The 119,821-nt window shown below is 43.1% G+C and overlaps 5 protein-coding genes across 7 annotated transcripts; 4 read left to right on the top strand and 1 right to left on the bottom strand.

Annotated features, from left to right (window-relative positions):
• Positions 1-6,375: 6,375 nt before the first annotated feature.
• On the top strand, positions 6,376-23,870 carry LOC129837979 (signal recognition particle subunit SRP68-like). The gene is made up of 16 exons (XM_055904588.1): positions 6,376-6,511; positions 6,864-6,930; positions 7,048-7,176; positions 7,392-7,587; positions 7,867-7,949; positions 8,452-8,561; positions 8,749-8,831; positions 9,105-9,245; positions 16,252-16,350; positions 16,609-16,670; positions 16,909-17,062; positions 18,054-18,148; positions 18,383-18,512; positions 19,360-19,435; positions 19,634-19,686; positions 20,591-23,870. Exons 1-16 carry the CDS (start codon positions 6,424-6,426, stop codon positions 20,816-20,818), a joined length of 1,794 nt encoding a protein of 597 aa, XP_055760563.1. The 5' UTR covers positions 6,376-6,423; the 3' UTR covers positions 20,819-23,870.
• A 101-nt stretch (positions 23,871-23,971) lies between these two features.
• LOC129837958 (envoplakin-like) lies at positions 23,972-41,080 on the top strand. Its single transcript, XM_055904557.1, has 22 exons — positions 23,972-25,747; positions 28,625-28,724; positions 28,863-29,017; positions 30,653-30,776; positions 31,130-31,261; positions 31,382-31,423; positions 31,752-31,913; positions 32,102-32,209; positions 32,409-32,504; positions 32,744-32,857; positions 33,428-33,574; positions 33,947-34,101; positions 34,225-34,325; positions 34,661-34,821; positions 35,259-35,395; positions 35,528-35,666; positions 35,953-36,146; positions 36,317-36,467; positions 36,584-36,667; positions 36,788-36,895; positions 37,044-37,136; positions 37,289-41,080. The coding sequence occupies exons 1-22, from the start codon at positions 25,695-25,697 to the stop codon at positions 40,664-40,666; spliced, it is 5,934 nt and encodes a 1,977-aa protein (XP_055760532.1). The 5' UTR covers positions 23,972-25,694; the 3' UTR covers positions 40,667-41,080.
• Positions 41,081-41,170: 90 nt separating this feature from the next.
• Positions 41,171-42,567, bottom strand: LOC129837986 (CST complex subunit TEN1-like). The gene is made up of 3 exons (XM_055904598.1): positions 42,420-42,567; positions 41,999-42,156; positions 41,171-41,930 (listed from the first exon to the last, which is right to left on the bottom strand). Exons 1-3 carry the CDS (start codon positions 42,506-42,508, stop codon positions 41,767-41,769), a joined length of 411 nt encoding a protein of 136 aa, XP_055760573.1. The 5' UTR covers positions 42,509-42,567; the 3' UTR covers positions 41,171-41,766.
• A 249-nt stretch (positions 42,568-42,816) lies between these two features.
• Positions 42,817-68,997, top strand: LOC129837964 (peroxisomal acyl-coenzyme A oxidase 1-like). Of its 2 annotated transcripts, none has more exons than XM_055904577.1 (14): positions 42,817-42,925; positions 43,666-43,825; positions 53,859-54,019; positions 55,825-55,932; positions 57,651-57,770; positions 57,979-58,094; positions 59,550-59,719; positions 60,215-60,377; positions 60,955-61,145; positions 62,499-62,675; positions 62,945-63,050; positions 63,241-63,384; positions 66,647-66,853; positions 67,205-68,997. In XM_055904577.1, the coding sequence occupies exons 1-14, from the start codon at positions 42,817-42,819 to the stop codon at positions 67,253-67,255; spliced, it is 1,983 nt and encodes a 660-aa protein (XP_055760552.1). In that variant the 3' UTR covers positions 67,256-68,997. The 2 variants fall into 2 exon arrangements, with proteins under 2 accessions (XP_055760552.1, XP_055760545.1); XM_055904570.1 differs by lacking the exon at positions 53,859-54,019 and adding an exon at positions 50,497-50,657.
• Positions 68,998-69,470: 473 nt separating this feature from the next.
• On the top strand, positions 69,471-114,659 carry LOC129837945 (inactive rhomboid protein 2-like). 2 transcript variants are annotated; one of them, XM_055904546.1, is made up of 18 exons: positions 69,471-69,595; positions 78,164-78,312; positions 85,719-85,880; positions 87,494-87,645; positions 88,245-88,449; positions 91,240-91,434; positions 91,768-91,896; positions 96,339-96,439; positions 96,847-97,056; positions 97,263-97,374; positions 97,551-97,625; positions 100,865-101,026; positions 101,504-101,589; positions 101,738-101,801; positions 102,045-102,215; positions 102,324-102,424; positions 103,592-103,745; positions 110,229-114,659. In XM_055904546.1, the coding sequence occupies exons 3-18, from the start codon at positions 85,731-85,733 to the stop codon at positions 110,646-110,648; spliced, it is 2,487 nt and encodes an 828-aa protein (XP_055760521.1). In that variant the 5' UTR covers positions 69,471-69,595; positions 78,164-78,312; positions 85,719-85,730; the 3' UTR covers positions 110,649-114,659. The 2 variants fall into 2 exon arrangements, with proteins under 2 accessions (XP_055760521.1, XP_055760515.1); XM_055904540.1 differs by having other exon boundaries at positions 96,844-97,056.
• The last annotated feature ends 5,162 nt before the right edge of the window (positions 114,660-119,821 follow it).

Raw genomic sequence — 119,821 nt, 5'->3', positions numbered from 1 at the left:
AAGTTCTTCCTGATGGTGACTCTGGCATAGCTCCATAGTTTCTCTGTAGAGATGGGAGAACCTTCTCTGCAACACTCTACCAATCAGGCCTTTATGGTAGAGTGGCCAGACGGTAGCCACTCCTCAGTAAAAGGCACATGACAGCCTGCAATGAGTTTGCCAAAAGGCACCTAAAGGACTCTCAGACCATGAGAAACAAGGTTCTCTGGTCTGATGAAACCAAGATTGAACTCTGGCCTGAATGCAAAGCGTCACGTCTGGAGGGAACCTTGCACCATCCCTACGGTGAAGCATGGTGGGTACAATATCTACCAGACTACCACTGGGTACAATATCTACCAGACTACCACTGGGTACAATGTCTACCAGACTACCACTGGGTACAATGTCTACCAGACTACCACTGGATACAATGTCTACCAGACTACCACTGTGTACAATGTCTCCCAGACTACCACTGTGTACAATGTCTCCCAGACTACCACTGTGTACAATGTCTCCCAGACTACCACTGTGTACAATGTCTCCCAGACTACCACTGTGTACAATGTCTCCCAGACTACCACTGTGTACAATGTCTCCCAGACTACCACTGGGTACAATGTCTCCCAGACTACCACTGGGTACAATGTCTACCAGACTACCACTGTGTACAATGTCTACCAGACTACCACTGGATACAATGTCTACCAGACTACCACTGGATACAATGTCTACCAGACTACCACTGTGTACAATGTCTACCAGACTACCACTGGGTACAATGTCTACCAGACTACCACTGGGTACAATGTCTACCAGACTACCACTGGGTACAATGTCTACCAGACTACCACTGGGATAGAGCTGGCCTTAGGTATCCCATACAGTCATTTTTTCACATAGACAAAGGTGTGTGTCTCATACCTCAAGGATTACTGTTTTAAAATGCCATTACAATGGGAGTTGTATTATATGTCGTATTACACTACATTTATTGAAGTCCCTCTGTAACTTACACTGTAGTACACATCAGTATTCTGCAGCATGATACTTTTAGTAAGCCCAGTTTGTAAGCACAGTCGTCAAGCATTCGGAATCCAGAAGTGTCGGACATTGTTTTTGAGATGCCATCATGTCCATGCTAACCTTTCCCTATTAGTTATGGTGTGTGTTTGTGTGTGTGTGGATGTAAACAAACATCAGTATTCTGTATTCTAAGTCAAGCCATTGTTGACCTGAGACTTCCATCATGGTAAAACATTCCTGACTTAAATGTACAGGTAATCTTTGTAGTGAGTTTCATTGATGATAAGATGTGCTGATGCAGTGAAATACAATGGGCACCGGTCCGTGGCCTCCAACTGCTCTTAAATACAAGTAAAACCAAATGCATGCTCTTCAACCGATCGCTGCCTGCTCCTGCCCGCCTGTCCAACATCACTACTTTGGACGGCTCTGACTTAGAATATGTGGACAACTACAAATACCTAGGTGTCTGGTTAGACTGTAAACTCTCCTTCCAGACTCACATCAAACATCTCCAATCCAAAGTCAAATCTAGAATTGGCTTCCTATTCCGCAACAAAGCATCCTTTACTCATGCTGCCAAACATACCCTTGTAAAACTGACCATCCTACCAATCCTCGACTTCGGTGATGTCATTTACAAAATAGCCTCCAAAACCCTACTCAATAAATTGGATGCAGTCTATCACAGTGCCATCCGTTTTGTCACCAAAGCCCCACATACTACCCACCACTGCGACCTGTACACTCTCGTTGGCTGGCCCTCGCTTCATACTCGTCGCCAAACCCACTGGTTCCAGGTCATCTACAAGACCCTGCTAGGTAAAGTCCCCCCTTATCTCAGCTCGCTGGTCACCATAGCAGCACCTACCTGTAGCACGCGCTCCAGCAGGTATATCTCTCTAGTCACCCCCAAAACCAATTCTTCCTTTGGACGCCTCTCCTTCCAGTTCTCTGCTGCCAATGACTGGAACGAACTACAAAAATCTCTGAAACTGGAAACACCTATCTCCCTCACTAGCTTTAAGCACCAGCTGTCAGAGCAGCTCATAGATTACTGCACCTGTACATAACCCATCTACAATTTAGCCCAAACAACTACCTCTTTACCTACTGTATTTATTTATTAATTTATTTTGCTCTTTTGCACCCCATTATTTCTGTCTCTACTTTGCACTTTCTTCCACTGCAAACCAACCATTCCAGTGTTTTTTTTAGTTTCTATTTGACTTGCTGTGTTGTACTCACTTCGCCTCCATGGCCTTTTATATTTTTATTTATTTATACATATATTTGTTTGCCTTCACCTCCCTTATCTCACCTCACTTGCTCACATTGTATATAGACGTATTTTTTTTTTTTTTTTTTTTTTTCACTGTATTATTGACTATATGTTTGTTTTACTCCATGTGTAACTATGTGTTGTTGTATGTGTCGAACTGCTTTGCTTTATCTTGGCCAGGTCGCAATTGTAAATGAGAACGTGTTCTCAATTTGCCTACCTGGTTAAATAAAGGTTAAATAAATAAAATAAATAAATAAAAAATAGTGGGCACAGTGGGAAGCTCTGAAATGCACCACTAGGTGTCAGGCTTCCATAAGGTACTGACGCCAAGAGTAAAATAAAACCACCTTGATCATTGTGTTGACTACTAAAACAGCATGAAATGAAAGTGACTGAAAGACATACATTTAATGAAAGAGACTGCTTTCTGTTATAACTGTAAACTGAGTGCTTTGTACTTTTCTTTGTGACTTTCAACTGTTGCCAAGCAGCTGCTAACAATAGACACTACACTGTTGTTTGTCAAGGATCATTCATCTCCCCTTTGGTCTCATTGACACGAAGGGGTGCTATAAAAGGCAAACCTTCAACATCTCTCTCTTCAACAATCACTCTCCAGGAAACAGGGAGTTCTGAGGTGGAAACGCAGACGGAGAAATCCATCTGGGGAATCAACTTAGCACTGCTGTCAGAAAAACTATTGTGAGAGGATTCATTTGGTGTGTGAGCGTGTGTTTGTTTGTGTCCTTGAAAGTGTACGTTATAAAGGTAAGTTAGTCCTCGGTTGTGTCAGGGTGTGTGCTGCTGTCTGCCTTTGACTCAACCGAAGGTCACAGTCCCGGTGGCTACAGACAGACAGTGATGAATACACACTGAGATCGATCTAACACCTGCTCTACCTGCAGGACACTGGGACATAAAGGACACTGCTTCAATAGTGGATGTAGTCTGACATTTCTCTGTGTGTGTGTGTGTGTTCATGGACCAGGGAGATCGCTTTAGTTTGAAGTCTAAGTAGAGACATCCAACCAGGTCCCAAGAACGTATAGAATTGCCTTCAAAACCGGCCACTAGGGGGAAAAGTGAGCTGTTGACTTTGCTAGGGCGTTGTGGACAGGGATGGTGGATGGGTGTAAAAGCTGCAATCTGGCGTTGAGGGTTTCGTGTTCAATCCCAGGGCTAGGCAATGGTATATATGTTTTTCTCGGGTTTTAAGCCGTTTCCTTTGACCCTTAACTTAACTGAGAAGTGAAACCCTCAGCCCGACGCAAGTGTTTGTATTTAACTTATGGGGAGTTAGGTAACAGTGTATCAATTTAACTGTCAAAAACCAACGTTTGTCATGACTTCACCCATAGTGGCAGCATCATGGTGTGGGGGTGTTAGTCACGATCAAGGGAGACTAGTCAGCATCAAGGGAAAGATGAACGGAGCAAAGTACAGAGAGATCCTTGATGAAAACCTGCTCCAGAGCGTTCGGACTGAGGCGAAGGTTCACCTTCCAACAGGACAACAACCCTAAGCACACAGCCAAGACAATGCTGTGCCATTCGAATGGTCCAGCCACAGCCCGGACCCTTTCGAACATATCTGGAGAGAACTGTGCAGTGACACTCCCCATCCAACCTGACACAGCTTGAGAGGATCTGCAGAGAAGAATAGGAGAAACTCCCCAAATACAGGTGTGCCAAGCTTGTAGCGTCATACCCAAGACGACTCGAGGCTGTAATCGCTGCCAAAGGTGCTTCAACAAAGTAAAGGGTTTCGATACTTATATAAATGTGATATTTCAGTTTTTAAATTTTTTAATACATTTGCAAAAATGTCTAAACCGTTTTTTTCTTCGTCATTATTGGGTGTTGATGTGGGGGAAAAAACGATTTAATCTATTTAAGAATAAGGTTGCAACGTCACAAAATGTGGAAAAAGTGAAGGGTCTGAATACTTTCCGAATGCACTGTATATATGTTTATATACACTGAACAAAAATATTAACGTAACAATTTCAAGGATTGTACTGAGGTAAAGTTCATATAAAGAACATTCAATTTAAATATATTCATTAGGCCCTAATCTATGGATTTCACATGACTGGGAATACAGATACAAAAAAAAAAAAATAGGGGCGTGGATCAGAAAACCAGTTAGTATCTGGTGTGACCACCATTTGCCTCATGCAGCGTGCATGCAGTCCTTTTCATAGAGTTGATCAGTCTGTTGATTGTGGCCTGCGGAATGTTGTCCCACTCCTCTTCAATGGCTGTGCGAAGTTTCTGGATATTGGCAAGAACTGGAACATGCTTTTGTACTTTAAAAAAATATTTATTTTACCTTTATTTAACTAGGCAAGTCAGTTAAGAACACATTCTTATTTTCAATGACGGCCTAGGAACAGTGGGTTAACTGCCTTGTTCAGGGGCAGAATGACATATTTTTACCTTGTCAGCTCGGGGATTCGAGCTTGCAACCTTGCGGATACAAGTCCAATGCTCTAACCACTAGGCTACCTGCCACCCACTCGTCACTCCAGAGCATTCCAAACATGCTCAATGGGTGACATGTCTGGTGAGTATGCAGGCCATGGAAGAACTGGGATATTTTCAGTTTCCAAGAATTGTGTAGAGATCCTCACAACATGGCCGTGCATTATCATGCTGAAACTTGAAGTGATGGCAGCAGTGGATGAATGGCACGACAATGGGCTTCAGGATCTCGTCACGGTATCTCTGTGCATTCAAATTTACATAAATAAAATGCAATTGTGTTCGTTGTCCGTAGCTTATGCCTGCCCATACCATAACCCCACCGCCACCATGGGGCACTCTGTTCACAATGTTCACATGAGCAAACTGCTCACCCACTGACGCAAAACATGCTGTCTGCCATCAGTTGAAACTGGGATTAATCCTTGAAGAGCACACTTCTCCAGCATGTCAGTGGCCATCATAGGTAAGCATTTGCCCAATTAAGTTGGTTATGACGCTGAACTGCAGTCAGGTCAAGACCCTGTCAGTCATTTTGAGTTTTGAGTCAGTTTTTACCTGACACAAGCCATGTTAGGATATATCATAATACAACAGGCGTAGTACACCTTACAGTGAAATGCTGACTTACAAGCCCTTTAACCAACAATGCTTTAAAATCAATCCTTTTGGACCTCGACTTGGTGCGCCGGTACCGCTTGCCGTGGATCAGAAGTGTCCGGTGCGACAGAGGCAGGTTGAGGTGGCTAGAGTCAGAGTAGTGCAGAACGTTTCGTATCCTGAGGCAGTGAAGAAAGTAGAGGAGAATGGATCAAGGGGGAGGGATCCTGAGAGGATCCCTGTGAGTAGTAGATCTGTGCCAGCACAGAGGGATAGGCCAACGAGTGACATGCTTCAGTAAGGTTGGCTTCTTAGCATTCATAGCAATGGTTATCAACTGTATCACAGAAATGGAAAGAAAATGACAGAAAATAGATTTGGTGGCAGCTGCAGAGAAGTATTTGACTTTAGAATAGTTTTTAATTGTTATTATTTTTTTAACTTCAGAAGAGTTACAGGGTGTGTTGAGTGGTGGTGTTCCGTCCTCCCAGGCCGTTGGCATGGTGCAGGAGTTGATGGGGTCAAGGTAGTGGAATGGAGAAGTGGTTTTTTAATGAGTGTAGGATTAGTTTGAAGGATGTTTTTTTAAATTTTGTTTTACAAAGTATCATGTATTTATATTATAGTCCAGTTGGAGGCGGTAATGCAGCATATTGGAAGCCACCCGCAGTTACACTCAGAATAAGAAGATGGTGTACGCATTATCTTGGCAAATGAGAAAATGCTCACTAACAGGGATGTAAACTAATGTGTGCAAAACATTTTAGAGAAATTAGCTTTTCGTGCGTATGGAACATTTCTGGGATCTTTTATTTCAGCTCATGAAACATGGGACTAACACTGTTACATGTTGCGTTTATATTTTTGTTGAATGTTTTAAGCGTTATTGGACTGTTTTGAATTGTGTATTTCGCTATTGTTGCGTGTCATGTGTAAACATGGCAAGAGTTGTATTAAAAGGTAAGCCCTTCCCTCAACGTTGACGCCTGAGTCTACTTCCGGTGCATTTTTTCCAGGTCTGTTTGGACGTGTGCTACTAGAAAAAAAATGGCCACCGACAAGCAAAATGAAGGAAAAATATTACCTATGGACGAGAATAAAGAAAATACAACGGAAGATGGAATAGGGCTGGAGAGTATCCTTTCTTAAGCTATAAAGCTAACAATGGACCAATAACGTTATGTGATTTAGCGACACCAGTATGTTTTGGTGGGGGTGGGCTTCCATAACTAACGTTAGTTGGCTAACGTACTGTCGGAAGGCTAGCGCTAAGTGTCAATAGAAAAGCGGTTTACAAATGTTGTCATTAGAATATTGCTATAATCATGTGTATTTAAGTAAATTAACATTGTCAACCTGCTACATCCATCACATATTTCAAATCCACTGCTAAAGTATAGTTACTTTTCAAATGCATCACTGTGTATGTAGCTAGCTTTAGGTTCCTGTGTGAATGTAGTAGACTGGCCCTTAACGCATACTTGCAGTTCTCCAGATCATCAAGGATTCCCAGCAACAACATGGCTTGCGACACGGGGATTATCAAAGATACAGGTGAGATGGATGACTAAACTATGGCAGTGAATGGGTGTTTGACAACCCTAGACCATACCTTATGGTTGGCTCATAGTTTCACACAAATATTCACCCATGTCTTTCTCTCTGTCCTAGGGGATACTGCTCCCGGCGCTTGCGTCGTTTGCGCAAGACCCTGGGCTTCAAGTGCGGTAACAGGCACAAGTTCACTGGGAAGAAAGTGACTGTCGAGATGCTCTCTGACAACCGGTACTCTGACAACAGGTAATGGTACCCGATCCCGTTCTTACAACAGTATTAAAGTACAACTGGATTTATAATCCAAATACTTCATGCATGATACCTGCCAGCAACCATCATTCTGTTCTAGAACTACAATCAAACTCATCATGCATGGAGTGCCGAGAGAGGCACCAAATTGCTTCCAGCACAAGTTGGCCCAAGTCCCTTGAATATAACAAATCCCATTCCCCTTTTAGGTATCTACTCCTGGTACTGATGGAGGCTGAGAGGGCGTGGAGCTATGCCATGCAGCTGAAGCAGGAGGCCAACACAGAGCCCCGCAAGCGCTTCCACCTGCTGTCCCGCCTGCGGAAGGCCGCCAAACATGGAGAGAGGCTGGAGAAGCTGTGCGAGAGCCCTCGTGTGGATGCCAAGACCAAACTGGAAGCACAGGTAGGCTTGACCTGGACCTTGACCTGGAGAGTCAGTGACTTTCCCTATTGTTTCACCTTATTTCAACATGCTGTTGAAGTGAAGTAACAATTTAACTGAAACAAATATTTTAAGACAAATATTTATCATTTGAGGAACCAACAGTATGGCAGCTGGTGTCCATGGCAACTGGGCTTGTCCTGGAGGAAAGAGTGCTTCAGGGCCCTGTCTTTCTAACCCAGCCCGAAATAGCTGCTGATGCCCTCTGAATGAATAATAATGAAAGCAACTTGTCTGCAGGCCTACACCTCCTACCTGAGTGGCATGGTGCGCTTTGAGCTGCAGGAGTGGAAGGCTGCCACAGAGGCCTTCAACAAGTGCAAGTGAGTCTGACCCCACTCTACTACCGAAATGCCTAAAGTGTGGCCCTTTTTGATTGCTGAGCTTTTGATCTAGAGCAGGGGTGTCAAACTCATTCCACGGAGGGCCTAGTGTCTGCAGGTTTTCGGTTTTTCCTTTCAATAAAGCCCTAGACAACCAGGTGTGGGGAGTTCCTAACTAATTAGTGATGTTAATTCATCAATCAAGTACAAGGGAGGAGCGAAAACCCGCAGACACTCGGCCCTCCGTGGAATGAGTTTGACACCTGTGATCTAGAGTATTGAGATCATCATTTCACATGGGGCAAAATGAGGCCTCAACAAGGTAGGCTACATTCTTTGTTGACAGATGTCAAGTTGTCTGGTGTTAACGAGCGGTACCTACGTGTAGGCGTATGCTTAACATATCCAAATGCATTTAGCGTTTAGCTGTGTTCTCGGACCACTATCTTGCAACTTGTCAACTATAGAAAATTCCATGTAACTGTATTGTAACCTCCCTCAGGACCATCTATGAGAAGCTGGCCAGTGCCTTTACTGAGGAGCTGGCAGTGCTGTATCACCAGCGTGTGGAGGAGATCTCACCCAACATCCGCTACTGTGCTTACAACATCGGTAGGCGACACACACAGCCCGTCGCTCACATTGACAGTGGATTGCACTTTTCGTATGCATTCACACATCTGTGCCTTCTACAGCTTCTCTCTTTCCCACACCCTCGCACCGAACACACACACCCACACACAACTCATTCCCGTTCAGTTGACTGGTAGTGAACAACCCTACTCCCCTCTGACCCCAGGTGACCAGAACGCCATGAATGAGCTGATGCAGATGAGGCTCAGTGCAGGAGGAGGAGGAGGCATGATGGCTGAGAAACTAGAGGTCAGTGTGTGGTCCCTCTCACTGTGAAACACATAGTAACAACTACTTTACAACTGGAAAGTATGGCCATAAATCTGTCCCTACATCTATATTTGACTCTTTAGTGCAGAGAATATCACTTTGTTCCATTGTCCATACTGTTATACCACTTAGAATACAGACCCGATACAGACCCGATACATTGCCTATCTTTTTCAGTAGTAGGCTAGTGTGGATATTGGAACAGACCTGTCTTATGCAGCATACTGTTGAACGGTTATGGTATTATTCCAGGCCCTGATCACACAGACGAGAGCCAAGCAGGCAGCCACCATGAGCGAGGTGGAGTGGCGAGGCCGAACAGTGCCCGTCAAGATCGACAAGGCTCGCATTTTCCTGCTGGGCCTGGGAGACAACGAGGCCGCCATCGCCCAGGTCAGTGACCCTACCAGGGAACTAGTCATGTTTTCACAGTACTGAGCCAAGCAGAACTTGATTGGGCTAGCCTGGGTTTCGCATCCACCGCAGTTGCTAGAACTGTGAAAAGAAAATGTCAGAGCCGGCACAGTACGGTTCAGGTCAGAATGAAAGTGTTAAAAGCAGGCCTCGACATTAACGCTTGTCCGGGACAACCAACAACAAAAAGTCGGACAAGCAGAATATAGATTTAAGTTGTCCGACTAGACAAATATAAATTATTCACATCAAAATATCCAACAATTACTCGGATTAGAATTTGATCTGAGATGTCTTGCGTGCTGTTTTCCCAATCTCTGCAGAGTGCATCTGAGTATAATTATTGTATTGCATTGACAGGCATGAGCAGTCTTTCAATCACCTGCGGTTGCAAGCTACGCTTTTGAGATCACCCTGTGCATATTTGTTTGTTCCAACAAACAGGGTTCGTACTGTCATCAAACGTGTACGTTATCTGTGCCAGTGGGCCGTTGCCCGAGAGAGACATTGCAGCAGCAGGGAGCCTTTTAAAATAATGATGGACAACAGACTAACACTATGGCCAGTTTAAAACATATTCTATAGTCTGGCTAGTTGTCTTGGTAGTTAACTATTTAGCTATTAGCATGTATTAGTGTCATGTCCTAAACTTTTCACCAGCGCGCTCGTGAATAACTGTACATGGCATTGTGAGCGTTCATCAACTGCGTAGTTGTTGAGTGGGTGCGTTAATACACCAATGCTGCATACACCGGTTGCAAAGCCGTCTCTTTGGGAGCTGAGAAATAAATCTGACTGTTGGAAAGCTGCGGTTTCCGCTCTTCAATATTGCCCATGTAATTCTGACATCTGTCAGAATGTGTATGAATCCCGAATAAACCAACTATCTTCTTTGAAAGTTTCTTTGCTTCTTACAACATGCATATCAGTCACCTATTTTGGCCTATGGTGGTACAGGCCTTTTTATTCTTTTTTTTTTAGGGGGGGACAAGTAACTTGAGCTTTCAGACAAGTAAAGAATCTGTCCTACTTGTCCAATGGACAAGTGGCAAAAAAAAAGCCTGTTCATGTCAAGCCCTGAAAAGGGTTTCGCTGGTCTGCTTGGACACCTCTGCTTCGTTATGGGTTAGTGGGATGAAGCTGCAGGGCTAGTAGTTAACTGATGAGCCTAGTGAACAAGGATGCCTTGTGAACTAATGGAACTAGAGAAACTGTTGGTGAACTAGGGGATCAGTGAACAGGGGTTTAGTGGTGCAGCCTAGTCAGTGCTCGATATCTCTAGCGGTATCGAGCTGTTATCAACCAGTTTGTAGGGAGAGGTTATCCTAAAGGCAGGTAAGGAGTCCAACGGTGGCTATCATCACATGTAGTTCACCTTGGGTCTCAGTAGGTGTCGTTCGCTCCACTACAGCTCTCTGACAGGTGTCTATTGTCAGACTCTTCTTACCTTCCCTGTCGGGCTTCCTGTAGGCCTACCTCTCCCTCCCTGCGGCCACACCCGTCACACCCACCTGCACTAGGTTCTGGCATGCTGCCACTCGTGCTGTCAAACTGCATTCTATGCATAGCAACCCACACACTCACATGGCTACACCCATCAGCCCTAGTCTCTATGGACAGACTAGCATCGGAGCTAAATGGTTATCAGTTAGGGAGTGGTACCATCATTTGTGTTAGTTGTAGCAGAGCATTACATGTAATTGTTGTGCTTACACTTTTGAAGTAAGGCTGAATTTGGGTCTGGTCAGAAATTCCCCTCATACCTGTCCTCAACCGGCTGTATCCAAATGTGCTTTTTGAGTTGAGGGTTAACATTTTATGCACTTCAGTCCTTAATTGATATGTCAGTCAATGGTTCTGTTATGTTTATGGAAGGTACCATTTGATGAACACAACGGTTCAGAAACAGTTGGACCATAATACCTTTCCCCCTATGGCTGCCTCTACTTCTACACTCCCCTGTATCTACCTCAGTTGTCTAAAGTTGTGGCTCGTTTTTATACAGAGCGATTGGTTACATTGTCTACTATACCAATCACAACCCTCCTTTTACTTGTATCATTGCACATCCTGCAAATCACCAGTAGAACGTGATAATTTTGAATCCATTTTCATATTCACTCTGTTGGTTATATTTACGAACTCTAAAAGAAGCAGAGTTCCCACTCTGGAACTTTGATATGCCTGTAGAGTATATTATGTTCAACAATTATATAGAAAATCAAAACATTTCAATATTCATGTTTATATATATTTCAATATTCATCAATGTATGACCATTAAAATACTACTCTTATTACAGAGCAAGCAGTAAAGCTTCATTTGACATACATTTTTGCTTTGTAGCTCACAAATGAAACAATATGGAATCTTAAAAGGAGGCCTAGGTAAGGTCAATGTCATATGGCAATTTTAATTATTTCAGATTTTGTGTCTGTCAACAATCCTTCATCCATAGGACTTCTGTGGATTACATTTAGTAAAAGTCCCCCAAATCACGGTCTTTGTTGTTATCTGGGTTTTGTGAGGGATCCCTCAACCATTCCAACGGAACTGCCATTTAAGGCCCTGCGTAATCTCAAGGGGACATAGTGAAGAGGGATGTGCCATCCCTCCTTTTGTCTCTCCCTCTGTGAAAAGCACAGAAGACACCAGACTGGTTCTCCCAGTCCTGTTAGGGGCTAGGCGTTGCCAGGGTGGTGGCACTAGTGAGTGTCTCACCACAATACACCCTCCCCACATGCTGGCTGGATGGGAGTGAATGTTACTTCATAGTCTGCCCAATATGAATTTGTGTTAAAGGGCAACTCTCATACATTTTCAGCCTCATTTTCATTATCTCCAGCACAATACCGTTGTTTACATATGTGAAAATGTTGCATTTCTACGTTTTGTAGAACAATATATAATGTTAAGACATTCTACCCAATGACATCATCAAAAGGTTCACTTGAAAAACACTGATTTTCAAACACAGATTCGTGGTGATGTTGGGAGCAAGAAAATGCCATCCCCCTGGCTAGGAACTCGTTGCAGGGTTTTAAAATGTATATATATTTTTTAATCCTAACTTGTGATGTCACAAGATAGGTTTCCATCCAATTGGTGACAGATTTTGATGCGGATATTCCAAAATCCACAAAACCTACTTCCAAAAATCAGTGCGTGATGACGTGATGCACACAATGTACTTTTTCTCTTAATTTCATGTACCACAAAAATTATGAATAAATAATACATTTCAATGTGTTTCCATCGCATTTTCAACTCTACCAATAGTTTTGTCACAAACTGTTGCGTTAAATAGCAAATGTCCTTACTCTGGTCAGATACAGTGCATAGGGTTGGGCGTTATCCAGGTTTTCACAGTCCTACTGTTTCTGTACCATACTGGGGTATACGGTCTTAACTCAAGTGCACACAAGGGGTGATATATATATATATATATACACACTGCTCAAAAAAATTAAGGGAACACTTAAACAACACAATGTAACTCCAAGTCAATCACACTTCTGTGAAATCAAACTGTGCACTTAGGAAGCAACACTGATTGACAATAAATGTCACATGCTGTTGTGCAAATGGAATAGACAACAGGTGGAAATTATAGGCAATTAGCAAGACACCCCCAATAAAGAAGTGGTTCTGCAGCTGGTGACCACAGACCACTTCTCAGTTCCTATGCTTCCTGGCTGATGTTTTGGTCACTTTTGAATGCTGGCGGTGCTTTCACTCTAGTGGTAGCATGAGACGGAGTCTACAACCCACACAAGTGGCTCAGGTAGTGCAGCTCATCCAGGATGACACATCAATGCGTGCTGTGGCAAGAAGGTTTGCTGTGTCTGTCAGCGTAGTGTCCAGAGCATGGAGGCGCTACCAGGAGACAGGCCAGTACATCAGGAGACGTGGAGGAGGCCGTAGGAGGGCAACAACCCAGCAGCAGGACCGCTGCCTTTGTGCAAGGAGGAGCACTGCAAAATGACCTCCAGCAGCCCACAAATGTGCATGTGTCTGCTCAAACGGTCAGAAACAGACTCCATGAGGGTGGTATGAGGGCCCGACGTCCACAGGTGGGGGTTGTGCTTACAGCCCAACACCGTGCAGGACGTTTGGCATTTGCCAGAGAACACCAATATTGGCAAATTCGCCACTGGCGCCCTGTGCTCTTCACAGATGAAAGCAGGTTCACACTGAGCACATGTGACAGAGTCTGGAGACGCCGTGGAGAACATTCTGCTGCCTGCAACATCCTCCAGCATGACCGGTTTGGCGGTGGGTCAGTCATGGTGTGGGGTGGCATTTCTTTGTGGGGCCGCACAGCCCTCCATGTGCTCGCCAGAGGTAGCCTGACTGCCATTAGGTACCGAGATGAGATCCTCAGACCCCTTGTGAGACCATATGCTGGTGCGGTTGGCCCTGGGTTCCTCCTAATGCGAGACAATGCTAGACCTCATGTGGCTGGAGTGTGTCAGCAGTTCCTGCAAGAGGAAGGCATTGATGCTATGGACTGGCCCGCCCGTTCCCCAGACCTGAATCCAATTGAGCACATCTGGGACATCATGTCTCGCTCCATCCACCAACGCCACGTTGCACCACAGACTGTCCAGGAGTTGGCGGATGCTTTAGTCCAGGTCTGGGAGGAGATACCTCAGGAGACCATCCGCCACCTCATCAGGAGCATTCCCAGGCGTTGTAGGGAGGTCATACAGGCACGTGGAGGCCACACACACTACTGAGCCTCATTTTGACTTGTTTTAAAGACATTACATCAAAGTTGGATCAGCCTGTAGTGTGGCTTTCCACTTTAATTTTGAGTGTGACTCCAAATCCAGACCTCCATGGGTTGATAAATTTGATTTCCATTGATCATTTTTGTGTGATTTTTGTTGTCAGCACATTCAACTATGTAAAGAACAAAGTATTTAATAAGAATATTTAATTCATTCAGATCTAGGATGTGTTATTTTAGTGTTCCCTTTATTTTTTTGAGCAGTGTATATATGTGTGTAGTTATACATTTTTTGCACACACAACAATTTAGGCAACAGATCTTGATCATGGAAAGGATTAAATGTGTCTGCTGTAACCAAGAAGCTGGATCTTGACTTCTAGCCACCAGATGTCAATTTAGCAAACCAAATGCATAGCTGGAGCCCGTAGCTGGATATCGTTTATTTGACACACATTCGATATGTAGTTATTATTATAAGCAGTGGCGTAGCATGCACCCTCGTACATAAAAAAAATAGTAATAACAATGGGGGTTCGTGCTAAGCCACTGTTTATAACAATCTAAAATGAGTCAAATTATATCCAGCTAAGGGCTCCATCTATGCGTTTGGTTTGCTTATTCTTTTGAACGGTATTCAAATCATACCGTCGGTATTTCGAAATACCCCGGTATGACCGGTATACCGCCCAAGCCTAACAGTGCGGGTAGGCTACTTAACATAATGACACTATTAAGAGCGAGGAATATCTTTTTATTGTCAAATGGCAGTCAAGCATCGATGATTATGTCACCAGAATAAAACCCTCAATATTTATTGGAAAGGAGAATCAAGATCACCGTGCACTTTCACCACCCTGTGAAGTTTATTATAAATGATTTAATCTGTAGCCTAGTCTACTAAACTGCATTGTTTTCCGGAGTTGTAGTGGGAGGACTCCAAAATGGTTATAATGTCTTTGTGCTTTAAGGACTTTCCACCACCATTTCTTGCATAATTAATTTTACCGATACACAAAGATTCCACCTTGTCGAATGAACGCTATCTTTCGGCATTTATTAAATTGTACTGTAACCATCGGTTTCCATCACAGCTGTTGTGATGAATTTTTTTTTATACAGTATTACTTTACTCGCATAAATGGATGGAAATATGCTTAATGATAAGTATTTTCTTTTTAGGATGTTCTTATATTTTTAACCACAGATCATATTAATGTGCTGTTTTCAAATATGTAGACACTGGTAGGGTGGTGGAGATGATGAATTTGAGGTTAAAAAGTGGCAGAATTGTCCTTTTTTAAAGTGGAACGCTCCCAAATCATTCCCCGCCATGTTTTAGCGCTTTAATGATTGCTTAAGTGTTTTTGTCAACCGAAGAGAAGAAAGACACTGGCGAATCCTCAGATTTACTGTGTCTCAACAGCATGTACACCGATTCGACAGAAGATAAGATGCGGCAAAATCATTTAAGATTGGATGGACTTGTCCACAGGGGAATAGATAACAAACATATTTTGTTAGCAATTTTGTATTTAATATGGGCAATGCTGGGATGATTTAACTAGGACATATGAGTCATTGACGATACTGTAATATTTCTGACTCACTCTCATCTATTGAAAAGACTGACATTTTTCATAAACAATATAAACCATGACACTTGGCTGCCTCCCACACCTACAAGTTAGCCTACTCTAACGTACACAATAAGCCTGTGTTACATCGCGTGTGGTGTAAGGCTTCTCTTTGACATCGGTCCTGAGCTACAGTAACTCTAGGAAGTTACCTTTCAAAGGAATGTCTACAGCAACCTGCTCTGCTGCGCACGTTTGTCTCTCCCAGTCACAGCCTTACCCAAGACCTACTTTTACGCTAATATTTACATTTGCGTGATTTTAATCTGATTTGTACCGTAAGCAAGGCTCCAGTTCAGGCAACCATTTCAAGTATGACCCCGTGTGCGAGTAAAATGCTGCCGTAGCTATTTTCAGCTGTTTTGTTTCATACTGTTACATATTATCGCACAAAGAAATACCAATCTCATATCCCACCTTGCGCAGCATCAGTGCCGGGGGAGCTGTGCTGAAAGCCCACCGCATAGGGAAGGTCTCTCTTGTTTATGCCTCGTGTCCTCTATCCTCATGTCCTTCTCAATACCCATTGGAGGAGAAGGTCAGGGGTGGTATAAATGGAAATATGATTTTATATTCTATGTCATATTTATACAGGATCACCATTTGTCCCCCACAGGCAGCCAATGAGGAGACCAAGGAACGTCTGTACGAGACCCTACTAGCCGAGTGCAGAGACACCATCCAGGCTGTGAGAGAGGAGCTGAAGACTGAAGCGGTAAGTATGGCTGACTGACTGACACTGAAAGAGTTACAGGCATGACTGTTTGGGTTACAGAATGACACATTTGAAGTTACAGACATGACCGTTAGGGTTACGAACTGACCGGGGTTCACGTTGATACGTGGGTTCACGGACCTGACGTAGTAAAGTTCATAGGCTAAACAGTAACGTGAGTAGTAGGGTCCAGGACTGTACCAGACTCTGTCACTATTTGTTTATGGGTACATGCTCCCTGACTGTTCAACTCTGCAGAAGCAGCGAGAGAGATCTGATGAAGCCAGTGGCAAGGTGTCCAACCTGCAGTTCCTGCACAGGTAAGAGAGGTCATTCTGTCTGTCTGACATTTGTCAGAGGATGCAAGACGCATGGTGACCCCTATCTCCTCGCCGCATCCTCAACCGTATTGGAGGAGAAGGTCCGAGGTCCCTCCTCAGACCGTCTTCTCCGATGCGTTTTGATTAGATGAGAAATGCAAGCAAATATGAATTAAGAGCCTATCTGTACATGGAACCAGTCTTTGACCTGTGTTTGTGCCCCCCCCCCCCCCCATAGCTACCTGACCTACATCAAGCTGTGGACGGTGGTGAAGAGGAACGAGAGCATGGCCCACATGCTGCAGGCCAAGCTGAAGGAGCCGCAGACAGACGAGAACAAAAGGGGCCCTCGCCCCCAGGACCTCATCCGCCTGTACGACATCATCCTCCAGGTACAAACACACACCTGGGTCGTGTTCAGTAGCCACAAACAGCGTAAAACAGGGCGGTACTACCTGAGGTTGTCCAATAAACTGTTATTTTTCTGTTAAAATGTTTTGTTGTTGTGCACACTAATGAATACACCTCTGATAACACAACACCACGTCACATTACATTGTCATCTCTGGCACATTCCCAATGTCTGTGTCCGTTTCGTCTCATAATGTTACAGTAATTGATAGTGAAACTGAATGGTTTGATATAGTCCTGCTTCATAACCACAAAACATCCAAACCACTCTATTTACTCAGCATGCCCAGGATCAAGTCCAAAAACTATACTGAACAAAAATATAAACGCAACATGTAAAGTGTTGGTTTCATGAGCTGAAATAAAAGATTCCAGAAATGTTCCACTGGCACAAAAAGCTTAATTATCTCAAGTTTTGAGAACAAGTTTGTTTACATCCCCGTTATTGAGCATTTCTTCTTTTCCCATGATTATCCATTCACCCAAAAGGTGTGCAGATCAAGAAGCTGATTAAACAGGATGATCATTACACAGGTGCACCTTGTTCTGGACAATAAAAGGCCACTCTAAAATGAGCAGTTTTGTCACACAACACAATGCCACAGATGTCTCCGGTTTTGAGAGAGCATGCAATTGGCATGCTGACTGCAGGAATGTCCACCAGAGCTGTTGCCAGAGATTTGAATGTTCATTTCTCTACCATAAGCCGCCTCCAACATTACTTTAGAAAATGTGTCAGTATGGTCAACCGGCCTCACAACCGCAGATCACGTGTAACCCCGCCAGCCCAGGACTTCCACATCCGACTTCTTCACCTTGCGGGATCGTCTGAGGGGGTGCTCGCCACTCAACCCTAATGTTAAGCCCGTAGAAATAGGATGTTTCTTTCTGATTCATTCTATTTCTACAGTTAAGCCACTACCAGTGAGTCATCTTATCCTTGTTGATGTTGCCTCATGACTGTTTCTACAGAGTCTGGCTGAGCTGTCCACCCTGCAGGGGCTGGAGGAAGATCACACGTTCCAGAAGGAGGTGGCCCTCAAGATGCTGGTCTACAAGGCCTACAGGTCAGAGCTCACACCACGGAGGACACACACTGTTCACACACACTCCCACAGGTGTTTCTTCATAGCCTTGATGTATAAGCTAGTAAAGAAATGGCGCAAACTCATATACACACACACACACACACACACACACACAGTTGCTGGCATAATCCCTGCCATTCAGGTGTTTCTGATCCGCCTCTGCCAGAACAGAAGCACACACACAGTCACTAACGTCCCCGCTCTCTCCCCCAGGTGTTTTTTCATAGCCCAGTCGTACGTGCTGGTGAAGAAGTGGAGCGAAGCTCTGGTCCTGTATGAGCGGGTCCTGAAGTACGCCAAGGAGGTCCAGTCCAAGGCTAAGAGCCTCAACAACAGCCTCAAGGTAACCGACACTGACCCCTGACCTATAACCGTTGACCCCGACTGGGGCCATTATGTAAACTTACATTTTTAACATGCAGGTAACTGCCAAAATAAAAGAAATGCCAACATAGTGTCTTAATAAGGCGTTGGGCCACCACGAGTCACAACTGCTCCAATGCACCTATGCATGGCATCGATTCTGCAAGTGTCTGGATCTCTATTGGAGGGTTTTGACACCATTGTTCCATGAGAAATTCCATAATTTGGTGTTTTATTGATGATGGTGGCAAAACGCCGTCTCAGGCGCCGCTCCAGAATCTCCCATAAGTGTTCAATTGGGTTGAGATCTGGTGACGGCCATGACGCATGGTTTACATCGTTTTCATGCTAATCGAACCATTCAGTGACCACTCGTGCCACCTGGATGGGGCCATTGTCATCCTATGGGAGGCATAGTCATGATAACCAAAATAATGGCCTTCCCAGTATTTTTATACATGACCCTAAGCATAATTAACTCGGTACACCTGTGTGGAAGCACCTCCTTTCAATATACTTTGTTTCCCTCATTTATTTAAGTGTTTCCATTATTTTGGCAGTTACCTGTATATGCAACTCAAGGGTTGAAGAAAAGCTTGGTTGTCTGTCAAATACTATTCATGATAGAGCCAATTGATTCTGAGTTCAAACTATGACAATATCCACAAAGTAGGTGTTCTATTATCTTTTGGGTATATATTTTTTGGGGGGGGTGTCTGTCATTGAAATGGACGCAGGTTGGTAAACATACGTGTTATTCATGATACTCTACTGTGGGACTGTCTAAAAGTGTCTTTGCCTAATGTATCTGTCTCCCTTGCCTAAAGGATCTGCCTGATGTGCAGGAGCTGATCACAGAGGTCAACGCTGAGAAATACTCGCTTCAGGCGGCGGCCATCTTAGGTGGGTACCTGACTTGCAATGGCAGCCATTTTGTTTCTATAGGGTAATACCCTTACCTGGGTTAGGCAACTTTCTTTGTATTGACCTTTCTGCTTGACTTTTCATTGTTGTGACCGGACTGGTGTGTTTTGTAAGACCTGACGTCTCTGGTTTATTGTGCCTGTGTTATGAAGCTGTGGGTGTGTGTTTGTATTTTAGACACAGAGGATGCTCCTGAAGCACCGTCTCAGCAGAAGGTGCAAGACAACACGGTAAGAACAAACAAAATTAGCCTCCCACATAAAAACGAAGTCTCGCAGCTAACCACCCCCAATGTGCTTAGCCCTAACTCTAATCTCTTGTGGAAAGATTCTGCGTGTAATTACGCTGTTTGGGGTTTTTCCTCACTGGTTATTTGAACAGATAACGATTTCGCAGGTGTTAGCGTCTTTCTAATTTCGGGAGGGAACATTCGGTCGTAACTTGCAAAGAGAGGGTGGAGCTCCTCGTTCCGCTCCTTGTTCTAGCGTTTATCGATCTCTTAACGTTGACACAGATCTCAATTGAGCAGCTGACCAATTAGTTCTGTGTTAACTCTGACTCCTCTGTACCTCCCAAGTTCCAGCCTTGTCATTTTCTAGACTACTTTCAGAAAATGGTGGAGTAAATTAAAAGTGCAGTAGTGTTGGGAATAGGAGTGTGTCTACCACGGATCATGCCTTACATGGGCCAGCCTGCGGGAAAGAATACTCCCTGACCTGCCTCTGTCAATACAGGACAGAGCTGGAATGCTGCCTAGCAGACTGACACGGAACAACGACAACGTTTGGGTGATGGGTGACCTATATCAGGAGGCCTCTGCCGGACATACTATATGTCATTGTGTAATCCCACACAGGGGTCGGGTTTCACTCTTAAATCTGTCATAGAAATGTCATGCTGCTGCTATCATGGGCAGTGTATGTCGACATGGCAGGTATTACAGTTGTTCACGACTGAACCTAGTGCCGGTTCATGAAAAATGACCTCTGCCTTGCGTTGGAACCACAGCGTATGTTTTCTGCTAGCTGTCAGACTAGCCAAACCTTATGACAGGTTCTAGTCATTTACTTTTACCAGTCCCTGCTCTCCCTCTAATTTGTTTACCCCCCCCCCCCCCCCCCCCCCTCCATCCAGCCTCTGTGTGAGCGTCTGGAGACCTTCCACCTGGACCCCACCCTGGTGGGGAAGCAGCCCAACCTGGTCCAGTTCCCCCCCGACTTCCAGCCCATCCCCTGTAAGCCCCTCTTCTTTGATCTGGCACTCAACCACGTGGCCTTCCCACCCCTCGACGACAAGGTGGAGCAGAAGGGCAAGGGCGGCCTGACCGGCTACATCAAGGGCATCTTCGGCTTCGGCAGCTAAATCGAGTCCCAGGCTTTGGTGAGGCCTTCAGGTTGGAAGCAGCCATGGTCCCCCATGATATTGATAAACCGGCTGAGTGGGTTTCTTGAAAACTTTCTCCGTCTCCACCTGAACTGTGGAAACAACGTCTGTGTCTGGAAATGGTACCCTGTTCCCTTATGTAGTAGACAACTTGGTCAAAACTAGTGCACTGCATAGGGTATAGAGTGCCATTTCAAAAGCTACCAGTTTGAGACTTCGTGTTCTAGAGGTTTCCAGGCCTTGTCTTTGTTCCCTTCAACCACCCCCAACACACTTTACAGAGGGAAACAAACCCAATTGACTTTTCATTTTCAACTCGTAAAAGCGCCTTCATGTACTCCGTCTCGATGTCAGTATACAGGAGGGAGGGAGAGGAAGTGTTGTCCCAATCACTATCAAAAAGGACAAACCGTATAAATGCAGGCACACAGGGTAAATCCGCGACCAAGCCGTGATGTCTCAAACCACGTTCATTTCTGATCGTGGTCATACTGTCGAAATCACCTCTGTATTGCCTCAACTGTCTCATGACTGTAATATCTAGATTGTGAGACAAGTTCTCAATATAGAGAATAATGTATCCGTCTGTCTTGTCCTGCACACCATTGTGGCACCAATACGTCTCTGCATGGTTGACAGTTAACGTTAGACATCAGGATTGAAATGGTCCTGTTAATTTCCTTATACAACAATGGGGTTCAGTGGCCAATGACTTTATATTCGGTACAGGAAAGGACTCTATAACGTGTTTCATATTCTCTAATGATATGACTTTTTAAAACATTCTGTGTGTGACAAAAGACAGAATGACCTTTTGAGGTCAAAGGGGACTGCTTAGGATTCATTTTGGCCTCACCCCCGAAAGTCTAGGAGGCAGCGTTCATGAACTTCTGTCCAAAACAACCCTAGTATGTCTAGAAATTGTGTTTTAGTACACACTACTACATTGTATCAGTTGGCTCCTATTCTAACAGGTTTTAAATGGGAGGGAGCGGCACCCTTTTTGAGTGGCTAACACCTCTTCAGCTTTTCCAGTACCAAAGCCAGTTCTGTAATCAAGAGCCTTTAGCTATTCAATGGACCTTCATATTTGCGTTTGCCTATGATGACAAACCGTGTTCTCAACTACAGGTTGTCAATTTACCTTCTGTCCTCTCTTCAATCTAACTCTTTGTTTTCTCTTTAATTCGGGGTTATATAAGTCTTGTACTTTTTACTTCAATTATTTTTTTTTGTTTCCCAATGTTATGTATTAATGAACAGGATTTGGGTGATGATGCGTGTTGGAATGGTTTCACGCATCATCAACCATAATGCCTGAAAAATGAATTCTGTGAACATGATTTGAAACTGAGGTGTTGAAAGAGAAAATTCTGAAATGGATGATGAAATGGATCGTTTTCAGGCTTCTAATTAAAAAAAACGAGACACGTGCGGCAAACATGACCAGAGTTTGTCCTTTTTTCACTCATACCTAACTTCTCTTGAACGTGTCAAGATGTTATAATTTGGCTTTTTGTCATTCTCAGTCACTTTTTAGTTTGTGACTGATACTGACTTTATACTGTAGCTTAGCTTCAATTGCCAACCTCTATCACACAGACTTTATAAGTCTGCTGTTTATAATTAAGTAATAAGGCACGAGAGGGTGTGTGTTTGGCCAATATGCCACGGCTTAAGGCTGTTAGGCGCATCGCGGAGTGGACACAGCCCTTAGCCATGGTATATTGGCCATAAACCACAAACCCCCAAATTGGTTAACAACTTAATTAGAGCAGTAAAATGTTTTGTCATACTCATTGTATACGGTCTGATATACCACGGCTGTCAGCCAATCAGCATTCAGGGCTTGAACCCAGTTTTATGGTAGTGCTTTTGGCACAGAAGCCTATTAGTGTAGTTTCATGATTATAGGCTGTTGTGTCAGGTGTGGGTGTGTGAGCAGCATGAGATGCCTGTGTTGGGTGTGTGTGTTTCGGTCCCAGCCAGGCGTACAGGTGCTACATGTTAACAACTTTCAAAGCTAATCAGCCTCCTCCCACCACCTAACGTTTTTTCCTTGATCACTTATCGGTAACCAACAGCTGGGCTCTCATCACGAGCTGGTATGTGCTGTCCACCATGCACACTTCAGACACCATGAAATGCATTCTAACCTCGTATGGGTCATTTTGTGTGTTTTGATAATAGCCCATGATCAGGAGTCATCATCAGTGTGATGAGTAGATGATTATGATGTGCTGTTTGTCTGTTGAATCACTTTCCTTCTACTGTAAACATATCTATATAGGGTTATGTACATATATATATATATATATAAAATGGCTAATCACAATACTACTGTGCGTTAAATTAGATAATGTGGCACACCCCTGTATTAGGCTACATGTATTACACCATCGCTGTATTTCACCCCTGTATACACACAATCACACACACCTATGTTTATTGTTTTCCCATGCACTCTTACTGCAGCTGTTGCCTTAGGAACCTTGAGGTTGGCAGTTCCTCCAAGTTTCACCCATCTCTTGTGTTCCTTGTACTCCACCCAAACACCTACACGGTATGACAGTGTGACAACTGAGTTTTCCTCATGGTTATGACAAAGTCATATGAGATGTGGTATGGCATCCATAAAAGGAAATTGACAACTCCCTCATGAAATATTTCCCCCCTCATGGCCATTCCTGAGGAAGGCAAATGTTGAGGGCATTACCAAAACACCTCAGGTAACACCTGAATTAGCATAAACAATAACGGTTATTATCAATCAATAGGCAAATAATAGCCTGGTTAAACCGACCTGAACATGACGTGACATCAAGTAAAACAATGGGCAGCACAATGTTTAGTCTAGTTCATCCAGGCTGTAGGCAAATAATTCCTTAATGGTCCCAGTTGCTGTTTGACAGTAAAGTAATTTTATTTGGTTGTACATAAGTCGAAACTTCACAAAAATATAAACGCAACATGTAAAGTGTTGGTCCCATGTTTAATGAGTTGAAATAAAATATCCCAGAAATGTTCCATACTGACGACAAGCTTATTTTTCTCAAATGATATGCACAAATTTGTTAACATCCCTGTTAGTGAGTATTTCTCCTTTGCCAAGATAATTCATCCACCTGATAAGTGTGGCATATCAAGAAGCTGATTAAACAGCTTGATCATTACACAGGTGCACCTTGTGCTTGGGACAAAAGGCCACTCTAAAATGTGCAGTTTTGTCACACAACACAATGCCACAGATGTTTTGAGGGAGTGTGTAATTGGCATGCTGATTGCAGGTATGTCCACCAGAGCTGTTGCCAGAGAATTGAATGTTAATTTTTCTACTATAAGCCGCCTCCAACGTTGTTTTTGAGAATTTGGAAGTAAGTACAACCGGCCTCACAACCGCAGACCACGGGTAACCACGCCAGCCCAGGACCTTCACATCCAGCTTCTTTACCTGCGGATTGCCTGAGACCAGCCACTGGGACAGCTGATGAAACTGAGGAGTCTTTCTGTCTGTAATAAAGCCCTTTTGGGGGACAAAATCATTCTGATTCGCTGGGCTTGGCTTCCCAGTGGGTGGGCTTACTATGTTCACTATGTTTATGTTTACTCCAACAGTGTATGAAATGCATTTTGAAGCTGAGTTTGTATAAAATTTAAAAAACTAAAGCAAGATCACTTAAATTTGACATAAGCCCCCATAGAGAAATCTGATCACATTTGTGAAAGCTTAGCTTGGTTGAAGCCCACTGTAAGGAATATGTACCGGTAATGTATATAACAGACCCAATTTTCTTATGGTATGTGTAAAAGATCATTTTTCTGTTGGATATATTCTAACATTCTGAACTTTGATTCCGAAAGATTTTTGTACTACTTTTGTAATACTTGGAAATGGATTGTGTTACAGCAGGGATCATCACACAGTAAACCATCTATCTGCCGCGGGCCAATTTTTTTTTCTTGAGCGGATGGTCGGGCGGCCGGAACATAATTACAAATCATTTATAAACTGCAAATTGACCGCAAGAAGCCCAAACAGATATATTTGACTAAAATATAATTTCTAACCTTTCCTACGTTTGCAGATGATCACGTGTCTCTCTATTATGCGTGGGAATACTTGGGAACACATTTCCAAAATTAAAATCACTTGGAGCTGGTGTTTTTAGTCTTATGTGCAACAATGAAAATGTAAAAGACTTGGGGGGGCCAAATAAAACAACCGGTGGGCTGCCAGTTTTACAATATCAACATTTCTATTTGTTTTTTCCCTCACACACACACACACACACACACACACACACACACACACACACACACTATAGGAACAGAGTACACAGGCATCCACTAAGATAGGATTGTACTTCATCTTGCCTTGTTTAGGGTTTACATTACCTCCAATACTCATTCGTATCTAATTACCCACAAGCCCATATGTTATTCTACACTGATCCTTATAGAAACGGAATGTTTCTCCAGACTAACTCCCTAGCAAAATAGCGACAGTGACTTTAGAAAACCTCAATGAGTGACAGTGAACTAATGAACGGGGAGGGTTGAACTAGAGAGGTGAGTGAGGAGAAGGGGGAGTGTGTAGAACAGGTTGGCCCGGTCCTGTGGAACTAAATAGATTGTCTGGGTGTTGAGTCGACACACTTGTTAACAGGGAGGGGCACAGGTACGCTTTCATTCTGCTTAATCACAGTGCTGACACCAACAGGGACACACACTAAAATACGCACAGGGAGTGTGTGTCTTATCTGTGACAGCGAGAGAGGAACAGAGAGTGTAAGGGGACCAGAGAGACTTGAGTTCTGTCCCTGGAGTGGAACTTCCACTCACCAAAAGATCCAGGATGTTCAAGAAGAAGGAGAGTACTACCTTGAAGGGGTCCAGCAAGACCAGCACGTGAGTCTTTAAGGAACGATAGCAAACTCGGTCATGCAACCTCCTCCACCCTACCTCCTTCCTCCTTTCCTCTCCTTTTTCCTAAACTTGGATTTGTTTCATATTTCCTGTGTTTGCTGTGTTGCCCTCTTTCTCATAGAATCCTCTGGAATCTCCTTTGTTTATTTCATTCCTAACTCCTGGATAATGGAGATTGGGAGATAGATGGTTTACTGTGTGTTTTGGCATGTTGTTCTAGTCAAGAAGACAAACTTTGTTCTATGTAAAGATATGAAGAGAAATGTTGTTTGTCTCTTTGGTTGTCTTGATGTTATTGTAGGTTTTTATGTGGCCGTAGGTCAGATTTGCTCAGGAGTAGCAGTAGAGGGTCTCCGTCACCTGTGTGTGTGTGTGTGTGTGTGTGTGTGTGTGTGTGTGTGTGTGTGTGTGTGTGTGTGTGTGTGTGTGTGTGTGTTTTCAGGTCACGTAAAACAGATTCTAAAATTTGATGGCGTTTATCAAATGGTACGGCTCATTAGATTCACATTGATTTGGTGGCTATTCACGTCATTATAACATTCCCCGTGGAGGGATATATGATGGCATCAAGATTTCTACGTTACCACGAAAGACTAGGACATACAGTACTTAGATAAGGTAGATAGGGACACATATTTTTTGATCAATGTTCATCCATCAATCAAGTATGACTCCTATGTCAATGCATCATCAACAGCGTAGCCTGTAGGCCTAAATTAGCGATAAATCAAATGTCACCCTATAGAAAAATATGAATCACTTGAGCTTCCCTGAGGTTGAAAATCAAACCTGACCACGGCAAAGGCAGCTTAACACCAGGATGGTTGGTGTTTATGTTGAGTCAATGGAGACTGATGTTAATGGAGATGTAACCTGCAAGTCTATGGGTGTAACACTGGTGAAAAGACTCCCATGAGAAAGAGAGGAATGGAAATGCTTGAAGCGTGAATACATGGAAGGTGTGTTAGTTGATCATTGTGATGCTATAATAACAGGATGATTGTCTTATAGTATCCATGCACGACACCTGGCCTGAGATAAAAGGTCGAGGTGATGACCATTCAGAGTGAGAGGAGTGCCACTGGTTTCACCCTGCCTCAGGGTCACTGTGTGTCTGATGGCCCTGCTGATCAGGGCAGGGCAGATAAGGCCTCTGTCTGTGCTGTTCAGCTGGTTTCTCCACGGCCTATGGGTGTTGGCTCACCCTCTCGCCGCGGTGGTGCAAATGGGATATTTAAAGGGAATGTCTGTCCTTGTCTGATTGATAGACTGCTTGTCTTTCTGTTTATTTAACACAATTGAAACATCTGTATGAGCACTGTGAAGGGTTCCACAGTACAACTGTTGATGAAGCATTTCATGACAGTGAAGATACTTTAGTATAGTAGGTCTATCTTAGTTATGGTGGAGGGCATCCGTGTAAAATCTAGGGCCGCTGCATTTAATGTGTTTAAGGCACTTAAATATTTCACCCGGTCCCATCACCTGTACAAGTTGTCATTGGAGGGATAGTGGTGTTTAAAGAGGAGGTTTGTGAGTCCTGTAGTGCTGGTATTTAAAGGGGAGGTTAGAGACTTATCCCTTCAGTGCTGGTATGGTCCATAGGGGCATATCGACGTATTACTGAATCTGTCATCTTATGATGCCGGTACAAGCATATGTAATCTCATAACATCATAATACATGTTTTACTGTTGGTAACAACACTTTCATGTCAAAATGGCTCCGTAGGTTAAAAGGAACATGGGCAGAAATGTTGGGGTCGTCAAATGTCGTCAGTTCAGCAAATTCAACTACACAGTTAAAGTAGTGGTCTATTTTCTACACATGCGCTGTATATCACCTGAATTGGTGAAATGAATTGATCCCAACTCAGATGAAGTTGTAAGACGACAGTTACGTACAGTATTTTACAGTTTATAACGCAATCCGAATAGCCTGCCAACTTCCAACCCTCTCTGGAGATCAATGCTCTACCTTGAACACTGCCCTGGGAGAGTACCCACTAGGTACCTTGAACACTGCCCTGAGAGAGTACCCACTAGGTCGGCAGATAGAGAGAGCAATACAGGTAGTCACAGTCACACAGAGAGACAAACAAACAGCGTTTTGGGAATTCTCAGGTGGGGCAGTGGAAGTGATTCACTCTCCTGTTGATCCCAGGTCGTTACCTCTAGAGACCAATGGTGTACGTCCCAAATGGCACACTATTCCCTACGTAGTGCACTACATTTGACCAGAGACATGGTCAAAAGTACTCCACTACAAAGGGAATAGGGTGCCTTTTGGGAACCACATTGGTTTCAGTTCAAGAGTGTTGTCTTATGTAGGGCCAGGAGTTTTTTCCTGAACATCAAGAACTCAGTGCCCTAGTTATAGGTTCTAACTATGGCCCAGAGTTCTTCCTGGTCAAGTCACAAAGAACTCTGGTCCTTGTCATACATTTGGACTTTTGTTAGTCTTGGATAAAGTGTTAATTTTGGACATAGGGAAGTTACTTCACGGAGGACATCTTCACACACATCTACTCTGTCTGTGTCACTATCTATTCTTAGCCTGTGGTTTTATATCTAATGATTTTGCATGTTAGGTTTTGTAACTGGATAGCTTATACAAGGATAATGGCCTCAGCATCCATCTTAAATGTTTAGGACCTTGACCTTCATTGGTCACTTAAGTCAAGGACAGCAACTGAGGTGCTCGTAAATGGTCCAAAACTAAAAAAAATGATTGATAGGATTCAGACAGAGATTCCATTTCCACATTCCTCTCTCTGCCTCTTTCCTCTTTGCATTTTGTATCTTCTTTGCTATTTTTCTAAATCAGATATTTAAGCTTTAACCTTTGCCCCCTAAACAGTTACACAGCCAACGACTTGGCCTTGGTGATTGCACGCATGCAAAAGAATTCCGACCAGGTGGAGAAAGATGTCCTCCGGGCCGAAGAGCTACTTGCTGTGGTGAGAACACATACACATACATAACACATACTGTCTCTCTTTCTTTCTCTCTAAACAATAGTGTCTCCATGGACTTCAATTCTGGCCACTATTCGTTCTCTTGACTCACCTACTGTCTTCATCCCCATTGCCATGTAGGATGAAGAGAATGATAAGAAAAACCGGCCCCTACAGCACCAGAAAGTGGTGGCAAGCAACCTGTCTGAGGCTGAGGGCCTGCTGAATGACCTCTTCCTGGATGTGGACAAGGCCAAGAAGTACAAACACCCCCAAGGCAGCGAGATAGAGAGCGAGTGAGTGACTTCTTCTAGGCCCATCCCACTGGGCCCAGACGTCAATTCAACGTTTATTCCACATTGGTTCAACACAATTTCATTGAAATGATGTGGAAACAACATTGATTCAACCAGTGTGTGCACAGTGGGATATCTCTTATGAAAGCTGATATCATTTGGGCTCTTTAGCTGCTTCAAAAAGATTTGTCTTAGCAGAAATCCATCTTTCCCTTTAAGACATTTGATAATTTGGGAATACAGTAAGGTCCAACTGCATTTATTTACTAAAACGTGAAAATCCATCTTTCCCTTTAAGACATTTGATAATTTGGGGATACAGTAAGGTCCAGCTGCATTAATTTACTAAAATGTAGAAATCCATCTTTCACTTTAAGACATTTGATAATTTGGGTATACAGTAAGGTCCAGCTGCATTAATTTACTAAAATGTAGAAATCCATCTTTCACTTTAAGACATTTGATCATTGGGGGATACAGTAAGGTCCAGCTGCATTAATTTACTAAAATGTAGAAATCCATCTTTCCCTTTAAGACATTTGATCATTGGGGGATACAGTAAGGTCCAGCTGCATTAATTTACTAAAATGTAGAAATCCATCTTTCCCTTTAAGACATTTGATCATTTGGGAATACAGTAAGGTCCAGCTGCATTAATTTACTAAAATGTAGAAATCCATCTTTCACTTTAAGACATTTGATCATTGGGGGATACAGTAAGGTCCAGCTGCATTAATTTACTAAAATGTAGAAATCCATCTTTCACTTTAAGACATTTGATCATTGGGGGATACAGTAAGGTCCAGCTGCATTAATTTACTAAAATGTAGAAATCCATCTTTCACTTTAAGACATTTGATAATTTGGGTATACAGTAAGGTCCAGCTGCATTAATTTACTAAAATGTAGAAATCCATCTTTCACTTTAAGACATTTGATCATTGGGGGATACAGTAAGGTCCAGCTGCATTAATTTACTAAAATGTAGAAATCCATCTTTCACTTTAAGACATTTGATCATTGGGGGATACAGTAAGGTCCAGCTGCATTAATTTACTAAAATGTAGAAATCCATCTTTCACTTTAAGACATTTGATAATTTGGGTATACAGTAAGGTCCAGCTGCATTAATTTACTAAAATGTAGAAATCCATCTTTCACTTTAAGACATTTGATCATTGGGGGATACAGTAAGGTCCAGCTGCATTAATTTACTAAAATGTAGAAATCCATCTTTCCCTTTAAGACATTTGATCATTGGGGGATACAGTAAGGTCCAGCTGCATTAATTTACTAAAATGTAGAAATCCATCTTTCCCTTTAAGACATTTGATCATTGGGGGATACAGTAAGGTCCAGCTGCATTAATTTACTAAAATGTAGAAATCCATCTTTCCCTTTAAGACATTTGATCATTGGGGGATACAGTAAGGTCCAGCTGCATTAATTTACTAAAATGTAGAAATCCATCTTTCCCTTTAAGACATTTGATCATTGGGGGATACAGTAAGGTCCAGCCTGATTTATTTACTGAAATGTGTTGCTCTTGCCAGTTCTCTTTGTTATCATGCTCATGCTAAACATACTAAACGTATTTTACCCTCCCTCCCTCCCTCAACCTTTTGGTCATTCCAGTGTCCGTCATCTTCATGACCGCTGGCTGAAAGACTGTGCCTTCTATCGTGCCATCTATGAGCCTGTCAACGATGTGGAGCTGAAGCCCAGAATCGACTGGGCTTCAGTGCTCAATCAGAAACAGGTAAAATCAAGTGTCCTCTTCTTCTTTGGCAACTAACTTAAGACCAAGCCTCCCTATTGTAAACATCCTTATAAAATCATGGTGCTCATCCCCTTGACAAACTGTTCTGTTGACCAATCCAAGCTGAACTTTACTTCAGTTGTACTATATACCGACTGACTTAGCTAACACAACAGTACACAACACAACAACTAACACAACAGTACACAACGTTCAGTTCATCGTTATCCTACAGTTCATGTTCATTTAAGATACCCCATAAGAATGCATACTACCATAAAGCCTCTTTAGTTTTCTTCTGAGTCTAATTGTGTCCATGACTGACCATACCGTTCTGTGCGTCTGTCTCTCAGAGGGAGGTGAACACAGAAGAGTACGGGCCCACCATGGCTGACCTGAAGAAGCAGATCGCTGCCCACAACATACTGCACAAGGAGATCGAGGCCTACAGCTCTCAGCTCAGCCCCAGCTCCACCAGCACCAAGGTAACCCCCTTCAACTCTCTCATCTCCGTGACAATGAATTCAAGGGTTCGTGGATTTAATGGATGTGTTTGAAAACATCTTGTAGCTAGTGACCATGACAACAATTGATTTGTGTTTCAGGAGGAGTATGCTGTCATCAAGAAACAATACAACAACCTTTCGGTACGTCATAGTTATCTTATGGGTACTATGAGATCCAGAGGAGGCCGGTGGGAGGAGGTATAGGAGGATGGGGTCATTGTAATGGCTGGAGTGGAATAAATGGAACAGAGTCCTACATGCTGTTTCCAAATGTTTGATGTGTTTGATGCCGTTCCATTTATTCCATTCCAGCCATTACAATGAGCCCATCCTCCTATAGCTCCTCCCACCTGCCTCCTCTGATGGGATCGGTGGGATTTCACTTTCAACCTAAAAGTAATTGTAACATATGTTCTCTTTTTGGCGTCACTCTTTACAGTTGTTATATAATATTGTTCTATTCCCACAGGACAATTCAAAATGGCGGCACCACTACCTCAGCAGTCTGTATGACTACATGCAGAGCTGTAACAAGGAGCTGACTTATCTAGGAGACGAACAGACAAAAATCCTGAAACAGGACTGGAGCGACCATATGTTGGACCCTCCGGACGTCCGTAGACAGTATGAGGTGAGAGTCCGTCTTCGGGGTCAAATAGAGTGTCACTCAATGTCAATAAGACTTAATATAACAATAAAGTATGAAAATGTTGCTTGAGGAGGTGCTTCATAGGTTTCTGGCATGGGTGTACATTTAGTTTTCCATTACTGAATGAGCCATGTTCAGGTGTATCATATTTCATTTTTTATCTCAATCAGAACTTCAAGAACAATAGCCTGCTGTCCCATGAAAGCGAAGTGAACAAACTCCAGGATGACGGTGATCGACTCATTGAGCTGAAGCACCCGGCCAGCACCACAATACAGGTACATGCCAATTACCAATTAAAACTTGAAGAAACACTTCCCCTTATAGACTATTACCATTTTGCATTGTCTTCAATCAAGGATCAATCACTCTTCTATAGATTCGACTTCTACATTTAGGTCCACCAAGTTTACAACGTTCCTGAAAGATGTAGCGGTTTTCCTTTACGTGATGCCTGCATCTTTCTACTTGTTTCAGGCTCAGAGAGATTCTTTGCGGAATGAGTGGCAGAAGTTCCTCAACCTGTGCATCTGCCAAGAGACCCATCTGGATTACATAGAGGATTTCAAGAAGGTAAATGTCACTCAGAATACATTAACAAGGTTGCATAGTATTTACATCAGCTTAGAATAATATTCAGATTCCCGTTTTTATTGTCAGAATGGAAAGGGTATCTTCTGTTTGGTTTTGAACCAGAAATGTCCCTCGGCACATTACCATAGACATTCAAACTGCAGCATGATCAGTAACCTGGATAGGTCAAAGATACTGTATGTGAAAAAGATACCATGTTCTGATGTGTCCCTGTTCAGTACCAACTAGATGTGGAGACACTATCGGAGTCTCTGAGTGAACTCAACTCTAGCCTGAAGAAAGTGGAAGGCTCAACTGGGAAGAGTGGCTCAGCAATGACTCTTCAACTGGAGGTAAGATAAGATATCCTTTATTAGTCCATACTAGATGGAAATTTGTCTTCTGCTTTTTTACCAGCCTCTCCGATACATACAAATACAAATGTAGGTAATGCCAGGATGTGAACACTGATATATCTATTGTACATCTGGATGCAGTTCCAATCTCATTGAATCTTCGGTGTTAACTTGCGCAGTAAACTTTCAACACACCCATGAATCATAAAGATGCTACATTGCATTTCATATTGAACAATAAAACTCACGCTTTTACCTCTGCACATTTATTATCAATGTAAAATACATGTAGAAAAGCCATTTTCAAGACCATTCGTTTTTCTACAATGTCAATTTTTGGGCTTTAACTCCCTGCACCACAATAGAGAAATAAATGGTAGTGTGCGTGTTAACACTTCACTTCTAAAGACATTGCATTTCTTTCACACATTATCAGACGTTATCATGACATTACCCTACTAGAAGAAAAAGGGTTATGCCTAAATACAATGCAGCTGGTCCTAATTCCGCATTTTTCGCTTTACCTCTCTCTCTCCTTCTCTCTTTCTTTCTCCATCTCTCTCTCAGGCGGAGGAGAGCACGGTGCAACGTAACGAGCAGCTCCTGGCTGACCTGAGGAAGAGGAGCACCACCATCGTCCCCCTCAAGCTGCGCCGCTGCCCGCCCACCAAGTCCACCACCGTGGATTCCCTCTGTGACTGGAAGACTGAGAAGGTATGACCAGCTGCTCTGACCTCTCACCTTTTAACTTTGACCCTGTCCCGGAGCATCCACCACAGGTTACGGTATGAAGTCAAAGCGGGTTCCAAACGTCTGTAGAATCTTTGATGAAGCTACTAAGCAATGACATGAGTACTAGAATAGAAAAGAATGCTCTACCACTGCACTGAGAGGTGTGTCAAGGCATGCAGCATAATGTAGGCTCGTGTAAACATCACAAAACCAAACATTACTGCAACTAGGGAACTCACTAAAATAAATTAAAGTTCCTAGATACCTCAGTATTGGGTATTGTGTTTGTAAGATGAAAAGGAATATTTACATGTGATCCATTCTGAGGAAAGTTCTCTCTTTGTGTTCTTTTAGGCTGAACTCACTCGAGGGGACAAGTTCACCCTCAAGTCGAATTCAGACGTTGAGAACTGGAACGTATTGACCAGCAGTGGGGCAACCAAAACCTTTCCAGGGGTCTGCTTCCTGATCCCACCCCCTGACCCAGAGGCCATTGCCACCGTAGACATGTAAGCAACAGGAGAATATGTCATTTATGTCAATTATATGACATGCATATGGACAATAATACATCGATTTTGTGAATTAAAATGTCTCAGTTCTAATGATTTTTGTGTGTTTGTGTGCGCCAGACATGGTGATGTGCTTGACGACATCAAGAAGAGGAGGGCTGTTTATTTAGGCACAATGAAAGACAAGATCCGTTGTGTAGAAGAGAAACCCGTATACACAGGTGAGAAAAAGTTGCTCTATCAATCCCAGTACCCCAAAGCAAAGCCTTCCAAATAACTCTGGAACTGCTACTGTTACTGCTATGATCATTAACTGTAAATAAGGAGAAATGGCTTCTCTAACTTTTGATTCAACCTTGTCCCTAAACCACATTGTGATATCACATTCAATTCATCACATCATGTTAACCCCAAGCCAAAGTGTATTTATGGGACATGTGTACATATACAATGTGTGAAATGAACTAAGGCTGCAGATAAAATGGCACCCTCTTCCCAACATAGTGCACTACTTTTGATTAGGCCTGATTATGATTGCCTTGTGTCCCCCACATAGCTCCACCGTCCAACCCCAAAGCTAAAGCCGTGGCCGGTCAGCTGGATAAGCTGGATGAGGACCTGGTCAAAGCCAAGCAAGGCATGTTGAGCCGTCTGAGGGCCCCGCTGAACCGCAGTGACCCCACCACCGACCTGGCCAACAGGCTGAAGGAGCAAGAGGTGAGAGAGAGAGTCTTGTTTTTAACTTTATTGAGACAGATACAAGTGGAAATGAGCAAGGAGACAGAGGAGGGAGAAAGAGAGTAGAGGTGGAGCCGGGATTCGTACTCACGCTGGGGGGTGATATTTGTTGCAGGCCGCATTACCCACTAGACCAGCCTCAGGCACAGTCTAAGGGGACAACCGAAATGGCACCCTATTCCACTACTTTTGATAGATAGAAAGCATGTCTACCAGCCATTGTAACTGTACAATATATCTTCATGCTGGTAAACTAGCTAAATCTGAATAATTATAGATTGACATTGATGGATTCGTGCCTCCTAAAGATGATGATGACCATAATGACTATGGCGTTGATGAGGATGATGGTAGTTATGCTATTGTTAGTGAGGATGGTACTGATCCTAATGATATAGTGGTTGTATCTCTTGTAGAAAGCAGCAGAGGCTCTAGCAGCAATGGAGCAGCCGAAGTTGGAGAAGGACGCCTCCAAAGGCCTTGCAGCCAAACTTCAAGCTGCCAAGGAAAAGCAAGATGGCATCGCAGCCCTGGCCGACCTATTTAACAAGAAGTACGACCATTTTACAAACATACCTTATCACCGATCAACTATCTTAGCAATATGATATTATCAGAAAATAGAATCAAACAGCAGATCTTGCTGTTAATTATTATTTTATTTTTTTTGCCATTTCTTCTATAGGGCTAATGCATCTCTGAACCTGGAGAAGCAGATTAAGAAAGTGGATGGCATCGTCTCTGGCTTTGAGGAAAAGCTGAATAAGGATGGCCCTATCCCAGATGTCCCCAATGCTATTCAGGCCCGTACCCAGGAGATCCAGGTGGGTGGGACATTACCAGTGCACCCTATTCCCTAAATAGTGAAATACGTTTGACCAGGACCATTGCCTACACTGCCTTGGATTAGTGTGCCATTTTGGACACACCTCAACTTTCTTAAGAGAACCAAATAGATTCTACAGTCTCTTTGAACAAATTGGACCAGAGAATACCCAAGTAGTTGACTTGAAGGACTATATCATTTGACTGCACATATCAGTCATCCCTTCTAATTTAGCTAAAAAGCACCCCACCAGGACACATATTTATCATATCTGTTCTCTACAGAGTCTGCGTAAGGATGTGGCGGGCTCTCAGGATGAACTGAAGAAGCTGGGCCAGAACCTGGAGACCAGTGAGCAGCTGTGTAGTTCCCTGCAGCAGGGCTACCAGGAGTACTGCCCAGACATCCATCGCCAGGGGACCCAGGTCAAACAACTACAGAACCGCTACTCTAACGTCAACAACCAACTGAAGGAGAGGTGAGCCCAGGGCCACTTTGTCTGTTAGCTAACGTTGACTACACACACCATGTCTGCAAATATATGGTATCAAAATAGTCCATTTGTTTGCTCGAACGTCAGATGAAAAGAATAATTGTTTTCATTTTGTCACGACAAAAGTGTTTTTCATTGCGTTTTTTCTGTCTCAGAGAGGGCCTCTTGCAAGAGGCTGCAGGCAAGAACCAGGAATTCCAGAACACAAGCAAATCTCTGAACTCCTTCCTGAAAAATCTGCCTGACAACAAGATCAGCCCCAGCGATGACCTATCACAGGTCAACTCCAAGCAGACCTCCCAGAAGGTCAGTTTGTTTGTGTTGTGTGTCAAGAAGCTCTGAAATTGTTGGTGATATTCTTAAAATATCATTGTAAGACACATATTTTGCAATCAAGTTTAATTTTGTAATTTTTATTGCAGAGGGTGGTGGATGACATCAAGAGGAAGGGAGACGACCTAGACAGAGTGCTTGACCTTTCCCAAGATTTGCAGAATATCCTCAATGTAAGACTCCGATTAAGTTACATTATCCTACTGCATCATGATAAACCTTTTATTTGTGTAACAGATATTTGAATATTTGGATATTGAATAATAAAATATTTATTTCAACTGCTTGTGCAGGAATATGAGGTCAACGCTGATAAATACAGCAGCACCCTCGATAATGTGGGAGCCAAAGATTCCAAAAAAGGTCACACCTCCACCCTTGCCGATACTGTGCAGAACCAGGTAATACTTAAATGGAAGACAATAGATACAAATTACATTCATGTTTATCCACTTCTATACAGACCAATGTAGGGCGCATCATGTTTTCCTGCATGTTTTCTTGAGCACTGTGAGCTGAAGGATGGCTGTGCTTCTTTGTGTATTACAGGAAAAGGCTGTGGTGAACCACTATGCTAAAACGTCAGCTGAGAATGACCAGCTGCTCAATCAGATGGGCTTTGCTAAGAACCTCATCGCTCAGGTGAGTTGGAAAATCTAGCTACACATAACTTCTTTCCCACTGCTAATTTTGATCAATTGAATGTGTTTAGGATACAGAATTATGAAAATGTTGAAGTATTTTCCCTGAAATTGCTTTTAAAACTATGCTTTTTTTTGTTTGACTTTTTTCAGAAACATGAGAAACAATCCATAGAACCAACCATAAAATCAACCATGAACATAAAGAGCCTGCAGCAAGAGTTGAGTGCGGAGAGCGATAGACGCAGCCGCGCTGAGACTGACGTGGAAACATTCAAGACCAGGATGTTGTCTCTGAAGAGCCGTAAAGGGATGCATCGAGTTGAGGAGAAGGAGGTACTCGAGTACTACCGCGACCCTAAACTGGAAACCGACCTAAAAGATCTGGAGGACCAAATCCACAAAGAGGCCTTGAAGCGCAGCCGTACCCAGGGTGAGGTCGAGGGTGTGAAAATCAAAATCGCTACTTTTGGGGACGACCTCAAGTGCATCAAGCCCAAACTGGTGACCAGAGAGGTGACTGAGTTTGAGAGAGATCCTCAGTTGGATGTAGAAGCCTCCAAGTTAAAAGATGAGATCGGCAAGATAAAGAATGAGGTTCGAGTAAAAGAGGGAGAAGTCATTCAACAGAAGACAGAGGTCACCATCCTGAATGCTACAAGACCCAACATCAGGGAGAAGGTTATGAAAAAGGAGGTGATTCGATTGGAGAAGGATCCAGAGATGCTCAAGGCTGTTAAAACTTTTGAGAAGGAAATCACAGATGAAGGCAACAAGAGCAAGACTCTGAATGACGAGATCTTCCAAACGAGGAGCCAGATCAATGCATTGGAGAGGATCATTCCCACCATTCAGCCCAAGGTGATCACCAGGGAGGTGAAGAAAGTCGAACAGGACCCTGAGCTCATCAATGAATCCAAGAGGATTCGATCAGGCCTAGAAGGAGAGAAAATTGAGACAGACTCTCTGGTCAAGGAGGTCTCGCAGCTCAAAATTCGGTATAGCGAGGTGGTGCAGTGGAAGCCCAAGGTCGAACTCAAGGAAATTGTCAATGAGATCTACCGCATAGATCCACAAACAGAGTCGGAGATAATGCGTCTGAAGAAAGATGTTCAAGACTTCAACAAGCAGCGTTCTGACTTACAGGACCAGATCACACTGGTCATGGTCGATCTGGAAGCCCTACGTTCCAAGAAGCCAAAGGTTGAGCTGAAGGAAGTCATCCAAGACGTGGTGAAAGAGGAGAGGAGCCCTGAGAACGAAAGAGAGATACAGAGGCTCAATGATCAGGTGAACCATCTGCACCGTACTTACAATAATGTAGAGGACCAGATTAACCTCCTGAGAAAAGAGAGGGACGAGTGGAAAGCAGAAAAATCCAAGGTGGAGACAAAGCTGATAACCAAAGATATCTTCAAGTATGAGGATGATCCGCTCTTGGAGAAGGAGGCAGATCGGCTGAGAAAGGAGGTACGCGAAGAGCAACAGCGTCGGCGTACCACTGAGGAGATGGTGTTCGACCTGCAAAACAAGTACATCCAGCTGGAGAGACAAAAGCCAGAGGAAACAGTGGTGGTACAGGAGGTGGTGCGTCTACAGAAGGACCCCAAGCAGATAGTTGAGCATGATAAGCTTGGCAGGAACCTTGATGAGGAGGTTAAGTCCCGCAGGCAGCTAGAGCTTGAGATGCAAAAACTTAAAACCTTAGTGGAGGAGAAGGAGATCATCCTAAAGCAGAGTGAAGAACATCAGATGAAGATTAAAGTGGAGTCTGAACTGAAACAGATCAAACTGCGCATCAAAGAGCTGGAGAATGCCCCACCGCCCGTCGAGGAGAATATCATTGTCGAGGAGGTCCTGAAAGTTGAGAGAGACCCTAGACTGGAGAGGATGACCAACGGTCTTCGCTCAGACATGGACAAGGAAACCAATGACGTCCTGAATATTCAGAGAAACATCAGGAACACAAATGTTAAGCTTGAGATCCTTCAGCGAGAAAAGGCCGTAGAGAAGACGGTGTACAAAGAGGTGATCCGGGTGGAGAAAGACCAGACTGTAGAAGCAGAGAGATACCGCCTGAAGGGCCTGGTGTCTCAGGAGAAACATGCCAGGCAGGACCTGGAGGATAAAATCAAACAGCTCTCTGACAAACTCAACCGACTGAATGGCACTCAGTCTTCTCGGGAAGAGACAAGTCTCATTCTGGCCAGGGACGCCTCGCAGAGGGAGAAAGACAACCTCACCCGGGAGCTGAAGAAGTTGGAGTCTGAGAGGCAAGACATCAGCTTATCGTTCCAGCAGCAGACCAAGCTGATGAGCGAGAGAAGTCAGATCAATAGGCAAAAGAGCGTCAAGATGGAGTCTGACATGCAGCGTCTGGAGAGGGAGATACTGGACGAGAAAGACACAATCCACCAGAAAGACATCACCATCAGGGAACTCCAGAGGGAAAAGAAGAAGGAAGACCATACAGAGACAAAGGAGAGCAACGTCTCTACTAAAATCACCATCTTGGACCCTGATACTGCCAAAGAACTATCGCCATATGAAGCCTACCTGCAGGGACTGATCGACCGTACCCAGTACATGCATCTGCAAGAGCTGGAGTGCGATTGGGAGGAAATAACTTCCATGGGACCTAATGGGGAGACCTCTGTGCTGCAGGATCGCAAGAGCGGCAAGCAGTACTCTATCAAAAATGCCTTGAGAGATGGAAAACTGACCCAGTATGATCTGCAAAAATACAAGGATGGGAAAATGCCTATTTCAGAGTTTGCACTCCTTGTCGCAGGTGAAAAAGAAAAACAGCCCAAGTTCAACTCAATCACATCAAAGTCAGCATCCTCGCTAAAGTCGTCCCCTACAAGCAGCGTCCCTGTTCCTGCCTCTAAGGAAAGATATCCTATCGCTGGTGTAATTGACACAAACACCGACACATGCTTCTCCATACGAAGTGCAGTGGCCCGCAAGCTGATCGAAAGCGGCACAGCACAAAAGCTGTTGGAAGCGCAGGCTGCTACAGGGGGCATCGTTGACATCAACAACAAGGAGAGATACTCAATCCACAAAGCAGCCGAGAGGGACCTCATCGATTCGAGCCAACTGCAGAGTCTACTCAATGCCCAGAAAGCCTACACTGGCGTGGAGGACCCCATGACCAGAGAACGCCTGTCGGTGGGAGAGGCCGTCCTGAAAGGTTGGATGCCCAAAGAAACTGCCCTGCGTTACATGGAGGTGCAACACCTGACAGGAGGGCTGGTAAATCCCAACAACACGGAACGTGTGGGCATACGGGAGGCCATTGGAGCCAAGATGATTGACAGCACCATGATGAGAGAGCTTCAGGACGAGTACAACTACGCCAAGGAAATCGTCGACCCCACAACAAAGGATAAAATCAACTACAAGCAAGCGATGGCCCTCTGCAAGACAGATCCTCAGTCTGGCCTACTGATGCTACCTGCTTCCTCCAAAGTGTCTGGCAGCAGCTACATCCCTACATACAATTCTCATCGATTTTCTCCTAGATAATAGACCTGTTAAGTGTGCTTGGAGGGTATTCTTGTCTCTAGGGTGATTTTATATGAAGTCAAATTATATTGTATAAACTTAAATATCAATAATACCCAGAATGTATCATTTTAATTTTGTCTGAAAATAGTGCGTAGCGCACTGTAAGGTCATGGTTGTTGCTGCTGAGTTGCTTTTGTTTACCAAAATTCTTTGGAGATGGCAGAATCTACTTTAAAAAAGGAAAGACACAAAGGAGTTTTTTATTTTATTTATCCTTGATATTGTTTTACTAGAGCTGATGGGACACGGTGCAATGTTATTGACTAAGTTTTGCTTGTCTATTTCTTATTATTTTCCTGACACTGATCCTTTTAACCGCAACCTTGATACTGTATCAAGAAAATAATTACTCATTAAAGATTATATTGTCAACATGTTTGCTTCTTCAATTCCAACAAAATAAAATAATTAACTACCAAAAAAGAAAGCAGCACGATAACACACACCTCGTCCACAAATACATCTAATATCAAATCAAGAAGAATTTATTTGTTTCTCACAAATATACATTTCCAAGCTACATATCAGTTTTCATTCACAAATATAACCATTGCATAAATGGCTACATCAAACATGCTCTCTTATCTTAGATTAGCTACAATAAGAATGTAAGTATGCATTTTATTGACCTACTTCATACACCTGACCCAACATTCAGTGAACTTGCCTAACTCTTTCAGGAGGAAGAGGGTGTCTTCCAGAACTGATATCTTATGACAAGTAATGGCAGGACTTTACAATGCACCAGAACAAGCAGCTTTTGTGTATCAATCAGGATTTCCTCAGAAGTCTTTTTATATCCCAATTCCACCCTTCGCCGTTCTAAATTTGCGAGAAGCACAGTCTCATAATTCTTAACATCCCCATGTAATCAGCTATTTGGGAAAATGTCACAACCATAAAAAAAATCAGACCTTTTGACACGATCCATCTGAGGTATAAATGAGGTCATAGAAACATTACAACATGTCATTAAATTCCACCTGGTTCATAACTTTCCACCAGTAGCACTGTATCAGTGCAGCGTTGTGACAGATTAATTGTTATTGGGGTCCAGGTCAGAGAGGCGCACGTGGCTGAGCAGCAGTAGCAGCATCTCCCTTGCTCTCCCCCCTCTCTCTGAAGTAGCTCCTCTGTTCAGTGACACCTCTCTGTAGCAGGGCTAGGTTCACCCCATCCACACAGTTCAGCACACGGGCATGGACCATCACACCATCACCTCCTGTGAAGATAAGTACGTGGGTTTTGGGAGTTACAAAGCATATAAACCAAATAAAAACCTCATCTTACCCTCTGCTTTTTCAATCTCGCCCAGAACTATGTACTGGGCTCCAATGATGGGGTCAAAGGGTTCCACAAATGGAGTCTGAACAACAACTTGGTGCTGTCTTGTTGCATGCTGGATAGATAGTGTAGCCTTCGATTCCTCTGGTTGGTAACTCACCAATCTAGAAAATGAACTGGTCTGTTAGCCTTGCTAAAAGAAATACGATTATTAGGTATATTGTGTTAAAGACAGTACCAGGGGAGGCTGCTAACGGAAGAACGGCTCATAATAATGGCCGGAACGGAGCAAATTGAATGGCATCGAACACCTGGACACCATGTTTCATGCATTTGATAACATTACACTGATTCGCTCCAGTCATAACCACGAGCCCGTTCTCCACAATTAAGGTGCCACCAACCTCCTGCGATAGACACTCCTCACCTTCCAAATGTTCTCACTGAATCTCCCTCCTTGACTGCACCAGAGTTGACTTCCCAAAGGAAATGAAAGACTGCAGGTGCTGGAAGCATCTTCTCAAGAAGTTATCAAAGGGTAAAATAGGCCAAATACCATAAAGATGCCAATTGTGTGTTTTGTCAGTTCAAGGCGGTAATGTTTCACAACGTCACATAACATGATTTTGTTTACCCGCCCCCTCTTCTAGCTATTCAGGAAGTTGTCAATAATTGGTCAGGCTCCAAAAAAAAAAGAAAGTTGGTCAGGATCCAGTTAATGCAGTGCTGAACTCGGTTCCTGTGGTCACAAGGTTACACAACTCACATTTTTATTGCCACAAGCAACGTCGTCTTTTGCAAGGGAAAATATTATTTATTTCGCCATGAATCCTGACATAACTAGAGAGCGTGAGAATGCTACATTTAACGTGGAGAAACTCACACATATTCTGGACGGAGGCATCGAGAAGACCAAAAGAAGAAGAGAAATTGGTAAGGTTGGAATGTCTTGTTTGTGTCTCGTGTGTTTAGTATATATTTTCTCGCGAGGTAAAACATCATGAAACAAGTGTAGACAAAACATTGAACTAGCAGCTAGCTAGCTAACTAAACAAGTTGATAACTGGCTAGCTATCCTACATTAGAGAAGGTTGGTTAAACATAGCCTAGGCAACCGATAGTGGTCGCTAGATCTGCACGGCCACTATCGGCTGCCTAGGCCAGGTTAGCCAGTTAGTTATCTATCTGTTGTTGTAACCGTCGTTATAACCAGTCAGCTGTTTATAATTGTGAACCAATGACAAGATGACCAATACTGTTTGTGTAAACAAGGCTCTGATTCGTGTATTGCCAGATAACATAGCCAGCTAGCAGCAACCTGGCTAGTTAGAACGTTAGGTTAGGATCACTTGAGCCCTTCATATAGCAACAGTCGTTGTTTGACCGACTGGCTGTTTGTATAGTGATGGTTGACCCCATGCAGGACTCATTATGGCATCATATTCAAAACAAATAAGACATGATATGGGGTGTATTATGTTGCAGATAGAAATGTAGCTAATGATATTAGACACATGTATTTATCCAATGGTAAAACTACACAATTTGCACATAATGTTCAACCTAGTCTCGCATGGCCACCCTTCCAAAATCGTCTTATGTGAGAAGCCTTGGTTTCAGAGGCTATGTTTACCCTGATGACTTAACCCCCCAATCTTCTATATCCTCCACAGAGTCACTGGTGATCAGTGACCCCGACTTCCAAAGTGAGGACCTCAACTTCCTGTCCAGGAGCGAGCGATACGATGCCGCGGTGAAGAAGAGTGCCCAGATGATCCTGAAGCTCAGAGAGTATGGCATCTCAGACCCTGAGGAAATCTACTGCTACAAGAGGTAAGGCTGGGACACAGACCCAGGCCAGCTACCTGCTATGAGCGGTAAGTAGCCTAGCGGTTAAGAGCGTTGGGCCAGTAACCGAAAGGTCGCTGGTTTGAATCCCAAAATATGGCGATATGCCCTTGAGGAAGACACTTAACCACAATTGCTCATGTAAGTCGCTCTGGAAAAGAGCGTCTGTTAAATGACGTCAGTGTAAATGCTATGGACCTGCACATCACAACTAGAAATGTGAAAATAGATATAGGCTTTTGTCCATAGATGTCTTCCTGTCAGCTAACCTGTTAGGTGTAATGACCGATGCAGGTGAAAGTAATGAAAGGTGGGGAAATTTAAGATCATTTGGGCTAGTTTTGTTGTTTACAAGCAGGATTTGGTTTCAATGGACTGTATGAATTTTGTAAGGGTTTGGGATGATCAAAGCAAATATCATACTTCCCGGTATCCTCCAGTCATCACTCCTTAACACATTTCATGGATGTTTTTTTTCTTTCTTAACATTTCACAGGAAGTTCTAATGGTAAACGCAGCATGACAAACATCGATGAGGTTTCTCTCATGCTTGTTTTGAGGTTTGAAGTGCAGATGGCTGTATTGATGCTGCTTTGGACACACTGAAGCAAAACACAGCATTTGCTGGAATTACACAAACAGTCTCTAAGCCTTTCACCTATATGCTAAAGTCTTCTCCACACCCCATGCTAATGTATTGCCTGCTATTAGCCTCAAGCGTAATTGCATTGTCATCTTATGAGGAGTTTGTGGGTATCTTCCTGATCAAAGTCTGTAATATATATATATATATGGTGAAGCAATAGGAATGTTACGGTACTGTAGTTTTATGCACTGTTACATAATTGCCTATGGGGCAAGACCATGGCACTCTGCCATGTGGCTATAAAGGTTAGGGATGTGCACGCTTATTCGAATAGCCGAACGTTAGTATTAGAATACTTGTGAGTTAATTTTTAGCGAGGGAGGGGTAATTATACACCTATTTTCAAGTTTTGTCACATGCACAAGTACAGTGAAATTCTTAACTTCAGAGCTCTACCCAACAGGGCAGTAATAGACAAAAAATAAATGCAACATGTAAAGTATTGGTTTCATGAGGTGAAATAAAAGTTCCCAGAAAATGTTCATACGCACAAAAGCTTATTTCTCTCAAATTTTGTGAACAAATTTGTTTACATTCCTGTTAGTGAACATTTCTCATTTGCCAAGATAATCCATCCACCTGACAGGTGTTGCATATTCCAGAAACTGATTAAACAGCAGGATCATTACACAGGTGCACCTTATACTGGGGACAATAAAAGACCACTCTAAAATGTACCGTTTTGTCACACAATGTGACAGGGAGCGTGCAATTGGCATGCTGTTGCCAGACAGTTTAATGTTAATTTCTCTACCATAAGCTGCATCCAATATCATTTTAGAGAATTTGGCAGTAAGTCCATCCGGCCTCACAACCGCAGACCACGTGTATGGCATTGTGTGGGCGACGTGAACGTTGTGAAAAGAGTGACCCATGGTGGGGTTATGGTTTGTGCAGGCATTAGCTACAGACAACAAACACAATTGCATTTTATTGATGGCACATTGAATGCACAGAGATACCGTGACGAGTTCCTGAGGCCCATTGTCGTGCCGTTCATCCCCTGACATCACCTCATGTTTCAGCATGATAATGCATGGCCCCATGTCACACGAATCTGTACACAATTCCTGGAAGCTGAAAATGTCCCAAATCTTCCTTGGCCTGCGTACTCACCAGACATGTCACCCATTGAGCATGTTTGGGATGCTCTGGGTCGACGTGTACGACAGCATATTACAGTTCCTGACAATATCCAGCAACTTCTTTAACTGTCATTGTAGTTCTTGTGTGGTTTTTATTCATACTTACATTTTTTCCCCTATTAGATATATTATCACTGGATTGTTGGGAAAGAGCTCTCAAGAATTTCATTGTACCCGTTCATTACACCCGTTTTATCCTGTTTTTCGCACGTGGCGAATAAACGTTTTAACCTGAAACTATACTGAACTAAAATATAAACGGAAAACGCAACAATTTCAAAGATTTTACTAGGTTTCAGTTCATAAAAATAAATCGGTCAATTGAAATAAAATAATTAGCCCCTAATCTATGGATTTCATATGACTGGGAATACAGATACCTTTAAAAAAAGGTAGGGGCGTGGATCAAAAAGCCAGTCAGTATCTGGTGTGACCACCATTTGTCTCATGCAGCGTGACACATCTCCTTCGCATAGAGTTTATCAGGCTGTTGATTGTGGAATGTTGTCCTACTCCTCTTCAATGGCTGTGCGAAGTCGCTGGATATTGTCAGGAACGAGAACATATGGTCGCACACACAGATCCAGAGCATCCCAAACATGCTCAATGGGTGACATGTCTGGTGAGTATGAATAGTGTACAGATCTTTGCGACATGGGGCCTTGGATAATCATGCTGAAACATGAGGTGATGACGGCGGCTGAATGGCACGACAATGGGCCTCAGGATTTCGCCACGGTATCTCTGTGCATTAACTTCTTATGGCTGCATCCCGCCAACGGGATCGATATGACAACAGCCAGTGAAAGTGCAGGGCGCCAAATTCAAACAACAGAAATCTCATAATTAAAATTCCTCAAACATACATGTGTCTTATATAATTTTAAAGGTAATCTTGTTGTTAATCCCACCAAAGTGTCCGATTTCAAATATGCTTTTCAGCGAAAGCACTACAAACGATTATGTTAGGTTTTGCCAATGTTATGACATAACATTGAAGGTTGTGCAATGTAACAGGCATATTTAGACTTATGGATGCCACCCGTTAGATAAAATACGTAATGGTTCTGTATTTCACTGAAAGAATAAACGTTTTGTTTTCGAGATGATAGTTTCCGGATTTTACCATATTAATGACATAAAGCTCGTATTTCTGTATGTTATAATTAAGTATAGGATTTGATAGAGCAGTCTGGCTGAGCGATGGTAGGCACCAACACGCTCGTAAGCATTCATTCAACCAGCACTTTCGTGCGTTTTGCCAGCAGCTCTGCTGTTTGACTTCAAGCCTAACAACTCCCGAGATTAGGCTGGTGTAACCGATGTGAAATGGCTAGCTAGTTAGCGGGGTGCACGCTAATAGTCGTTTCAAACGCGACTCGCTCTGAGACTTGGAGTAGTTGTTCCCCTTGCTCTGCATGGGTAACGCTGCTTCGAGGGTGGCTGTTGTCGATGTGTTCCTGGTTCGAGCCCAGGTAGGAGCGAGGAGAGGGACGGAAGCTATACTGTTACATTGGCAATACTAAAGTGCCTATAAGAACATCCAATAGTCAAAGATATATGAAATACAAATCGTATAGAGAGAAATAGTCCTATAATTCCTATATTAACTTCAACCTAAAACTTCTTACCTGGGAATATTGAAGACTCATATTAAAAGGAACCACCAGCTTTCATATGTTCTGAGCAAGGAACTTAAAAGTTAACTTTCTTACATGGCACATATTGCACTTTTACTTTCTTCTCCAACACTTTGTTTTTGCATTATTTAAACCAAATTGAACATGTTTCATTATTTATTTGAGGCTAAATTGAGTTGATGTATTATATTAAGTTAAAATAAGTGTTCATTCAGTTTTGTTGTAATTGTCATTATTACAAATTTTATTTTAAAAAACGGACGATTTAATTGGTATCGGCTTTTTTTGGTCCTCCAATAATCGGTATCGGCGTTGAAAAATCATAATTGGTCGACCTCTAGTCGGTAGCTATATACAGGGTCAGTTTCAGGGTCATTCAATTCTCTGGCAACAGCTCTGGTGGACATTCCTGCAGTCAGCTTGCCAATTGCACACTCCATCAAACCATCTGTGGCATTGTGTGACAATACTTCAAATTTTAGAATAGCTTTTTATTGTCCCCAATTAATCCTTGCACCTGTGTAATGATAATGCTGTTTAATCAGCTTCTTGATATGCCACACCTGTCAGGTGGATGGATTATCTTGACGAAGGAGAAATGCTCACTAACAGGGATACAAACAAATTTATGCAGAATTTGAGAAATAAGCTTTTTGTGCATATGGAACATTTTTGGGATATTTTATTTCAGCACTTTATATTTTAGTTCAGTATAGATTAATGGTAATGGCAATACATAATCAATGGACAGCAGTTTAATGGAGTAATCTGATCAATAATCATTTTTGCAGCAGCGTAAGTTGTCTGAGTGGTTAGAGTTTGTGGATGGTCATAGTCAGTGTGGATATTCTGTAGGAGAGGGAGAGCAGTAGTTGTTCGCCATTTAACAGTTATGGCCAGGGGATAGAAGTTGTTTAGGAGTTTGTTTGTCTGAGCCTTGATGCACTGGTCCAGCCTATTAGACGGGAGCATGGAGAACAGTCCATATCTCGGGTGGCTGGAGACATTTTTTGGGGGCCTTTCTCAGACACCGCCTGGCATGTACATCGTGGATGGCTGGGAGCTCACCCCCAGGTTTGCGCTGGGCCAGCCGCACCACCCTCTGCAGGGCCTTCCGGTCACGAGCGTTGCAGTTGCCATACCAAACGGTGATACAAACAGTCAGGATGCTCTCAATAGTGCAGCTGTAAAAGTTGCTGAAGATCTGAGGGGCTAAGAAGCGTTGCTGTGCCTTCCTCACGACTGTTCTGGTGTTAGGGGACCATGTTAACTCCTCAGTGAATAGGATACAGAGAAACTTGACGCTCTTGACAAGCTCCACTACGGCCCATCAATGTGGATGGGGGTGTGCACCTGTGCCGGTTTTCTGAAGTCCAAGATCAGCTCATTGGTCTTGCTGACATTGAGGGAGAGGTTGTTGCCCTGGCACCACACTGCCAGGTCTCTGAACTCCTCGACCACAGTTGTGTCGTCAGTAAACTTGGTGATGGAGTTTGAGTCGTGCGTGGCCACTCAGGGGTAAGCACACACCCCTGGGAGGGCCCTGTGTTGAGGGTCAGCGTGGCGGAGGTGTTGCCTACTCTTACCACTTGGCGTCAACCCGTCTGGAAGTTTTAACACTGAAAAGTAAAAAATAAATAAAAATGAAATTAGAATGTGACATTGTTACATACAAGGATATACCATGACATTTCAAATTATTCATTTAATAAAACAAACATTTCAATTTAGTTTTAATGACGTGTGACCTCCGGTAGCCTTCATGTAACTTGTTTTATGTTGGCCAATCAAAGCGTCAAAGAGACTCGATCTATAGCAAGTGGAGAGAGAGCTCACTAATGCAATGTAAGATGTAGAACAATGATGGCATTAAAAGTTAGCAAAATGAGAAGTAGTAGACTTTTATTGTATTGTAAAGACTATCACCAGAATAATGGCAATATTTTTATTAGCCATCTTCCTCCGTCTGCTCCCTCCATTCTGATCACACACAAGGCCCCTCCACAACTGCATCAGTAGAGAGCCTGACTATCCCCCTCACGTAGCAGTGCTCAGCTTAAAAAACAAATGTAAAAAAACAAAAAACAAACATGTTTATCGAAAATCCGGATATCAAAATAATTCATCATATTATTCGAATAGTGAAATTATTTCAAAACCCAATCCCTAGTATGTGAGAGTCATGGAGTACTGCTGCAGGCCAGCACCATCTCTCTAGGCAGAGCAAAGGTCACATCAAGATTAAAACTAGGTCACAGGCTAAAAACATCTATTTCTCAATATGACAATGACGAGGCAAATCAGAGCACATTTTATAGTGAAACTAAAGGGATTGGGTTTGTCCAATGTCAATATTTTTTCTAAAGTGTTAGATTCTCGGGTACTTTTGTATACTTTTTAGCCAGTACTTTTGGAAGTAGCGCTCACGAGCCAAAAGTATGCCTCCAAAAATGGTGTACTATGTCACGTATGTGCACCACATAATTGCTCTCTGTCACTCTACTATGTGTGCTCACGCGTCTTGCTAGCTATCACTCAAATGGTGAGCAACTGATGCTCATTGGCTAGAACTCTAATTGCTAGGGGGCTGGCCCATGTGGGGTAAAATGGCACTGCACAGCTTCTTGCAGACAGTTGCTTTCAAACTAGGGATTTCGTGGCTAATTGAGGTAAAACAGTAATTCTGCTCATAGATTATGCATGTATGAACTACACATTGACACATCTAGCCCATAAGGGGAGTTAAAAAAAATACTTAGTGGTCGTTTAAGACCCAGAGCATGTCTTTAAAGGGATACTGCAAGATTCTGTCAATTAAGCATCTACTTACCCAGAGTCAGAAACTCGTGGGTACTATTTTTATGTCTCTGCGTGCAGTATGAATGACATTAGAGGTAGTTTTGCGAGCGAATGCTAACTACCGTTAGCGCAAAACTAGAAGTCTATAGGTACAGTAGCTTATGCTAGCATACCTATAGACTTCCATGATTAATTTCCAGAATCCTGCTTTTACAGTAAGGTCATGTTGACACTAGTGTCAACCCTAAACCTGGGTCATTTTAAGTAGGCCCGAAACACTTTGAAATGGAAAACTAAAATGCACCTTCTTATTGGACAAGTTTAGGTAGAACCTCCCCTTTTTTAAAATGAGTAAAATCACCACAAACCTGCTGAGTGGTCCAGTCTGTCCATCCGTCAACCTGTGTGTCTGTCCCCCTCCCTCAGTGTGTTTCGGGGCAACCATCAGGAGGCTCTGGGGCTCCACTTCGCCATGTTCCTCCCCACCCTGTACACCCAGTGTAACAAGGAGCAGTTCAAGAAGTGGGTCCCCCTGGCCGAGTCCTTCAAGGCCCTGGGCACCTACGCCCAGACAGAGTTGGGGCACGGTCAGTTCCTTACAGAGAATTTATAATAATGATAACGTAATAGCACAATTTATACAACAAAGTGCTTGTGCAATTGTTTTATATTTAGCTAGCTAGTTATGTTTGAAAATATGGAAAGGCTCACGGGGATGCTTAGGGATGGACAGTTGTCGATCTTTGACGTAGGATTTTCTTTTAATATTGTTTTCAAATCATGGGGTGGACATTTAGATTGAAAGTGATTTATTTGTAGGTGTTTGACAGATCACTGTAGTTGTTTGTGTAGACAAAATGTGCCCAAACAGTAGGCATAACTCAATAGTTATTAGCTAAACTGAAAAGCCAAAACTAATATGCTGAATTCAAAATGTCATGATTGACAGTCTGTTTTTAGAGTCCTCATAACCTACCCAATACCTTGGAAAAGGTGACAAAAGAAACAATTGAAGGACAAAAAAATCCCTAACATTGCGCTTAAACAATATTTAAAAATCTTTTCCCGACGAAACCAAATGTCTCCCATCTAGTTTTTAGTTTCATTCCATTCCTTAAACCCCTTTTATTTCCTCTCCTTCTGCTAGTAGTGGCCTATTAGCCTAATGAGTTGTTTCCAAGCTTATGTCATTTAACTCTGATTGCTATCAAGTCTTGATTTTTCCCCTACTCCCCATTTGCTCTGAATCTAGTCTACTCATTACAATGATAAACCGAACACTGTAGAATTTGGAACTTTTTTAAGCAAATGAACTAACATTCTGAATTGTGCATTGAGTGGATGGATGTAGGCCTAATTGTTTGGCTGTTTGTGAATGAACGGCTTGGATGAATGAATATAGGCCTAACAATTGTTCTTGTCTGTTGAAGTCTCAACTCATAGGGAAGACGCACTGTGTCCTGCCAAAGAACATGTAGTGTGGGTTGAGTTTCAGATCCCTGAATATCCCATTGTTAATCAGAAAGCAGAGAAATCTGCCATGCCAGATGTCTCTTGTTGCCAATGTTTCACTTCTATGACGCTGCGAAGTGGACATTATTCACGATCACATAACCATGGCATTTCCATGACAATACTACTCCAGGGAATGTCCAGGACTGGCTGTTCAGAATATTCTGAAGGCCTTCTTTTGTAGAGTTCTATTCTGGTTCACTTCTTCTCAGCAACTCACTAGCTAGGTTTCCGTGAACTTTTCAAGTGATTTTTTTTTGTGCCAACATTTAAAAAGTTTGCATAGAAAATGGATACAATTGCCTGCTGTCGTGCGTTTCCATTTTAATTATTTAAATGTCAATAAAAACAGCTGCATTTAATGACCTCGCACCTCAACATTGTTTTTCGCAAAATCCTAAAGTGTTGAATAAAAATGTAGTGGTCAGTGTTTCCATTACCCAACTGGGAAAATTGTACATTAATAAATTGGCAACACCCTGTATGCGCTATTACCTATCTGTTTCATGTCGCAGGTAGCCCGCGAAAGCCAGCATGGATAGAATGCATATTATAATATCCATATTATAATAATTCACGTGCCAACGTATCGCCACTGTCCGTGCCATGGTGAAACTTGCACTCCTGTAGATCGGAAATAATTGGATGGTGAAACTTGCCAGCCAACTAGAAAAACGAGGTGTAAGTAATTCAGGCTTTCTTGAAAGTCAGGATAATCCTTTTCCTGCAAAGAAACATTATTTGTATAGTTACGTGACAACGTCACATGCCCGTGTACCTTCAAATTTGTGGCAATCAGCATTTATTCGAAAAACACTGGTTCCATCATCATCTGTCGCAATGAAGAAAGTTCGACAAAGGAAATGTCCACCTGTCGAACTTATAAAAATGTTGCCGATCGTTAGAAAATGTCTCCTATATTAATAATAATTAGGTAGGTGTTTACGTTTGTCCTATTTCGCACATGTAAACGTGTGTAAGTATGTGTGAATTGGAAATTAGTTAGTTTATTTTTGATTTCCCACTCCCTCTGACAACCTCAGAGAGTGGGGTCACGGTCAGGGATCAGCTATTATTGACAGCGACCCTGGAGCAAAAGTGCCTTACTCAAGGGCAGATTTGTTTCACCTAGTCAGCTCGGGGATTTGAACAAGTGAACTTTCGGTTATTGACCCAACAGTCTTAACCGTTATGCGACCCGCCGTTTCCGTAACACATATCGCACATTGCTTTTGTCGAATAATCTTGGGTCAATGGAAAACTGCCTATTGTCTTAACCTTAAATGCCCTTACAACTGATTCTCCCTTATGAACTAAAGCAGGGGTAGCAGTAGGCAACCGGGATCCTGGAGTTTCGCAGGCACTTTATATTTTTGATTTAACCAACCTGGAAGACCAGGTGTGTGAATTTAGGCAATCACTGAATTAGCGCAATTGGTCAGGTGTGGTGCATACTTGGAACAAAATCCTGCAGTACCTGTGGCCTTCCAGGAACAGGGTTGCCTACCCCTGGACTAAAGAGTCTGCTTTGAAACTGCTAGTTGCACTGCACTAGTTGGTAGCATTAGCATAGACATAGAGTATAATGTTGATTTGTTGGTTGTCACACATTTGACATTTTACTGCCTCAGGGTTGTGTTCATTTGGCCGTGCAATGAAAAAACGTTAACAATGTAAAACTAGATTGGCCAATTCTAAATGGACCAAGTCCAGTTAGTCCCTTCCTGTGTCATTTTTCTTCCATTGGTTGCCTAATGAACACAGTCCAGAGTTTGCCTCACAGCTAATTTGGAATTTAAAATGTTTTTTCAGTGAAATGAGAGAGTACAGGTTACACTGCTTTTGGAAATTAACATTTCAGGCAAATCAATCATGCATGAGAAAGTTATTTTGAATGACTGAACTTATTTAACCTTTTCTTGATTCAAGCCAGGTCTAAATGCAGATTATTCTATTCCAGTTGTTTTACATTTTTTATATGAATTCTTGCACTCCCCCCATCCCTTCATCCATCCCTCCATCTATTCATCCATCCTCTCTGCCCCCAAAATGTTATTTACTAACACTTCCAATCTCCCATCTTTTCCAACCATTTCTCCATTGTCATGTCCCATTATATGGTCTATTATTCTATGCCTAAAAATGTTCCCCCCCCTTGGCTATACCTTATATTGCATGCCCCCACAATATCCTATCCTTCCTTTACCATATTCTCCCTTCAAACTACCCTCCTATCCCCTACCCCCTCCCCTCCTTGCCCCTTGGCGCTGCCCCAGCTGTGTGCACCGTGGGCGGTCAGAGCCGCTGGACCTCCACCTGGCAATGTTCCTGCCCACCCTGCTGAACCAGGCCAGTCCTGAGCAGATGGAGAAATTCTTCATACCCGCCTGGAACCTGGAGATCATCGGCACCTACGCACAGACGGAGATGGGCCACGGTAAAATGCCGAACAAACCGTACCTGGTCACCAAACTCCCGTCACCCACATGCTCTGTGGAGTGGACAAGAGATGCATGCCCACCCTCTTAAACATTTGAGTCGAGCCTCCAGAGAACTCTCCCATACTCGTTAGGGAATTTTGTGTAAAACCGTCTCCACCGACAAAACGTTTGTGTTGTTAAAGATCCAATGATGCCGTTTTTATCTCTATCAAATTGTTTCTGGGTAACAATTAATTACCTTAGTGTGATTGTTTTCAATTAAAATGGTCAAAAAGAAACAAAAATGGCTTCTTAGCAAAGAGCAATTTATCAAACAAGAATTTTGCTATGACTGTCTGGGAGTGGTCTGAGTATGGAGGGGATACTCAAAACTAGCTGTTATTAGCAGAGATGTTTGGTACTAATATACTGCCTGATGATGTCACCAGGCATTCCAAAACTCCATCCCGCCAAAAGAAGCTGACATTTTAGGCGGTCTTTTCAAACAGCTCTTGCACTAAAAGGGCATTATCATTTTCACAATTTCACAGTATTATTCCAACCTCATAGTGTGGAATTATAAATAAAACACAGGAATAATATTTTTGACTGCACTGGGTCTTTTTTAAATGGTATTTTAATTTTTTTTTAAAAGAACATTTCACTCTGGCCTTTACTCTGTTTAAAACCATTAATACTGACTGGCTTGGAGAGTGCGTGTTGTTGGCCGTACAGCTACGCATGGCTTCCCTTTGCAATGTGCTCTGCCCCTGGTTCTCACACAGTCTTGTTGCCAGCCACGGTGAACGTGCATGCCCACTTGTAAAGCATCCTCAGTGACTTCCTTTCCAAAACAGGTACCCTCCACCGCCTCTGTCCCTTTTGTCCCCCTTACTGTGTTTGGAAGTATATTGAGTTTAAAGACAGACAACCTATGTCCTTCATCACCCGTAACTTCACTGTATAAACGTAATAGGGCTGTCAAACAATTAAAATAGTGAATTGCGTTAGTGGCGTTTAATTATAGGCATACTATGTTTTGATTGTTAATTAAGGAAAGAAACACAAAATATTCTGTATCAAAATGTTTCACCATAACACAAAAGTCACTGGAACATACAGCTGGCTATTAACGGTCTCAATGTTTAATTAGGCCTACTGCCTCTTATCAATGTTCTTGAAGTTTAACAGTTGACCACGTACACACAAGTACTGTTAATGCCTAATTTATTACAATTTATAATTGGAGGGTTGACTATAGGGGGGAAAAAAGACCTGGCTCTATGCATACAAAGAGCATTTAAACCTGTCTGACAATGTTATGAGTTCCACAGAAAACTAACAACATGTAAAATATAATACAGCTATTAGATCTAGCCTAGGCTACTGATCCATGTTCTTCATGAACTAGTCACAAGCAGCTGCTACTAGAACTGGGATAATTTGCTTAAATATTTTGACCTGAGAACTAAAACAGAAGCAAAATTAACAGCATAAAAAAATGTCGGGTTAACTTTGACAGTCCTAAACCGTACACCTATGCAAATTGTAAGAAATAGATTGGATTTTCTTTTATTTCGATCTGTCAAACACCTACAAAGGTTTTTCCAATATAGAATAGAATAACTTTTTTTCCCGTGAGGGAACTGGTGGTTAAAAAAAAGTTTGAAGTTGCGTTATTAGTTGAGATTGATGGCTAGTCTTGTGTCAGTTTTGCACTGCATAATATTTGAAAACATCAATGTACTCCTGCCATAACTTAGTGATAACTCGTTTTTCGTGTTGTTTGTTTGGGGGCCTTGGTGTCTTTCTCGTTGCCTAGGCACCCACCTCAGGGGGCTTGAAACCACGGCAACATATGACCCGGCCACCCAGGAGTTTGTCCTGAACAGCCCGACCATCACCTCCATCAAGTGGTGGCCTGGGGGACGTGAGTACACGGACACACTTCAGCTTCAGGGCCCATACACATACACTTTTTCCACATTTTGTTACGTTACCGCCTTATTATAAAATTGATTAAATAGGGTTTTTTCCCTTCAATCTACACACAATACCCATAATGACAAGGCAAAAACAGGTTTAGAAATTTTAGATAGTTTTATTTTTAATAAACTATCACATTTACATAAGTATTCAGACCCTTTACTCAGTACTTTGTTGAAGAATCTTTGGCAGCAATTACAGCATTGAGTGTCAGGTGGCTGGGGAGCGTTGCTGGACAGCTATTTTCAGGTTTCTCCAGAGATGTTCGATCGGGTTCAAGTCCGGGCTCTGCCTGGGCCACTCAAGGACATACAGAGACTTGTCCCGAAGACACTCCTGCGTTGTCTTGGCTGTGTGCTTAGGGTGAACCTTTGCCCCAGTCTGAGGTTGAGTGCTCAGGAGCAGGTTTTCATCAATGATCTCTCTGTACTTTGCTACGTTCATCTTTCCCTTGATCCTGACTAGTCAGTCTCCCAGTCCCTGCCGCTGAAAAACATCCCCACAGCATGATGCTGCCACCACCATGCTTCACCGTAGGGATGGTACCAGGTTTCGTCCAGAGTTGACGCTTGGCATTCAGGCCAAAGAGTTCAATCTTGGTTTCATCAGACCAGAGAATCTTGTTTCTCATGGTCTGTGAGTCTTTAGGTGCCTTTTGGCAAACTCCAAGCGGGCTATCATGTGCATTTTACTGAGGAGTGGCTTCCGTCTGGCCACTGTACCATAAAGGCCTGATTTGATAGAGTTCTGCAGAGATGGTTGTCCTTCTGAAAGGTTCTCCCATCTCCACAAAAGAACTCTGGAGCTCTGTCAGAGTGACCATCAGGTTCTTGGTCACCTCCCTGTCCAAGGCCCTTCTCCCCTGATTGCTCAGTTTGGCTGGGCGGCCAGCTCTTGGAAGAGTCTTGATGGTTCCAAACTTCTTTCATTTAAGAATGATGGAGGCCATTGTGTTCTTAGGGACCTTCAATGCTGCAGAAATATTTTGGTACCCTTCCCCAGATCTGTGCCTCGACACAATCCTGTCTCGGAGCTCTATGGCAATTCCTTTTACCTCATGGCTTGTTTTTTTTCTCTGACATGCACTGTCAACTGTGGGACCGTATATAGACAGGTGTGTGCCTTTCCAAATCATGTCAAATCAATTTAATTGACCACAGGTGGATTTGAATCAAGTTGTAGAAACATCTCAAGGATGATCAATGGAAACAGGATGCACCTGAGCTCAATTTCGAGCCTCATAGGAAAGGGTCTGAATACTTGTATAAATAAGGTATTTCTGTTTTTGCTTTGTCATTATGGAGTATTGTGTGTAGATTGCTGAGGATTGTCATTTTTTAAATCCATTTTAGAATGACTGTAATGTAACAAAAATATGGAAAAAGTCAAGGGGTCTGAGTACAATCAAACCAATCCCCAGTAAATTATGTGAACTTAGCTTCTGAAGAAAACACATTCCACAACATTGCTGAACAAGATCAGACCATTTTACTGCTGATTCTCATTGTAGTGTGGACCAGACACTTAAATAACTGCCAAATGATTTCAATCAAGTTATTTGAATAGTGAGAACTGACATAGCTAATGTTATGAATCCATTGGAGTGTAATGGACTCTCTCGCTTTGCCTGTCCGTCTCGCTCTCTTCTCGCTCTCTCCCCAGTGGGTAAGACGTCTAACCACGCCATAGTTCTGGCCCAGCTCCACACCCAGGGGAAGTGTCACGGCCTGCATGCCTTCATCGTACCTCTCCGCAGTATGAACACACACATACCACTGCCAGGTACTGTACATACTGCTGTGCGTGCGTCAAAAAGAGAGTGTTTGTGAGTGTCTGTCTGTGTCTCTGTATGTAGCTTTGGTAGTAGCTTACTGTCTAGTGAACTCTCTTTCACTCTCAGGTGTGGTGGTAGCCTACTGTCTAGTGAACTCACTCTCTTTCATGTGTGGTGGTAGCCTACTGTCTAGTGAACTCACTCTCTTCCTCTCAGGTGTGGTGGTAGGGGACATAGGACCCAAGTTTGGCTTTGATGAGGTTGACAATGGTTACCTGAAATTGGAGAACGTACGAATTCCTCGCGAACACATGCTGATGAAATATGCAAAGGTGAGCGACTGGGAAGTTAAGCACATTTCAAGGAGACACTGTTCTTTGTTTCTGTTGGTTGATTCTAATGCTGTCACAAAGCTTTGATTTTGAAGTATATTGTATGCATATTCCTCACAGAGAGCGAATACTTACTACCTGATTGTTCTAGAACTGTATACCACAGACCAGTGGTGGTCGGTGTTGTCTAAGATGAGGGAGGACATTTAAAAAATAAAATAAAAGATTTATGAGCCTTATTTCTATTACAGGATATTGGATGACTGTCATTTATATTCCATTTAACCAGCTCAATGTAACATCGATAGGTTTAGGCTACTACATGATACTCAACTTTTTCCTATACCTAGCCTATGAATGAAAGATAACAACGTAGGTGCACACAGGTAGAGATACATGTTTGTAATCAAGGTAACAGTGACATTCAATATCGCCTTGCACACTCTTGCCTGCATCTAGCTGATCTAAGATGTAATCATTAGTCCAACAGTGGCAAACGAGTTTATATTGGACAAATTCAGGTATTTTATCCCCGTTCTGTTTGCTTCAGTTTAAGAAACATTTTTCAACAGAATCAGCAGAATGAATACACCACTGAACACACGTGAACAGAGTTCACTTTCATACAATCACATACAAAAAGCATGATCACTTTGTTTATTGTATTCCTTCTCGCATATTAGTCTACATAGCTGCTAAAACTAACGTGTTAGTAAACCCGCTACAATCATGCAGTACAGTGTACAATCAGAAAGCACCATTGGGCCCCGGTGGCAATAAATTAATAAAACCAAAAGCTTATCTTGACTTTGGAGAGTTCCAGTGTTGGATAGCCTTAGCCAGCTAGCTAACATAGAATATGTTTCTGTTTGAGCCGGGTGTTTGAGTAGGCTAAACTAGCTAACTGCATTCGCTAGCTAAGTGAAAAGAATACAACGACATATAGCTATCTCTCCCTCACTCTCTTAAAAAAATTGTTTTTGTTCAAAGCTGTTCTATTCTTTCTTTGAGTCAACTACTCACCACATGTTATGCACTGCTAGCTGTAGCTTATGCTTTCAGTACCAGATTCATTCTTTGATCCTGTGATTGGGTGGACAACGTCAGTTCATGCTGCAAGAGCTCTGAAGTTGACATAATTACTGTGTAAGTCTATGGAAGGGGGTGAGAACCATGAGCCTCTTAGGCTTTGTATTGAAGTCAATGTTCCCAGAGAAGGACAGAAACTATCTGTCCTCTGGTTACACCATGGTGCTACCCTACATAGTGCTGTTGCGGCTACTGACCTACATTGCAAAAAAGTGTGTTTTAATCAATTATTTGGTGACGTGAAGATATTTATTGTAGTTTAATTTAAAAAAAATGAAGATTCTGAAATTCACTAAGGAGGATGCTCCTCCCCTTCCTCCTCTGAGGAGCCTCCACTGCCACAGACAGTATGTATTCCCCCACCAGGTGGAGGCAGACGGTACGTACGTGAAGCCTCCCAGTGACAAGCTGACCTACGGCACCATGGTGTTCATCAGGTCCATGATCGTAGGGGAAGCGGGCCGTGCCCTTGCCAAGTCCTGCACTATCGCCATCCGCTACAGTTCCGTACGGCACCAGTCTGAGATACGCCCAGGGTCAGTTGCAGCTCTGGACACACCATGGTCATGTTCAGTAGGTCACACTGTAGCAAAAAATATTTTGAGATGGAAATCTAAATTCTTATTGTACAGATACTACTTTCCTGTGTTGTTTCGGTGCGTTTTCATCCGTTTGTTGCCTAATGAACATGACCCTGGATGCACACATTTACTGAAACATACATAAAAAGTCAAAGGAATACAAAAATACTCACATATACTTACACACATCCATACACAAGTAACACACTCATAGACACAAACAAGAATAGAAAGCAAAGTACTAGAACCCTTACCATTTAACAAAATCTATACTCTTCTAATTGTGTGAGAGCTGATGTAGATAGATAATACATAGAGTTTGGGTAGATATTAGGAAGCCTTACTCATATAATATGTGTATCTCAATGTTCTTCAAAGACTAACATATAAAAGATAGCGAACCATTAACCTTGTGTCTAAGTCTATATTCTTATTTTGTGGTTCCTCCAGAGAGCCGGAGCCACAGATCATGGACTACCAGACCCAACAGTACAAGCTGTTCCCCCTGCTGGCTACAGCCTATGCCTACAAATTTGTGGGTCAGTACATGAACAGCGTCTACCACCGCATCACTGGAGACATCAGCCAGGGAGACTTCAGTGAACTACCAGAGGTACTTACAGTAACTACTAGCCTGAAATCCAGAATCTGTTTTGCTAACATTGCACGTCGTGTCATGCTATACAAGGAGTGGAATGATAGCTAAACAGACTGGTATCCAGGCTAAGTAAATACCTCCTCTTGATATAGTACATGATGAAAGAAGGCTGGCTATGGCCCTGAGTTTTTTCCTAACCACGTGACCTGACCAGGAAAAATGGGATAACACTGAAAATAGTCTTGAAATGTTTCATCCATTTTAAGCAGCAGAAGTCTAATGGAGGTGTTTTGACAACGGGCTTCGTCGGTGTTAATTCTTTAGTCTAAGACATTGGGGGGGGGTGCTAAGCTGACATATGGAATTGATTTTTATGGGGATTTTTTGTTGTTATGTAACTTAGATTGGCGCACCGATGCGTCAATCAACTCTAGGAGGGTTAAAACAAAAGATCCTCATTCATATTAACAAATGACGTCATTTTTTATTTGCTCCTTTTCTGTGCCAAAATAACTGTACCCTGTGCCCATCCTCTACCATCCTGTGTCAATTTAACTGCATAACCCTGTGCCATCGTCTGACCTGTGCCCAGCTCCATGCCCTGTCCGCGGGCCTGAAGGCCTTCACCACATGGACGGCCAGCGCGGGCATCGAGGTGTGTCGCATGGCGTGCGGCGGGCACGGCTACTCCCGCTGCAGCGCCCTCCCAGACATCTATGTTAACTTCGTGCCCACGTGCACCTACGAGGGAGAGAACACCGTCATGATGCTGCAGACCGCTAGGTAGGTACACACACACACACACACTTGCACATGCACGCACACATGCAGACGCAAACACAAATATAAGACACAGATATGACACACACACACACACTTGCACATGCACGCACACATGCAGACGCAAACACAAATATAAGACACAGATATGACACACACACACACACTTGCACATGCACGCACACATGCAGACGCAAACACAAATATAAGACACAGATATGACACACACACACACACTTGCACATGCACGCACACATGCAGACGCAAACACAAATATAAGACACAGATATGACAGACACACACCCTGAAATGACACATTCTTTCCTCGCTGAATCAGAAACATCAATTAGTCACATTATACATCTCACACAAACACACATTACAATGTATTTTATTACTTGCAAGTCAGGGCACACAAGCCTAGTATTAAAAGCTATTGTGTGATATTGCGCCCTGCACATCAAAGGTAGTAATTATCAACAAAGCATTGATCTAACTGTCTACATGTTTTTGGGATTGTGTTCAGTGTAAGCACTGCTAAGTGTGAAGTGTACAGTGGAAAGGGTGAGTGAGACTAGGACCAAATGAATGGGTGTGTATGAGTTTTTGTGTCCTTAGTTGGAGCTGGGTGGTAAACAGCGTTTTTCTATATACCAGTATTAAAGCATGGACCGGTTTGGATTTTTACTTTAACTTACATACTGGTATTTCAATGCTTGGTTTGTTAAATGTAAATAACTGAGTGATGAAACTTGAAAAATGATTGCAATCGTCCGTTCTTACCGCCAGTAAGAGACTGCTAACGGTTGAGATCTGATCATTTCCTAGCAAGAGCTTCAGGTGCGCACATGTCATTTTGTGGTTATAAATAGGCTAGTGAGGCAGTGGGGGTTCCTAAAGCACCATAGAAATCAGCACAATGCCTTTTGTGGCGAAAGTAAGAACTGCCATTGGAATTCATTGAAAGACATGGTCAGAGGAGAATTAGTACTTTCATAAACGAAAAGTTACTTTGTCACAATAGAGGCATACAAAGACAAAAACAAATATTTTAAAGTGTGGAAACTATAACAAATGAGTGAAGGAAATTGATGAAAAGGCTGAAATTATTTGTTTTATACAATCAATCAGAAGAGAGAAAGCCCCATTTAAAACCACTTAGAATGTATTTGTTGCCACCCTTTTTATTATATCAAAACATAAAATACCGTCAATTACCGTCAAAAATGAGAAACGTATAGTGATATGATATTTTGGCCTTATCGCCCATCTCTACTTTGTGTGTGTTCTTGTCTGTGTGTGACCTTCGTGCCCATCCACCGTCTTGCTCACGTGTTTGCATCCCTCACTCCCCAGGTTCTTGATAAAGAGCTACCGGCAGGCGTCGGCAGGCCACCAGCTGAGTGGCATCGTGTCCTACCTGAACGAGTCAGAGCGTAGCCTGCAGCCCCAGTCTGTGTCCTCCCGACCCACTGTAGTCAACGTCAATGACCTGGCCAGCCTTGTGGAGGCTTACAAACTGCGAGCTGCCAAGTAAGTGGGCCTACAAACGAACCAAAATGTAATGGTAATAGATCCCATTTAGATATTTGAGCTTCATTAAGTCCCAAAGGGCTGTTCATTATATGGCAGAGACTTTTAATCAGAGCAATGTGTTAGTTGGTGCCAGGCAATGCAATGGGTTGAGCTAAAATGGTCCAGCAAACCAGCATACACCTAAATGTACTTGTAATCCATGGATAGCCATGCATCAGTTTTTGTTTAAAGGTTTCCCATGTCAATGTCTCTCTGTGTGTCTTTAGGCTGGTTGAGTTGGCAGCTAAGAGTATTCAGCAGGAGCTACAGAAGAGAGTCAGTCAGGAAGATGCCTGGAACAACAGCGCTATAGACCTGGTCAGAGCCTCTGATGTAAGTTACCTTACCAACCTGGGATATGGAATGTGTTGTTTTTCGGGAGGGAGCCCCACCCCATCCCTCTTATCTCTTCCCCTCTGCTTCCTCCTTTCAATTTGATTTTCCTGTCTCATTCCTCCTCCTCTCTCTCTGGTCCTCATTTAACTCTCATCCATCTCTTCTCCTCCTCCCTTTCCATCTCCAGGCCCACTGTCACTATGTGGTGGTGAAGCTGTTTGCAGCTAAGCTGAGGGAGATAGGAGACACGGGGGTTCACTCTGTCCTCAGCACCCTGGCCCTGCTCTATGCCCTCCAGGGCATCCAACAGCACAGCGGAGACTTCCTCCAGGTAACCACCACCATGGCAACTGGCAATCACAGACTATCTCCCAGGGGAAAATACAGGGACTACATACATACTCTAGTACTTGAAAAAAAGATGTGAATTTCAATGCGCCTATAAGTGGGTCCCGTACTAAAGTCTATATTCATTTTTATAACGTCATGTATGATGTTTTAAGCAAGACATGGTATTACACTCGTACTTGTATCACTTAAAGGAAGATTATCTTATTTTTGTGTATATATATATATATATATATACTGCTCAAAACAATAAAGGGAACACTAAAATAACACATCCTAGATCTGAATGAATGAAATATTCTTATTAAATACTTTGTTCTTTACATAGTTGAATGTGCTGACAACAAAATCACACAAAAAGGATCAATGGAAATCAAATTTATCAACCCATGGAGGTCTGGATTTGGAGTCACACTCAAAATTAAAGTGGAAAACCACACTACAGGCTGATCCAACTTTGATGTAATGTCCTTAAAACAAGTCAAAATGAGGCTCAGTAGTGTGTGTGGCCTCCACGTGCCTGTATGACCTCCCTACAACGCCTGGGCATGCTCCTGATGAGGTGGTGGATGGTCTCCTGAGGGATCTCCTCCCAGACCTGGACTAAAGCATCCGCCAACTCCTGGACAGTCTGTGGTGCAACGTGGCGTTTGTGGATGTAGCGAGACATGATGTCCCAGATGTGCTCAATTGGATTCAGGTCTGGGGAACGGGCGGGCCAGTCCATAGCATCAATGCCTTCCTCTTGCAGGAACTGCTGACACACTCCAGCCACATGAGGTCTAGCATTGTCTCGCATTAGGAGGAACCCAGGGCCAACCGCACCAGCATATGGTCTCACAAGGGGTCTGAGGATCTCATCTCGGTACCTAATGGCAGTCAGGCTACCTCTGGCGAGCACATGGAGGCCTGTGGGGCCCCCCAAAGAAATGCCACCCCACACCATGACTGACCCACCGCCAAACCGGTCATGCTGGAGGATGTTGTAGGCAGCAGAACATTCTCCACGGTGTCTCCAGACTCTGTCACGTCTGTCATATGTGCTCAGTGTGAACCTGCTTTCATCTGTGAAGAGCACAGGGTGCCAGTGGCGAATTTGCCAATCTTGGTGTTCTCTGGCAAATGCCAAGCGTCCTGCACGGTGTTGGGCTGTAAGCACAACCCCCACCTGTGGACGTCGGGCCCTCATACCACCCTCATGGAGTCGTTTCTGACCGTTTGAGCAGACACATGCACATTTGTGGCCTGCTAGAGGTCATTTTGCAGGGCTCTGGCAGTGCTCCTCCTTGCACAAAGGCGGAGGTAGCGGTCCTGCTGCTGGGTTGTTGCCCTCCTACGGCCTCCTCCACGTCTCCTGATGTACTGGCCTGTCTCCTGGTAGCGCCTCCATGCTCTGGACACTACGCTGACAGACACAGCAAACCTTCTTGCCACAGCTCGCATTGATGTGCCATCCTGGATGAGCTGCACTACCTGAGCCACTTGTGTGGGTTGTAGACTCCGTCTCATGCTACCACTAGAGTGAAAGCACCGCCAGCATTCAAAAGTGACCAAAACATCAGCCAGGAAGCATAGGAACTGAGAAGTGGTCTGTGGTCACCACCTGCAGAACCACTCCTTTACCGGGGGTGTCTTGCTAATTGCCTATAATTTCCACCTGCTGTCTATTCCATTTGTACAACAGCATGTGAAATTTATTGTCAATCAGTGTTGCTTCCTAAGTGGACAGTTTGATTTCACAGAAGTGTGATTGACTTGGAATTACATTGTGTTGTTTAAGTGTTCCCTTTATTTTTTTGAGCAGTGTGTATATATATTTATATTTTTAGGGCAAATGTTATTTTTTTAAACAGCTTTTGCATTCACCTTTTACATACATGGTACTTTTATATAAAGCAGTCACATAAGTAATACATTACCAAACATAAACTCTTTAAACCCACCATTCAGCCACTCTCAGCCCATCCCACCTATCACCATTGTTAGGTTCTAATTTTTCAGAGTAAATAACTCACGGACACTAGAGAAGCTTAACGAAGTTTAATTCTTCCCAAAGGGTCGACACAGCTGTATTCAGACAAAAAAAGATTTCTGACCATCGCAAGTTTATATACTCCACTTTAGACACCCCTCCTTTTCTCCAATCCTTACATCTTCTGGTTCGACAGGAAGATGGTAATAGGATAATATAACCATTAGTTCTCCCTTCAGGGGATCTGACCTCCTGACCTCAACCCCTCCTTCGCCTAATCCACAGATGTCCTCTCGTCTCACCTATCGCACTCCCGTGACTCTCTCCCGTCCACCCAGCACATTCCACAGCCACTCTTGTCTTTCTACAGATCTCACTCCTTTATACACTATGCGTCTGATCTATCATGTCTTTAATATCTCACGTTCAAAGTTGACCCAGAATCCAACACCATAGACCATCCTTGTTTGGTTTCTATGTGCCATATATTTTTTAATTGTGCTGTGTGATGTTTTACATAGTTTTTTTAACCTTTCTAATCATTTAGTATCCATAGATTGTGAGTTAAAGATGAAAACCTTTCTTATGAGTATTATTTATTGACTAAGGCTTTCCAAATCGCCCAACACTGCTATTTGTAAGGTTCATTTTAAGTGTATGTCTTGATTTTTTTTTAAATCTTTCCTGAACCTGTGACCAGAAACAAGCTACATAGGGGCAATGGCATAATAAATTATCTATTGATTCTGTCTCTTTGCAGCAAAATCTACAGAGCTGAGATTGTTGCATACCCCATATATATAGCATTCTGTTGGTGGCAAGAATTTAATATAATTTAAATTGAAAAACTCTTAACTCAAGTGTTGTTTTTTTAATACCAGTTCATAAGCCATGTGCCATGGAATCGGTACATCGAAAATCTCTTCCCATTTATTTTGCAACCTGTATGGCACAGCTGTCAACTTTTTTGTCCTCAAATGAAACTGGTATATTTTTCTATTTATGCCAATTCCTTTCAGCCAATTTAGAAACAAATTAATATATGGCAGGCAAACAAGTTCCCTATCTTCTCTCTCTCCCTTCCATTTTTGTGGTAATGCTGCAATCAGTTATGTTCTTACTCTAACTTTCCGATTTGTTTGATTTGATCCTACATATAAAGGCTCTAACTCGTTTGTCATCACATTTTTGATATTTTAACCTATTATTGCTTATTTATTGAGAACACATTCTCTTTAACAATAACGACCTGACAATTCCTTCCTCACTCCAGACTGGTCTCCTGAGTGTGCCCCAGCTCTCCCAGGTGTCCCAGCGTCTGAAGGAGCTTCTGGCCCAGCTGAGGCCCAACGCGGTGGCCCTGGTGGACGCCTTCGACTACTGCGACGAAATGCTCAACTCCGTCCTGGGACGCTACGACGGCAACGTCTATGAGCACATGTTCGAGTGGGCCCGCCGCTCACCTCTCAACAAGACAGAGGTTAGAGTTCATTGAGCGAGCCTTAAAAAAGAGAAACTGAGATGAAGAAAATACATTTACTGTTAATTTTATGCTAATTTAAAAAAACTTTTTTTTATTAAGAACATGAACAGGCCATTTGAGAACCATTTATCCTTGTAAATGTTTCAGATTATGATGAAGAGCCAAATGATTTATGTGTTCTTTATGTAGGCAAACTACACAATGATGGCAATCTAATGAATGATTTGCTATAGTAGTAAGTCTCCTGCAGAGTACCTAGTCCCAAGGCTATTGCTACCGACAGAGAGGGGTGGGTGGAAGAGACTACCTGCAGAGTACTCAAATTGACCCCCCTACCTTGTCTTCTAGGTCCACGAGTCCTACCACAAGTACCTGAAACCTCTGCAGGCCAAGCTGTAAGATGTCCTCTGAGCCTTCTCACCTGACCCCTCCACTACAGGGATGGGAAGCACACTAACAACACCAATCCAACAGTGGGACCACAACATGGCCGCCGCCGCCCGTCCACCAATCAGAAGGGGCTCAGAAGAACCCGCCCCTTCTGTGTTTAACCAACCACAGGTGGTGGAACATTTTTAAAGGGGAACCATTGGAGACCAGCCTCCTTACCCCACCTCTACCGATGTGCTGCTAATGAATCAATCATTCTACTGGACGTATTAAACTAGTACTTTAGTTTATGAGTTTGATATACCCTGTGCCTAATTAATGGATTTAATCGAAGGTCTGAGAAAACATAAGATGGAGAGGAAGCAAAACTGTCGTTAGCATGCGAGGTGGCCTAAAGATGAAGGGGTTTTAATGACTGATCCTTGTGATCTAATCAAGCTCTTTGGATCATGTACATTGAAAATCTCTCGATTTGTTGAGATATGTTGAATCCCATTTTTAATCTGGATAATTTCTGATCATGCATGTCACAGCATTTGACGCTAATGTACTGTGGATGGTTGTCTTTAGTAGTGATTGATGGGTCAGTTGTGGTTTGCAATGAACAACGGTGTGCCTGTCTCTTGTCTAGGTGTGAGAGAGTTTGTGCTTGTGGGGTAATGAATATGATTAGTGAATGATGAGTAAGCTATACCAGTGTGTGATTCTTATACTAGTGATTTGAGAAAAGGGGCCTTTCAATTCTTGCACTTAATACAAACCACTAGTGTATATATGCCTGAGGATCTTTTCTACCATGTGTGGCTTAATTACCAAGAAATGACATGAAAATCAAACTAGCTTGAAGAACAAGGTCGTATTCATTAGGGCACACTGTGGTAAAACGTCTTGTAATGGAAAGAAAAAAATAGGTTCTTAAAGGACAAGTCCAGATAGTCCCCCCATCTGTTTCAGTCAGTTTTCTTTCGTTTGGTGCCTGTTGAATACAACCCTGATGTTGCATTCGGAACAAGTACATTCTTCACTACAATGAAATAAGTATTTTTATACTCGATTACTGCTGTTGACTTTTACAGTATTTTGCAGATTGATACAGTTTCAAATGGAACGAAGCAGTAATTACTGTTTGTGGGAAAATTATGGAATCGGAATTTGTCTTACTTTAATGAAGCTAACATGGTAGTATTATCACACATGGTCCATGCATATATTTTAGAATATGCTTTATCAATTTATTTTGTGGATTTTCGTTGCAATAGAAGGATGTATGATTATTATTTCAATGTAGCTACCGAATTTTTGTTTTAGCACATTTTTGTGATCGTATAGGAAATCCATTCAGACTGATTGTTTTAAAAGTGAATAATTTGTCATGCTTAATGATCTTAGTAAAAAAAAATGGAAATATTAAAAACTATCGAATGATGTTCATGGTTTCCTTCAACATCGTTTCATAGACTGCCAGAAGCAACCACTAGATGGTGTTATGAAATCAGACTTTTTTCCTAAGTCAGAGCCATGTGTTTTCATAACATTTTTACAGTTTATTTCAGTGGAATAGATTTACGAGAACCAATTCTACAAATGGATGTAGGATAAAGGATTGAGTGTAATCATTCATAAGATTATGAAGAGACTATATTAGAGATTATATTAGCACATTAGATTATAACACTGCAATGCATCTGATTCAGACAATTGTACCTTTTAGGAAATGAACCTGTACTTGTACAATAAATCAATGCATTCTATTCTTTGGACAGTGTTTCTCTTGATGAGATTATTCTTCTGGAATTGTGTTAACTCTTGCTTGGGTGGAAATGTCAAAGGAAGTGCTCTCACACGTTTCCTTTCCATATATTACTATAGCAACACAGGTGACTTACATGTTAGTTTGCTTTAGTTTTTGGGGGGGGAGATATTGCTTTTGCTGGGAAAGTCTCATGTCCCCCTCATTGCGTCGTCATTTAGGGACATTGTGGTAGGGGTGTCAAGCTTCGGGAGTCAAAGAGCAATATTATCATGTTATATTTATGCCCTTTCACAAACAACAATCACGCAAACATAACCAAAGTATATAAAACTATTACAAGTTCATCAACTGCGGATATAACTGGACTATATTAATATTATTACTAAACCATTCTTGACTTCTATGTGTATCTGTCATTTGTCAGATAGATTAGAGCCTGTCTAGTATTAACTCCGCCCACCTTCGCCGAAATCAGGATATTTGGAGAGAGAAGGAAAGTAACACGTTGGTGCTACATTCTATGAATTTTAGGAACATAACTTGTATCTTATTCTGAGCAACACTGATGAAAGTAACGTATATATTTTTCCTTTAAGGTGAGTATCCTATTTTCTCTAATATTTTTTTTCTAAATGTGTTTATGACCGAATGTGAGCACAATGTGTTGTTTTTACCAGTCCTCTTATCGAAGTTTCAGACAGCGAAACAATAGAAGTGTAGGCGTGAGGAAGTCACATTAAAATGAATTATAGTCTTTTAACTATTTCAACATTGGAAATCTCAAAGGACCACAAACGACATCATGGCACGCGCGCTGTTAAAATGTGAAAACATGCGTATTCATATCCCATTGTTGCGCTGCCCGGGGAAAATAATTCACTAAAGTAAAATGTGTCAATTCAGTCTTCACACAACCTTCGTTCAACTTCCGTCAAACGCCCGTTAACTGGCCTCAGGTCAGAATTCCCGTTTGTCTCCCATTTTTCCAGAAAATGTGGGAGTGTTTGGTTTGTTGACACGACACTACAGGATACAATATCGTTTAAAAAAAAGTATTATTCGGAAAGGAAACGGTTTTGTTGACCTGTTTAAAAAATATATATATATATAATGTATACATGAAATGCCACAAAGCTTTAGTTCATGTACATGTAGTGTAGGCTACTTGTTCAAACCCACTTTGTGCTGGACTTGGCAACAAGTTGCTCAATTATGCAGGCTCTCACTGTAGGTATGCAGGTCAACATTGAAATAGTTGCTACATAATTTACTTGTTGCCGAAGTTATGATATGAATACGCGAACATGCCGTTCGATAGATGTTTGCCACAGTCACTGACTGTTAACTCGTGTACATTAATCTAACAGTTAACATTTCTTTATGTGGTTAAATAGTGAGAAAGTAATGTGTGAGGTGACTATTATATCTTTATGTAAAGCTTAAAATATAATTTTAATCCAGTCTGAAATGATTGGTATAGCATTAGTTTATATCAACCATTGTTGCAGGGCTGAGAAACTGGTAGAAATCTGCAGATAAGTAGTTCAAGATAGGCCTACAATATACAATCCATTCCCCAGTAAGGCATGCTTTCTTTGAAATGTCTGTATCATTAGTGCTCTTTTATTCATTCATGTTTCAAACAATGGAGTCTTACAGATCTCTTCCTTTGAATTATGCATACTGCTGTGCATTTCACTGGGAACAAAGAATAGAATGTTGTTACGCAACCACACCCACAACAGCTGCGTCAGTAGTCTTGAACTGTAAATTCTGTTACACCGCAAGTGCACCTGTTGTCAAGATAACAAGGTGTAGCAGAGCGAAGTGGAACCTATGCAAATGCCTAGGTTCTAGGTTGACACAGTTTTAAAACAGAAAAAGTTAAATGGTCATGGTTGGCTGGACTGGGAATCAGAAACAAGGTTGGTTTTCCAGATGAGCAAACATTTAGAAGTGATACAATAGCTAGGTTTTCATCCAATTGGCGACAGATTTGAATGCAAATATTCTCAAATCTGCATAAAAATACCACCAGAGATGTTTCCATCGAACAGACTTATTGAGGATAAAAATTTGACTTTTGCGGTCAAATTCCCATGTGCCGAAATAAAAAGACCATCGCATATTCAACTCTACTGATGGTCTTGTCACAAACTGTTGCGTTATGTTGCAAATGTGCCCACTCTGGTCTTGGCATGTGTGCTCTAGCCAACAGCTTGCACATACAGTGCAGGTAGGCTACCTACATGATGAGATTATTATGGATAAGAGCAAGATCATTTTTATCTGTTAAACGGCAGCCAAGCATCGATCATCTTGTCATCAAAATAAGACCGTTTATATTTATTTAAATTGAGCATCGAGCTCATCACCGTGCACTTTCACCACCCTGTGAAGTTCAGTAATTTACAATATTTAATCGGTAGCCTAATAAACTGCGTGCTTTCTAGAGTCGTAGTGGGAGGACCACACAACATATTATTGTGTAATTCCAAGTTTACTTCGATATGATGGTTATTTAAATACAGTGCATTCGGAAAGTATGCAGACCCCTTGACTTTTTCCACATTTTGTTACGTTAGTCTTATTCTGAAATTAATTAAATGAAACACTTTCCTCATCAATCTACACACAATATTCAATAATGACAAAGCAAAAACAGGTTTTTAGAAAATTTTGCAAATGTATTACAAATTTAAAAAACATATACCTTATTTACATAAGTATTGCTATGAGACTCAAAATTGTGATCAGGTGCATCCTGTTTCATTGATCATCCTTGAGATGTTTCTACAACTTGATTGGAGTTCGCCTGTGGTAAATTCAATTGATTGGACATGATTTGGAAAGGCACACACCTGTCTATATAAGGTCCCACAGTTGACAATGCATGTCAGAGAAAAAAACAAGCCATGAGGTTGAATGAATTGTCTGTAGAGCTCCGAGACAAGATTGTGTTGAGGCACCGATCTGGGGAAGGGTACCAAAAAATGTTTGCAGCGTTGAAGGTCCCCAAGAACACAGTGGCCTACATCATTCTTAAATGGAAGAAGTTTGGAACCACCAAGACTTCCAAGAGCTGGCTGGCTGGCCAAACTGAGCAATTGGGGGAGAAGGGCCTTGGACAGGGAGGTGACCAGGAACCCAATGGTCACTGACAGAGCTCCAGGCTTCATCTGTGGAGATGGGAGAACCTTCCAGAAGGACATGGTAGTTCCCACATATGCTGAGCACTTGTTGGCTGCCTTTCCTTCAAATCAAATCCAATCAAATGTATTTATATAGCCCTTCATACATCAGCTGATATCTCAAAGTGCTGTACAGAAACTCAGCCTAAAACCCCAAACAGCAAGCAATGCAGGTGTAGAAGCACGGTGGCTAGAAAAAACTCCCTAGAAATGCCAAAACCTAGGAAGAAATCTAGAGCGGAACCAGGCTATGAGGGGTGGCCAGTCCTCTTCTGGCTGTGCCGGGTGGAGATTATAACAGAACATGGCCAAGATGTTCAAATGTTCATAAATGACCACCATGGTCAAATAATAATCACAGTAGTTGTTGAGGGTGCAACAAGTCAGAACCTCAGGAGTAAATGTCAGTTGGCTTTTCATAGCTGATCATTAGGAGTATCTCTACCGCTCCTGCGGTCTCTAGAGAGTTGAAAACAGCAGGTCTGGGACAGGTAGCACGTCCGGTGAACAGGTCAGAGTTCCATAGCCGCAGGCAGAACAGTTGAAACTGGAGCAGCAGCACGGCCACGTGGACTGGGGACAGCAAGGAGTCATCATGCTAGGTAGTCCTGAGGCATGGTCCTAGGGCTCAGGTCCTCCGAGAGAAAGAAAGAAAGAGAGAATTAGAGAGAGCATACTTAAATTCACACAGGACACTGGATAAGACAGTACTCCAGATATAACAGACAGACCATAGCCCCCCGACACATACACTACTGCAGCATAAATACTAGAGGCTGAGACAGGAGGGGTCAGGAGACACTGTGGCCCCATCCGATGATACCCCCAGACAGGGCCAAACAGGCAGGATATAACCCAACCCACTTTGCCAAAGCACAGCCCCCACACCACTAGAAGGATATCTTCAACCACCAACTTACCATCCTGAGACAAGGCCGAGTATAGCCCACAAAGATCTCCGCCACGGCACAACCCAAGGGGGGGCGCCATTCCAACTCATCCCAAACCATCTCTTGGTCGAGGTCGGGTGATTGTGGAGGCCAGGTCATCTGATGCACTACTCCATCACTCTCCTTGGTCAAAAAGCCCTTACACAGCCTGGAGATGTGTTTTGGGTCATTGTCCTGTTGAAAAGCAAATGATAGCCCCACTAAGAGCAAACCAGATGGGATGCTGTATTGCTGCAGAATGTTCTGGTAACCATGCTGGTTAAGTGTGCCTTGAATTCTAAATAAATCACTGGCAGTGTCACCAGCAAAGCACCATCACACCTCCTCCTCCATGCTTCACGGTGGGAACCACACATGCGGAGATCATCCGTTCACCTACTCTGCGTCTCACAAGGACACGGCGGTTGGAACAAAAAATCTCACATTTGGACTCATCAGAGCAAAGGACAGATTTCCACTGGTCTAATGTCCATTGCACATGTTTTTTGGCCCAAGCAAGTCTCTTCTTATTGGTGTCCTTTAGTAGTGGTTTCTTTGCAGCAATCCGACCATGAAGGCCTGATTCACACAGTCTCCTCTGAACAGTTGATGTTGAGATGTGTCTGTTACTTGAGCTCTGTGAAACATTTATTTGAGCTGCAATTTCTGAGGCCGGTAATTCTCTAATTAACTTTTCCTCTGTAGCAGAGGTAACTCTGTGTCTTCCTTTCCTGTTGCGGTCTTCATGAGAGCCAGTTTCATCATAGCGCTTGATGGTTTTTGTGACTGCACTTGAAGAAACTTTGAAAGTTCTTGAAATATTCCGGAGTAACTGACCTTCATGTCTTAAAGTAATGATGGCCTGTAATTTTTTTTTGCTTATTTGAGCTGTTCTTGCCATTTTTTGGACTTGGTCTTTTACCAAATAGGACTATCTTCTGTATACCACCCCTACCTTGTCATTTATATAATATTTGATCATGAAGGTGTTTCCACTGCCATTGCTAGCATAATACATTTTACAGACACAAAAAAAATCCTAGACCATGTCGAACTAACAAATTGTTTGTCGACATTTATAAAATTGTCCTGCCATTTCCTGTTTCCATCAGCCCGGTGGTGACTTTTTTACCCATGTGTCAGGTAATTCATCCGCATGAAATGGTTGGATGGAAACTGAATAATGACCATTTAGGCCTACAGTCGTCCATTCTGTCTTTCCTCCCCCTTGGATTCTCCCCCTGCCCCTCCTAGGTTTCAGCTCCAGTTCTCAGCTGTTGTGCCACAACATGCCTGCCAGAAAGCAGAGCCTTGAGTCTCTCCTAGTGACACGCCTCTTTCCAGTTGTATCTGTGGGCTCATTACGATTTTTTCCTGCCACGTCATGGCAATGCAAACTTATGCAAATTCAGCTTCCATACTGTCAGACACATCAACCTTTGCTTCGACACGACACAGGAAAAGGACCTAAACCTAAACCTGAAAGGACACAAGGCTGCTCTGGTAGTGGCACTTCGACATATTAACTTTGATTCTCATAAACATCAGAGCATCGGAAGTTCAAATCTTCATCCATTTTCTAATCGATGCGTGCTGATCCAGGAAGGGATCTGACTTAAATGTCTGCAAATATTGGCAGAATGTGTGTCACAGATTCGGAGTATCCCGCTGTGTCTTCTTCAGATCGCTCTCATCCTCTGAGTGAGCCATAGACTCATTCCACAGGCTGGAGGCTGGCTGTCTAGCTGGCTGACTTCCTTCTTGTGCTGTACTGCTCTCTAATGTGGTTACACCCACGACAAGCCAAAATGCATGAAATACCATGTAACTGGAAAATATCAGCACTGTCCATGTTGGATCTAGTTTGAAAGGTAGCCCTGTTGAGTTTGGTGTCCGTATTCAAAACATTCACGGCCTTTGAAGGCAGCTAGGGGTCTCGGTTCAGGTGTTTGAGCTGTGATACTTGTGGTAAGCTTTCTGCCATGCATGTTTGGACCTGCATGCATGCTCTGGGAAGTGCAGATTCGGTTTGTTATGGAATACACATTTCCCCTCCAGCTACAGTAGTACACTAACCAAGAATACTGTGACGAATCTCTCACAAGAATTCTCTAGTTTCTCTGAGAAGCTTTCAATTGCTCAAATTGACAAAGAGTGTCTCAGCTTTTTCAGATGACCTGCCATACTACTGTATTTTTCAACAAAACTTCTTCAACTATTTGATCACAAGGAAAGAACTAGCCCTTTGAGCAATGTCATTACTAGAGGTCGACCGATTTTATGATTTTTCAAAACCGATACCTTTTATTGGAGGACCAAAAAAAGTTGATACCGATTAATCGGGTGATTAAAAACATTTTTTTTTTAAATTGATTTTTATTTATTTATAATTTGTAATATATATTTGTAATAATGACAATTACAACAATAGTGAATGAACAATGAACACTTATTTTAACTTAATATAATACATAAATATAATCAATTTAGTCTCAAATAAATAATGAAACATGTTCAATTTGGGGTAAATAAAGCAAAAACACAGTGTTGAAGAAAGTAAAAGTGCAATATGTGCCATGTATAAAAGCTAACGTTTAAGTTCCTTGCTCAGAACATATGAAAGCTGGTGGTTCAATATTCCCAGTTCTTTAATATCCCCAGTTAAGAAGTTTTAGGTTCTAGTTATTATAGGAATTATGAAGTGTCGACTATTTCTCTCAAAACCATTTGTATTTCATATAACTTTGACTATGGGATGTTCTTATAGGCACTTTAGTATTGCCAGCCTAATCTCAGGAGTTGATAGGCTTGAAGTCATACAGCGCTGTGCCTCAAGCATTGCTCAGAGCTGCTGGCAAACGCAGTAAAGTGCTGTTTGAATGAATGCTTACGAGCCTGCTGTTGCCTACCACCGCTCAGTCAGACTGCTCTATCAAATATCAAATCATAGACTTAATTATAACATAATAACACAGAGAAATACGAGCCTTAGGTCATTAATAGGTCATTAATGGTCTTCACACAGTTCGCAACGAGCCAGGCGGCCCAAACTGCTGCATATACACTGACTCTGTTTGCACTGAACGCAAGAGAAGTGACACAATTTCCCTAGTTAATATTGCCTGCTAACATGCATTTATTTTAACTAAATATACAGGTTAAAAAATATATACTTCTGTGTATTGATTTTAAGAAAGGCATTGATGTTTATGGTTTGGTACTTTTGTGAAACGATTGTGCTTTTGTTGTAAATGTTCTTTTGTTAAATCATCACCCGTTTGGCGAAGTTGAAGTAGGCTGTGATTCGATGGTAAATTAACAGGCACTGCTTTGATTATATGCAATGCAGAACAATCTAGTTAACCTAGTAATATCATCAACCATGTGTAGTTAACTAGTGATTATGTGAAGATTGATTGTTTTTTATAAGATACGTTTAATGCTAGCTAGCAACTTACCTTGGCTCCTTGCAGCCACAAGATCCTTTTGATGCTGCACTCGCGTAACAGGTGGACAGCCTGCCACGCAGTCTTCTCGTGGATTGCAATGTAGTCGACAATAATCGGCATCCAAAAGGCAGATTACCTATTTGTAATGAAAACTTCAAATCCGATTAATCGGTTGACCGCTAGTCATTATCGCACACATTGTGGTTAGGTACACAAGAGTAAGGGATGATTTCAGTTGCTACACTGATGTATCGATGCATTCTGAAGTTACTTTCCTACACAATTCGATTGATTCACCCCCTGGTATAAAGAGATGACTGTTTTTGCTCGTTCATCCATGCACATGCATGTAACATCTTGAATGCTATCCACACAATTGCACAATTCACACAAGTCCTTTTGAAATCTATTGACGTCTTACATCTGTCAAGATCTCGAGTCTCTCGCAAGTCTCTCAAAGTTCTTGGTGGGTATTTATCTACTAAACTCACCAAAAAAAAGAAACGTCCCTTTTTCAGGACCCTGTCTTTCAAAGATAATTCATAAACATACAAATAACTTCACAGATCTTCATTGTAAAGGGTTTAAACACTGTTTCCCATGCTTGTTCAATGAACCATAAACAATTAATGAACATGCACCTGTGGAACGGTCGTTAAGACACTAACAGCTTACAGACGGTAGGCAATTAAGGTCACAGTTCTGAAAACTTAGGACACTAAAGAGGACTTTCTACTGACTCTGAAAAACACCAAAAGAAAGATGCCCAGGGTCCCTGCTCATCTGCGTGAATGTGCCTTAGGCATGCTGCAAGGAGGCATGAGGACTGCAGATGTGACCAGGGCAATAAATTGCAATGTCCGTACTGTGAGATGCCTAGGACAGCGCTACAGGGAGACAGGACAGACAGCTGATCGTCCTCGCAGTGGCAGACCACGTGTAACAACACCTGCACAGGACTGGTACATCCGAACATCACACCTGCGGGACAGGTACAGGATGGCAACAACAACTGCTCGAGTTACACCAGGAACACACAATCCCTCCATCAGTGCTCAGACTGTCCGCAATAGGCTGAGAGAGGCTGCACTGAGAGCTTGTAGGCTTGTCGTTCTGTGTGTGATTTCCTGCAAGACAGGAATGTCAGTGTTCTGCCATGGCCAGCGAAGAGCCCGGATCTCTGTTGGATCGGAGGGTGAGGGCTAGGGCCAGTCCCCCCAGAAATGTCCGGGAACTTGCAGGTGCCTTGGTGGAAGAGTGGGGTAACATCTCACAGCAAGAACTAGCAAATCTGGTGCAGTCCATGAGGAGGAGATGCACTGCTGTGCTTAATGCAGCTGGTGGCCACACCAGATACTGACTGTTACTTTTGATTTTGACCCCCCCCCCTTGTTCAGGGACACATTATTCCATTTCTGTTAGTCACATGTCTGTGGAACTTGTTCAGTTTATGTCTCAGTTGTTGAATCTTGTTATGTTCATACAAATATTTACACATGGTAAGTTTGTTGAAAGTCAACGCGGTTGACAGTGAGAGGACGTTTCTTTTTGTTGCTGAGTTGATGTTCTGACTTGTGGTTCAAATGCTCTTTCAGGTTGCCTTAATCAGGGTGGTAGAGAAGATGTTGCTGGTCACAGGATGTGGTGATGAGGCAATCATCTGAAGGACGGTTACTCTGTGAGTGGTTGGAGATAACAGAGCCGGATCGTCAGGCAACACCCATTTCTGGAGGCGAGTCGAGCAGTAAGTGTGAATGCTGTTCCACAGCTCCAAATGTGTGACAATTATTTCAATGGAGAAAATATTTGGTGATAGAGTATTTAACTGGTTTCATTTATGTTATTTGTTTGAAACAGCTGTGCACTTTGAAATGTATGTATTGTGTGTCAGGAGTTCGTGTTCACATTGAAGCAGTGATGTAGTATATTGGATGCATTGTGCAGCTGAGAATGCTGAGCATCTGTACTGTACAGCTCTGCACAAGATGCCATTGAAGCTACAGTATATTCTTCAGTGGATGTTGTCATGTATTTCACAGCAACAAGTGAAACTTCTGCATAGGTATCTAGTCTTAGAGAGTCTTAGCGTAGAACACAAAGGAAGGTTAATTGGCAGTTGACGCACTTAAGCATGTAGCCATGTACAGTGCCAGTCAAAAGTTTGGACACACCTACTCATTCAAGGGTTTTTCTTTATTTTTTACTATTTTCTACATTGTAGAATAATAGTGAAGACATCAAAACGATGAAATAACACATATGGAATCATGTAGTAACCAAAAAAGTGTTAAACAAATCAAAATATATTTTATATTTGAGATTCTTCGAAGTGGCCACCCTTTGCGTTGATGACAGCTTTGCACACTCTTGGCATTCTCTCAACCAGCTTAATGAGGAATACTTTTCCAAAAGTCTTGAAGGAGTTGCTGAGCACTTGTTGGCTGCTTTTCCTTCACTCTGCATTCCAACTCATCCCAAACCATCTCAATTGGGTTGAGGTCGGGTGATTGTGGAGGCCAGGTCATCTGATGCAGCACCATCACTCTCCTCCTTGGTCAAATAGCCCTTACCTGGAGGTGTGTTTTGGGTCATTGTCCTGTTAAAAAACAAATGATAGTCCCACTAAGTGCAAACCAGATGGGATGGTGTATCGCTGCAGGATGCTGTGGTAGCCATGCTGGTTAAGTGTGCCTTGAATTCTAAATAAATCACTGACAGTGTCACCAGCAAAGCACCATCACACTTCCTCCTCCATGCTTCACGGTGGGAACCACACATGCAGAGATCATCCGTTCACCTACTTTGCGTCTCACAAGGACACGGCGGTTGGAACAAAAAATCTCACATTTGGACCCATCAGATTTCCACCGGTCTAATGTCCATTGCACATGTTTCTTGGCCCAAGCAAGTCTCTTCTTCTTATTGGTGTCCTTTAGTAGTGGTTTCTTTGCAGCAATTTAAACATGAAGGCCTGATTCACGCAGTCTCATCTGAACAGTTGATGTTGAGATGTCTGTTACTTGAGCTCTGTGAAGCATTTATTTGGGCAGTAATCTGAGGCTGGTATCTCTGGGTAACTCTTGGTCTTCCTTTCCTGTGGCGGTCCTCATGAGAGCCTGTTTCATCATTGTGCTTCATGGTTTTTGTGACTGCACTTCCAAAGTTCTTGAAATTTTCAGCAGTGACTGATCTTCATGGCTTAAAGTAATGATGGACTGTTGTTTCTCTTTGCTTATTTGACCTGTTCTTGCCATACTTTGGACTTGTTATTTTACCAAATAGGGATATCTTCTGTATATCACCCCTATCTTGTCACAACACAACTGATTGGCTCAAACTGAGTAAGAAGGAAAGAAATTCCACAAATTAACTTTTAACAAGGCAGACCTGTGAATTGAAATGCATTCCAGGTGACTACCTCATGAAGCTGGTTGAGAGTGCAAAGTTGTCATCAAAGCAAAGGGTGGCTGCTTTGAAGAATTAAAATATATTTTGACACTTTTTTGCATACTACATGATTCCATGTGTGTTATTTCATAGTTTTGATGTCTTCGCTATTTTTCAACAATGTAGAAAATAGTACGAATAAAGAAAAACCCTGGAATGAGTAGGTGTGTCAACTTTTGACTGGTACTGTAGCTAAACTCACCCGGGCTGTAATGTACTTGGGCTGACATGTTCAACATTGAAGCCTGTGACAGAAAGTGAACCATGACACCGACTGCCATTGCCTATGTTTGGGAACTGGGCTCGAGGCCATTACCACTTCTAACTGTAACTAGCTATCACCAGGGGCAACCAAACGTAGACATTTCTGAACCAGCACATTCCTGTCTGCCTGTGTCCAGGGCTATGGTGTGAGGTGGCAGTTGTGCTTGGCGTCACACTAACATGCAACAGCAGCACTCTGTGGGCTATAGGGGCTTGGTGACAGTAACGGACGTTCGCAGGAGGACACACTCAGGAACACACAGTGGCACCAAACACCAAGTATGGAAATGAAGCATTGACACTAATGACTTAAGGCCAGGGTCATGTTCAGTAGGCACCAAACAAAAGTAACCATACTGAAACGGGGAGGGACTACCTGGTGCTTGTCCTATAAGAAACGGTCATTTTAGTTTTCAGTTGCTAAATGTATTCCGGTGCGTGTCCTAATGAAAAGGACCTTGCTCGCAGTCATGACATCTTCAAGAGCCCCACTCTCAACACTGGCCCCAATGTAAAGAAGTGGACAGATAGTTTAGATTTCTTGAGTGGCTTGAAGTACACAGAGAGAGCGGGTGGAGAGAGAGAGACGGAGTGTGGGAGCTCGTGATATATTAGTCATGTGATAGGAGCACTATGGTTGTCACCCTGGGTATGTCACTACACGTTTGTGACTCACTACTGAGATGTGTGACTGGGTTGGGACTTGGAATTAGTGTGTACAAAACATTAAGAACACCTGCTCTTTCCATGACCGACTGACCAGGTGAAAGCTATGATCCATTATTGATGTCACTTGTTAAATACACTTCAATCAGTGTAGATGAAGGGGAGGAGGAGACAGGTCAAAAAATGATTTTAAAGCCTTGAGACATCGATTGTGTATGTGTGTCATTCAGAGGGTGAATGGGAAATACAAAGATTTTTAGCGTGGTATGGTAGTAGGTGCCAGGCGCACCGGTTTGTGCCAAGAACAGCAATGCTGCTGGGTTTTTCACGATCAACAGTTTCCGTGTGTATCAGGAATGGTCCACCACCCAACTGTGGGAAGTATTGGAGTCAACGTGGGTCGGCGTCCTTGTGGAGTCCACGCCCCAACGAATTGAGGCTGTTCTGAGGACAAAAGGGGTGGGGGGTGCAACTCAATATTAGGAAGGTATTCTTAAAGTTTTGTACACTCAATGTATATCATCATGAGCTGTGTTGTCACAGTTTCTCTTCCAAGACTACTGTGACGCTGTGTTTGAGTTCCCACTCACTTAGGATATTTGAGTGGCAGAGAGTGAGAGACTGGGAACTAATAATCTACAGTACTGTGCTCCGTGTGCTGGGAGTTAGTGTGGAAGCCATGGGCTGTGTTGTCACGTCTGCTGTTCCCAGACTACCGTGTGAGTTAGACTCCCTCTGGACTCAGTTAATAATTATCTGAAATGTTCAGTATTGATCATGAAAACACACCCTTATTCCACCAGCTAGTAGCAACTGTGTTTTTCACTCTCTCTCTAACGATTGGGTACACGTTCAGTCAACATCGGAATGTACAAAAACACAAAAGTTCCCCCCTGTGAGGAAATCAGAATCCTGGAGTTGTTGTTTCCCCAGTGGACTGAAGATGATGATGCGCAATGTTCCAGTAGTGCCTGAAAATCCCCTCTATGTTGCTCGGTAATCTGAAATGTATTTTGGCTGTGGAGGGGGAAATAACTATGACTCCACAATTTTATAGAAAACCCAACCCACGTCGCAGGTCATTGACCTATTGTTATCCTATCCAAGATCTGTTGGCAAGACAACCAGGCTATTGTTATCTTATTGGCTTAGAAAAGGTGTTGACTGTTGTTCATGCTACCAGTCACATAGGTATGGGCCTAATAGATGGAGCAAAACCCTCATTGTCATCAACAGGATAATCTGAGTGAGCAATTTCGAAGCCCTTTGAGTTTTGGCTATTCTGGTTCCATGAATCTGTCATCTCCACACTATATTATCTGTTATGGATGGTATTGATATCGATTGACTTATAATTGTTATGATATGGATGAAGATGTAGGATTAATATCACAAAGATATACATAAAGATAGGCAATCAAGTATGCAGATTACAGACCCGCAGAATATTATTTCCGTAGGCCCATGCATGTAGAATGAGACTCCCGATGAGACGATGTCAACAATGAGACTGATCTCTCTTTCTCCACTCTATCAAAACAACAACACCCTGACTCACCCCTTGACGGTCTCCCGATGGAAACTGTAAAAGCTTTCTCCACATTGACAGACGTGCGCCGCTTGTAAGTGTCTGCCACTAAAGCACGGCACCACACTGTTAAAAACACCCTCCATTAGTGAAAGCCTTGGATATTTCATTATGTGAAAGGGTGTGGGCCTGACCCGGTCCCATAGGAACATATAAGAGTCCTCCCATCCCCCAACCACTCTCCGTACTATTCTGCTCCCACAGCCACAGACTTGATTGCCATTGACTTGACTGGTGTCAGATTTCCCTGCTGCCACCGTTCCCGACGCTGACACCAAGGCCCTTTTTTTCTTCTATTGATGTATAGCAACTCCAAGGCTTCAAGACCTTGACTAGATCTATAATGGACACATATGGCCAGGGAGAAGACCGCTATAGCAATATTGCAATCTTGCCTGCACTTGCCTGCCTATGGAAATATACAATGACACAGTTCAAAAAGCCTGAAGAGTGAGGACTAATTGAGCTCTGAGTGGGTCCAGAGGCCGATGATGATTTCTAATGGAGACTTGAAGCTGGGTACAGGAAGGCATGCTCATGATTATGGCTGTGGCCTTGAGCAGATAAGGAAGGTAGGCCTATGTACTGATATTGAATGTCTTTTTAGTTAAGTTTTAGTTTATTCGATCATTTAAAGGTACATCTACAAAATGATGCACTTGATTTAAGAATCATCGAGGGTAGACTTATTTCCATTGTGGTCCTTAAGTAACATCTCATTTAGAGATGATGCTGGCTTTCAGAGATAGTTGTTGCATGGTGTTACTGTATGTAAACACTTCATGATGGTCTTCCTGTGCACATGGCTTGGCTGTCAGTTCCATTAATCTTTGCAGGACTACATTTAAGACATTTGCTTTGCTGGAAGGTCTATACAGGGATTTTTCTGTGTAGAAAATGCTTGGGCAGGCTGTCTAAGTCCAAACAGTGTAGTCTAATCATGAATGAATCATGAATAATGATGAGGTGAGAAAGTTACATGCACAAAGATCGTACCCCCAAGACATGCTAACCTTTCACCATTACCAATAACAAGGGAGGTTAGAATTTTGGTGGGGGGGGGGGGGGGGCTATGATATTTATGCCTCTGTAACTTTCTCTCTCACTCATTATTCACGATTCATTCATGATTATCCGTAATCATGGTAGCATCCACATTCATGTAGAAGTGTTCAGAAAAATACTGTATTCTTATTTACAATAGAAGTGATTCCAAAATGACACAATACAGGATTTACGATTCATTTCTATTGGGCACAAAATATTCAGAAACACAACCAAAACAAACAGCAAATGCATCCAACATGTTTGTAGAGTCACAAGCTTGATGTAATCATTGCATGTAAATATGAACGTTTTGATGACTTTAACACATTATAAGTGAATTTGTCCAAATACTAATAACAGAACTCGATACATAAAGTGCTTTCAATTCCAAACGGTAAAACAGATATGTATGAAAATACCCTAAAATAAAACGTGACATTCTGTACTGTCGCCTCAGTTAAAACATTTGATCTCGAATCCAAAATGCTGCAGCATAGAGTCACATTAAAAGTTTCGGCTTCACTGACGAAATACATATGTCGGGGAGTATATATAGATAGAATTTTAATGCTAGCGATATCTCTCTTTCTCTCGCTCTTTCTCAACAACAGTGTCCCAGCGGGTGCTTTCTTTGAATGACATGTTGTAGCCTACACCCCCCACTAGCACTGCCAAGTAACAGTATTGTCTCAGTCACCTCAGCCTCAACTTAACCTGACACCATGCGTTCATTCAAGCTCCTGCCACGATGCTTCTATCAATGCCTGGCTGGCGTCCTACAGACGAGGTCACAGCCCCTACGGAAAACCTATTGTTAACTCATTCAGTGTAGCAGCCCACAAGAACCCTTTAAGTAACTGCATGTCAAATAAGAATGATGGAACTAGTAGACCGACAAGTGTTTTATGTGACGTTACTAAATTGCATAGAAGGGTTGCTAACAAACAGGGTTGCTAATGGAACTGATTTATGGGGTCTCGTCCAGGATCGCATCAAATTAACATGGAAAAAACACCTGCTGTTTTTCTAATGCATATCTACTTGGGCAGGCAGTCAGTGTTTTCCTTCAATAGATGTTGTTATGTACGTGGCGGAAAAGGCATGTTTCTCTCTCGGGGCCTCCTGGGCCCCAGTAATATGGATATTGTTTACATTGTGCCGGTCAGCGACTGTTACCCAAGAGGGGGGCTAGGCCAGGCTCCTATTCCCTCACATTGCTGGGTCTTGTTCATTAGGGCACTAAAAGGGAAAACGTTTGAAAACGCTTTGCAACAGAAAACAAGAATGAGCGTTTCTTATTGGCCTAAACCTGGTAGTCCCTCCATGTTTCAGTACGTTTCCTTTTGTTTGGTGTCTAATGAACGCTACCCTGGGGAATGAGACTCGGGTTATGCCTCTGTTGTGACAGAGTTATCTATTAGGATTTCTTTCCAGCTTGACCCCCTGACCCAGTCTACATATAGCGTGTGTATTTAAGACACAGTAGCATGCCCAATGCGCACATAGAGTATATATTGTGTAGCCTACATCTGTAGAGTTCTGAGGAAAGTTAGATGGAGATGTCCAGGCATTGGGTTTTATGGTTTTGGGACCGCTGGAGTCAGAGTGAGCTGCATTCTTGTGTGCTGTGCTGGGCTACTTTTGTGTTTTTTTATGGTTTAGCTGATAGGCTTTCACATGGAAAAGGAAGCTTCAACAAAAAGGGTGGGATTCAGATCCAGTGGTTTCCCTTCCCTATACACATGTGAAAGGTTATTTCAGCAGGGCAATGTGTCCTTCCTTGTTGCAGATAGGAGTTCCTCTAGTCATTTGTCATTTGGCTAATATGTTTGTGTTAAAGTAGCTACTTCAGTTAGTTCCGGAATGGTTCAAAGTGCCTGTCGGTGTTGTTTGTCTTTTCAGTAGGATGTGTCTGAGTAGATCAGTCTTGTCTTTGTAAATGGAACCACATTTGCGCAAGTTGAGAAGGAAAGTGGAAGTTGTAGGCTACTGAGAAATAGAGGTGATATGAGTGAGGAAAGAAAGGGTCACAGCTGGTTTCACATCTCTTTTAGATGGAAGAAAGAAATCCGAAATGCAAGTTTGAGGATTCCATCTCAAACATGCCATTAATCAAATTGACTTTTGTTTGCCCTCAGAACTCAGATAAGATGGCGTCACAGGAAGGGGGGGAGTCGCCTCCTAACGGCAGCCAATCAGACAGCCGGTTGAAGAGCAAGAAGCCGCCCAGTCTGGTCATAGCCATCCCTGCACCAGAGGAAGAAGAGAGTGTTGAAGAGGGAGCTGAAACGGTCAAGCAGGTACCGCTTTGACCTGATCTTCCCAGTTTGATCCCTTTTTATGGAAACATGGTCTGTACTTGGAAAATGGCAGTTGATGCCCTGATGAAGGCCATTTCAATAGGAAAGGGAAGAATTGGCAAGCAAACTTTTACAGTTGGTAGTATAGTCGGAGTTTCAGCCCCCAACTGAAAATCTTTTTACTATAGAGGAGAACGCTATCTTCCTTGCCTTCATATACAGTGCCTTCATATACAGTTTGTCATTTCATTGGGGGAAGTCTGGCATTTGGGACAGCTGCTGGTGTCTATGGGCAACGGGCCAGCCATATCCCAACCAGCCCCCCCCCCAGTCCCCCAGTCCACTCATCCTAGTGTTGCACGGTCACTCACGACTAGCTACTCTATAGCAAAGCCGAGATATACCCTGTTAACATTCCTGTCTTTACATTTTGGGCTTTATAAATAGGGCCAGGGTTTTTTCTGAACTGGACAAAATTGCCCCCAAAATCCAAAACTGGACAAAATTGAACTGGACAAAATTGCCCCCAAAATCCAAACAGCAATTTGAAAGCGAATCTGGTCTTATGTAGTCACATTAGCTAGTTTTGGGGCACATGTATCCATTTTCCTGGTTAACTCACATCTCCTCACTGTCTCTGTCTGGCTGGACTGGCGCACCCCAGGGGACTCCTTCAGATTAAGTGGTTATTTTGCCCAAAACGATCTGCTCCATCACGCATGAAGAACTCCCTGCACCATTACTTGTCAAAAGTCATCAGTGTTAGGAGTCTGCCTGCGGAGAGGGTGTGTAGGAAAGGGATGAGGGAGGGTGTGTGCGGGGGACGGTGGGTGGGAGAGTGTAAGGGAGAGTGCATGTGTGAGAACACAAGTGTGTTTGTGTGTGTGTGTGTGTGTGTGTGAGAGCACTGTCACTACACAAGGGGTTTCCCCAATAAAGATCCTCTGGTGGCAGGCTGGCTAGCTAAGCACACCCTCTGCTGGCTGACACACAGGCAGCTCACATGTCTCTCACAATACTCCGTTGACTCCACAGTGACTCCACAAGTCGTTAGCCTAGTCGCCGTTCAAGACATGAATGGGCTTTGAAAGAACATGCAATACAAAATGAAATAACATTACAATGGAAAAATATTAAGCTTGAGGATGTTCTGGTGTTTCCCTAGTATCACTCGTATGTTTGTAAAAAAGATTTATGCATTTTGCTGCAGTCTCAGAAAAAGAACTCTGTACTTTGCCATTCTTACACTTCTGTTCTGGAGTAAGGTGATTGATCTGAGCTAAACCGGATAGTTGTAATCACTACGGGCAATGGAACGCTGTTGACTGAATCATAACAAAACAATCATGCATTTAACACGCGTTTCCATCCAAATGTTCCATTGACAACAATGCACGATTTACACGATCTTCAAATTATTCACACACCACAAGTGAAGATTTAGCCCGGTAGCATACCAGTGATCGCGTGAATTCCATTTATATTCAGCCAATCCATTTCAAGTGCCCTTTACTTCCACGGCCTGCGGTATACTGACTCTCTGAGCTAGGATAATACTCAGTAAGCCTACCTGTATACTGATCCTCTGCTCTTTCCCCTGTCCCTCTGTCCAGCCCCTGCGTTCGTCCCTGAAGAAGAGTGAGAGCCAGCAGCAGGCCAGTCCTCTGTCTGACAGTGGTGCTGATGGTGGTGGTGGTGGTCACTCTGTTGGGGACAGGAGGGCAGCCTTCCACAGACAGACCTCCCTGTCTCAGAGCATACGCAGGTAAGTGGGGGTGGGGAGAGAGGGAAAAGTGGGAAGAGAGAGGGAAGAAGAAGAGGGGGGAAGAAACTAATGGAGAGCAGAAGAAAAAGCTGAAAGGGGTTATAGGAGGATTTCAGGGGCAGTGAGGGAGAGAGAGGAGGAAGATGACGAGTGCAAACAGAAAGGGAAGGTAGTGTATGAGAAGATGTGATGGGGTTGTGGGGGTGGAAAGAGGCTGTAGATTAACAGATGGCGGCAGAGAGAGAAACGGAAGAGAGAGAGAGAAAAGACAGTGGGAGAATCTCAATTGCGTACTCCTCGCATCCTCTCCTCCTTCTCAAACCCCATTGGAGAATAAGTTCAGAGGGGAGGGAATGCTGGCTTTCTTATCCAATGGGATTTGAGATTCTTTTTTTGGGGGGGGGGGGGGGCATGTAGTGGGGGATTTTCTTTTTTGACTGTTTGGAATGTTGGACGTAATGAAGTTGTATTCTCTCCTCCCCTCCCTCTCTCTTTTACACCTCACTGTCTCTCTCCCTCTTTCTTCTGTATCCCTCCCTCCCTTCTCTCCTCTTTCCTTCTTCTCTCTCTTCCCCTGTCTCTCCCTCCCCCTCCTCCAGGAGTACAGCCCAAGTTACAGCCCAAGCAGCAGGTTGGTTCGGGGTGGGTGAGGACTGTGAGACCAAGCAGCAGCTATGGCAGAGGAAGAGCCTGCGCCACTGCAGCCAGCGCTACGGCAAGCTCAAGGCCCAGTACAGAGAGCCAGAGCTCCCCATCAGCATGGACCAGGGCCTGGACTCACCCGCCGCAAACAAGATGCCCAAGGTAGTCTCTTAGCCCCTAGGCCTGACAGAACTGGGTAGGTACAGTGCATTCGGGAAGTATTCAGACCCCTTGACTTTTTCCACATTTTGGTACGTTAGAGCCTTATTCTAAAACGGATTAAATTGAGGTTTTTAGACATTTAAACATAAACATTAAATGTAAAAAAATTGAAATATCACATTTACATAAGTATTCAGACCCTTTACTCAGTACTTTGTTGAAGCACCTTTGGCAGCGATTACAGCCTGGAGTCTTCTTGGGTATGACACTACAAGCTTGGCACACCTGTATTTGGGGAGTTTCTTTCATTCTTCTCTGCAGATCCTCTCAAGCTCTGTCAGGTTGGATGGGGAGTGTCACTGCACAGCTATTTCCAGAGATGTCCAATCGCGTTCAAGTCCGGGCTCTGGCCCGGCCACTCAAGGACATTCAGAGACTTGTCCCGAAGCCACTCCTGCGTTGTCTTGGCTGTGTGCTTAGGGTCGTTGTCCTGTTGGAAGGTGAACCTTCGCCCCAGTCTGAGGTCCTGAACGCTCTGGAGCAGGTTTTCATCAAGGATCTCTCTGTACTTTGTGCCGTTGATCTTTCCCTCGATCCTGACTAATCTCCCAGCCCCTGCCGCTGAAAAACATCCCCACAGCATGGTGCTAGGTTTCATCCAGAGTTGACGCTTGGCATTCAGGCCAATGAGTTCAATCTTGGTTTCATCAGACCAGAGAATCTTGTTTCTCATGGTCTGATCGTCTTTAGGTAGCTTTTTGGCAAACTCCAAGTGAACTGTCATGTGCCTTTTACTGAGGAGTGGCTTCTGTCTGGCCACTCTGTCATAAAGGCCTGATTGGTGGAGAGCTGCACAGATAGTTGTCCTTCTGGAAGGTTCTCCCATCTCCACAGAGGAACTCTAGAGCTCTGTCAGAGTGACCATCAGGTTCTTGGTCACCTCCCTGACCAAGGCCCTTCTCCCCTGATTGCTCAGTTTGGCTGGGCGGCCAGCTCTAGGAAGAGTCTTGGTGGTTCCAAACTTCTTCCATTTAAGAATGATGGAGGCCACTGTGTTCTTTGGGACCTTCAATATTGCAGAAATGTTGTGGTACCCTTCCCCAGATCTGTGCCTCAACACAATCCTGTCTTTGAGCTCTACGGACAATTCCTTTATGGACAATTCCAACCTCATGCCTTGGTTTTTGCTCTGACATGCATTGTCAACTGTGGGAACTTATATAGATAGGTGTGTGTATTTCCAAATCATGTCCAATCTATTAAATTAACCACAGGTGGACTTCAATCAAGTTGTAGAAGCATCTCAAGGATGATCAATGGAAACCGGATGCACCTGAGCTCAATATCGAAATCTCATAGCAAATGGTCTGAATACTTATGTGAATAAGTTATTTCATTTTTATTTTTTATTTTTATACATTTGCAAAAATGTCTAAAAACCTGTTTTGACTTTGTCATTATGCTGTTTTGTGTGCAGATTGATTGAGGGGAAACTTTATTTAATCCATTTTAGAAGAAGGCTGTAACGAAAACGTCAACGGGTCTGAATACTTTCTGAATGCACCGCATTAGCAATAAAGTAAGTGGCAAGGAAAGGTACTACTATCCACATCTTTTGTGATCTACATGAAGTGCCCAGGGAGTGAGGGATAGGGGTTGATTGTAGACGGGGACACTGTATTTGTTGCACAATCAAATCAACTTTACCTAACAAGACGCTATCATCAACAACCGTCATCACTTGTCTCGGTGTCAGACATCCGATTGGACTCCGGCTTTTGGACCTCTGCTCAGAATGGAGAGATCACAGAGAGTAGGTGGAGGAAGGGCGGCGGTAGTGGCGCTCAAGGGGGAGTGAAGTGCACCCTCTGCCTGCCATAAATAATGCAGAGCGGGGCACCGTGGTGACAGGAGGTTGGCTACGTCTGAGCCCCAGCTAGACGTGTTGTTTCTGTTGGTCCCCACACACTCTGCTCTCCTCCTCTGACTCCAACACACCCGCTCCTGGGTGCTAGTTTGTCTCCACGACTCTCTCTCTGTCTCTCTCCTTCTGTCTGTCACTCTCTGCCCCCTTGTTTCTGTCTCTGTCTCTGTCTTCCTCTCTCTCTGTCTCTCTCTCTGTCTCTGTCTGTCTATTCCTCTCTCTCTTCCAATCTCCTTTTTGTTAATCTTTCTCCTCTGTTCTCTGTCAACTCCTATGAAGCCTCGGGTAAGACTGCATAACAAGCTTCTACATTCTCTCTGACACACTCACGCTGACTGATACCTCGGCACACAGACGTTCACACACACACACACGTGCACACGCGCACACACACACGTGCACACACACACACACACACACGTGCACACACACACGTGCACACACACACACACACACACACACACACACACACACACACACACACACACACACACACACACACACAGACGTGCACACACACACACACGTGCACACACACACACACAGACGTGCACACACACACGCACACACACACACACAGAACAGTCCTAGTAGATGGATTGAAGGTGTGTGAATGTCACTGTGACATCAGTAACACTTTCATGTGGAGCCGTCAGTGTAATTCTGTGTCAACTCTTGTAGAGTGCAGCGTTTTCCTGATTTAGTTTCCTCCAGCTAGTTTAAATGTCACCTCTTGAGGATTTCAGCTTTACAATGTAGCTTATTTTGTGATGAAGCTAATGATGTGACAGTTAATAATTTAGTTTGTTTCTGTTTAATCAGCGTGAACTTGCCCTGTCTGTCCGCCTCTCCCCCCCCCCCCCCAGATTGTGGACCCCCTAGCGCGGGGGCGAGCGTTCCGTTGCCCAGATGAGACGGACCGACCTCCCCGTACCCCCCACACGGGACCCGTCACCCCGGGGTTCTCCTCCCAGCGCTCCGGGGGCTATGCCCACCTGCCACGACGCAAGAGGGAGTCTGTCGCCCGCATGAGTATACGAGCAGCGTCCAACCTACTCAGGGTGAGCGGGCGCCGGGGAAGTGTATGTGTGTGGACGGGGTTTCATCGCCAACCTGATCGTCACTGGGGATCGTTAGAGGAAACTAGACTACCTTTGAGTGTACATTCAAGAGTGTGTGCATGTGTGTTGCTATTGAGCGAAATACAGATGAATATTTGATGGTTTTGTGTGTACGTGCCTGACATAAATATAGATTTTTCGCTTAAAAGACTGCTATGTTGATCTGTGTATGTTGTACTGTACTTCACAGTCATATTTGAGTTGAGTTGTTTCTCCCCACATGCTAGTATTTGATGTTGTCCCGCAAATGTCCTGGTTGTGTGTGTGGTTCAGGGTCGTTCAGGTCTAGTGGGCTCCCAGACAAGTCGTAATTTCCGCCGGCGGAGCTTCGCCCGGCCCAGCTTGCTGGATGAGGATACTGTGGACTCCGCAGACACTCACGGGTCCGTCTTCTTCAGCAAGGTAATGATACTCCATCTACCTTTCTCTCTGTGTCCTTCCCTTGCTTTCTCTCTTTCTGTTTGTCTATCTCTCTGTGTGCCTCAGGCGTCTCTCTTTCTCTCCCTCTCCTCTTTTGCTGCCTCCAACTGCATGTTTTTGTTTGGATTAGTTCTCTGTCTCTTCTATATGTCTCTCTCTGTCTCTTCTATATGTCTCTCTCTGTCTCTTCTATATGTCTCTCTCTGTCTCTTCTATATGTCTCTCTCTGTCTCTTCTATATGTCTCTCTCTGTCTCTTCTATATGTCTCTCTCTGTCTCTTCTATATGTCTCTCTCTGTCTCTTCTATATGTCTCTCTCTGTCTCTTCTATATGTCTCTGTCTGTCTTTTCTATATGTCTCTCTCTGGCTCTTCTATATGTCTCTCTCTGGCTCTTCTATATGTCTCTCTCTGGCTCTTCTATATGTCTCTCTCTCTCTGGCTCTTCTATATGTCTCTTCTATGGCTCTCTCCTCTATATGTCTCTCTGTCTCCTTAATATCTCTCTCTCTGTCTCCTCTATATGTCTCTGTCTGTCTATTCTTAAAAAGAAAAGAAAAAAAGAAACTGCCCTTTTTCAGGACCCTGTCTTTCAAAGATAATTCATAAAAATCCAATAACTTCACAGATCTTTATTGTAAATGGTTTTAACACTGTTTCCCATGCTTGTTCAATGAACCATAAACAATTAATGAACATGCACCTGTGGAACGGTCGTTAAGACACTAACAGCTTACAGACGATAGGCAATTAAGGTCACAGTTATGAAAACTTAGAACACTAAAGAGGCCTTTCTACTGACTCTGAAAACACCAAAAGAAAGATGTCCAGGGTCCCTGCTCATCTGCGTGAACGTGCCTTAGGCATGCTGCAAGGAGGCATGATGACTGCAGATGTGGCCAGGGCAATAAACTGCAATGTCTGTACTGTGAGATGCCTAAGACAGCGCTACAGGGAGACAGGACGGACAGCTGATCGTCCTCTCAGTGGCAGACCACGTGTAACAACACCTGCACAGGATCGGTACATCCGAACATCACACCTGTAGGACAGGTACAGGATGGCAACAACAACTGCAGGAGTTACACCAGGAACACACAATCCCTCCATCAGTGCTCAGACTGTCCGCAATAGGCTGAGAGAGGCTGAACTGAGGGCTTGTTGTAAGGCAGTTCCTCACCAGACATCAGCAACAATGTCACCTATGGGCACAAACCCACCGTCGCTGGACCAGACAGGACTGGCAAAAAGTGCTCTCCACTGACGAGTCAGTTTTGTCTCACCAGGTGTGATGGTCGGATTCGCGTTTATCGTCCAAGGAATGAGCGTTACACCGAGGCCTGTACTCTGGAGCGGGATCGATTTGGAGGTGGAGGGTCCGTCACGGTCTGGGGCGGTGTGTCACAGCATCACCGGACTGAGCTTGTTATCATTGCAGGCAATCTCAACGCTGTGCGTTACAGGGAAGACATCCTCCTCCCTCATGTGGTACCCTTCCTGCAGGCTCATCCTGACATGACCCTCCAGCATGACAATGCCATCAGCCATACTGCTCGTTCTGTGCGTGATTTCCTGCAAGACAGGAATGTCAGTGTTCTGCCATGGCCAGCGACGAGCCCGGATCTCAATCCCATTGAGCACGTCTGGGACCTGTTGGATCGGAGGGTGAGGGCTAGGGCCATTCCCCCAAGAAATGTCCGGGAACTTGCAGGTGCCTTGGTGGAATAGTGGGGTAACATCTCACAGCAAGAACTGGCAAATCTGGAGCAGTCCATGAGGAGGAGATGCACTGCAGTACTTAATGCAGCTGGTGGCCACACCAAATACTGACTGTTACTTTTCATTTTGACCCCCCCTTTGTTCAGGGACACATTATTCAATTTATGTTAGTCACATGTCTGTGGAACTTGTTAAGTTTATGTCTCAGTTGTTGAATCTTATGTTCATACAAATATTTACACATGTTAAGTTTGCTGAAAATCAACGCAGTTGACAGTGAGAGGACGTTTCTTTTTGTTGCTGAGTTTATGTCTCTCTGTCTCTTCTATATGTCTCTGTCTCTTCTATATGCCTCTCTGTCTCCTCTTTATGTCTCTGTCTCTCTTCTATATGTCTGTCTCCTCTATATGTCTCTCTCTGTCTCTTCTATATGTATCTGTTTGTGCTCTGTGTTCCAGGTGAAAGCAGGCCGTCTCGGCTTAGCCACTGTGCTAGATTACACAGATGAGATAATTAACACAATGTCAAGTGGCTATTTTGGGTCTCCTCTCCTCTCAAATCAAATTGTATTAGTCACATGCTCCAAATACAACAGGGAAATGCTTACTTACGAGCCCCTAACCAACAATGCAGTTTAAAAAAATAAGGATAAGAATAAGAGATAAAAGTAACAAGTATTTAAAGAGCAGCAGTAAAAAAAAAAATAACAATATATACAGGGGGTGCCGGTACAATGTGCGGGGCACCGGTTAGTTGAGGTAGTATGTACATGTAGGTAGAGTTATTGAAGTGACTATGCATAGATGACAACATAGAGTGGTGTGGAGGGGAGGGGGCAATGCAAATAGTCTGGGTAGCCATTTGACAAGATGTTCAGGAGTCTTACGGCTTGGGGGTAGAAGCTGCTTAGAAGTCTCTCGGACCTAGACTTAGCGCTCTGGTACCGCTTGCCGTACGGTAGCAGAGAGAACAGCCTGTGACTAGGGTGGCTGGAGTCTTGGACAATTTTTAGGGCCTGACACCGCCTGGTATAGAGGTCCTGGATGGCAGGAAGCGTGGCCCCAGTGATGTACTGGACTGTTCACACTGGTGTTGGAGTCGTGCCTGGCCGTGCACTAATGAGTGAAAACGGAGTACAGGAGAGGGCTGAGCACGCACCCCTGAGGGGCCCCTGTGTTGAGGATCAGTGTGGTGGATGTGTTATTACCTACCCTTACCACCTGGGGGCGGCCCGTCAGGAAGTCCAGGATCCAGTTGCAGAGGGAGGTGTTTAGGCCCAGGGTCCTTAGCTTATTGATGAGCTTTGAGGACACTATGGTGTTGAACGCTGAGCTGTAGTCAATGAATAGCATTCTCACATAGGTGTTCCTTTTGTTCAGGTGGGAAAGGGCAGTGTGGAGTGCAATAGAGATAGCATCATCTGTGGATCTGTTGGGGCGGTATGCACATTGGAGTGGGTCTAGGGTTTCCTGGATGATGGTGTTGATGTGAGCCATGACCAGCCTTTCAAAGCTCTTCATGGCTACAGACATGCGTTTTACGAGTCGGTAGTCATTTAGGCAGATAACCTTAGGGTTCTTGGGCACAGGCACTATGGTGGCCTGCTTAAAACATGTTGGTATTACAGACTCAGACAGGGAGAGGTTGAAAATGTCAGCGAAGACGCTAGCCAGTTGGTCAGCGCATGCTCTCAGTGCACGTCCTGGTAATCCGTCTGGCCCTGCGGCCTTGTGTATGTTGACCTGTCTAAAGGTCGTACTCACATCAGCTGCGGTGAGTGTGCCTTACATCAACTTCTCTCTCCTCCAGCAGTCTGTATGTGCTTCCAGATGAATCACAGTCCAGCCCCCAAAGTAATGGACCGGCTGCTGGATGTACCTTTGGAGTCAGAGAGATGGAGGGATGTAGTCTGGAGAGATGTATGGGCTGGTGAGGGCTATAAGGGTTGGGGAGAATAGTAGGTGTTACAGTTAGTGGAGGGATGAATAGTAGGTGTTACAGTTAGTGGAGGGATGAATAGTAGGTGTTACAGTTAGTGGAGGGATGAATAGTAGGTGTTACAGTTAGTGGAGGGATGAATACTAGGTGTTACAGTTAGTAGAGGGATGAATAGTAGGTGTTACAGTTAGTGGAGGGATGAATAGTAGGTGTTACAGTTAGTGGAGGGATGAATACTAGGTGTTACAGTTAGTGGAGGGATGAATAGTAGGTGTTACAGTTAGTGGAGGGATGAATACTAGGTGTTACAGTTAGTAGAGGGATGAATAGTAGGTGTTACAGTTAGTGGAGGGATGAATAGTAGGTGTTACAGTTAGTGGAGGGATGAATAGTAGGTGTTACAGTTAGTGGAGGGATGAATAGTAGGTGTTACAGTTAGTGGAGGGATGAATAGTAGGTGTGAATGAAGGATGAATGATGGATGAAGGGTGAATAGAAGTTTTCTTGAGATTTTCTTGAATGTTAAGAAAGTACTTGGAAGTTCAGAAAGCCATATCCTGTGCTGTTGGAGTGAGACGTGTGATGGAGTATGTAGTGATGTATATGGACTGGTTGAGGGGGATGATGGTGTGTAGGGGAGGTTAGTAGATGGAATGATTAGTGCAGAATGGTGGATGGAATTTTCTACATTAGAAAATTGAGAAGAGATTTGTTTTCTGTGGGTCTCTCAGTAACATTCTCCCCACGTCAACTCTCTGTCTCTCTCAGGTGGATGCCCATGATGAGTTGTACTCCATGGCTGATGATGTGTTCGAGTCTCCCCCTATGTCAGCTTCTTATGGAGATCACCATGAGCCCTGCCAGAGCCTGTAAGTAGCCTCCATTAGAGTGATGGGGAGAGTGATTAAAAGACGTAGATTGATAGTCTCATTGGCTTCTACAGTTTTTGACTGTAAGTTTGTCTTTCTCTCCTCCCCTCTTTCAACCCTTCCCTTTGCCTCATGTTTCTGTCTCTGTTTCTCTCGCTCTCTGTTTCTCTCGCTCTCTGTTTCTCTCGCTCTCTGTATCGCTCTCTCGGTGTCTCTGTCTGTCTGTCTCTGTCTCTGTCTGTCTGTCTCTGTCTCTGTCTGTCTGTCTCTGTCGTCTCTGTCTCTGTCTCTGTCTGTCTGTCTGTCTGTCTGTCTGTCTGTCTGTCTGTCTGTCTGTCTGTCTGTCTGTCTGTCTGAGTCTCTCTCTCTCTTTCCCTGTGTCTCTCTTTCTGCCCCTCCCCCAGTAGGGATGTGTCTAAAACCCCCACCATGCATATTGAGAAGGCCAGGTCACAGCAGCGGGGGCGTCGTATCGCCTCGCAGGTCAAGCACTTTGCCTTTGACAAGCCCAAGCGGCAGTACGGCATGGGCGTGGTGGGAAACTGGCTCAACCGTCACTACCGCCGCAGCATCAGCAGCCAGGTGCAGAAACAGCTGGACGACTTCAGCAGCCACAGGTGAGGAGGGAAAGGAAACACGCATATGAATACGTACAGTACTTTCACACACACAATCCACACCTAGTACTTCACATTTCGTGGGCATTCATTCGTCTGTGAGAACCACATACATGTGATTTTCGCTCTGCAGCGATATTGTTGTGTACATTTTCAAACGATCCAATCAAATAAGAAAAACAACCCTGCTGTGTCGTGTCCCTCAGACCGTACTTCACCTACTGGATCACCTTTGTCCACGTGGTCATCACCATCCTGGCCTGTGCTACCTATGGCTTTGCCCCTGTGGGGTTCGCCCAACACTCCACATCTGAACTGGTGAGGAGTCCCATAGGGCCTAGGCAACTGGACCCCCTAATAGGATCCAAAATGGCTTCTGTAATCCAATGGTTTCTGTGGTGGCTCCTGGCATACCTCTTTTGATCCACAATGGCTACCTTAGTGATCTATTGCGCTGTTTCTCCTGACTGTGTTTTCTTGGTCTCCCTCCACAGGTGTTGAAGAACAAAGGCATCTATGAGAGCGTCAAGTTCATCCAGCAGGAGAACTTCTGGATCGGCCCCGGCTCTGTGAGTCACTGCTCTTCTATCGCACATGTCATACGTACTGAATGTCTTTTTAGTCTTACATGTGGGGCTGTATGATGGGCTACGTCTGCGGTGGTCTGTGGTGTTGGTGGGAGACTCACTTAGGTTTCAACAGGACACGGTAAAGAAGTTCTGGACTCACTCACTAGTTCTTATTAACTAGTTATTTACTCACTTACTATAGTGTACTTACTAGTGTACTTTCTGACTGTACTAGTGTGCCTTCTGACTGTGCTAGTGTGCCTTCTGACTGTGCTAGTGTGCCTTCTGACTGTGCTAGTGTGCCTTCTGACTGTGCTAGTGTGCCTTCTGACTGTGCTAGTGTGCCTTCTGACTGTGCTAGTGTGCCTCCTGACTGTACTAGTGTGCCTCCTGACTGTACTAGTGTGCCTTCTGACTGTGCTAGTGTGCCTTCTGACTGTGCTAGTGTGCCTCCTGACTGTACTAGTGTGCCTTCTGACTGTGCTAGTGTATCTGTGTATCTCTGTATCTGTGTATTTGTAATAATGACAATTGCAACAATACTGAATGAACACTTATTTTAACTTAATATAATACATCAATAAAATCAATTTAGCCTCAAATATATAATGAAACATGTTCAATTTGGTTTAAATAATGCAAAAACAAAGTGTTGGAGAAGAAAGTAAAAGTGCAATATGTGCCATGTAAGAAAGCTAACGTTTAAGTTCCTTGCTCAGAACATGAGAACGTATGAAAGCTGGTGGTTCCTTATAACATGAGTCTTCAATATTCCCAGATAAGAAGTTTTAGGTTGTAGTTATTATAGGAATTATAGGACTCTCTATACGATTTGTATTTCATATACCTTTGACTATTGGATGTTCTTTTAAAAAAAAAAAAAAAAATGTATCCCCTTTTCTCCCCAATTTTCGTGGTATCCAAACGCTAGTAATTACTATCTTGTCTCATCGCTACAACTCCCGTACGTGCTCGGGAGAGACGAAGGTCGAAAGCCATGCGTCCTCCGAAGCACAACCCAACCAAGCCGCACTGCTTCTTTAACACAGCGCGCCTCCAACCCGGAAGCCAGCCGCACCAATGTGTCGGAGGAAACACCGTGCACCTGGCCCCCTTGGTTAGCGCGCACTGCGCCCGGCCCGCCACTGGAGTCGCTGGAGCGCGATGAGACAAGGATATCCCTACCGGCCAAACCCTCCCTAACCCGGACGACGCTAGCCCAATTGTGCGTTGCCCCACGGACCTCCCGGTCGCGGCCGGCTGCGACAGAGCCTGGGCGCGAACCCAGAGACTCTGGTGGCGCAGTTAGCACTGCGATGCAGTGCCCTAGACCACTGCGCCACCCGGGAGGCCCCGACTATTGGATGTTCTTATAGGCATTTTGCCAGTGTAACAGTATAGCTTCCATCCCTCTCCTCGCTCCTACCTGGGCTCGAACCAGGAACACATCGACAACAGCCACCCTCGAAGCAGCGTTACCCATGCAGAGCAGGGGGAACAACTACTCCAAGTCTCAGAGCGAGTGACGTTTGAAATGCTATTAGCGCTCACCCCGCTAACTAGCTAGCCATTTCACATCGGTTACACCAGCCTAATCTCGGGAGTTGTTAGGCTTGAAGTCATAAACATGCTTGAATGCTTGAAGCGTTGCGAAGAGCTGCTGGCAAAATGCAGGAAAGTGCTGTTTGAATGAATGCTTACGAGCCTGCTGGTGCCTACCATCGCTCAGTCAGACTGCTCTATCAAATCATAGATTTAATTAGAACATAATAACACACAGAAATATGAGCCTTAGGTCATTAATATGGTCGAACCCGGAAACTATCATTTCGAAAACAAAACGTTTATTCTTTAAGTGAAATACGGAACCATTCTGTATTTTATCTAACGGATGGCATCCCTAAGTCTAAATATTCCTGTTACATTGCACAACCTTCAATGTTATGTGATAATGGCAAATTAGTTCGCAACGAGCCAGGCGGCCCGAACTGTTGCATATACCCTGACTCTGCGTGCAATGAACGGAAGAGAAGTGACACGATTTCACCTGGTTAATATTGCCTGCTAACCTGGATTTATTTTAGCTAAATATGCAGGTTTAAAAATATATATTTCTGTGTATTGATTTTAAGAAAGGCATTGATGTTTATGGTTAGGTACACCTTTGAGCAACGACAGTCCTTTTTCAAGAATGCGCACTGCATCGATTATATGCAACGCAGGACACGCTAGATAAACTAGTAATATCATCAACCATGTGTAGTTACCATGTGTAAAAAATAATCTAGTTATTTATCCATTTACAAGTAAAAATTCACAGACATTTCTATCCTTTGTGCAGGGCCCGGAGATTGCTTCAGCGCGAGGCCTCTCCCTGAATGAAAGTAGTCTTCTATATTTAAAGTGTCTTTAGTGATTATGATTGATTGATCGATTGTTTGTTTTTTTGACTGTGCTAGTGTGCCTTCTGACTGTATTGAAGGACTTTTACGGTTCCCAAAGGACTTTCTGACTGTACTGAAGGACTTTCTGACTCATTCACACTTACTAACTTCCTTTTGCCTTGAGAAACTTCACACTTGTCAGGTTCATATCCACTTGTAGAGTGGTACAGAATGTTGATTTCAGAGAATGTGGTGGGCTGACAGTCAGTCACCCATGTTACAGTTTATGTATGTAGGGTGACAAGTGAAAATGTGGGTGTGAAAAAGTGGGTGTTTTCTGATCAAGTGAGATGATGGCTCCACCACATCATCCCACATAGGCCACAGTATGAAGAGTGTAAAGGGTCCCACACGACTAGCCTAGTGGGTGGCTATAGCTCAAATAACTGTAGCTGGGGTTTTGGTGGATAACTAGCTTTGTCTGTTCTGTACTGTGATGCACTAGGTACTACCTTTTGTATGGTTGCCTATCAAAATATGATCGCTTGACTACTTACAGTACAGAAAAGAGGTCTCACGACCAGCTAAAACAAAGGCTAGGCCAGTAAGCCTAACTCTTCTTTGGCCCTGGTTCTGAGTTGCCCGGTTAGGTTAACTTTTATTGGATTCCCAGGTTAGGTTAACTGTGCTGGGGTTGGCAGGTTAGGTTAACTGTGCTGGGGTTGGCAGGTTAACTGTGCTGGGGTTGCCAGGTTTGGTTAACTATTTTTGGTAGCTACGTCTAGCAACCAGACACAAATATGTGTCTGGTTGCTAGATTAACAATGTATTCCTGTATTCTGTTCCCCCTCACAGGATGACCTAATCCACCTTGGGGCCAAGTTCTCCCCGTGTATCCGCAAGGACAGCCAGATAGTCAGTCTCATCCAGAAAGCCAAGGACCAGGAGAGAGAGTCAGGCTGCTGTGTACAGAACGACAACTCGGGCTGTGTCCAGACCCTCAGCAACGACTGCTCGGTACGCAAACAGACACGTAGGCAGTAAGCATATGTATTATTGGAGGCCCACACAAATACTGTAGTAGACCCACACACATACACACAAACCACTATTGTACTCCCACTTGAGTTGAGTTTATTTATTTGAGTTGAGTTTATTTTATTTTTAAAGGGACAGTGCACATTAATCAACGTTTCAGTAAAAGTGCTGGTTTTAGCCAGCCGGGCTAATTTTCAACCGCAGTCCCTGGGCAGGTTATTAAAAACAATTACAATATAGACAACCATTGAGCTGTGAGCTTACACACTTACACTCCCTCTTTCTCTCTCCCTCTCTCTCTCTCTCTCTGTCTCTCTCTGTCTCTCTGTCTGTCTTTCTCTCTCTCTGTGTCACACTCACACATACGCTCTCCTGCCACCGAGAGATGAATGCTTGTAAACTAGAAACAAGATGATCAACTTGTGTCTGGCTGTGTTTATTCTGGTCTGTATGTAGGAGTCATTGGCCACCTTCATGAAATGGAAGGATGAAGATGTGGACATTCTGAGGTCATCAGGCTCTGTGTGTCACCAGGACCCCAGGTACGGTCTTTGATACTGTTCTTCTATAACGATTACAGTGGTAACACACACACACACACACTGTCCTGACCTGACAAGGTAAAACTAACTCGAGGGTATCATAAAGTGTCTTCCTGCTATCTGTTTTCCTGATGTATGCTGGGAACAGGACCTGTGAAGAGCCCGCCTCAGCAGAGCCTCACGTCTGGCCCGATGACATCACACATTGGCCGGTGAGTGACAGGAGGATCATTCAGAGTTATGCTCCGTCTGACAGCCCTGCTAACATGTATTGCGTGAAAATACATCATTATACATTCCATTTCTACAGAATGTTGCACCTCACTGTACAGTATAAGCCCCTGGTATTAAAATACAGCAGTGGAGGAGAGGTTACAGAACCATCGTAACCTCAGGTCTTGGATCAGTGGAAACCAACACTAGCTTCTTCTCACCTTCCCTCCATCTGATCCCAGATCTGTACCTCCCCACGCAAGACGAACCTGACAGGCTACAGACACATGGACTGTAACCTCAAGGGACGACCCTGCTGCATAGGAACTAAGGGCCGGTGTGAGATCACTACGAGAGAGTACTGCTCCTTTATGCACGGTTACTTCCACGAGGAGGCCACCCTCTGCTCCCAGGTAGGTGGGTGTTTGTCCGTCTGTCTGTCCTGTGTGGGCGTTGTTTACAGGGTTTGTTTCATGACAGCCAGCTCCCTATCTGATCCGGTGGTCTCTCTTCGTTAACAGATCCACTGTCTGGATGAGGTGTGTGGCCTCCTGCCCTTCCTCAACCCTGACGTCCCAGACCAGGTCTACAGGCTGTGGCTCTCCTTGTTCCTACACGCAGGGTAATCATACACTGTATTTCTAAACTACTTTTTATACATGACATTGTTTTTAGCCTAAAGTGCTTGACAGTAAGGCTATGTAGACCTCAGGTCAGCTCACTGTAGTCACATCAATACTTAGTGCCGGCAGGTAGCCTAGTGGTTAGAGCGTTGGGCCACTAACCGAAAGGTTGCTAGATCAAATCCCTGAGCAGACGAGGTAAAAATTGGTCGCTCTGCCCCTGAAGAAGGCAGCTAACCCACTGTTCCTTGGCCGTCCTTGTAAATAAGAATTTGTTCTTAATTGACTTGCCTAGTTAAATAAAGGTTAAATAAAATTAGAAAAATAGGTAGTGATGGGTTTTTGTCGACCACTTGACCTGACCAGGAAAATCTCTCTAATACTCTGTTGAAGGTCCAATGCAGCAATTTCTGGGTAACAATTAAGTATCTTACTGTGATAAAATATATTTATTGTCAAAAATCGCTTCTTAGCAAAGAGCAATTTCTCAAGCAAGAATTTAGCTAAGACTATCTTGTAGTGCTTTTATTGGCATCACCAGGCAGTACATTTGACATCACCAGGCAGTACATTTGACATCACCAGGCAGTACATTTGACATCACCAGGCAGTAAATTTGTTAAGAGAAAGAGTTAAGAAAGAGAGAATAAGAAAGAGTTCCAAACCCCTCTGCCAATAAAAGCACTACAAAATAGTCTTAGCTAAATTCTTGCCAAAAGTCCAGCCCACCAAAACAGGCTCAAATTTCAAGCATTTCTTACACTAATAGGGCATTAGTGTCAATTTCACAGTATTATTCCAACCTCAGTGTGGAAATGTATATAGAACACAGAAAAATCCCGTTTTTGATTGCACTGGGCCTTTAATACTTTGTTTAACCCTAGTTGTAGCCTACTACACGGCTCTGATTGTTCCTTGTCGGTTTACATGGTCAGTGAAAGCTCAGGGATATCCCATTGTGTCCCTAAGGATGGCCTTAACAGCAAATACTGCGTAGAGAGGATTCCCCCACATGATTCAGATATCGGTACTTAGTAAGGAGATTACAGCACGTGTGTGTGTGTGTGTGTGTGTGTGTGTGTGTGTTAATATAGTATAAGCCTACAGTATGCGTGTACATTTCCATGCGTTGTCCTCTGACTGCCCTCTTCCCTTTCCCTATGAAGCCTCCTTCACTGCCTGGTGTCAGTAGTGTTCCAGATGACTATCCTGAGAGACCTGGAGAAGCTGGCTGGCTGGGTCCGCATCTCCATCGTCTACGTCCTCTCTGGCATCACCGGCAACCTGGCCAGCGCCCTCTTCCTCCCCTACAGAGCTGAGGTATACACACACACACACACAGGAGTGCACGTACACACACCTGCTCAGCAACCACAACTGCCACTGCTGATCTCCATTAAGCTGGTCAGGTGTTTTCTAGGAGAGCTGGTGAGAGAGAGACCGTTTAACATCTCAGCTAGGCCCGGGCAGCCACTGAGCTTAGCTCGGTTACTGGAGGAGCTTTGGATAGGGAGATGACTGGACTGGACGTGACCCTGTCTAGAGGGTAAACGATCAGGACTTAACTGCCTCTGCCCTGCCTCCATATCACCTGACGCTGGAACAGAACCATTACACGTGGCTTGAGAAAGCCATAGAGATCCTGTATTCATTTGTATGCTCAAAGCATTGGAAGAAATGCCATTGACAAAAACGTATTGCAATTATGCGAACTGGCTGAATTGCTAGGGTTGGCACAGTCAACGAGACATTCTGACAGTCTGAGAAGTAGAGCCTTGGCTGCAGGAACCAGATGTGGTGTGCCAGGGTCCCCCTAGTGGTGAAAAAGGAGTATCAATTCACTCCATGTAAACTGTAAAGCTCCATGCATTCAATACATTTTGCATTCCTTTGCCCAACACACACAACAGGGTCTCATGTTCATGTTTTATCACAAATGAGTGTTGACCCATTCTTTCTGGCTCAGACCATGTCTGAGTCTCTCAAGTGTGGTCGCACACACAAACACACTCTTACACGTTTTGTCATTCACTGTCATTTTCATTGTAGCCCTATCCTCCCTACAGAGGCAATGTCCAGCTCTCTGTGTTCCTCTCCCTGACCGGGACACGCTGGTGCTTGTGTTATCTGCACATGATCTAATCCAACCAAGTCCTTTTCTTCTGCAGTGTGTGATGTGCTAATGGAAAGTTAGTCCAATCCCCTTGAGGTGACGCAGCTGGCTTATTTGTGCCTGTGTGTTAAGGAGAGCGCGAGAGAGGCGGGGAAGCTCAGTACAGGTTGCGGAGTCAGCAGTAGGGTAAATGTGAAGGGCACAGGAAGTGATTTCAGAGCGTCTTTGAACAGGAGACCTTCTTCCCTTGTTATCTCCTCTTATAGCTTCACCATTGGGCTATTGCTGATCATTTAGCATAGGAAGAGTGGGCAAGTTACTTAAATGTTTTTCCCTTGTTCTATTTCTTCTGGTGTTCAGCCCCCTTTCTGTATGACCAGACTGTAATAGCCAAAACATGCTAAACTTCATTGATTACAATTTGATTCACTCCGTAGTATGTTAGGTTGTAGAAATGAAGAGTGCAAATGTTACTGGAAAAAAGAGCCATGCTCTACAGTTTTGTGCTCGAGGACAAGGCTCAGTATCGTGGACAGGAAGCATTGTTTGTGACGTGGGCGTTGCCAAGTGGGAGAAGAGAGCTGCTGTGGATAACCTAATTGGCACAAACCAACCTCTCCCAATTGGCCTCTGTAAAACGCACTCTTTTGCTCGCTACAGATTACCCCAATGATATGGGGTGGGTTAACCTAGCGGAACCCCTCGCCAACAGCCAATAAAATTGTGGGGCGCCAAATACAAATCAACAGAAATCTCATAAATCAAATTTCTCAAACATACAAGTATTAGGCACCATTTTAAAGATAAAATTCTCATTAATCCAGCCACATTGTCTGATTTCACGCTTTACAGAGAAAGCTCCACAAACGATTATGTTAGGTCACCACCAAGTCACAGAAAAACCCAGCCATTTTTCCCGCCAAAGAGAGGAGTCACAAAAAGCACAAATAGAGATTAAATGAATCACTAACCTTTGATGATCTTCATCAGATGACATTCATAGGACTTCATGTTACACAATACATGTATGGTTTGTTCGGTAAAATTCATATTTATATCCCAAAATCTTATTTTACATTGGCGTGTTAGATTCAGTAGTTCCAAAACATGCAGTGATATTGCAGAGAGCCACATGAATTTACAGAAATACTCATAATAAATGTTGATGAAAATACAGCTATTATACATAACTTTAGATACACTTCTCCTTAATGCAACCGCTGTGTCAGATTTCAAAAAAACTTTACGGAAAAAGCATAATCTGACAACGGCGCTCAGAGCCCAAACCAGCCAGAGAAATCTCCGCCATGTTGGGTAGTAAACATTATTCATAAATAGCATTAGAAATATTCGCTTACCTTTGATGATCTTCATCAGAATGCACTCCCAGGAATCGCAGTTCCACAATAAATGCTTGTTTTGTTCGATAATGTCCATCATTTATGTCCATTTTTATGTCCAATAGCTTCTTTTGTTAGGGCGTTTGGTAAACAATCCAAAAGCGCAATCTGGTCCATTCGGACGAAACGTTCAAAAAGTTATTTTACAGGTCGAAGAAACTTGTCAAACTAAGTATAGAATCAATCTTTAGGTTGTTTTTATCATAAAAGTTCAATAATGTTCCAACCGGAGAATTCCATTGTCTGTAGAAATGCACTGGAACGAGAGCAACCTCTCAAGTGAAAGCGCGTGACTGAGAACGAGGCTGTAGGCAGACCCCTTAGTAAAACAACTCCCATCCGGCCCCCCTTCACATGAGAAACCTGAAACCATGTTCTAAAGACTGTTGACAAACCTCAGATTTCCCACTTCCTGTTTGGATTTTTTCTCAGGTTTTTGCCTGCCATATGAGTTCTGTTATACTCACAGACATCATTCAACCAGTTTTAGAAACTTCAGAGTGTTTTCTATCCAATACTAATAATAATATGCATATATTAGCATCTGGGACTGAGTAGGAGGCAGTTCACTCTGGGCACGCTATTCATCCAAAAGTGAAAATGCTGCACCCTATCCCAAACAGGTTTTAACAAAGGTCACTGCTACGCTAGTCCAGATTCCTGGTCTGTTCAATTGTTGAAAAAAAAATGGTCTGGTCTTCCAATGCTTCTACATACAGATTATGGATCAGAGTTTAGTACTCCCGAGGAGTACCTATTTCTGGAAGAATCTCTTTTTTTTCTTTCAACCTCTATTACAAAAATCTGCAGGTATGTGGCTGCAGCTGTGCGTTTTTGACATGATTTGGCGCTACGTGCGTCTGTCACTGTCCTAGTGTGAAGTTACTGTGAGCTAGCACTCCGAAATGTCACCGCTGCTGCACCAGCAGGACGCAGCCTTTCACAAGTTAGGATTAGTTTTAGGTCTTCACGATGTTGGAAACTAAATGTTTTTGTTATACCCCTAAAAGGGAGAAATATATAAATAAGTCACATGGAGATGTGGCTACGGCTTCATCACTTGTAATGAGTCTTTTCTTATAAAATCATCAACCATTTACATAGGTACAAAATATGTTTCACAAATGCACAATATATTCACCTATCTCACTATAATCACCATGAATTATCCTTGTATATACTGTTCCTATATTTATTACATACTGTACTGTATTAATTCCTATCAGTATGCAAACTCATCATAATAACAACATAAACATGTAGAACCTTGTAGTAATACCTATTTAGTGCTTTAGATTGTAACAACCTTCATATTCCCCGAAATGTTTCCATTGTTCCCATTCACCCACACACACACACAGGAGCTGTGCGCGCGGTCTCTCTCGTGCACACTCTGATCACCAAATCACCTCGTGCAAGTGAGCAGCCTTCTAGAAAGCTAGCTAACAGCTCATTTCGAAGTGGTCACATACACATGGTTAGCAGATGTTGTTGCGAGTGTAGCGAAATACTTATGCTTCTAGATCCGACAGTGCTGCAGCATCTAACAGGTAATGTGTAACAATTCCACAAAACCTAATATCTAACAAATTCCACAACTTAATACACACAATCTAGTAAAGGAATGGGATGAGAATATATAAGTATAAAATACATGGCTGAGCAGTGACAGAGCAGCTAAGATACAATAGATAGTAAAGAATAGATAGTGAAGGATACAGTATATGCATATGAGATGAGTAATGCGAGATATGTAATTATTAAAGTGACTAGTGTTCCATTTATTAAAGTGGCCAATGATATCAAGTCTGTAGGTAGGCAGCCGCCTCTCTGTGCTGGTGGTGGCTGTTTAACAATCTGATGCCTTGAGATAGCTGTTTTTCAATATCTTTCCCATCTTTGATGCACCTGTACTGACCTCACCTAATGGATGGAAGCGGGGTGAACAGGCAATGACTCGGGTTGTTGTCCTTGATTATCTTTTTTGCCTTACTGTGACATCAGGTGTTGTACGTGTCCTGGAGGGCAGATAGTTTGCCCCTGGTGATGCGTTGTGCAGACCGCACCACCCTCCGGAGAGCCCTGCGGTTATTGGCGGTGCAGTTGCCGTTCCAGGCAGTGATACAGCCCAACAGGATGCTCTCAATTGTGCACCTGTAAAAGTTAGTGAGGGTTTTGGGTGACAAGCCACATTTTTTCAGCCTCCTGAGGTTGACGAGGCACTGTTGCGCCTTCTTCACCTCACTGTCTGTGTGCATGGACCATTTCAGTTTGTCAGTGATATGTACACCGAGGAACTTAGACACCTTGCGTTAATTAACTCATCTGAAACCTTGGACTTAAAATATTAGCAACCATTTTGTTTTCTTGGCTTTTGATTAATAAACTACCAAAGACCTCCTCTTCAACCCTCTCCCTCGTGTTGTTGTTATGAAGTGAGAGTACGACAAAGGTCACACTAGTGCACTAAGCCCAAGTGTCACAACTTGGGCTACTGAAAACCAATCACCTTCTGCGTTGATTTACCAGTGAGTGCAGCTGGAAGTGTAAGTGGTGGAAAATCAGGCACGTGTCACATGCCAAAGGAAGATGAACATAAAGAGGCATCAGTCCAAGAGAGCCCCATGGGAATGCCTGAGAATATGTGCGTGTGTAGGGTTGCACAATTCCTGGAACTTTAAATCAATTCCCAGGTTTTCCTCGAATTCCTGGTTGGAGGTTTCCTGGAATCAGAAGGGAATAAGCAGGAAATCCAGAATCCTCAAACCAGGATTTTTGGAAAATCAGGGACATTTATTGAACGATCCAGGAATTTTGCAACCCAATGCGTGTGACTTGATGTCATGATCTATTATTACTGGCTAAAGCATCTGGTGATGTGTGATGATTCCCATGCGGTCTAAACCAGATTACCGTTCGGCATATCATTGTTCCGCTCAGCGAGCAGTATGACCGGCAGTCTTGGGTGGGTCAGGCTTGGATGGCCTATAGGGTTATCTCAAGATCTTCATAGAAATTGCAAGATATCTTGGATTTCTCATTCAACTTTAAAAGTAGTTTATTCAGTTCTGGTGGCGGTTTCAGAAAGGCTTAATCATACAAAGTAACAGTCGCTAGTACTTCTTCAAAGGACTTTGAGTCACTCTTCAGTGCAGAAATTCAGATGTCAGAAGTTGAGACGTTCTGCAACTCAGCCTCTCTCTAAAGAAACAACTAGATGTCAGAACAGGAACATTCCCTAGTTCTTCTTCAAAGGACTTTCTGAGTCACTCGTGAGTGCAGAAAATTCAGAAGTCAGAGAAAGTTCAGACGTTCCGAAACGCAGCCTGTCAACGAAGTGTTCAATGGCCAATGAAGCTTAGACTGTCTAGCGCCGGCTGGGAAATGATTGGATTCAGAGCACCTATATAGCGTGTCTTGAACGTGCCTAGGGTGTGTGAAAAGCCTCACTCCTCCTCTTCTGTCCTCGTGGGAGGTTAGAATCTCAGATTAGCCATCTGCCCCTGTACGCCTGTCACAGCCCTGACGTCAATCTAATCAGGATGCCAGCTGTAGAACCAGTGACCAAAGAACCATTGCTCTTGATTTCAGTCTAGACGTAATTATTGAGTAGTTACATTTCCGTTGTACCTTAACAGTCGTAAGGTTTAGAACGGAGGCACAATGTAATACTCTTTTGTTATACTACTCCAACAATGACACATTCCCATTTTTTGAACATCCACCGTCACTGTAGACATAAAAGTGACAGTGGTTAAAATGTCAGATGGTGTAATTATATATTGATCGCAGCATTTATTTGGGGACATTATACCAACAATAATTACCCTGCTGAGATGAAGTCAATTGCAGGTCTAAGCCTCTCCAAACATGCATTTGGATCAGTAGACTACCGACCAAATCCACTATTACACACAGACATCAATATTTAATGCTGGTTAACCTGCTTACCATTTTGCCCGGTTCCTATTGTCCTCTGCTATAAGGGACTATACCAACTCAGCCTCAGTCATCTGCCTGTCCATTAGCAAGGAGCACGTATGCTACCACCACTTCCTTCATGTTAATGTACTTTCATTTGATATGCATTTCAACAGATGATATGCCCCATGTTATGGTCAACAGTGACATTCATTCATGCATGTGCTGGTCTTGTCACCCATTCATCCAGTGGTGGCATCGTCATTGAGGGAAACATCAACGCCTCCCTCCATTTTGTTTGGTCAGAGCAGGTGGATGTATGACTCTCTTTTCCCTCTCTCTCTCTGTCTTTCTCTGGTTATCATCCAGGTTGGCCCAGCTGGCTCCCAGTTCGGGCTGCTTGCCTGCCTGTTTGTGGAACTCATCCAGGGCTGGCAGATGCTGGAGAGGCCGTGGAAGGCCTTCCTCAAGCTGGTGGGCATCGTCTTCTTCCTGTTCCTGTGTGGCTTGCTGCCCTGGATCGACAACATCGCCCACATCTTCGGCTTCCTCAGCGGCCTACTGCTCTCCTTTGCCTTCCTGCCCTACGTGACGTTCGGCGACTTCGACAAGTACCGAAAGCGTGTCCTCATCCTGCTGTCGCTGCTGGTCTACCTGGGCCTGCTCTCCTCGCTGGTCGTCTGGTTCTATATCTACCCCATCAACTGGCACTGGCTGGAACACCTCACCTGCCTGCCCTTCACCAACAAGTTCTGCGAGAAGTACGACATTGACCATGTGGTGCACTAGGCTAGCACTCACTAAAGCGCTAGCAGCTAATGCTAGCTGGCTTTAAAGCCTGGACATTCACTGAAATGCTAACAGCTAATGGTAGCTGGCTTTAGAACCTGGACAGGAAACGCAGTGGAAAATACTTTTAAGGGAAACGGAACCTAAAGGGAGAGCGCACCTTTTTCTTATGCCTGTACGCACCGAGGGTGTCTACGCACATTGACTTCAACACTGTAAAGCTATGCTAGTTCCTCTGGAGAGACCGACTCAGTCTGAGCGTGGCATTAAAGTGTACTTGGAAGACTACAGAGGATATCCTACCCTATCGGTTCATAAACTGTCACGTTAATACTACAGAGGCCTCTTATTTGTTACCTTTTGGACTCATTTTCTACAACACTGGATGCATCTAACACTACGTGATATAACATTTCATTATGTTCAAATACTTTGATTTAGCTGTTCATGTGAGCATTTAATTATGGTATTGAATACAAGTCATACAGTCTGCCACTGGCTGGAGCATTGTTTCAACTTGAACCTAGTTTTGTGTGCTTTTCATGACTTTTCCATGGCACCTTTTTGGGGAAAGGAGTTGCCTTACACAATGAATTATACTGTACAGACAGTTTCAATAAAATGGTGTTATTGTATCTGTAAATGATGGTCTGACCTTCCAAATCCTGCCTTCCAATCTGCCTAGGTTTTTTGTATCAACTGCCACAGGTGCTAGAACTAATTCCAATTGTACTGTGTCACTGCCCCAAAGACAAGCTGTTAGCCTTATGGAAAGTTTTTCAGTTTAAGTGCACTACTAATTAAACAAGTTGACTTGTTCTGGCCATAATTGTGCCATATCACTGGACATTGTGTTTATAGCTTTGATACTCACGTTAATTACACGTAATATCGTAAGATTATAGGATCTGACTGACAGAACAAAAGGCAGTATGTGATCTGATATTGAGCAAACTAGAAAGTCCATGTTGTTTCACTTCAAACTACGATGTGCTTGGACTATATCTCTACAGTAATATAGTAATTATAGCACTTGAGTGATGTCAGAGCAAATGACTACTTATCAATCAATGTGTAATGTGTCTATATTTCAAAGCCGAACGAGAGTCTGTGTACTGCGTGCCTTGATCAATGGCCATTGATTCAAGAAAGGCTGCTAGTCACTCTTGCCATTTACAGATATCAAAATGGCCAACAGAGTTTCTGCCATCCCGGCCTGCTCCTGGTCTCTTGGATTATGACCCTCTCCTCTGGCAGGTGTCCACTCTTCACTGCTTAGGACGTTTCCTGAGAGGTGGATTACTGCGGTGATGTGGATTATAAGAGCAGGATTTACTAGGCTTTGTTAAGTCAGTCAGCAGTCAACTGGTGGCGTTAATGACCGACTACGTCAATAACGTGGAATTCTTCACAGGTGTTGGTTGGACGATCGTTGAGTACTGTTTTACGTTGTCTTGTCATTTGGGCATTTAAATGGTTGTGACCCTGTTTCGTTTACTAGGAATCTGTCCCTCCTTTTCTTTTTATATGAACACTTTAGCACTGTCTGGTCCTCTTCATAGGAATTCACAGTGCCTTCTGAAATGTGTGTAAGCCTTGAATTTGAGTGTCTGTAAATCGGCAAGCATAAATGCATAAGTCTGTAAATGCATTTGGACCAAATTGATTAGTTATTTATTGGATTAAAAAGGAATACTTTGGAATTTGCTCTTTTACTGAGATATTGTGATATAATATTGCTGCAGGTTAAGATATTACACTTACGTGTATGTAAAAATTCAGACGATGTTCTTAAAAATGAATGTACATGTAATCATGTTTTCCCTCTTGTGTGTCTTGAGCTCATAGATTCAACTACCGGTAACCTTTCCTGAATTGTGTGAAAATGGCTCGAGGAACTACTACTTTGGATCTATGCTTCTGAACTATTTCTCTTGACAATCGCATTCAGCCGGGTAGTGTGGTGGTGCTTGAAAAGCTAGGAATAGAAATACTGTTGTAGATTCACCTTCTTCAAGCGAGATTTACTCCAACTTTAATCTCTGTGGGTCACGTTTTTGCAAGCTGAGAAGTTGAAAACAAGTTGCTTTGTCCTCTAAATCTGGCATTTGTTAATCATAGAAACCCTACAGTGTAATGCATTTCTACATTCCAAGTGAAAGGGAAACAGTCAGAAACAGAAATGCTTGAAAAATAGTTTATTTTCTAATTTTCAAAATGTTATAAAAATCTGTCATGTCTTGATTCAAGATTGGAGGCAGAGGTGGTGGTTTCTACAGGGGAAAAGGCGACTAATTTATCAAGGAATGGAAAATCCCCGGGGGGGGATATTGGTAAAAATTGCTGTGTTTCAAAAATCTAAATGCTATAAAGTCTATTTTCAAATACTGTGCCAGCTACAAGTATATTGTTCACAAATCCATACTATATTGTTAATTGGATTCCCATAAATGTGTCATTACTAACAACACCCTCCAGACATGGCCTCTAGTGGTAATGCTGCTTACTGAATACAGTAGGCCTAGGTTTGTTTAAAATGCTTGGCAGCAGCAAATAGGCAATTCTCATAAATCCCTAAAAGTTAACGACAACAATGCCTGCTAATGGACACGTTAGCAGTTAAACCCCTATAGCTCCAGGAGGAGAGGCGCGCAATAGTGGTCTACTTTGGAGACTAGCGTCTCTGAAGACAAACAAACACAGCCTGGTTTGCCTATATCCCTCCCTGGTATACTGTATATCAGTAATCTAATTTCAATATTGTCTCACAATCTAGAAATAAACAGGTGCTAGGTAAAAGGGTAATACTACCATTAATACTACTACCATGGTAAATACAATGGTTTATAAAAGTCGTGGTGACTTTTAGCTGCCTAGTGCATTTTAAAGGCATAAATACAGAAGGATAAACAAAAACAATAGTGATCTTGAAAAGCAAATGAAAGTCCCAGGCAATCGCCCAGGTGTTGATGTGCCATAAAGCTGCATATTCAGACAGGAAGAATGAGATTGAAAGTGTTCTTCCTGGTTGCTTGGCTCACGAGACAACAGTAAAAAAAGAGACATTGAGTCGATGCTGTTTTAATGCTTGCAATGGATCGATACACAAGCAGCACAGCCACAAAGCGCTAACAGGAAGAGACAGAAGCTAGCTGACCCTTCTTCAATCTAGGCCTCTCTGCATTTTCGTTAGATGCTCAAGTCATCCATCAAGATGCAGCTTGTTTGTTAAAATCTCAGACTTAACATGAGTTTAAAAATGTCCAGCATTTTATACAAAATGTGTACTTTGCTGCACTTTTCCTTGCTGCACTTTTCTAATGTAAACCTAGAGCATTTTTTGTCAGTTAGCAGATTCTATTTGGTCATCACGAATAAGACATTTTGTAAAAATGAAACAAGTAATACATTTATAATCACGTAATTACTCAAGTAATTCCATATCTTCCCCAAAGATCATGTCAACCTTTGAGATAAAAAAAAAGCCTTTTGTGAACTAACACTCACATTTGACCCCCCCTTACTAGCTTTGACTTTGCTGATAGGTACTGTGAGGAGAAATGTACAGTGGAAGTCGGAAGTTTACATACTGTCACGCCCTGGCCTTAGTATTCTTTGTTTTCTTTATTATTTTAGTTAGGTCAGGGTGTGACATGGGGAATGTTTGTGTTTTGGGTGGTTATATGGAAAAGGGGGTGTTGGGTGTAGTGTATGGGTTTGTGTTGAGTGAAGGTGTCTAGCTCTGTCTATGGTTGAGTGTAGGTTCTAGGAAAGTCTATGGTTGCCTGAATTGGGTCTCAATTAGAGACAGCTGGTTATTGTTGTCTCTGATTGGGAGCCATATTTAAGGCAACCATAGGCTTTAGCTGTTTGTGGGGAATTGTCTATGTCTAAGTGTTTAGTGTCAGCATTTATGTTTGTATAGCTTCACGGTCGTCTGTTTTGTTGTTTTGTATAGTGTTCGTTTCGTTTTTCGTCTTCTTCCTTTAAATAAAGAAGATGTACTTTCCACGCGCTGCGCCTTGGTCCTCAGTCTATCCAGAAGACGATCGTGACACATACACCTTAGCCAAATACATTTAAACTCAGTTTTTCACAATTCCTGACATTTAATCCTAGTGAAAATTCCCTGTCTTATGTCATTTAGGATCACCACTTTATTTTAAGAATGTGAAATGTCAGAATAATAGTAGAGAGAATTATTTATTTCAGCTTTTATTTCTTTCATCACATTCCCAGTGGGTCAGAAGTTTACATACATTCAATTAGTATTTCGTAGCATTGCCTTTAAATGGTTTAACTTGGGTCAAACGTTTCAGGTAACCTTCCACAAGCTTCCCACAATAAGTTGGGTGAATTTGAACCCATTCCTCCTGACAGAGCTGGTGTATCTGAGTCAGGTTTGTAGACCTCCACATGCTTTTTCAGTTCTGCCCACAAATGTTCTATAGGATTGAGGTCAGGGCTTTGTGATGGCCACTCCAATACTTTGACTTTGTTGTACTTAAGCCATTTTGCCACAACTTTGGAAGTATGCTTCGGGTCATTGTCCATTTGGAAGACCCATTTGCGTCCAAGCTTTAACTTCCTGACTGATGTCTTGAGATGTTGCTTCAATATATCCACATAATTTTCCTCCCTCATGATGCCATCTATTTTGTGAAGTGCACCAGTCCCTCCTGCAGCAAAGCACCCCCAAAACATGATGCTGCCACCCCCGTGCTTCACGGTTGGGACGCTGTTCTTCGGCTTGCAAGCCTCCCCCTTTTTCCTCCAAACATAACGATGGTCATTATGGCCAAACAATTCTATTTTTGTTTCATCAGACCAGAGGACATTTCTCCAAAAAGTATGATCTTTGACCCCATGTGCAGTTGCAAACCGTAGTCTGGCTTTTTATGGCGGTTTTGGAGCAGTGGCTTCTTCCTTGCTGAGCGGCCTTTCAGGTTGTCGATATAGGACTCGTTTTACTGTGGATATAGATACTTTTGTACCTGTTTCCTCCAGCATCTTCACAAGGTCCTTTGCTGTTGTTCTGGGATTGATTTGCACTTTTCGCAGCAAAGTACGTTCATCTCTAGGAGACAGAACGCGTCTCCTTCCTGAGCGGTATGACGGCTGCGTGGTCCCATGGTGTTAATTCTTGCATGCTATTGTTTGTACAGATGAACGTGGTACCTTCAGGCATTTGGAAATTGCTCCCAATGATGAACTAGACTTGTGGATGTCTACACATTTTTTTCTGAGTTCTTGGCTGATTTCTTTTGATTTTCCCATGATGTCAAGCAAAGAGGCACTAAGTTTGAAGGTTGGCCTTGAAATACATCCACAGGTACACCTCTAATTGACTCAAATTATGTCAATTAGCCTATCAGAAGCTTCTAAAGCCATGACATTTTCTGGAATTTTCCAAGCTGTTTAAAGTAGAGGTCGACCGATTAATCGGCATGGCCGATTTTCAAGTTTTCATAACAATCTGTAATTGGCATTTTTGGACGCCGATTATGGTCGATTACATTGCACTCCACGAGGAGACTGTGTGGCAGGCTTGACCACCTGTTCCTCGAGTGCAGCAAGGAGCCAAGGTAAGTTGCTAGCTAGCATTAAACTTATCTTATAAAAACAATCAATCTTAACATAATCACTAGTTAACTTCACATGGTTGATGATATTACTAGTTTATCTAGCTTGTCCTGCGTTACATGTAATCAATGCGGTGCCTGTTAATTTATCATTGAATCACAGCCTACTTCGCCAAACGGGTGATAATTTAACAAGCGCATTCGTGAAAAAAGCACTCTTGTTGCACCAATGTGTACCTAACCATAAACATCAATGCCTTTCTTAAAATCAATACACAAGTATATTTTTTAAACCTGCATATTTAGTTAATATTGCCTGCTAACATGAATTTCTTTTAACGAGGGAAATTGTATCACTTCTCTTGCGTTCTTTGCAAGCAGAGTCAGGATATATGCAGCAGTTTGGGCCGCCTAGCTCGTTGCAAACTGTGTGAAGACCATTTCTTTCTAACAAAGACCGTAATTAATTTGACAGAATTGTACATTATTATGGCATTACATTGAAGGTTGTGCAATGTAACAGCAATATTTAGACTTAGGGATGCCACCCGTTAGATAAAATACGGAACGTTTCCGTATTTTACTGAAAGAATAAACGTTTTGTTTTCAATATTATAGTTTACGGGTTTGACCATATTAATAACCTAAGGCTCGTAGTTCTGTGTGTTTATTATATTATAATTAAGTCTATGATTTGATATTTGATACAGTCTAACTGAGTGGTGGTAGGCAGGAGCAGGCTCGTAAGCATTCATTCAAACAGCATTTTCCTGCGTTTGCCAGCAGCTCTTTGCTGTGCTTCAAGCATTGTGCTGTTTATGACTTCAAGCCTATCAACTCCCGAGATTAGCCTGGCAATACTATAGTGCCTATAAGAACATCCAATAGTGAAAGGTATATGAAATAGAAATGGTATAGAGAGAAATAGTCCTATAATTCCTATAATAACTGCAACCTAAAACTTCTTAACTGGGAATATTGAAGACTCATGTTAAAAGGAACAACCAGCTTTCATATGCTCTCATGTTCTGAGCAAGGAACTTAAACGTTAGCTTCTTACATGGCACATATTGCACTTTTACTTTCTTCTCCAACACTGTGTTTGTCACGACTTCCGCCGAAGTCGGTCCCTCTCCTTGTTCGGGCGGCGTTCGGCGGTCGACGTCACCAGCCTTCTAGCCATTGCCGATCCACTTTTCATTTTCCATTTGTTTTGTCCTTGTCTTACACACCTGGTTTCAATCCCCCAATTACTTGTTCATTATTTAACCCTCTGTTCCCCCATGGTTGTTTGTGAGTGATTGTGGGCTCGATTTATTGTGTTGTATTTGTGATTATTTGAGTAAATTACGTTTATTACTCATATCTGCTGTCCTGCGCCTGACTCCTCTACACCAGCTACCCACAGGCACTATTAGTGTTTTTGCATTATTTAAACCAAATTGAACATGTTTCATTATTTATTTGTGACTAAATTGATTTTATTTATGTATTCTATTAAGTTAAAATAGAAGTGTTCATTCAGTATTGTTGTAATTGTCATTATTACAAATATATATATTTAAAAGATATCGGACGATTAATCAGTATCTGCTTTTTTGGTCCTCCAATAATCGGTTTCGATATTGGCATTGAAAAATCATATTAGGTCAACCTCTAGTTTAAAGGAATTTTCCAATCGGTTTAAAGGCACAGTCAACTTCGTGTATGTAAACGTCTGACCCACTGGAATTGTGATACAGTGAATTATAAATGAAATAATCTGTCTGTAAACAATTGTGTCATGCACAATTAGTAGATGTCCTAACCGACGAGTTTTAATGACTCCAACCAAAGTATATGTATGTAAACTTCCGACTTCAACTGTACTTACTATGCCTGTGATGTGGTTGCCCTACCTAGCTATCTTAAGATAAATGCACCAACTGTAAGTCACTCTGGATCAGAGCATCTGCTAATTGAATAAAATGTAAATGTTTGGTCTCTTACGGGTCAACTATCTTCTGTAACACCCACCACATAGGACACACAAACCCTGCCACAACACAACAGTGAGCACAGACAAACACCTACCAACCACTGCACTATTATCCCACATGTAACTCACAGCAAGTGTAATCTCGTTCCCAGAAACTTTGTGCAATAGACTGGGAACGAGGTTTCACCAAACTGCTTACATACAGTGGCAAGAAAAAGTATGTGAACCTTTTGGAATTATCTGGATTTCTCCATAAACTGGTCATAAAATTTGATCTGATCTTCATCTAACAGACAAACACAGTCTGCTTAAACTAATATCACAAAAATGATTGTATTTTTCATGTCTAAATTGAATACATAATTTAAAAATTCACAGTGTAGGTTGGAAAAAGTATGTGAACCCCTAGGTTAATGACTTCTCCAAAAGCTAATTGGAGTTAGGAATCAGCTAACCTGGAATACAATCATTGAGATGAGATTGGAGATTAGAGCTGCCCTGCCCTATAAAATACACACACATTTTGAGTTTGCTATTCACAAGAAGCATTGCCTGATATGAACCATGCCTCGAACAAAAGAGATCTCAGAAGACCCAAGATTAAGATTTGTTGACTTGCATGAAGCTGGAAAGGGTTACAAAAGTATCTCTAAAAGCCTTGATGTTCATCAGTCCACGGTAAGACAAATTGTCGATAAATGGAGAAAGTTCAGCACTGTTGCTACTCTCCCTAGAAGTGGCAGTCCTGCAAAGATGACTGCAAGAGCACAGCGCAGAATGCTCAACGAGGTTAAGAAGAATCCTAGAGTGTCAGCTAAAGATTTACAGAAATCTCTGGAACATGCTAACTTATTTGTTGATGAGTCTACGATACGTAAAACACTAAACAATAATGATGTTCATGGGAAGAAGCCACTGCTGTCCAAAAATAACATTGCTGCACGTCTGAAGTTCGCAAAAGAGCATATGGATGTTCCACAGCGCTACTGGCAAAATATTCTGAGGACAGATTACACTAAAGTTGAGTTGTTTGGAAGGAACACACAACACTATGTGTGGAGAAAAAAAGGCACAGCACACTAACATCAAAACCTCATCCCAACTGTAAAGTATGGTGAAGGGAGCATCATGGTTTGAAGCTGCCTTAGGGCTTGGACAGCTTGCTATTATCGACGGAAGAATGAATTCCCAAGTTTATCAAGACATTTTGCAGTAGAATGTAAGGCTATCTGTCCGCCAATTGAAGCTCAACAGAAGTTGGGTGATGCAACAGGACAACAACCTAAAACACAGAAGTAAATCAACAACAAAATGGCTTCAACAGAAGAAGATACGCCTTCTGGAGTGGCCCAGTCAGAGTCCTGACCTCAACCCGATTGAGATGCTGTAAGAGAGTGGTTCACACCAGACATCCCAAGAATATTGCTGAACTGAAACAGTTTTGTAAAGAGGAATGGTCCAAAATTCCTCCTGACCGTTGTGCAGGTCTGATCCGCAACTACAGAAAACGTGTGGTTGAGGTTATTGCTGCCAAAGGAGAGTAAACCAGTTATTAAATCCAGGGGTTCACATACTTGTTCCACCCTGCACTGTGAATGTTTACACAGTGTGTT

This window comes from Salvelinus fontinalis, chromosome 3, assembly GCF_029448725.1.
Source record: "Salvelinus fontinalis isolate EN_2023a chromosome 3, ASM2944872v1, whole genome shotgun sequence".
NCBI classification, from domain to species: Eukaryota; Metazoa; Chordata; class Actinopteri; order Salmoniformes; family Salmonidae; genus Salvelinus; species Salvelinus fontinalis.
The sequence above is the reverse complement of the archived record's forward strand: the minus strand, read 5'-3'. Positions and strand labels throughout refer to the sequence as shown.

Bases quoted from the DNA above. Each gene is read 5' to 3' on its own strand.
- LOC129837979 (XM_055904588.1), top strand. From the start codon at position 6,424: ATGGCCACCGACAAGCAAAATGAAGGAAAAATATTACCTATGGACGAG. The intron at 6,512-6,863 runs GTATCCTTTCTT...GCATACTTGCAG, and splicing joins AGATGGAATAGGGCTGGAGA to TTCTCCAGATCATCAAGGAT. The intron at 8,832-9,104 runs GTCAGTGTGTGG...GTATTATTCCAG, and splicing joins TGATGGCTGAGAAACTAGAG to GCCCTGATCACACAGACGAG.
- LOC129837964 (XM_055904577.1), top strand. From the start codon at position 42,817: ATGAATCCTGACATAACTAGAGAGCGTGAGAATGCTACATTTAACGTG. The intron at 57,771-57,978 runs GTACTGTACATA...TCTTCCTCTCAG, and splicing joins CACACACATACCACTGCCAG to GTGTGGTGGTAGGGGACATA. The intron at 66,854-67,204 runs GTTAGAGTTCAT...CTTGTCTTCTAG, and splicing joins CACCTCTCAACAAGACAGAG to GTCCACGAGTCCTACCACAA.
- LOC129837986 (XM_055904598.1), bottom strand. From the start codon at position 42,508: ATGCTTCCAGCACCTGCAGTCTTTCATTTCCTTTGGGAAGTCAACTCT. The intron at 42,157-42,419 runs GTGAGGAGTGTC...TTCATTTTCTAG, and splicing joins TCAGTGAGAACATTTGGAAG to ATTGGTGAGTTACCAACCAG. The intron at 41,931-41,998 runs GTAAGATGAGGT...TTATCTTCACAG, and splicing joins CGAGATTGAAAAAGCAGAGG to GAGGTGATGGTGTGATGGTC.
- LOC129837945 (XM_055904540.1), top strand. From the start codon at position 85,731: ATGGCGTCACAGGAAGGGGGGGAGTCGCCTCCTAACGGCAGCCAATCA. The intron at 91,435-91,767 runs GTGAGCGGGCGC...TGTGTGGTTCAG, and splicing joins CAGCGTCCAACCTACTCAGG to GGTCGTTCAGGTCTAGTGGG. The intron at 96,440-96,843 runs GTAAGTAGCCTC...CCCCTCCCCCAG, and splicing joins CATGAGCCCTGCCAGAGCCT to TAGGGATGTGTCTAAAACCC.
- LOC129837958 (XM_055904557.1), top strand. From the start codon at position 25,695: ATGTTCAAGAAGAAGGAGAGTACTACCTTGAAGGGGTCCAGCAAGACC. The intron at 29,018-30,652 runs GTGAGTGACTTC...TGGTCATTCCAG, and splicing joins GGCAGCGAGATAGAGAGCGA to TGTCCGTCATCTTCATGACC. The intron at 30,777-31,129 runs GTAAAATCAAGT...TCTGTCTCTCAG, and splicing joins CAGTGCTCAATCAGAAACAG to AGGGAGGTGAACACAGAAGA.